The sequence below is a fragment of the Astatotilapia calliptera genome, chromosome 19 (assembly GCF_964374335.1).
Source record: "Astatotilapia calliptera chromosome 19, fAstCal68.1, whole genome shotgun sequence".
NCBI classification, from domain to species: Eukaryota; Metazoa; Chordata; class Actinopteri; order Cichliformes; family Cichlidae; genus Astatotilapia; species Astatotilapia calliptera.
In genome coordinates this window covers 8,352,806-8,481,036 of record NC_137440.1, presented here as the reverse complement: position 1 = coordinate 8,481,036, position 128,231 = coordinate 8,352,806, and the positions used below count along the sequence as shown (strand labels likewise).

The window sequence follows — 128,231 nt, the reverse complement described above, 5'->3', positions numbered from 1 at the left end:
GACAACGACCCTAAACATAAAGCCAGGGCAACAATGGAATGGTTTAAAACAAAACATATCCATGTGTTAGACTGGCCCAGTCAAAGTCCAGATCTAAATCCAATCGAGAATCTGTGGAAAGATCTGAAAACTGCTGTTCACAAACGCTGTCCATCTAATCTGACTGAGCTGGAGCTGTTTTGCAAAGAAGAATGGGCAAAGATTTCAGTCTGTAGATGTGCAAAGCTGGTAGAGACATACACTAAAAGACTGGCAGCTGTAACTGCAGCAAAAGGTGGTTCTACAAAGTATTGACTAAGGGGGCTGAATAATTACGCACACCCCACTTTGCAGTTATTTATTTGTAAAAAAAAAGTTTGGGATCATGTATGATTTTCGTTCCACTTCTCACGTGTGCACCACTTTGTGTTGGTCTTTCACGTGGAATTCCAATAACATTGATTCATGTTTGTGGCTGTAATGTGACAAAATGTGGAAAAGCTCAAGGGGGCCGAATACTTTTGCAAGCCACTGTACATATCAGAAATGGTCTCAGTGGAAGGGTGGCCTTCAAAAAGCCATTTTAAGGTAAGAAAACAGGGAGAGGCAAAGTTATTACAAATTACACAAGAACTGGACTGAAATTCAGTGGCAACAGATTTATGGAATGAATCAATATTGGATTTTTTAAAATTCAAATCATTGTCAGTGTGTATGCAGGAGGTTGGAGAGTGGTACAACAGTCAGCGTTGTACCATGTAAAACATGCTGGCGACTCTGTTATAGTTTGGGGCGGTATTTTAGTCAGTGGTGTTGGGGATCTTGCCAAAATTAATGGCATTTAATTACCACTGGATTTGGATCCACATACAATACTATCTTGAAAACATCCAACTGGCAACAATTTAATAAAAGCATACGATACAATAAAAACACAAGAGCATGAACCTCAGCATTACTGAAGCAGTGTGGGATCCTCTTGATAGAGAACAGAACAAAAGCAGCCAAAATCCAATGAAGAGCTTTGAATGCCCTTTAAGAAGCCCGGAGAAACATTTCTAAACACTCAAGCTCGTTAGAATTGCACAAACTCTGCTTTTGTCCTATTTTTCTAGAGGCTAAAGCTAAAGCGGAGAGAAAGCTTTCACTTGTTTTGCTACATGCAGGGCAATGAACTGCTGAAAGAGCTGCAGTTGCAATAATCCATTTTCTTGAGTGAGTTTGAAGTCCATTGTTGCACCTATACCTGCACTTTTATAGTTATATCTCAGCTAAATAAACTGTAGTTCTCACACTATTTTCACACCAAACTTAAGTTTGTCAAAGGATAATAAGAAAGTGAAAGCAGCAAACAGGTTTGTTAGAGTCATAAAAAATAAAACAGTTTTAGCACAGAAGAAGCAAAATCAAAGCAAGTCAAACTTAAATCTTGGCATATGCTTATTTTAAACCAGAAGGTGGAGCTAGTTGCTCACTCTCAGAGGCTTACTGCTTATTTAAGGTCCCGAGGGATGTGTTTAAAGATAAGGTCGCCCTTAGCGTGACAGTATCGTGTCATGAACATGTTTCTCTGTGTTAAAAACATTAAAAGTGATACAAATTACCGGAGGAATTTGAACATTTGTAACATTAACTAGTTTATAAGACACTTACTGCACTACAACAAAGGTTTTATAGTATAAATGTTTTAAAACTGCAGTAAGTGAAAGTACATTCCACAGATGATGCTTCATTGTAACTGCGCTCGCAGCTTTGAGTTGATATCTCTCAAAGTACGTGAGGAAAAAAAACGTTTCGTTGTCTTGGCACATTCATTTCCTGCAAATATATATTAACTTTTTTTCAGTTTTCCTTATTAAACTGCAACTACAGGAACTCCAGCTTTCTAATTTCACACATTACGATTAGTTTTCTCTCCACAGGGGGAATCATTACTCTGCCAGTGAAACACTATTCTATTGTCTTCCACTACTCTCAGGGGAACTTTGTCAAGTCTGGAGTCACAAATGTAATTTCTCTCAGCATGGGGTCGGAGGTCACACATTTATTTTAAAACCTGGAATAACAGTTTTTTGTTGTTGTTTTTGTATCCACTCGGGGGCAGTCGAAATAAACTGTGAACACGAGACAAGAAAAAGACTGAAAATATCTGCTTGTTACAATCAGAAGAATGAGAAATGTGTGTATAAAGAACCTTGAAGCTGCAATGACACATTTCACATTATCATTAGAAAATGGATTTCCTTCTGTTGTTTCTTCCTCCTCATTTACACTATATATAACCCAGGGTTATGGGTGGAAATATTCAATAAGTCAAATCCAAGTCAAATGTACAGATCATTCATTCCAAGCAGAAAATATAAAATTACAGTTTTGGAAAGTCCAGCTGAGAAAGCAATTATTATTTTTCTTTTGCAGAAACATTTGCAGATGTTCGTGGGATCACTGTCCTGTTGCATGGCCTCACATTTGACTCCAGAAGATGAGATTCTTACTTTGTACTAATCACTGTATGATTTGTGTAGCATCAGTGGGTGGAGCCAGCCTGTGATGTCTTTCAGTACATTCCTTTTAGATGTTTCTGCAAATGTGGTGGCGCTCTTTGTCTGTTCATCGCTATTTAAAGTGTTCGTTTTGAACTACTGGACTGTGAATGAAAAAACAGGTCACAGCCAGGCAATCCCAGGAGAGACAAAGAGAGGCTGAAACACAGTTGTGTTCAATCAGCTGGAGCATGAAGAAATCCAGATGTGTTGTATGAAATTGAGACAGGTTATTATTATAATTAGACAATACTCTTCCTCACTTTGGGCCTAGAGAGCATGGTTTAGCATGAAAAATATCTATGAAAGCAAATTGGATGTTTCATTCCTTTGTAATCCTTTTAATCCTCTGTTAATGACTCACAAATAATCTAAAGTAGTGAAAATCACCTCCTTAAAAGCCTAACTGTTTGGTAACATGTAGGATTATAATTGTGAAAAATCTGGTATTTACTGTAAGAAATTTACTGTTTTATTGGACAAACCCTCCGTAGCAGGAGGAGGACACAGAAAGGCAAATAAAGCCACAGTATGAGCCCAAGGCAACATCACCAGCCCATCACAGTTGAATAGGGGGGCAGCATGTACATCTAAATAAAAGAGAAGGACTGTACTCTTGTCACAGCCCCTTGGCTGTTAAAAAAAAACAAACACAAAGTACAGCATCTTGCATGACAGGCATGTTGAAAAGAATGGCTATGTCAGACTTCAGTCATTGAGACTGAAAAATGAAGCTAAAGCGAATGAAGCTGCAAATGACAACTTACTGCTCCAGCATGTCAACAATGAAGGTTCAAAATGTGTCATCAGAGACCAGAGGGTGAAATCACAGTGGCTCTGTCCATTTTACATGAAATATATGATTCCATGTAAAAAAAAATTTAAAAAAATGGGGGCAATATACCCCCCCACAAAAAAGCCCAAGAAGACAAAAATTCAAGTCATAACGTTAAAGGTTTCACAGAATTAACCTTTAAGGACCATTCCTGACTTCCTAAGCCTTGGAGATGATGAACCTGGGGTGAACCCTTGTGGCTCTGTGGAGCCATAATTAGACAACTGCAGGATTAGCCCCACATGGAAAAGAGCCAAGAAATCTGTGAACCAGGTTAATGACTACGGTTTCTTTTTTGTTCAAATACAGCTGCATCCTTCAGAGGGGACAAGGAAACAGGAAGGAGGCAGACGTGGCTTTTTGCTGAGAACTCCAACCTGATTATCCACTAAGTGGTTAGAGATTATGAATGCCTTAACCGTATGTGCTTCTGATCTGCATCCTGAAAAGCTCAGACATGCACTTACATCACCAGGGTCATAAGTTGGATCTCTGCTATAAAAGAGAGACATAAAGGCAAATTGTTACATAAACAAAAATGGTTATGCAGTTAGTTGGGGCAGAAAATGCCCCGGTGAAAAACTGATCCCCCTTAATAAAGCCACATGGACATTAAATCCTAGCCAAATCAACAATAGGAAAAAAAAGGAGCATAATGCGATCAGCAGATTTGTAAGCATTAGATAAATGTAATGTTGTAAAGGCCAAACTGTGGCCCTGCATGAAATGATTGGCTATGAGTCAGCGGACTAAAATCGTCATTACCTGGATCGTTAGGCTGAGTTCTGCTGACTGTAGGGAGCGCTGCAATCACAACTGAAATGTTTAATCAAACAAGCATGAAGGAATATAAAAGTAAATGTAAAAACTGTCAAATAAACTCTAATTTTCATGTTCTTCTTTTTTGTCCCTTTACAAACTGTTTTCTAAATTACTCCTGTTGGCCCAAATAATGAGCCATAAATCGTAGCTGTAATGAAAAAAATTGTTGTTGTTTTTTCATTTCTTAGGGTCTGGGGAGCATTACAGTGAACTTTACCACCCTGCTGCTTGTTTACTAAAATATAAATGTCCTGGGCAGTGTTTTTATTCTAGGATTAAATGAAAATCTGCTATTACCCTCAGAGATGTTGGAACTGCCTGCCAGATGTGATGCAACACTAGCCTCGTTTTAAAAGAGTTCTGTAAAGCCACTGATAAGGCTGATAAGGCTCTCTCTCCTTCTCTTTTTCAGATCGATAGATAGATCAAGGGTGTCAAACCTAAGGCCCGGGGGCCGGAACTGGTTCGGCAAATACTCCAATCCAGCCCAACTGGTTCAAAATATGATAAGGGGACTTTGGACTTTCAACTGTATTTTCATAGGTTTTGCAGCTTTTCCTACTAAAAAAGACCTGTCCAATCATATTCATATGAATTTAGTAATAAATAATTGGTTAAATGATAAAAAAAAACATAGGTCAAAAAAAAAAAAAAAGGAAAAAGAAAAGAAGGAAAGCAAGCAAGAAACTTTCTGTGAATTAGAAAAGAAGTTTCTGGCCAGTAAGAAATCACATGTTTTTCTGTAATCATACACATTTATTACTTACAATTTCAATTCTTTATCATGTAGGAAAACTGTAATGAACAGTGCATCCTGTAACTATTCACAGCATTGTACTTGTTCCATATTTTGTCATGTCACAGCCTTTTTGTATTAAATTCATTTTTCACCTAAACATTCTATACACAGTACCCCATAATAACAAAGTGCAAAATGTTTACTTGAAATTCTCAAAAATGTATTAAAATTAAACTGACTAGAGTGATTGGACATGATTTGCAAAAGCACTCACATGTCTATATAAGGCACCATAGTTGACAGTGCGTGTTAGAGCACAAACCCAGCCATGAGGTCCAAGGAATGCTCTTTAAACCTCAGAGACAGGAATGCACTGAGAAACAGATCTGGGGGAAAACTTCTGCTGCACTGAGGATCCCAATAACGACCTCGTTGGCCTCCATGATCTGCAAATGGAAGACATTTACAACCACCTGGACTCTTACGTGGCAGCCTGGGCAACCTGAGGAATCAGGGTAGAATCAGGCTTCAATCAATCCACCAATCGGGCTTGTTTGGTATAGTGGCCAGTCCTCAATAAAAGGCATACGACAGCCAGCCACATGTTTGACAAAGGAACCCGCTTTGAATTTCTGCTAATAATGCCCTTTGTATGGATTGATAACATCTGAAGCGGGTGGGCAAAGGACACCTGAAAGCCTCTGAGACTACGGGAAACAAAATTCTCTGGGGTGATGAAACAAAGATTTACGTTTTTTTGCTTGAATGCCAAGTGTCACATCTGGAGTAAACCAGCCAGTGCTCATAACCTGGCATCACTACAGTGAAGCATGGTGAGGGCAGCATTATACTGGGGGGAAAAGTAATGCAGCAATGTACAGAGACATCCTATATGATAACGTGCTCCAGGACTTCAACGGGACAACAACCCCAAGCACACAGTCAAGATAACAAAAGAGTGGTTTGGGGAGCACTCTGTGAGCGCCCTGCCAGAGCCCAGACTTACATCTCATTTGTAACACTCAAGCATGAACAACATTTACTCTATGAAAAGGTCCCATATTTTACAATAATGATTACTTTGAGTGCATTAGATTAAGTAGTTTACATAGGTTTAAGCAGTAGTTAATTAGTAAAATCTTATAAAACATACACCCTTTAATTAACACAGGAGAAAAAAGAATTTACATAAAATGAGGGAATAATGCTGCACATATCTCTATCAAAACTGACTGACTGACAAAAAAGGTCTGTTATTTGGTTTAGTATCCTAGGATGTTGAAAACCCCTAAAAATAAAGTGAATATAAAACCAAATGACCCAGGGGCAGACATTAGGAGACATGGTCTACTGCCAATGAATAAATTATGTGCAAGAGCACAAGCATACTGAAGAGCTTTAGAGGCTCATTTTTTTTCCTCTTCAACCTGTAACCTTTCTTTTCACTCAGGCAGACTAAAATGTCAAATTTGCCGGGGCGTTGGAGCCACAGGCGGCCTCTGCTTTACTGGTAAACACACAGATGACTAAAAGCAGGTTTCTTTTCACAACCACTCAAAGGTTAGACTGTTGACGCAACTGATGTGGGTTAATGGTGGTGCTGGTGACCACCTGACTATCCACATCCATCTCTACTAAGCTGTAATAATCTGTCAAGAAATTATAATTATTATTTAAATATAAAAAGCATATATATACATCCTTGCATTTGAGTTTTGAAACTGTTTTTATTGTGCCACATTTTTATTTATTTGTTCTTTATCTTTTGCATTTCTCTATTTAGTCTTATTTAGTTTTGGCACAAGGGTTTAAATTTTTGTGTTGGACAGCTGCAAGCCCAGACTGTCTTCTTTCCCTTCAGATGCTCATATGGCTCAGCATCAGTGGCAGATGGTAGGATGGTAGCAAAATGGGGAGAGAGAGGGAGCTCTGGCATCAGGCAGTACCAACTCTTGGTCTAAGAGCTTGAACTGATACAGCTCAGGTCCATGATACTCCTCCGCTACCATAATTACTGCTTCAGGGGATACTACAGGAGAAGAGCAGAGACCTCAAAAGATGTGACAGAAGTTCCGTCTGATTATTTCTCTGGCCTGACGATTGCTGAGTAATTTGTGCCTCTACATTTAGATCTCTTCTCATACCCCCTAATAGTCACCATTTCATTGAATAACCAGAAACTACTTTGTAGCCAAAAGGATTTACACCCTAATGAACTTGACCGACCCTCCGTTTTTAATCCATAGGGTTTAATGTGATGTTGGTCAAACATTTGCAGCTATAAAGGCTTCAGCTCTTTTGGAAAGGCTTTCCACAAGGCTAAGGAGCGTTTATGTTTGACCGTTCTTCCAGAAATGCATTTGTGAGGACAGAGACTGATATTGGATGAGAAGACGTGATTCACAGTCTCCACTATAATCCATTCTAAATGTGTTCTACAGCTCTCTCCACAACAGCACAGATACAGGTCGGTTCTTTGAAGCAGGTGTTTATTGCTCGAGTCTTTCTCTGATACTTCTGTACTACAAAACACATTAGGAACATCACACAGTTCTCAGCATGTATGCACATGAAATAAAGCACAAGACAATTGTACCCAAAAAATAGCAAAATGCTTCATTCCCGCTTGATTTGCAAAGAGGCCATTAAACTTTGTCTGACTGAAAATGTAAACCTTTAATACAACATAGCAGAGCTGACCTGCAGTCCATGAGGGAGTGTCACGGTCTGCGGAGACCGAGTGAAGGTGTGTGTGGACCCAGGCGTGGACACAGGCAAGGAGACGGAAATAACTTTAAACAAGGGCGAGCCTTTTATTATGGCTGAATAACAGAAAAGAAAGCAAGGCAGTAAGGACAGGGGCGAAACTTAAACTGGAACCTAAACTGGGGAAACTAAAAACTGTGACGACTATGAACAAGACTGTGCTAGAACATGAAAGAACTATGAAACACATACAAGAACAAGCAACATGAGCATTACATGAAGGGTGGAACACAGACGACGCAACACTGACAAAGAGAAACACGGGACTTAAATACACTGAGGGATAACGGGGGGAATGAGACAGAAGGAGAGCACACCTGAGAGTAATCTGACAAGACCAAGAGGAAGCAAAACTTACAATTTTTTACTACTGATAGGACACAGACTTTCAAAGTAAAACAGGAAACAGAACAGAGGCAGACTTGACTAGGGGATACAGCTGACAGGGGAGACAGCGACCATGGAACAGAAACAGAAACCAAAAGACTAGAAAAGATAAACTGTGACAAAATCAAATTCAATAATGATACAAAACTCAAAACACTGCCAGTTCATTCTTGTGAGAAATATTAACCTACTTCTTAAAATTCCTTAATGGTGACAGAACTGTAACACATGAGTTTACAGTATATTCGTACAGCTTTTTGGGATGAGAGAAGAAAATGTCATTCCTGCATCGCTGTTCGCTGCATCGTTGTTTACAGATGCTTTGCCTAAGACTTTCTGCATGATCCTGAGATGATAGTATTAGGTAAGCACATGGTTTGCTGTTTTTTAAGACATAATGTAGTATTTGATGATGAGTCTAAATCTGACGTCGGTCATATGGTCTAGATGTCATGGTGCCTGGGTCATTAACCCAGTGCATTGAGTTTGTATGGGTTTATGATGTATTTCTGACATTTTAACCTGGTATTATTTCCCTGTGCGCCTTAGTTTAGTTATCCATGTCTCTAGCTCTTAGTTCTTTGTCTGATTTAGTTAGTTCCCTTTCATGTCCAGTCTGTCCCTGTCTCATCTGTGTCTATGTGTGTATGTTGTAGTGTTCGTGTTTGTCGCTTCTGTTTTGTTAGTCTCAGTCTCGTCTGCATTAAGCTCAATTTTGCTTCGTCTTTCTTGTCAAGCCTAATTTGTTCCTTCTGTGTTCCCCAGCTGTTTCCACTCTTATCACCCTACAGTGTATATATGTCTCAGTCTCCTATTGTCCATTGTCGTGATCTCCCTCTGTGTCTCCTGTTGGTTTGGAAGTTTCTGCTTTATTTTCTTGGTTAGTGTTTCCAACAATCTTCTCAGTACAGTCTTTGTATTTCAGTTCTTTGTGTTTTAAGGTTAGTCTTGTCTCAGAGTCCTGCACCTTGGGTCCTCACTCTGCTTGCCTCACACAACTTACTATGACACTAGAATTAATTTCCATCAAGAACAATTAAGCTATCTATAAATAAATCAGTGGCCTGTAACACTTAGCCCCATTTTGAGATGTGGTTTCACCCTTTGGTTTACTTCACCATTTAAAAGCTGATTAGTCATAATGCATCTTCAATGAAGAAAGTAAGAAAAGTGTTGTCGTGACCACTGGTGGTTGACCAGGTTTTGTAAAGAAAATAAAAAGATCCATTAGCTGTTTGCCCACCTGCTCCTAAACAAGACAAACCTGTGGTTAGTCATCTATGCCAAACAGTTCCAGAGGAAACCATTTAGGACGAGTAAAATGGAAATTTTTGGTTAATGCACTTTAGAAGAAGTGGCAAATGCTAAGAAATAGCTGCTCTAACCAACTTATTTTTTTATAGAGGGGCTTTTTATCTTCAGTTTATACTCAAAAGATAAGAGAGGAAGCTCAATACAAGTGTCTTCTTCAGGAGGTGTCCTTTATGTTCCCAGCTGGAGGGCTGGAACCATGCCTTTTCTGTACTGGAGGATTTAATCTGTATCTTCACCTTACTCAAGGCTTTCATTTACGAAATACCAAAGCCTGGTATCCAAGGTTGGCAGACCTGTACAGCCATTTCCAAGACTTCCATTTTTATTTTTTTTAAATGCACAAAATATGATGGCATGTTATTGTGTCTGCAGCGTTTCTCTGATTGAACTCATTTAGAAGCAGCTGTTGGATAAAAATGGGACACTTTCAGAGAAAAATGTCTAACATTCTGCTTATGCTGTGAGTCTGCAGCAGGAAGCGGCAGATGAGTGGGAAACAAGAGGAGGAAGGCTTTGCCCTTTAAAGAAATAAACAGGACAAACAGAACTTAATGATAGATCTATGGTCGCCATGGTGTCGTGGCGCTCATAGCAGGTAGTTAATTGGTGGCTGTTCTGTGTTGGCTGGGAGCTCGTGTCTTGGCTGTGGAAGCAGAGTTGGACAAAGCTCAGAAGGACACTGCACAGCTGGAAGACAGGAATATCCATCTGCTTTCTGATCTCAGGCAGAAAGTGAAAATCAGCTTGTGGACTCTTTAATGAATTTATCTCATTAAAATGTGTTCAGACAACAAATTAAAAATACAATCATATCATTATACAAGGCTGTACACATATTTTTTCTCCAAACAATAAGGATAGAGGAGAAATGCAAACAAAGTATATTCTAGCCCGGAACAAACCATCAAAGGTATGTAAAGAATTTGCTTCAAACTGATTCCTAAACCCACCTAAACTGAGAATGAGTGGGTTTTACTTCAAAGGTAAAACTTCCCAGTTAACCTTGATGTTACATCAGGTATATAGAAGCTACTTCCAGATCCTCCTTTACTCACAAAGGGTTGCCATTGCTGGTAGCGCTGCATATTTGATTTAGCAGGTTATCTTGACCTTCCTGATACAAGCACACAGGGATTTATATCTCCTCCTGATCTCTATCCAGGGACCTTTTGCATGTGTAAACCACTACAATATGGAGCCAAATGTTCAAGTCAATTGACTATGGAGCCACTGCAGTAGTGACAGAAACCAAAGCCTGCGAAGAATCGCTATGAGACACGCTCAAAAGAAGCGAAGGATTCATCTAAGAGAAAAAAAGATGCAAGGTAATGTGTGTTTTAATCCAATGACTCTTATAAAACTGTAGATTTGTGTTAGCTATTAGCCATTTACAGTTAGCTTGTTGCTTTGCTGGTGGTTCGTCATGTTATTGTGTTTTATGAGGCATTTTTTGAGCTTTTGCAGTTTTTTTATTTTTCTGTTCTATTGTTATTAAACTTCCACTGTGTTTTGTGTGCTGTTGAAGCATTTGTCTATTTGCTAGCATTTCCAAAGTTGCAGTGCACTTGATGTCTCAGGGTCACCTGTTACAAATGGAGACTTTTCACCCAGGAAGCCATTCCCTGGGCATAACAGCAAAGGGAAATCTACACCTTGTTGTGTGTCTTTCCAAAGTGGAAATGCTCCATCAGAAACAAAGATGTTAAGCTAGGTTCCTTGGTAGTTAGAAGAAGCTCATGGTATGGAAGATGAGCAAGCAATTGTACTGAGGTTGACTGAAAGGCTAAAAGCTGAATTGCTATTCTGGATTTGACCATCATTACCAGGAGAACTAAAGTGAAAAAGTCCTTGTTAATGTAGAATCACTGTGGAAACCAGAGTATAGGAGCTTTGAGAACAATATGTGTACTATCCATGGACTATCCTACAGTCGCCTTGAGAGGTCAAAACACCAGTCATTAGGAAATTTGTATTGTGTACTTTCTACATCCTTTGTGTTTTATTCAACTTCTCTTGTGTTTTGTGTGCTTTTGCACTGTTTTTTTCTTTTTTATTTGCTGGTGTTTTCTTAGGTGGCAGAGCATTTGAGCTCTCAGATAATGAAAAAAAAGTAAAGCAAAAAGCATAAATACAATAAAATGACAGTTTTTTAAATAATTAAATATGACAAATTTTCTTTGAGACACATAACATTGTTGAACATTTCATCATCTTGTTACCAAGAGGATTTTTACGGATGTGTCTGTTTGTGACAGGCACCCTAATCACACTTGACACAACAATTATGAAACTGACACTTGCCAGAGACAGATGGACAGGTGCTCTGCAGCTGAGACTGTAGTTGCTGTCTAACCGTGAAATTCTGCCACAGATCTTAGCCAACAGGTCATCAGAGCGGGGCCTCAAGTAACGCTCTCTCATGACAGTCATGTCGACACAGTTGCTGCAGAAACATCGTGTGCCTCTGGATGATACTATAAAGCCACACACAGCAGTGCTTCCAGCATAACTGGAACTTTCACAACAGGTGCCAGGCAGCAACTCTGTAAACAAATTTCTGGACATGATCCTGTACAAAAGGAAAATTAGACTTCAGTCATTTAGATGCATTTTGCCAAGATGCTGCTAAACAGTGTGCACATTCAAAACACATCACATCAGGTCTAGTTTGGTATTTTTGGAATTAATGTACATTTCAAATGTCACTAAAGCTACATTACCTTAAGAATATTTAGCAAAGTAGCAAGCAACACTTTATTATTACTTTATTATTATGTCAATTAATCCTTCTTTTATAAAACTCATTCAGTCTCTTATATACAAATTCTTATTTTTTACTTTTTGTAATTTGTCAGAAGTTTCAATAAATACTACACTTTAAAACAAATGTATTTCAATTATTTCATAGTTCAGGCTTTAAAGCAGGGGTGGGCAACTCCAGGCCTCGAGAGCCGGTGTCCCTGCAGGTTTTAGATGTGTCCTTGAACCAACACAGCTGATTTAAATGGCTAAATTAGCTCCTCAACATGTCCTGAAGTTCACCAGAGGCCTGGTAAAGAACTAATCATGTGATTCAGGTGTGTTGACCCAAGGTGAGCTCTAAAACCTGCAGGACACCGGCCCTCGAGACCTGGAATTGCCCACCCCTGCTTTAAAGGGATATTCCAACTTGTTATACTAAGAAAATAGTCTGTTTTGTGTTAGACTGCTCCCTCTTACTATTGCTTCTCTGTGCAGTGTTCACCTGCTGCATCACTGAGTGTGCTTGGTCCTCTGTATCAGCCCATCATAGCAGCTGTGCCATCAGTTGCAAGCCAATAGCACAAAAACAATAACATTTTTTTCCTGAGATGTCCTGCATAACCATGCTTTCTCACAGCATCACAACTCTGAAGCATGATGCTAAAAAAACATTTAGTGGAGCGAATAATTTTCCCCCCACTGGGGATATAAAAATAATTCAGCAGAGGCAAAGATATCTAGATCAGAGGGCAGGAAAAAGGTTTGATGTTGGTTTGTTTAGTCTCATCTTGAGTGGGCACTCCACTCAGGTTATCCTGTTCTAGGTGTTCAAACAAACAGCAACTGATGGTGTCTGCAGTTAAGACCTAGCAGAGCATCTCAAGATACTGTGTTACTTTGTCCAGTTATTTTTTAACATCTGAAAATGGGGCACTATGTATCAATTCCAAATGCAATACTGTGGTTAAACCCCTTAAATAAAAGCACAAAGTCTGCCCTTCAATCCCATCTTGAATAATATAAAATCATTGAAGATGGGATTGAAGTGCAGAGGCAAAATGACAAATAATGCACCCAATTGTATTTTAAACTGGGTTGAAAATAATTGTTAATGACACTAATGACACTGTCTGTGTCATTGCTGTTTACTCCCAGATTGTTATGTTTGCTGTTCAAGCCTATAATTTTCAACCAAATAGAATTGGACATATGAATAGCGTATCAGGCACGGGTGCTGACATCCATGCTTTCCTGTGACAGATTGGCTAGTTCACTGAGCCACAGGGAAAAAATAAAACATGCACAATGGCCCCGGAGCTGCAGGTGAATTATTCATCCTATGCATGTGTCACACTTGTCAGTACTTTTACAATATTTTCAGGCCACTTATGCAAAAGGTTGCAAATTAGAACAAAAGAATTAAATAGGTCCATAGTGACCGATGTCAGGAATCGTATTTCAGAGGTTAAAAAAAATCTGATAATAATCAACCTACCAATATTTATTTAGTCACCTTTTAGATGTAAACACATAACCTGTAAATGACTTATTAAAGCAGGATTCAAGAAGTGTAATGACTATGTGTGGTAGTTTCTTTGTGATAACCAAGAATCAGAGCTGCAAAAATGGAGTAGAAATCAGTGTGAAAAAGTGTTTCTGATTTCCTGGGGTTTTTTTGTATGTTTGTCACACTAGAATGTTTCAAATGATCAAACAAATTTAAATAACACAAGTAAACATAAAATGCAGTTTCTACATGTAGATGTTTATTATCAAGGGGGAAAATACATGGCCCTGTGTGAAAAAGTGATTGTCCCTAAACCTAATAACATGTTGGTCCACACTTAGCTGCAACAACTGCAATCAAGCTTTTGTGATAACTGGCAATGAAGTTTTTTCAACTGTGTGGAGGAATTTTGTCACCCTCATCTTTGCAGAATTGTTGTAATTCATCCACATCGGAGAGTACTGCTGTATTGAGGTCATGCCACAGCATCTCAATCAGATTCAGGTCAGGAGCCTTTGACTAAGCCACTCCAAAGTCTTCATTTTGTTTTTCTTAAGCCATTCAGAGGTGGACTTGCTCGTATGTTTTGGATCATTGTCCTGCTGCAGAACCCAAGTGTGCTTTAGCTTGAGGCCGCGCAAATTCTCCTTCATGTTTTAGTAGATGCAGAATTCATGGTTCCATGTGCCACAGCAAGTCTATCAGGTCCTGAGGCAGTAAAACAAACAAAGAGTATCACACTACCACCATCATATTTTACTGTTAGTATGATGCTCCTTTCCTAAAATGCTGTGGTACTTTCAAACACACCTTACAAAAAGTTCAACTTTAACAGGCTCATCAAAACACAAAATGAGGGAACATATTTTGTAAGAATGGTGCTTCGTTCCCACTGTAGAGTTCCAGAGACTTGGAGTATCACTACCAAAGTACACTGAACCTGTTCTGGTATGTAGTGCCAGAAGACCTTACAGAGATGCTTCATGTTGGCTTTCCTTTCATTTAAAATGTGCTTGTTTGATTTTTTTCCCTTTTAGAATAAATGTAAAAAAAAAAAAAGGAGTTGGGTATAATTTTGACATATATTTATTTATGTGATCAGCCATTTTTAGCTACTTTACACTCAAACGGGGGATTATTGCATTTTTTCTTTATCACTTTGTTGATTCATAAAGATGAGAAAAGGGTCATTGAGTGTCCAGCTTATGCACTACTACTTTCTAAAAGTGAATGCTGCTTTCAGTGAAATATCATTATTCACTTGACCCAAATTATGCAGCTGGATTAGTTGTGAATTTAATATGGAGGAATGATCTATTTGTACAGAGCATGGCATGTCAAAACCTTTTGAATTAAATGGAGCGATTTGATGGTCGAATTGTATTTTATCAGTGATTAAGGTCGGGTGGGTGTTTCAGGGGGAAAAACGAAACAGAGCGATTCGTATTTGAGAAGGTTTTAATATCGATGATATGCATCACATGTACACAATCACAATTTGAATGTTCTGAGTATTTACACTGGCTTCATGTCTGTACAAATATCTGCTACATATTAAACATGTCCTAAGTGACAGCGTATCAAAACTGCGGGCAAATAAAATAAATATTCAGATCAAAAGAACAGAAATATGCGTAACACCGAAACATACTGTTTGAGTTTATTTTACATCTAGTCAAGCTTACGATAGCAAACAGGCCACTACAGACTTTCAGCCAGGGTCTGCGTTGTGGGTCAAAAAACTAGCAACCAGTCCAGAACAAGCAGAAATATTCTGCTAAAAGGAAAAAAAAGATACTTCTGATTACAACATTTTCTCTTCTCTCTCCCATGGAACCGGGTCCTGGTCCTCTTCCACGTGTGTGTTTCTGCGCCCTGTCCAAAAGTGCTCCACATCTGGGAACGTCTTCTCGTTCCCTGGCGAGATCGCGTTGGTGACGGCGTTTGCCCCGACCTCTGCTCCGTTCCCCTCCGTTTTTGGACATTTTTTTCGGGGCACGCGCTTCTTGCTTCTGCAGGTCCCGATGAACCAGATGCTGATCAGTCCCTGACGCACATCGTCGTACATGGTCATCAAGATGACCGGGGACAAAGAGCTGCATGCGTAAAGGAGGACTTGCGCGAACATCATTAAACCCACGGGAGGCCTGGAGTAGCCGAGTCTGATCCAGGTGAATGTCCCCCACTCCGGCAGCAGCATGAGCCCGAGGGCGCCGCTCAGACACAACAAAACCAGGATAACTTTGCTCTGGTGCTGCGGTCTCGGTGCGTGGTTCACCGCAGTGTGCAGCGTTTTAGTGTAGTAGGCCACTGTGTAGATGACTGGCACAACAAAGGTTGCAGTCGGATAAATTTTGTAGAACAAACTCATGAAGTCAGACGCGCACGCTGGCATTTCGGAGACGCAAATATTGTCGCGGCCATACGGCAGCATGGAGGCAAACAGCATCTGAGGGATGGGAAACATCATGGACACTATCCAAATGAACGCCAGGGCTCCGTGAATCCACGTCGGGTTGTGCAGACCCCCCGTGGCGTTGCTGGGAATCAAAGTGTGTTTGGCTCTGGTGGTGAATGCGAGGATTAAAGTTTTTGCAACCACACACGAGTGCTGGAACCAGTCTGTGGTGCTGCACACAAAACTCCCCAAGGTCCAGGTCTGCTTATAGTAGGTGATGGCGCGCACGGGCGCGCACAATAACAGGATCACCAAATCCGTAGAAGCTAAAGAAGCGAGAAGTGCTTTTACCTCAGAGCCCTTTCCGTTCCTGAAGTCACGGATGAAAATGAGCAAAACGAGCAAATTCCCAACCGCTCCGGACACGCAGACACCGATCAAGAGGACAGGCATGGCTGTCCGGGTGTTCTCGCCTTGAAGAAGTTGAACTCCTCCAATGAAATCAAAAAAGGAGACATTTGATGGTCTTTCAGTATTCATCTCTCCCACCGTGACTTGAAAGTTTGCCTTCGTTAAAGTAACAAAACGTATTCAGCAAACTGTCCCGCAGACGCAAATCCTGGAAGCAGAGCAGTCGGAGGAGCTGTCCGGGGCAACGCAGTGCTGAAGCGCTTCTGACGGGGTCGTGAGCGCATCAGCGAGTGGGTGAGCGGGCAGGCAGGTAGGCTATTTCAAATGCTTCCATTTGGTATCGTCAAGCACTCACGTCACTTTAACAGTGTCGCTCCAGGCTGCAGCCAACCCAAAATGTGAGCGCAGCGGGACATGGTTTACATCCACAACCTCACAAACGTAGTCATGCAAGAGTAATCGTGCCATAATAAGCCTGCGCTACCGTAAATCCACCAATATATGCCTCAAATTTTCGAATTTTGCCAAGTGATATAAATATAGTTCAGTTTTAGGGGAGGGAAACTTGGGTCAACGTGGGGACCAAATTCGCAATTTTAGGACTTTAAAATTATATATAGTGTCACATTTTAATGTTATAGTTTATTTAGTGTAAAGGTAAGATTACAATAATAATAAAAATAAGTAAAAGCAAGATTGTGTGACTTTTGACATCAAATCACATAGTGAAGGCAGGGCTAAGGCATCTGTGAACCGTTGCTCATAGTGACCAAAAATGCCAACTTTAAAATTGTAAATTCTTCTTCCACTAATGCATTTATAATGTATGGACCCTATCTATCTATCTATCTATCTATCTATCTATCTATCTATCTATCTATCTATCTATCTATCTATCTATCTATCTATCTATCTATCTATCTATCTATCTATCTATCTATCTATCTATCTATCTATCTATCTATCTATCTATCTATCTATCTATCTATCTATCTATCTATCTATCTATCTATCTATCTAAGAAGTATTTAAGAAAAACAGCATGAAATCAAAGAAAGAAAGTTTTTACATTCTGACATCCCATCACAACAGCTTGGAGGCAAACAGCATCTGAGAGATGGGAAACATCATGGACACTATCCAAATGAACGCCAGGGCTCTGTGAATCCACCAACCCATCTTGGTTCATGGTGATTCATGATGGTAGCAGAGTTCACTGTCTAACATAACAGCCCAAAAGCTCTTGTGCGGATCCAACTGAGTTTTGGCTCATATTGTTCTCATACCCATCAAATACCCACTTCACTGTCGTCCCTCACAGCATAATAAATCCACCTTTAGGTAAAAGATTTTGCCAACCTAAAAGATGGCTAGTTTTATTGTCATCACACTGTTCAAACTTTAAAATATCAATAATTGTCTAAATCTCTGCGGTGTAGCTGGCACATCATGGAAAGTCCATCTGCATTATTGTCACTTTAGATCTGTTTAGTTCACATAAACGCAGCGTTCTCCAATCAGCTGTTTCTACATGCAAAGTCCATAACATCAACTTTTAACACAGTAGAGTTTGAACATTTGTACATTTGCTTGGTGAATCATTTGAAAGTAAGAATCCAGTAAGAATCTCTTATTTAATTAGCTGTTCCTGAAACCAATCACATGTCACTCTTTCTAACTTAAATCCCTCCTTATAACTGAGCAGTTTTATTGATGTCCTTAGTTATGCTAAAAACTCCTATCAGTGACTGTGTGACATTTACTGTATTTAATGATCATCATGGCCCATACGCTTGCCTAACTCATTAGATAAGGTTAGTGTCAGGCCCACTTATAGTCTAGCCTGTGATATTTAAGCATCCCTAAAAGAAAGGGTAAACATCACACCTGATTTATTTTTTTGTAACCCATTCAAGTGTTAATAAATCATTCAAGAAGTATTAATAAGTTATTAAGTAGCAGTCTACTGTATATATAGATAAAAACACAACCGCCTTTAAAGCAAATAGAGTCAAATATATTATGTCCTGTTTAACCAGAGGCACCCATGTGGTGGTTCAATGATCCAACTATGAATAGAAGTGTAGCATTGAACTCATTATTCAGTGATGTTATCATTCTAATACGGTGAACTTCATGCACAAGTGCACTCGGCACACTGCGCCACAGAGTGAGGTCTGTTTACTTGACTTGAAGAGCATCCGGTTGGTGGAGAGAAGGGAGAGGGTGTTGGAGGTGTTGGAGGGGAGGAGCGGGGGGTGAATGTGTAGAGGTGAGGGTGCCCACTCAAATGCTGTCACCTCCTCTGAGAGGACCGGTTGCTAGGAGACCGGCACCACCATCACAGTATGGGGTTAGGAAGATGTAAGGCATCACGAAGTAGTGCGAGATGGATAGAGAGGCTTTAAAGCCACTCTGGAGCTTCAGATCTAATGAATGAATAGGTACAGCGGTGTAATTGCAGTGGGGGAAAAGGCTCCTGTGGTATTTAAAGGGATTATATAATAGCATGAGCAGGGGTGCAGCCCTCAAGGTGTGCAGTAATCAGGGATAATTGATATGTTATGGTGTGTGCAAGGCTGTGAATGCAAACAGATTTCAGCGCCCACTTGTTTCACCTCTGACAAACTGGAGCGGAACCACAGATAGTAGCACTGAGAAAAATAAATAGCAACAGTAACAATAAAATGGGAAAATAATACAGTTAGCACGCCAATGTTTGCAGTGGATATGACCTCAATTTTATTTCATATGCATGCTAAAATGAGCAACTTTGCACAAGTTTGTCAGAGGTTGACGGGAAAGTCAGCAGTTTTGAAGTTTCATTGTATTTGTTCATAAAGTGAGGAAGTACAGAATGTATTCAAAGGCAGAGAAAAAGTGGAATAAGTAGAAAGATAACAAAAGCAGACAAGAGTACTTTGCGGCTTGGTGCACGAGAGAGGTGGAAAAGGGAACGGTAAAGACATGAAGCTGGACACTAAGTTAAAAAGACTTGTGCTGATCGGCTGAAGAGAGATTGAGCTGGAGATGTGCAGCAGGTTACGGTGATTAAGAACAGAGCCTGTAATTTACTAACAAGTGAAGAGAGTGCAGGGAACATAGATGGAGTATTTTGAGGAGCTGATGAATGAAGAAAGTAAGAGGATGAATGGAGGACAGTTAGTGAATCATGAAGGTCAGGAGGATGTGAGAGCGTCTACAAAGAGTGGAAAGACAGCTGGTCAGGATGCCATAGGGAGATGTCCATGAGAGAGGGTAGTAGACTTTTTGACCAGATTGTTTAACAGGATACCTGAGGAATGGAGACGAAGTGTACTGTTACTGATTTTCAACAAAGCTGATGTGCAGAGTTGTAGTACAGAGTGATAAAGTTTGATGAGCCATGCAATGAAGATATGGCAGGATTGACGCTGGCTTCATGCTGAGAAAGTGCACTTGAGATGGGATGCTTGCTTTGAAAGAGTTGATGGAGGAGTAAGTAGAAAGAATATATGGAACGAGTTGCACTGTGTCTTTGTGTATCTATAAAAAATATATGATAGTGGTGCTGTACGAGGAAGTCAGGAGAGGCAGAGAAGCATGTGAGGTTGTTGCAGGAGGACAGTGGTTGACTCACATCAGGGTTGAACTTATGACCTTCTTTCTGTGAGGCAACAGTACTACCAACTGCACCACCGTACATAGCAAACAACTGCATTTACTTACATGGAAGTCAGCTCAAGTGTTATTATCAGCTGGATTATTGTCTGACTATCTCACTCCTGTCTGACTAGGCACTCACTTCTTTCATGGGTCTGCCATCAAAGGCACAAAGCCTATCCCACGGTACACTTTGAATACATCTGTTTACATGATAAAGAAGTGAATGCAGAAATACTAAGTAAAGAAGAAGAAAAGAAGTAAATCCATTTATAAATTATGAAATCATAATTCATCATCTTAATGAAACTAAAAATTAAATAGCAAAGTCTGAAGTATTAATCTGTGTCCTACTTTTATAATGACTTAATGCCCCTTTCTCTTATTATTTTTGATGCATTTAGTCCCATAGTCATTTATGTCGTTTATTTTGGCAGTGTTGGTCCTCCAAAATTAAAAAAGGTGATGAATGTAAACATTGTAGCCTCTGGACCTTGGGCTCTAATTATGATCACTTTGAGCCAATAGTATTACTCTGACTGACTATAGACTCAGACAATGGCAAAAATAAGTCATCATTGCTGTTGTTCGTTTAGAATATTAATTTCATTTTTTCTTTCTTTCTGTTTTTCTGCTGAGGTCATAAAATAGGATACAATTTTATCCTATTTTATGGACAGGGATCATCTCAGAGATGAAAGACTCTTTTTTCCCAGTTGTTTTATGCCTTCATGAATTACCATAATTGTAAACCTTTCTTTTATTTCTTTTTTTTGGGGGAAGGGTGGAAACCAGCTGAAGCTGAGATGCAAACAGAAAATTCCCAGTTTGCACCCACGACTCAGCCTAAATAGAATGTATTGTGTGAGGCTCAGATCTCTCAGCGTCCCCATGGATGAGCCGGAGACGGGCAGAATAAGAGTAAAAGGGAAGAGGAAAGAGAGGAGGGGGTGTACCTGAACAAAAACCCAGAGCCTAAATGAGCTCCAGTAATGTTCCCTTTGGAGATATTCCCGAGAAAAAACAAACGTGAAGTACTTTTTTGACCGCAGGGATAATCTTTTCTAAAAAGCAGACCTTTCAATGACAACTGTCGGTTCGCAGATCCCTTGATGCAGAAAAGCTTTTACAGTATAAAAGAGAGCAAGTGCAGGTTTTTGTTATTGGTGTCATTCAGAAAGATCAAGGGTCTCCCTGGCAACGTAATTGATGTTATTACTCAGAAGTGGAGAAGCGAGTCGCAATTTGTTGTTAATCTTGCAACTGTTTTACATGAAAACTGACTCCTTTCAAGTCCCCCTCTTCCACCCCCCTCGCCCCCCCCAGCCATCAAACGGAGCGGATGGCTGCTGGCATCAGGTTACTACTATATGGTGCCAAAATGGGGAGTTACCACGACAACCTGTAGATGGAAACCCCTTGACTTGCAAAGGTGAGAGTTGTCACGCTCTTTATCACTTTTAATTTGTCTGTATTAGCTGTATTAGCACAGGAAACAGCATCACCTTCATTACAGTTTTGTTCATTTGAAATCAGGTATAATTCCAAAGGGGGGTAAATGACTCCCTTTAGCAAAAGGGCAGCCTCCTGCCTGCAAAACAGCAAATAATTAATGTCAGGCTTTTTTATAGTGTGTGTGAGAGGGCGGGGGAGCGGATGGAGATGCAACCCACCCCCCGCACTCATAACCCCGCACTGCTTTGCTTTTCTTTTTCTTTTCTCTTTAATCACAAGCACATTTAAAAAAAGCCAAAACACTGCTACATAAATGCCTTGGAAACATGGCATTAACAGGTGCTGTGTACATTATGGGTTTGGTTGTTTGCATCAATTACCAACTTATGAAATATGTATCGTCTTCTTTTTTTAGTGCTTTTTAACCACCTGCTGTGGTTTCCTGCTGTCTGCTGCTACAACCGTTCGAGTGGCAGCTTATTAGAAAGCTCCACCGAACATAGGTGAACCAGTATATATATATATATATATATACATATATAAAAACACCCAGCACGCCCCTGCGGGCGGTTTATCCTTCAAGCTCGGGTCCTCTACCAGAGGCCTGGGAGCTTGAGGGTCCTCCGCAGTATCTTAGCTGTTCCCAGGACTGCGCTCTTCTGGACAGAGATCTCCAATGTTGTTCCCGGGATCTGCTGGAGCCACTCGCCTAATATATATATATATATATATATATATATATATATATATATATATATATATATATATATATATATATATATATATTTATTGTTTTCTAAATTTATGAATGAGTAGAGTGCAAACCTTTGTTTATTTGTGCCTATTTTCACCCCTCTTTTATGTTTATTTGTAATCATTTTGGGCTATAAGAGTTCCCATAATTGTCAAATTACTGTAAACGATGCCTTCTTAGTTCCAGTTACGTGAATCAGGAATTCTATGATAATGCACTTATCATAGAATTCCTTAGCTTCACCAGCCTCAGCATCCTTCAACAACCCATAATAGAAGCTCAAACACTTGTTGTGCCTCACGACAATCTACTGTTGTGATACTAATGGGTTTAATAGGCTTCTTAGTGATAAATAAGATACCAGGAGAAATACTGATGGGAGAATGCCACCATGTGGCAGAGGGAGGAAAACATTTTAAACATAGAATCAATGCCAGATATGTTGTTCAAGAAGTTATTTATTTTCAGTACATTGTAAGTTTTATTATTTGGTGTCTTGAAAGAATTGCAAAGATAAGGAATGTCTTCATGTGTAATTCTTCTTCTTCTTCTGTAACATTTTTAATAAAAGCAACACTTTAATTTAAATTGTTCACACGCTTTGTGCTTATTTAAAGATCTTGTTTCAGTCTCAAACTGCCAGTACCTGATATCAACGATAGATGGCAGCAGAGGATATTGTTTAAAAATCCACAGAAAAGCATTAAAGCCTCTCAGCCAATAGATGGAGGCTTCAGTGTGTAGGTTTTTTAAAGAGGGGCCGTGATTCAATTCCATCTGTTTCAATAGTCTCCAGGTGCTGCTTGTTGAATTAATTTAATGAATTCATCATGAGTAAGTGCACCGCCCCTAAAAATACAGAAGCTTTGGCAATTTGCTGGTCCGGGCCATTCAGGTGTGTATTACAGTTTTTCTCGATTGGTTTGGCTCATTTCTTGAAACCGAGATGACATTCTCAAAATAACATGGACAAATCTCCAAACCACCTTGCAATTGTTCACAATAGAATGTCATTTTTCATTGGTTTTATCAAATTGCAAATGCTTTAGTACATGTCTCAAGTGACTCTGTGCTTCTTTTCAAATGATTATGTACAAGTAGCTACAGTTAGCACAATGAGCCCACATTTAGCACATTTTCCAAATAAATAGATCTTGGCGATCTAAACTGATTAGTTGATTTTTCAGTGAAATGGTTACTCACTCCAAAACATATCAGCATGGTTTCATTGTGTAAGTCATCATATGCACAATTGTCTGTTCAACTGTCAAAATTAGTCAAACATATAATACCATGAAAGAATATCTTGGAACACTTGATAAAGTTATGACAGTACTTGACAATCAATCAGGTGAAATTAGAACTAACGAAGGAGCAGTTTCCCACATCTCAGATGACCAATCAAACAGGTTGTTTAGATACCTGACAGGTGTTGTCTATGATTATGACTGCTGCCAAAAGTATATAGACAGAGCTTGGCCCGGGGCCAGTTTCAATTGCAGTGTGAACATGGAAGCACCTCGCCAAGTACAACAGCAACTTCCTGCTCGAGGAAGAGGAGGAAGAAGAAGAGGAGGAGTGAGAATGCGTGGAGGAATAGGGGGAAGAGGCCGAGGAGCACGGAGGCACCATGATGTCCCAGATGAAATCCGGGCCACCCTTATTGACCACGTTATAAACCATCGCCTCACAATGGCAGAGGCAGGTCGCCGAGTGCAGCCTAATGTGCCTCGGTCTACAGTCTCCTCCATCATCCTAACCTTTCGCAGGGAAAACAGGTACAGAACTATGCTATTGAACTATTCAGTGTTGGTGTGTGTGTAGGCCTAGAGTACTGTAATATCTTCGTGTGCTGTTATATGATACTATAAAAATGACAAAGAAAAAAAAAATGGAGAAAATACTGTGAATAGTATTCCAGTCACTGTGCAGTGCATCACACTTTTAGTACCATACAACAGCAGTACAATTACATTGGTAACTCATTTCGTAACAAATTTACAGTGTTGACCTTTGACTTGTATGTCTAGGATTGGACGACAGCCTCAAGTGGGTGGCAGAAGAAAACTTCTAAATGAACAACAAGAACGAGAAATATGCAACGTGGTCATTGCAAATACTGCCATCACACTGAGACAGATTCGTAATGCAATCCTGCTAGACAATGTAATGTTCCAAAATATAAACTCTATCAGCATCTCCACAATAGACCGGGTATTGAAGAAACATCAGATGACCATGAAACAGATTTACAGGGTACCATTTGAGAGAAACTCTGACAGAGTGAAAGGGCTGCGGTACCAGTATGTGCATGTAAGTCAACTACTGGTTGTCTATCATTGTAACACTATTACAGTAAGACGTGGTTACCACTGTTTTTTTGTTTTGCGTTATCCTTTTTACCTTCAGAATCCAGCTTTGTGTGACTAGAGCATTTTGCCTAGAAATTGTCTTCAGTTTTCCACTCCCTGTTTTTACAGTACTTTAGATCCTCCCTGCAGTATCTGTCTCTACTTCACTGATTAGATTTATTTCTATTCTATTGTAGAGAATAATGGCATTAGAAGGCAATGAAACCCCTCACATCCTAGTGTTCGTTGATGAAGCTGGCTTCAACCTGGCCAAAGGTCGAAGGCGTGGCCGTAACATCATTGGCCACCGAGCCACTGTGGATGTCCCAGGCCAGCGAGGAGCAAATATAACAATGTGTGCCGCTATATCAGAAAGAGGTGTGGCCACACACATTCCCAGTTTAGGGCCCTACAATACACAAAAGCTCCTCAATTTTTTGGACCACCTTTATACTGATCTGATCCCAGAAAATGAGAGAGGTGAAGAAGGACCTCAGCTACCACATTATGTCATTGTGTGGGATAATGTGAACTTCCACCGCGGCCCACGCATCAGAACCTGGTTCACCCAGATGCTGATGGAGTTTCTTCCACCTTACTCTCCTTTTCTAAATCCAATTGAGGAGTTTTTTTCAGCTTGGAGGTGGAGGGTGTATGAGCATCAGGCTCAAGACCAGAGGGCCCTGCTGCATGCAATGGATGCTGCATGTGAGGACATCACAGGGGATCAATGTAGGGGATGGTTGAGACATTCACGCCGTTTCTTCCCTCGCTGCATCGCAAGAGAAAATATCCGTTGCGATGTGGATGAGAATTTATGGCCTGACAGAGAGCAGCGCGTCGATGGCCAGGGGGATGAGGATGGTGGCCAGGAAGGAGAGGGTGACAATGGCGACCACTGAAAATATTACTGTACTATAGTTCTGAAACTTTATTTACAGTATGGTAGGCTACAGTTTTTTTTGTTTTTTGTTTGTGTTTATGACTGTTCACATTTACAGAATCCTGTATATGTTTTCTTTTCACAGTATGTTCTCTAATGTTAACATTTCTTTGTACGAATAAAAATGTTTACAGTTTCCTTGAGTATGAGTGGTTTATTGGAGGCTGATTTTACTGTAAAATCTTTTAGTTTTATTCATAGTGGTATTCTGTTGCTAGACCTGTGCCTCAGTGACAAAACGTCTAAGCATTTTGACTTGCAGTGCTTAAACAATGCCAAAGGTATAATGCATTTTGGGGGCATTGACTATTTATATGAGAAGGATATTTAGTTTTGACACATGGATAAACTCTTTTGGGAGAGATATGAGCTTTTGCCGGGGATCCATGGTGTTGTGCTAAACCATCCAGGTTATTTTGACAAAAGCACTAAATGAATGCACATGTGCCAAGGCAATTGAGAAGGATCTGTGCTATTTTGACTGTACTGATCTTTTATATGGGAAAGGAATCTGCTTTTGAAGCATGGACGAAGAGTTTGGAGAAAGATGTTTGATTTTGCTAGTGAGCTATAATGTTGGGCAGAACTGTAAGACTGTTTGGCCAAATGACCTTATGGTTTTGAGAATGTCATCTTGGTTTCAAGAAATGAGCCAAACCAATCGAGTGAAACTGTAACACAATGAATAGGAGGAAAGAGATTACCAGTGAACTCAGAGAACCAATCAGTGCTCTGTTTTAATCTGGGAAGATTTCCATTTCAAAACAATCTGAAGTCCATCATTCTACAGTAAGAAAGATTATTCACGAGTGAAAACATTTAAGAGAGTTGTTTGAGGGTGACTGCAAATTCTGTTGGTCAAAGTTCAGCTCATGTAGTGCTTAAAGAATCTGCAATAATAATAATAATAATAATAATAATAGGAGTAGTAGTAGTAATAAAAGACTGGTTAACATGCAAAATGTTAAAGTTCATGTCAGTACAACAAGAAAAAGACTGCACAAGTAGTCAAAGTCAAAGTAAACTTTATTGTCATCTCTGCTACATAGAGTAAAGTACATAGAGAGACAAGACGACGAGGCTCCAGTTACATTCAGTGCAAAAGCAACAATAAATATAAGAAGAGTAACAAATAAATATACACTTTGAGACTAAGGTAAAAGGAATAAATGTACACTCAAGGTAAAAAGGATCAATAACAGCATGAGTGTTTTGGAAGAAACAGCTTAGGTTTGCAAAGTCCCACCTGAACAACAACAAAAAGACTTCTGGAACAATGAACAGATGAGACCTAAGTGGAGAAATTTGGCCATAATGACCAGTACCACATTTGATGAAAACCAAACGACACATCAACACAAACACTCAATAACAACTGTCAAGCACAGTGCTGAGTTGATTGTGAATTATTATTTTTAGGGTCAAATATGAGGCCATCTGGGTATGCAACAGGAAGATGACCCTAAGCACACCAGCAAATCTACAGCAGACGGTCTGAGAAACATACGCACATGAAGTGTTCACACTGTTTTGCTGGGCAAGATGTTCTCTGGTTTATTTGGACTCAAACCCTCAAACATAACTCTATTTTTAGAAATACTAAAACACCAAATATATATTAATCTGCACTGTAGAGTTTATTTGTAGACAGGCAAAAACAAGAGCACACTGCTGTCAGTGCATTGCATTTCCTCTTGGTGAGAAGAGCCACAAAGAAGACTTACAATTTTACTTACAGTAACACCAAAATACACCCAGGCAGACTTTTATGTACATAACTAGAGACAATCTTGCAGCTGGGATTGCTGTTAATGTGCTGATGTTCTGACCCGTGAAAACTCAGTAGTACTAGATTATTACCAGGTGGAGAAACTGTAGCTGGTACTGCTTTCACTTTGTCACTTACCGACACCTTGGAACTCATTGGTGTTACTATCTTGAGTATTCGTCTACTTGATTGGTTTACATTCAGATTACACTAAGCACATTTTCCTTAATAATTAATTATTTGAATTAAAAAAAAAACTTTTATATATTTCATTTACATATTAGCCAAAAATTGTTGCTTCATATTTATAGGGACCAAGAATCTTTTTTTTTAGCGCAGAAACACATACACACCTGCTTCCATTACATCTGTTTCATGTGTTGGCTGATTAATAATTGGTTTCAATGTGTAATTTCAGCATGTTTTATGAAACATTTTAAAAAGAACGAAGGCCTGCATGTCAGAAAGTCATTAATATTAACATGCAGACGAAAACACACACACAGTCAGTCTGTTTAAAGTTAAAGTTTTTAATGCACGCAATAAGAAACCAAATGTGTTTTGCTTTTGGATCTCTGCTCGCTTTATTTAATCTAGATGACTTGTATGTTCTCGCCTTTATGCACACAAGGCCCTGCTAATCGTGTTCTCCATCGGCCCCTGTGCATAATGAAAAGGGGCTTATCGTGATGCTGGCCTCGGGGTGACGTCGACTTTCTCCATTTCCGCCACGAATAAGGTGAATGCCACTTAAACCACGTGACTGGCGGAAATCTCCCAGGACCCATAGGTGCCATTGCGGGCTGGAATGGGAACAATAACTCAGAGAGAATAAAATGAAGAGTTCAATTGGGAAGCGATTAAAATGAATAGAAGCTCTGACTAGATAAGACACATACCATTTCCTCATCTATTTAACATTCATTGAATTGAATAATCCGGTCTTATTATCGTAAATAGTCTGCATATTTACCCTGAATATGCTAATTTATGTTTGCTGCAAGCGCTCAGCGACTTAATAATTTTTTCATCAATATATGCATATCTCTGTCTTTCTCCTATAGCTATTTCTAAAGAGGAGTGGAGAGAGAAAGAGAGGGAGAGAGTCAGAGAGACCTAGAGACACAGCTCTATAGTGCTTGTTGTTTCTGTAACTTTTTTTTTTTTGCTCTTTGCCCAGGGCCAACCCAGTTACATTTCAATCAAAAGATTCATTGTAAAGTCATTATCCCAAACTAGGCCCCAATAATTGGCTGTCATTTTGCATAGTGGTGGCACTCTGGCTTTAGGGCGAATGAGTGCAGTCTTATCTTTCACTTTTAAGGAAAAATAATAGACAATTTATCATTAATCTTTTCCCGGAAATAATAACAAGTTAAATGTCATTCCCTGTGTCATGCCTTACAAATAAAATTATGTTGCTCTGGGCCTGGGCTGATCACTGACTGACCTATCCCCTTCACTGTGAAGGCAGCATTGAAGTTCAGCATATGCACAGAAAACATCACCACAAATCCTCTGCAGGTAAATATATGCGCAATGTTGACAATAAACGGCATTTTTCTTGTTTTAGGCACCAAAGTGGGAACATGGCACTTACATATTAGCTGTTTTGAAGTTGCTTTCTTCTTAAAGGTACCATATTTAAATAAAACATCAATTTCTCTCACAGTCAGTTGTTGACTGAATGCTTTTTTTACCACCTCACTCATGACATGGGTGAAAACGTGTAAGTATCTACACTATATTTAAAAAAGACTACATATCAAGTGTTGCACTGCCAATTGGGAAATTTCTTTTGACTTTTGAAAACTGTCTGTGCATTCAGTCACCTCAAAGCGCTTTACATGGTAATGTAGACTCTACAATGATACATACAGAGAGAAACCCAACAATCATATGGCCTCCTATGAGCAAGCACTTTGGCGACAGTGGGAAGGAAAAACTCCCTTTTTAACAGGAAGAAACCTCCAGCAGAACCAGGCTCAGGGAGGGGCGGGGCCATCTGCTACACTGGGACTCTTTTACTACAAACATGTGGAACGTGCAGAATGTGGTTTAGCATTTAAAGCATTCATAAAAACTCACAGCATCTGTGTGGAAGCATATGTTGTTTCAAGGCCTGTATTCAACATCCAGCATCAATGGTGCCTTCACAGATGTGCGAGCTATCCCCGGCATGTGCGCTAATGAACCCACCCATGCATCATTAATGCTGGCCTTTCAGCCATGCATCAGTAATAAGCTGGCCTGTCCCTCCCGTCTTTAGCTTTAAAAATGCACATTTTGCTCAATCATACTGTTTTTGTTTTCCCATTGTGCCTCAGTCCATCTCAAATGAACTCAAGCCCAGAGAAGGAGGTGGCATGTTTTATATGTATATAACCAAAGTTCAAAGCAAAAAGGGTGGATTAACAGACACTGGTGGTTAAATATGTTTCTGTATCATCAGCAGTGATATAACATTTGAAAGATTTGTAATGACAGGACTCAGAGGATCATGTTATGCATTTGCCTTAATGGATCATGTAATGGAATGAGTTTTGAGATCAGATTACTTAATCATGATTTGTATTCACTGCTGTTTTGATTATTGTGCTTAGTAAAGGCTCAAAGCTGCAGGCCTCTGTGAGTGACCCTGTCCTCGGTCACCATCACCGGGGCCTCATCAGCAAACAATCTGAGATAAATGGCAGAGTGAAAGGTTGACATCAGCAGAGGACGTCACTCATTCCCATTCGTTTATCAGATTAGGCTGCTGTGGGAGGACGGGGGAGAATGACTCGTTTGGCATTCAGAGGCAACTGTGGCCCAAAGAAAGGCTGTTTGAACAGAGATCAATTATCAATCAGTCTACCGTCGAGGACCGGAGATTACCAGAGCTACACGAGCCATGTTGACAAATAACCTCGGAGATCTTGTCAATGAATGCAAACGGACAAACGTCTTTGGCTTTGACACTGGCCACTGCTGAAATTCAGATTAGAGTCCATCTCATCAGCAGATTGGAGCTCGTTATGTCTGCCCGATCCTCACGCATTATTTCGATTGTCGTGCAGCATTAACGCCGCGACTGGATCCTGCACAGGCAATCATGTCCTCGAAAGCTTACGGGTAACTTTCGCTTTGTCAGTAAATCACATTTTAAGTTAAAAACCATTAAGTGCATCCATATTTTTTCTAATTGTGTCATCATCGCACTAAAATAAGGAAAACAATCTCACTTAAAATGTGGCTTCTGCAGTAGTTGTACACTAAACTAGGCTAAAATAAACATGTTTTTGTGGTTCAGAGTGTGAGAGACTGGGAGTCAGATAACATAAATCAGATAATGCGAGTAATAACTAAACTCGTATATTAGTGTTTGTTTTGCACTTATGGAAATATAAATCATTTATTAGCTACAGATAGTGTGACGGAATTTGGTTTGTACAGATTTTTATTGTTTGTTTATTGAACGGTTCGGTGAACAGAGCCATCCCGCCTTAACATCAACCCAATTTTTTCCCCCAGTGCAATTAGTGCTCACCTAAGTATAATTCAGCAAGAGCCAGAAACAGAATCTACAGTTGTGCACACTGTGAACACAAAGTAAGGAGCAGCGGTTGCTACGGCATTGGTATCGTTACTGTCACTTTTACCTGGATACTCTTTATAATGATACACCAATGAGGCCTAACATTATGAGCACCTGACAAAACAGCCCTGACTCACTGAGGCATGGACTCCACTCGATCCCTCAAGGTTTGCTGTGGTATTTGGTGCCAAGATGTTATCAACAGATCCTTTGACTCCATGTTGAGCCTCCATGGTTCGTCCATCACGTCCCGCAGATGCTTGATTCAACTGAGATGTGGGGAATGTGGAGGTCAAGTCAACAGCTCAAAGTCGTTGTTGTGCTTCTCAAACCGTTCCTGAACCATTTTTGCTTTGTGGCAGGGAACGTTATCCTGGTGGAGGCCACAGACACCATAAAATGGTGTACATGGTCTGCAACAATGCTCATCTAGGTCGTACGTGTCAAAGTAACATCCACATGGATAGCAGGGCCCAAAGCATCACACTGCGTACCCCAACTAGCCATTGTACATCTTGGTGCCAGGTGTTCCACAGGTAAGTGACACACATGCACCCGGCCATACACATGATGTAAAAGAAAATGTGATTCAACAGATCAGGTCACCTTCTTTTATTGTTCCATGATCCAGGGAGTGGACAGCGGTTAGCATGGGAACCCTGAGTGATCTGTGGCTTTCCTGCCCCTTGAGCAGCAAACTGTGATGCATTGTATAATCTGACGTTTTTCTATTAACGTCAGATTATAACCATTAGAACCACCTAGAGCTGGGCGATATGAGATTTTTTCATATCACGATATGTTTTTTTCATTTCAGGCGATAACGATATATATCACGATATAAGCCAAATAACTATATTTGTAAGATTTAAATGTGCCGTTGCTCACAAGTAAAATGTGAAATAATCAGCAGCTTGTTTTTATTTAAATATTTATTTCCCATAATAAGTTCAACAGGGTAGATGTACTTAAGGAACATGAGACTTTTTCAGATAAATAAAGGCAAATATTACAAACTACACAAAAGGCAGCCGCTAAAGCGTTTAAGTTTCAAAATGGAACAAACGAAACAGACTAAATTGTCAATTCCACTTAGAAACAAAATATTAATTCTAAAAATAAATCTTAGTTTGTTTTACAGAAGAACAGACAAAACTGACTAACTTTTGTCAATATCAAATAAACTGAGAACTAAAAGGAAATTCTCAATCTCTCCTTGTTGTATAGCTTAGCTTTTCAAACAGTTTTAACAGTTACTTTAGTCTGACAAAAGCCGAATGACGAATTAGCGCTTCCAGTCAGAGACTGAGGCTACGTCCACACGTACATGGGTATTTTTGAAAACTGAGATTTTCCGTTTTCGTTTTAAAAAATAATCCCGTCCACACATAAAGGCAGAAATGAAGGAAAACGCTGCTATGAACATGCCAAAGCAGCAGGTGGCGCTAGATTCCTAACCGTGCAGAAATGTTGGCCAATCAGAAGTCTAGAAGCCTCGGTGGGAAAAAGTAAACAAAGCTGGGGCATAGAAGCAGAACCGAGTCGTATGTGTGGACGGACAGTAACCGTGTGTATATGTAAGCATTTAAACACTGCAGAGAGTAGAATTAACAGTATTGTAGAAATTCATTTCACCGAAACAATAACGTGGCGCAGTGTGACGCATGCACCAGTTTATTGTATTTCCAGACTTGCTTTCGGCACAATTTACAGTGCACGCTACTCTGTTTTTTGTCAGACTTGAAATAGCCGAAATACCTTCACACTACGGAACTTCTATGGCTCTTCCGTTCGACAATCTCTCCGGCGTTGGAACCATCATCTGTTTTCTCTTCGGTCACGCTCGGTTGATTTTTCTAGTCGGCACACTCATTTCCTCCATTACGCGCTGGCTCCATTACCCGCTGGCTGCTTCCCAAACAAACACACGTGCGGCTTGGCACTTGTGCTGTACGTAACAAGTCACGCGACGTGACGCTGCGGCTGTGATTGGTTCGGCTCTGCGCTACTTAATTTGGATTGGCTGACCTTTTTTTTTTTTTTTTTTTTAAGAGGACAAGAGCGGCGAAGTCTATCGCGATAGTTTAATTTCTCTATCGAGTAAAAGTTATATCGCGATACATATCGTTATCATTCTATGCCCAGCTCTAGAACCACCATTAACATTTTCACAATGCATGCTAGAGGAGCTTGCGTGTTAGGTTCAAATACATGAATTTCAACAACTGCAGGAAGTAAACATCAATAACAAAGAACATGCTTCACTTTTAGATTCATCAGATGCACGTCTGAAGCAGCCAATGTTTCATTTTCTCCTCTTTAACTATGAATGAGAACCTTCCTCAGCTTTATTGTGAAAAAATTCATCAGATTAGGTTAATTTGACCAAATGCTGCTGTTTGCTGATGCTAATGCTAATACCACGAATCAACTTCTCCGGCCCTTCTATGATGAAAGAGGGATTTGACATTGCTCCGAGTGCTGCTGTGCTTCACGGCTGCATCAATACCAGCAGTCAGTGTGTCTGTTTGGAGGGCAGGTTGAAGGTTACATGGGGCCCCAGAGAGCAAACAGGCCCCTGTAATCCTGACCTTCCTTGTCTCCCACAGCAGTCAGGAGTTGACCGTGACAGCTAAGAACCACGATGACTCCACGGGCACGTCTGGACGCCCTCAGAGACAAACTGCAGGACACAGGGAGGGCTCGCTCAAGCTCACAGACTTGTTGTGAATGAAACTGAATGTATACCAGTCGAATAGATTTTGACCAGTTTCTGTTACATATATGTTTTAAATGATCCTTATTTAACAGAATTACATGAAAATTTGACATCTAATTATATTAGTTAAAGTCAGTATTTTGGGCACAATTTGTTTTTAAGTGGTGCAAGTGGACCCAGTAAAGTCAAGATGTAGACTATTTTAAGGTCTGTACTGAGAAGTTGAGGAAACAGGAAAGAATAGGATTTATAACCTAAATATGAAGTTCCCTCCAACTTACAAACAATATTTAATTACATAAAATTACTCACTATACCTGCCCAGAAATAGGCACAGCTTCTGTGACAAATCTTCTTTACTCAGGATTCCATGAATGAAGGAGTCAGTGGAGTATGTTAGTGAAAGTACACCTCATGATTCAACAGCTCATAGAACCTTTCGCAGACATACATCATGTAATTATCTTTATCAGTCTCTCATATCACTGTGGAGGAATTTTGTCTATTCATCTTTAAAGCCTTGCTTCAGTTCATTCAGCTGGACATTTATTTATGCACAGCTCTCTTGAGGTCTTAAGGTTGGATTCTTTTCTTTGTGACCCATTCTGCTGAACTGTTGGACCTGTGCCTGGGTCCTGTGGCTAGAAAACAAGACCAAATCATTACCTCTCCACCACCATGCTTGACATTTAATATAAGGTTTGTGCTGTTATGCTGTGCTTGGTTTTTGGTCAAATGTGGCACTGTGCATTACAACAAAACATCTTCACTTTGGACCTGACCAAGAGGCGTTGTTCCAGAAGTCTTGTGGTTTCTTTAGATACAGTATTGCAAATCTAAGCTGTGCTGGCATGTTTTTTTTTAGAGTGGAGAGGCTTTTTCCTGACAATCCTTCGATACTACTTTCTAATTGCATTTCCCAAAATGTAACATTTAGCATACTAACTGAGGCTTGTAGAGTCTGAGATGTGACCATTGTGTTAAAAGACACCTGAATGCTGTAGACCAGCAAACTGCCAAAATCTCTCATGTAATAGAGCTGCTCACACGTGTTGATGATCAGTTAATCATGTGCATTTTGTTAAGAGCACCTGGCTGCTCCATACCCTCTTAACTCTTAAGATGCACTGCATCTGGACTCCAGTTTGTTGAGTAAGAATTGAAGCATCCTGGGCCAAGGCAGTATTACCTTAGCATGTTTTAGATGAAAAAAGAAACCAGTGCTTCCAGAAAAAAAACAATGGAAAACTTAAAAACATGCAAACTTCTGAACATCGACCCCTACGGACCTGTGGTAAGTGCCATATCTGGGTTTCAGTTCATGAAGTTCTGTCCTCTTGTGGCCAAAATAAAAAATAAAAATTATTTATAAATTTTAAATTATTTATAAATAAATAAATACACCATATTTTTTTCTTACCTGATTCAGGTTTGATACATTTTTCCTGAAAAATAAAGCAAGTAAAGCTAATTGCTTTGTGTAGCTGTTTTTAACCTGAGGAAAAACCACCAAGATAAAAACCATTTCTTCACATTTTATGGCTCCAAGATGAGAAAGCCAAAGATTTTTCTTTTAAACGTTCCTAAAGCAATCATTATTCCATAATCACAAAGAGTTCCCCGAAATCATCCTCTCTCTCCAAACATTTATCTCATACATACACACGTTCATGTTAAGTCCTCAGGAGGGTCACGCTGCTCTTCAGCCATCGTGACCTGCGGGGGGTCAACAAGAGCAGCTTTACAAATCGTGACTTCATAACAACACTGGGAGAAGGTCCTCATGGGAATTAACCCTACCCGGGCAACCCCAAACAGTAAATTACAGGGGGCTTACATGATTTCTGCATTCCCCGGGGACATCAAACAGTGAAACGGACTCCATTAAAATAACCCTGCTCACTCCACTTTAGATCTGCTCCTCTCTTTTGTTCCACTGTATTAGTTCAGTGTCTTAAAGACTGCAGGGAGGCTGCTCTGTGTCTGCTCCCTTTCTTTACACTCTCCTTACTTCTTCTCTTTAGAAAACTCTTGCAAAGATCTTGCCTGACTCGCTTGATAGGAAAGGTTAAAAACTGCATCACTCGCAAACAAGGCTTTGTTTAGTTGTTTATGTGATTCACAAGCAATTTTCCGACAAAATGACAGAACAAAAGGTCCAATAGCTGCATATCTGAGCCTCCTGTAGCTTTGTTTTCATTTTTGTAATGTCTAAACTTCATATTTCCACCACGCAAACCGCTTGTTTGGTAAATTAGAGAGAACTCCCCCGTGCAATATAGGCTTAAATTTCAAATGATTAAAAATGGTATAGCCTCTCAGTAATTGTTTTGCCTGTGAACAATCAAGAAAGACTAGCATGGAAATATCAACTCCAAATTGGAAACTCGGTGAAACAAAAACAAAACAAGAAGAAGAAAAAAACCAGGTCTGATTATGAGACTTCATAAAAATGGAAAAGAGAGAGGACCGGAAGATCAGTGACCGTGACAGTTGCAGTAGCAATCAGGAGGAACAGGACGGGTTATAATATTACTAATATGAGGCACAGTGATATACTTCTAAAATGACAGTGTGCTACTCGCACAGTGAACAGCAGATGGGTAAGTGCTTTAGATTTGGCAGAGGAACTGTCAGTAGTTCCTGTGACAGATCAGGCAGTGTGACGCATTGTATAACATCAACATCTATGGATGGCATCCAACAATGAAAAAGCCATTTGTACTCTCACCAAACTGTAAGATTAAACTAAAGAATATGACCAAGAAGACTAGTTGATCTCAGGATCAACTAGTCTTTGAGAGCCTTAGAGAGGCTATACCATTTTTAATCATTCGAAATTTAAGCCTATATTGCACGGGGGAGTTCTCTCTAGTTGATCTCAGGATCAACTAGTCTTTGGTTAGATGAGACCAGGATATCTGTTTGGCTCGAGTCCACATTAAAACACCTCTGAGATGTTTTAAAGAGAAAGAAAAAACTGTCTGCTCACTGATCTCTGCAGAGATTGGTACAACACAACACAAATCCTCCACAGGTTTGACTCTGTCTTTAAATTATAAAATCAAAAAATTAAGCTAGAGGAGTTGGTTGGTACATTTAGATGCTTCTGTATTTCCCAAGGAGTGCGTGAATGTGCATATTTGATTTGGCAGAGTTTTTACAGTGAATCCCTTCCCCGGTGCAACCCTTCGGTTTGTCCAGGCCTGGAAGCAGCACATGGAGCACACTAACCTGTGACTTCATGAGGCTGGGTTTGTCTCCTCCCAGTCTCCAGCAGGGGCCTTTTGCACATAAGGCAAATGTGTTAACCACCAAAGCAGAAAAAGTACTAAAAAATTGGGATCTCAGATTTATTGCATGGGCCCTGCGTTCATCGGGTCCCTCCATTTCAAAAATATTAATCTTAACTGCCTTTCGACTGTCATAATGATTTACTGTGTGATTTGCACTGTTTGTTTCTACTTTTTAAATCCTTTCACAATCACGTAATGTAGCAGCTCTAAAAACTTAAAATGAATTCAAACAGCATGACAATGAAAATGAGCTCTGAAATATAATATTAAAATATAAATGACCAAATAAAATCCAAACTACAAACTAGAATCATACTCTGCACTCTAATGTACACACAGGAGCCCCTGACACAATTACAACAGTGGTTATTGTGCAAGTCTACATATTGTATATAGTGTGTTATTAATATGAGAGGTTTTATTAGAATTTATGTTTTTTAATAGTAACAAGTACCTGTAATTGGATCTGTGCAGCGTCATTAAATAAAGCTCATTACTACATCTACAGATTTTCAGAACATGATGATGAAGTTTATTAAGTAAGATTAAACATGCAGCTCTACGTATATAAGTGGTTACCCACTGCTGACGTAAAAAGGGCGGCTTGCCCGTATTGACTTGGGAACAATAGCTTGTATGTCTGAGCATTTCTTTCTCAGCTCCTCATTGGAAGGAGCCCCCGCTGGGAGCAGATTAGCCCCTTCATGGGGGTTGTGATGCCCAGAGAGGAAGTATCAAAGGAGGACAAACACAAGGGCAAATCGTCCGACCGACACTTAATATTCACCACAGACAAGCAGAAAGCAGGAGAGGGATTCCTTCAAGCTGGAGGCTGAGATTTCCATGTCTGCTCGTCTTTGTTTCCCTCATTTTGAGCTCTGTTAACTGCGACTGAGATGATTACTGGTTGCCTATGGAGGCAGAAATGTATCAAGTAATAGTAAAAAAAGAGGAAAAATAACCTGTAAAATATGATTTATGTTATGTTACTGATCACACAATTTATGTCTGACTGTGTCTGTGCCTGCCTCTGAAGGAGATATATATATATATATATATATATATATATATATATATATATATATATATATATATATATATATATATATATATATATATATATATATGTATATATATATATATATAGATATATATAGATATAGATATATAGATATAGATATATAGATATAGCTTAGCCATAAAAATCATGAGACTTTAATAGCTAAGATATTATATATAGCCATTTCATTAATATAGAGTGAATATAAAACAAAGTTTTACAAAAATGATGTAACCAAATATATTTATTTTTTTAATTTCTAGTTTATTTTAATAGCTTTTAGGGAAAAATATCAGTAACACAGTACTTCTGTATGTATGTATTTCTTTATTTTGCGTGTTGTGGATGGATTTCATCACCAACAGATGGCGTCAAATCCAAACACATTTCGATAGAAGTGAAGTTTCTTCACGTTACATCTACACATTTGACCTTTTTGCGCTGATTTGAACATTGTCTGCATTGAACGCCTCACACGTTTTAAACATATAAACTCTTTTAATTTCATATATCTGTAGATTTATATGAAAAGTATATTTTTAGAAGTATGAAAAACATACATTTAAAAGGGCTGTATTAACATTTATTTCCCTTTGTCAGCACATCCACTTCTATGTGTATAAACACATATAGTATAAATAAGTCCGTGATATGAATAATATGAATATGTGTGTGTGGTTCCTCTGACCTCCTCCTCAGTGCTGGGTGATTGACAGCTGCTGAGGTCAGTCCTCGGTTCTTTCCCACATGGCCCTCAGCCGCAGTTTAGCAGATAATTAAAATATAAATCGGACAAAGACCACTAAGTCTCTGGGTAAGCGTTACAAAGGGAGAGCCCACATCCCCAGAGCTGGTAAACCAACACCTTATTGCTGAGCCCACAAAGAAAAACACGCCGCTCTCCGCCAGCTGTTCACCGCAAGTGGTGTGCTGTGTTCACGGTCCAATCGTCCACAGGCAGCCGGAACCACGCTGCGTTCAGTCCGATGGGAAATATTACACATACTTCCTAATTTACATGATTTAAGAAAAATAAATCGCTGACAGTGACAGGATTTCTTGTTTTCCGGTTTAATTTAGATTAGATTTTTCTAGTAAATATTGTTGTTTTTGTTTTTAATCTTAATCGTGATTGGTCCAAATCCTGTAATAACAGTACGTAAAATAACATTATATAAAAATGAAAAATAAAAATGTTTTTGCGTGTTATTTGAATGGAGAAAAGGTATTTAAACTGAAATTTAAACTAAAGTCAAATCAGTTCAGCTAAAGATTCACTGGCTATGAATACTATGAACACTATGAATGCCTATGTGTATGCATCTTTACATTGTGTGCATCTGAGACACTAACAGCCCACTGAAATATTTGATTTAGCAACTCAAAGAATTATAAAATCACATCTTTATGCATTTTTTGTGATTCTTAAAAGTTAAAAAAAAAAAGCAACTTAAAAACTTAATTTTAAACTGCGTGAAAATATACCACATCATTCAAAGTTTTTTTAATTTGAAAATTTTTATCCAAATGTAAGATTTCAATTATGCGTGTGAGAGCGAGCACATGTCTTTTCTAAAAGATAACACTGAAATATGGACATTTAAAATATGAAAATGATGTGTTTTGTTTTTAAAATGAAGCAATTTAAAGTGCTTATTGGTGTATAGTTTTTATCTGCCATAAGGAAAGATTTATATATTTGAACACATCTTGTATTATTACAGTTTTGCTTTACTATATTACTGTTTGTGTATAGCTATGAACTGCTGGCAATATATAAATGTTTTACACTAAGCCTTTCTAGTAGCCTAACAGTCTTTCTAAGGACAGTTAAGATCAAATTTGAGCCTTTCTGCAATAAAAAGATATTTAAATTTAAAAAAAACAAACAGCTAACAGTAAAGTGTGCATAACTCACATGTATGGAAGGTCATTAAAGCTGACCTACTGCTTGTCTAAGGTCCTTTAACAAATTTAATGCATAGCTTCTAACTTTAAAAGGTGGGCTTTCAAACATTGTGCTGTTTCAACTAAGACTTGATGATTTTATGAATTATCAACTAAATTATTGAAAATTAGCATTTATAGAAAAAAAAATGAAAGGACTGATAATATTAAGAGGATTAACACTAAGAGTAGAAATCTTGTATTTAAATGTAAAGTTAAAATGAATTCATTTTTATAAATCTTGCAGGTTTTCTGTTATTTAATGAACTCCTGACTGAGCATAATGCAACGTGATAAGCATTTACAGGCAGTCACAGCTGTTTTGGGCCTTGTGTATATGGGTCAGTTCTAGGGTCACGTATGAGGACAGGAGTGCGGCATTTCATTACGTTTATGAGGGTGAGAAAGTGAGCCCTGATTAGGTTTCTAATTACTCACTTAAACTCTAAGTAGGCCATTTGCACTCTGGTGCTTGAACTGGATCCATCTCAGAGCTCGTCTATCTGTTTCTCTTGGCTCCACAGAAAGTACGTGTGTGTGTGTGTGTGTGTGTGTGTGTGTGGCAGCTGCTCACACTTGTCTTCTAGAGTGTGTGTTTATATGTGTGCGCGCATTCAATCCCAGCGTTTTACACATGGATTAGTGGTGGTTATGTAACAGCTGTCGGTGTCAGGATCTGATATGAATCTGTGAGCCTGATCAGGGGATGATTGACAGCTCAGCTCCCAGAATAGATGAAGAATCTCTCTTTGATGAGGCCCTAAACTCAGAGTTGATCTCTTCACGGGGGCTTTTTAGAAAATCTCTGCCTCGTCTATGATTGGCAGGGATAACACCTTAATTAGCCAGATGACTTTGTCAAAACATTTTAGAGACTGTGAAATTCTGACTCTCATTTCAACATTTTATTTAAAAATAACAGATAATGATGATTTTTGTTGTTCCACAAGGTCTATCTTGTAGATTTTCTGCACTTTTGGATCATATCACAGTATTTTTACGAGCAGATGAAGTATGCACATCTATGCCATGTTTAATATTTAATCTTTATAACTTTCCTTCCATGTAACACGGCCACTGCAAACAGATGAAAGATTTTTTATCATTAACTAGTTGTTCAAGTCATATTTGCAGTGAAAGTGGGACACAGGAGTGCGCATTTGCAATGTGAAACATTGATTTTGTTTCAAATGTTAGCCATTTTATTTTTTATTTTGTTGTAAATCATCAAAAAATAATTATAATTAACATCCATGACATGCAGTGAGGGTCAAACATGGCAGTGGAGTCTCAATGATCAGCCTCGGTCAGCACGTGCAAGTAGGACTCTGATATCCTTCTTCATATATGTGTATTACTGATCAGAACCCTTTGACAACAATGTGTGGGAGTGTCACTATCATGAGATAGACTGGGAATATGTCAAGCTCCAATGTTGGCAGGATCTTAGCTGCTTGGTTTTCCGAAATAAACAATGCCCTGCCTTCTAATGTCCCTTGATTGTGCAGCCATATTGTAGGAAATATAACTTAAAAATGCCTGAACCATTTTAGTAACGCATGAATCTCTGCTTTGTGCATTTTTGTGCATGTCTGAATGATCACATGCATCCCTGGGTGGATGACTTGATGTCCAACTAGGCCCACGTTGCTATAAAACAGGAGCATTAAGTCAAATTTCTTTCCAAATGAAGCCCCATAGAGGGCGCCATAGGATCCTATCTAAAACTCATCCTCACTGTTACCAAAGGTAAAGAGTAGTGTTTAAATATTAGAAAAACTTTAATAGAAAATGAACACTTGCCACTTGAATGAACTTATGTAGCAAAATAGACTGAATAAAATCAAAAGTAAAGTGGCCACAATGCAAACTTATGTTTCCTGCGTGTCATATATTTGGACTATTATTTGTGATTGATAATTCATCATGCATCACATGTAACAAGTTATTTATAGTGGACATATTTGCATATCAAATTTGAATCTGTAACGCATCTACAGCTGTGAAGATACAGCGCAGAGCTGGAGAACACTACTTGAATAAATGTGGAGATGCATTCGCTGAAGTGGGAGTTGAGCAGATGAGGAAGATGGGAAGATAAGATGCTTGAGTTATTAGATTTGTCTTTTCAGTCACATTTCCAAATTGTTCATCAAAAGTTTCAGCCATGTGGGTGAAATTTCAGCGAGCCCTCAGAACTCATGCAAAGCGTGTCAGCCATTTCTGGTCATCCCCCGAGTTTTGATTTGCATGAATACAGGAAAAAGGATTTCACTCTTTTAATAGAGGTCATAGTAAGGTCGGCTGTTTTTGCATGTTAGGAATTTTTAACACCTTAAGTAAAGACCCATTTAAACTACAGCAACCCGAACAGGTTTTAACCCACAGCATTAAGGCTGGTTTTCAGATGATGCTGTTGATTCTGAGTCTGCCCTCATTGGTTGTCGGACACACTAACAGAAATCTGGACTTTTACCAATCAAACCTGCTTTGTTACTCTGCCAGCATCACATCTTTACACAGCCAACAGTCCATTTTGGCAATGCTGAAATAGTTCTGAGACTTCCTCCAGAAAACTGCAATTTGCAAATTGTACCTGTTTTGAAGGAAGGAAGGTTCAGGGCTGAAGCAATCAGCATCATGGGCTCATCCGGTTAGAATAAGAAAAAGCAGCCATCTAATTCAGAATTATTCTCAGGGTTCTCCTTTTATTCTCAAATAAATAAGGCAAAGAAGGAACGAAACAAAGACACACATGGACTGCCTCAGCTGAAAGAAAACAGGAAAACAGATTTAAGTTACTCATTCCCTTAAACAATACATAAAATAAAACCCAAATAGAACCTCAGCTGCCGCCCCGTGTGGAAGTGAAGAAAGAGTGAGCCAAAAGTGAATGCAGTCCTTATATAATCTGTGACATATAATGTGTGACAGGTGATTGCAATTGAGGACAAGCACCACACCCAATCAAAGGTGAGAGAACTAAACAAGGTGCATCTGGTGAAGTGAGTGGGTGTGCTGGGATGTGCCAAAGGGTGGGTCTCTACAACAGTACCATTTATCAGAACTGTGTTTGCTCCATGTGTCATTTCTGTGGAGCAAAACGGGCGAAACTCTGAAACTATCATCTTCTAGTTACCCTAAAACGAATTCATTCCCAAATCTCATTAAAACCGCGGCTGATGAAATTGTATAAAACATCGCTGACACATTTCTGGTATCTAAAATAATGGGAACACAGTGGACAAAGCTATTTTTTTATGGCAATGACAAAGTGTGAGAGTCAAATCATTGTTTATATTTATTCATCACTCTGTTACATTCTTACATTAAGGCTAAGTGTTGAGAAAGTTTTGACAATTAAAGATAAGGAAGGGGGTAAGAGATTTTTGGCCAGAGGAAAGTGTTATCATGAAGTGGCCACCCCACAGCCTTTTGAACTTCTCCTTCTACTTCAGATTTCATGGTTACAAAGCTTTAAGTGGCCTGTGATCCCCCCCCCCCCCACTGGTCACCACTTGACAGCCAGCCTGTTTACTCAGGCTTTTTACCTGAGTGGAAAATTTCAAGTGCTTCTGTCAAAATACCACCAACAAATCTCATCAGCAAAAGCAACATGTTACTGTGAGATGGCACATGCAGTAATATTTCATAACTGGGCAGCAGAAGACCAAAGGTTTGAACTAAAACCTGGATTCTGACTGGAAGACAAACTTCAAATTTGAGTTGAAAGTTTTTTCTTTTTGCTTTAAACACAAGATTGATACCATATCTAATCAAATATTAAGCTCATGTCCAGTCATTCTCTATTGGTTGCCCTCCAGTGACATCCAACCAAAATCTGTCAAGCACAATTTCAGTTTAGATTTTTTTTTTAAACTCAAACGAGCTCTAACAGGTCCCAGCAAAAAGATCATGACCACCAGACAGATCCTGACAAACTGTTTGCAGTCATTCTGCGATCATCATAGTCTACATTTACTTTTTCAAGTGGCACTAAAAAATAGGCTGTAACACCTAAAGTTTTGTCTTCTTGCTGCCTGATCTGACTGAATTGGTGCTGAGGTACTTCAGTCTTAAGCTTACCTTGTAAAACACAATCTATCTTAACCCTGCAACAGCAATCAGGGTATAACAATCAGACACATGCAGCACTACTGTGAGCAGTAAATTTGCAAAAAGATGCTGGCTGTAGAAAAAAATGATGCAATTCAATTCAATTAAAATCAATTGATTATATATTCATATGTTTATGTACTTAATGTTGCATCATCCGTCATGTGCTAATCCCTACATTAGGTGAAATAGATTTTTTTGTAGGATGTGTCATACCTCCATATTTGAGCTTACTCATCATAATAGTGTCTCTAGGTCACAACTCCTGCACATTCATTCATATGACACCAGCCAGTTTTACATACTGTAGGAATGATCTCATACTGATCTATATGAGCTCTGAACCAGTGTCAATCTCAAAGGTGGCGAGGGTGAAATTGAGAGAGCTTCTTCTTCTATACAGTCCTGGACTTGTTTGTGGGATTACATAAAACTAAGAACCCAGATGCACTTTACATGAACAGATGACGGTTATGGAAGAAAAACTTTAAATTTACTTTGAGGATGAGCTTTTAGTGTGAAAATTGGAAGCTGGGGGCGATGTTAGGAAAAGACCACTTCTGACTGAGTTTGTGTTTATCGCAGAAAGAAAAAAAAATTGCAAATGATCGGTAACTGGCACACGAGTCCTGCACAGCAAATTCCACTCCTGTAATTGTGGCACACGCAGAAGAAAGAAAGACAGTAAGAGATGTGATGCTCCTCCCACTGTCTTGCAGGTTGTTCTGGCCTGTGCTTTCTAACACTTGCCTGGGAGGGTCATGAATTGGCTCACCTGGGCATTCCAAGCTATATGAGCTGGCCAAGATGTGCAATGTTGTGTTCTCAATTTCGTTCGACTTGGCATCAATCAACCTTGGCGTTTGTGTTTTGCTGGTTTATTTTTAGATAAATTATATTGGATTGACACTTACTTTGAGCCAGTCTGAGACGCTGGCTAGGAAGCAGAGGAGGCAGAAATAGTATAAAATGTTTAAGATAATTACTCTTAATTAAAATAAATGAACCTTTTGACTTCATCAGTAAAAAGATGTGATTGGCAGTAGATATTTCTAGACTTTCTTACATGCAAGTTATGGGCACTTCAGCACTACAGCATTAATGGGCATCAGCCACTCTCAGTCTCACATGTGACCCTGGGTCACATGGCGTTTTTCTCCACTGCAGGTCAAGTCAGTTCAGATGGACTGAAGCAGGCGAGTCAACAGGGAACAAGTCTTCTTCACAGTGACAGCTGCTAAGAGACAAACGGGGGTCTGACTGGTGAAGAGAAAAGTGTGGAGGACGGGTAAGAGGACCACAAGTCTGCACAGGACAAAAGAAAACAGAACGAACTGGCATAAATGTGAAGCCGTAAACAGCAAACAGCCTGACAAATGACATGAGCAACCACAATCGGTTAAAACATGCCGTAAACATGAGGCAAGCTCTGACTGGGAACTCAGTAAGGGACGGTGCATCTCCTGTTACAGAGAGAAAGAATATACTGACATTTATGCCAAACTGTGTCATTAGAAAAAACAGCCTTCAAGAAGTGATAATCTGCGGTTGAGTTCTGGAAACATTAAATACGGTGAAACCATCATGTGACACAGGATGTGCCAATAATATCCGTGTAGTCACCTACATGCCAGTTATTGTTGACTTAATGTCATGACCTTTGGCACTTTCGATGGGGGAAATCCTGCCTGCAGGACTGATTAAAACAACGTGGCTTTTATATTTTTTATCATTACAGATACCCAAAGGTCTTCTGTACAAGTACACAATGCTAATAGAAACACAATGTTATACTCTGTTTGTGAAAAACTAACCAAAGGTCTTCAGAAAACACTTGAACTCATAAGCTTGCCAGCTGATGTGTGAAGCTAAGTGTTAGCATACTGCTAACACAGTGGATGATCGGGAAGGCATGTAATTCTGCAGTTATTCGATCCAAATTCAGACAAAGTATTTGTAAATCATCATAAATGACTGACAATCTGCCCATTGTATGGATCAGTGATGGAAAACCAACCAGCGTGGATAAAGATACAGTCTAGAAGTGAATTACACTGAGATAAAAGTGATGGAAAAGTGGTCAAACAACAGTCAGCAAACTGATCTGTAAACCCTGAATGAAATTATTGGTCTCTACATCAATAAATTTTAACACTAAATGGGAGGCTTAAGTATCCACGACACAATCTGCTGAAAGATCTGATATTTAGGACTAATCCACTTCATTGTGTTCTATTGATAATAGAGCGACGCGATTGGTTGTAGGTCTCCTTAAAACTCAAAATACATGAACAACTGAAAGATGCTTTTTTGTATTAACAAATTATTGGTAAAGTAAACCTCAAAGTGATTGAGTGGTCATTAAAATGTGTTCAGAATTTTAAAATGAATGAAAATTCAGCTCATAAATGATAAATCATGACACACTGCTCTCCACTGCATATCATAATTGGAATCAGTAATTTACTTGGTATCAGAGCAAAGCCAAGATTTCACACAACACTAAAATTAAAATGCTAAAATTAAAGTGAAACTAACAAAAAACTAAAAAGAATTAAAAACAAAAAAGTTAAATTGAGCTCAAAATAATAATAACAAAAAAATAGGAAACTCTAATAACTCTGGTGTGCTGTGGTGGAGTTATGTTGGCACACGCTGTCACGGAAACTTCGTCTGGCTTTGTAGTTGTGCAGCTTGTAACTCAGACAAACAGGTTAAGGGCGGAGTGTTGTTGATGTGATGCTTGAATAATAGCTTTCACCCAGGGGATACATCGGGCCCTGCGTTACAGCCCAGGCACGTGTGTGTGTGATTTCTCCGTGCATGCAGCCATGTGTCGAGTCGGCGCTGAACTTCCTCGTCCTGCATTAGAAGAAGGAGGATAGAGAGGCGTGACGTCGCTGGCCGCAGACAGGCCCGTGCGGCAGGGGGAGAGAGGCAGGGACGGACGCTGCTGCTGCCGCAGAGCAGACTGAAGAATCGCAGGAGCAGCCGGGCACGAAACAACCGGCAACCACGGCAACTTTGTAGAGACGCCAGACGGCCATAATGCGGCACCGCCCGCCGACGACCCCGGAGCTGATGTGACTGTGCACAACCAGAACCGGGAGGAAGCGGCGGACACCACCACCTCCCTTCGCTCTCTCTCTCTCGGTGTGTGCGCAGCCGGTCGGTTTGTCGTTCTGTCTGTCTGGAGGGAGGAGGTGGGGGGACGGACATGTCCTCGCTAAACGTACCGGAGGACCAGAAATGGGTACCGACACACGTCCAGGTGACGGTTCTGAGAGGCAGGGGCTTACGGGGCAAGGGCAAGCACGGCACCAGCGATGTGTACACCATCATCCAGCTCGGGAAGGAGAAGTACTCGACCGGCGTGGCGGAGAAGACGACCGAGCCGGAGTGGAAGGAGGAGTGCTCGTTCGAGCTGCAGCCCGGTGTGCTGGAGAGCGGCGGGCAGAGCGGATACCCGGCTGGGAGCTGCGAGCTAATCCTGACGGTGATGCACAGGGCGCTCATTGGGCTGGACGTGTTCCTCGGACAGGCTGTGATCCCTCTGGATAAAGTCTTTCTCGAAAGTAGATGCGTGAAAAACGAGTAAGTCCAACTGTCTCCGCTTGTAATAGTTGTGTGTGTGTTTTTAGTACGAGAACCTGCTACAGTGTGGCAAAAAAGCTGCGTGGATATGCTTTCACGTGTTGTTGTTTTATCTAATTTCCCATATCCCTTGAACCCGTCAAGGGTGTTTTTCTTGTCCAGTCCGCTTTTTGTCCCGTTTAACTCGCCACACAGTTTGTTGTTAGATACAAACACAGCTGTCAAATCTCTGGTGCTGCATCAGGGCCCTGCAGACACACCCTCCCTCCTCCCACAGACAGACCAAACTAACTCTTAGCAACCATCAGCGCACTCCCCACTGAGGCTCAAGGCTCCCCTACAACTTCTGCAAACCTCACATCCTCCACAATGTTTACATCATCAGCTGCTTGCGGTCGGTTCTTTAGAAAAGAAAAAACCCCACCAACAACAACAACTGTTGTTTCCCCATAGCTGAGGCATAGAGTAGAGCTGGATTAATGCTTGTCCCAAATCCAGGGATTAACCAACAGTTACATGATCCCAATAAAGCTTCAAGGTATTTTTAGCAATAACATGCTGTTTCACACAAGCCCCGCCCACTACAGCAGGAAGTTTGGTGATAAATCTTTGGAGGAATCTTTCCGTTTCTTTTTCATGGTAACAGAAATCTTCTTTTTTTTTTGTGCATCTCTCTAATGGTGCAAACAGGAGCTTTTCTTTTCTTTTTTTGTTGATAACACCTTTCAACACCTTCAGAGAATATCGAAATGTGTGACATTTGTAGGTTGAGTAATAATGGCACATAAGCAGTTAGCTGTTAGATAAAAAGGTGGGTTTTGCACTGATGGTTCAAAGGCACTTTTAGCAAAAGATCTGACATTTACAGGAAGGTTTTGGATACCTAAAGGTTTTCCTACTGCTTGCGTGTTCGTACCACTGCTCCAAAACTTGACGAGCTTCCCTTCTACTTTTCATCCACCAAACCAGGGTCAATAAAAAAGTAAGTCCAGTTGTTATATCTGACAGTAGCAATAAGTGCTACTCAGAGCTGGTACATGATCTTGCCCCATCATGCTGACACCACACTAAAAGATGTTATGTTTTGTCGTGTTGGCTAACAAAATGCCACATGAAGCAGTTTTTTTTAAAAATCTTTTAAGTGACTGCCACCTGACCTAAGTGTGCTTTCAGTCAAACAGAGCCATGAATTTGAGACGAAAGGGGAGCAAGTCTCCTCCAGTCGGCCCTGTTGGAGCTGGTCAATTGAAGGTTAGAGCCAGCCTGTGATGATGATGATGTGTCAGCAGTTTGGTGCTGTGGTACATTCAGTGTCTTCACGTGGGATTCAGTGAATGTTCACTGGTTATTAGCAACACCAGCAGCTTTCAAAGCTTCCAGCTTCAATTCTCGTCTTTGCTACTGAAGAGAAAATATATGCTAGAAGGTTTGCAAAAGACCCCCCAAAACAAACATTTGAACACAACGATTTACAATAGTTGACTTTGATACATAAAAAAGCTTATAATTAGACATTTCTTCTTATTCTTCCAACACCAAAACACTATACCCAGCCAATGCGTGTATAATTTAAAGACAAGAAAGGCTACCTGTGGGCTGAAGGTATTCAGCATCTGCTCGCTCCCTGTTCTCTGAGTTTTGCTACACAATCAGATCCTGTATGTTCTGACTACTCTTGCATTAAATCATGGGAAATGTTCAAACAGGAACTTAGAACAAATAGAAAAGTTTGCTCATTTTAAAAAGATACTTCCAACTACTAGCTACTACTATAAGCCTCTGGTCGTATTAGGCCTTGTGAGGTTATTACAACAAACCCCCCTGAGTGTATTGGCTTTTCATTTTGTAGGATAATGGCTATTCTCATTCTGAGAAAAGTAGTATTTGTTTGCTGCATGTTAATGTGTTTTCTGCAGAACCTGTTGTATTTCTCAAGTGCACCAGTTTTTAAAGTTTGATTCAAACAAAAACTCTCATAAGAGCTTTGTCTAACAAATATGGAAGCTAGCGAAGTACAGATAAGCTAATAAGAGATTGTGCAAAAGTCTTGAACTGCCTGTTATGTTTTATGAAATAGGTGCATTTTGAAATGTGCAAACATGCATGGAAATACAGTATATAAATCAAAAGCACAGTTTGTACAATTCTAAAAAGCTTGATAGTCAATATTTGGTATGACTTACTTACTTTAATTCTTCAACATAGTCTGAGTTCACTTAGGCAGCTTTCTTTAGGAAGTTCACCAGGCTTCTGGAAGGTCTTCCAAAGCTCTTCTTTAGATTTTAGCTGCCTTTTGTTTCATTCTGTCAAGATGATCCCACACTGGAGGCCAATCCATGACTGACAGTGTCCATTGTGTGTTTTTCTATCAAGGTATGCTTTTACTGTGTTGTCCATATGCTTGGAATCAATTCCATGCTTAAAAATGAAGCAGTAGCCAATCAGCTGCATTCAAAACCGATATTGCATGGTGCATTAAAATCTGACATTACTTTGCGTGTTCATATTTACATCAGTTTTTACAAGTTCTCCGACACCACTGACTGAGATGCAGCTTCAAACCATGACTAAGCCTCCACCGTGTTTTACAGATTGCTGTAGATGCTCACTGATGTGTCTCTCTCCTAACTCCCTTATACATATTAATGTACTAATATTAAGATTCGTCACTCTCTAGGACCTCTTGCCACTGCTTTTAAGCTCAGTTCTTGTGTACACTGGAATTCCTCTAACAGTAGATGGACCAACTGAAGAATATTGTTTTCAAATACTGTTCAAGATGGTTTTTCTTTTGTTTTTTAGGCTTACTACTTTTTCTTTTCGCCTCCACTTGTCTAGTTTCTGTTTCAAATTGCACACCATGCTGAGATATACAAAGTTTTCGGCTAATAGCTCGTTGGGAATCACCTTGTTGGTACAAAAATACTATTTTTCTTCAAGTCAAACTGTGTTATTGTTGACATGTTTTTCGTTTTCTTTTCTTTTTTTTTAGATGTACAGTGCTGTACACGCTAGTGATCATAACTAATGAACAACTTCAGTAGATTGTGTTTTGATAGAACCCTGTTAAATGTAGTAGCTACTTTTGGCAGCTCCCTCTTCACAAGGGGTCACCACAGCGGGACGCTCCGCATGCTTGATTTGGCAGAGCTTATGCCGAATGCCCTTCCGAATGCAACCCTAAAGTTCAAAACCAAATTGAACTGAACTGTTTGTCGAAACCAGAAAATAAAGTGTTACAGTGATAATGGGACAAAACAGCTCAGTTTATTAATATTCAGTTTGAGTTGACAGTTGATGCTTGACACTTAACGTACCCCTCTCCATCATTACTGTGATCTTCTGCTTTGGAGAACATTTTGTCATCAGGTTGATCATTTTATGTAACTTTCCATTCATTGTATACATGGTTTGAATACATATACGATCATTAAGGTGACAATATTTAAATATTTTTAAGGAAAATGAACATGAGAAAGACGAGAAGTCTAGTTTGACATACACAATGCAAAATTGGTTTCCTCAAGTGTGCTGTTTGTGTTAGTTGAGTTTTTTTTGGATGGTGATCAAATCTAGAGGGAAACATAAATGATGGCAGTAAAATCTGATAATAAAAACATGATGAAAGTACGACTGATAGACGGCTTACATAAGGTTAGAAAGAGAACCGGTAGCTTTTCAACTCACTCAACAACCATAAAACGAGATTAAAAGTGACCTTTCCTTTTAGACTGCCATGCAATTTAATGGGAAAACACAGAATAATGCAGTGACAACAGCCTTGTAATTATTTTAGCAGAGGTTAAGAAGCAAGGTGTGCATCTGTAACTTTACAGATTTTAATAGTTAGCCCTTTGGAAGAGTTTGAAGCATCACACTGTATATTTCTACCCCCCCAGCCACCCTATTTTCTGACTTTTATTGTCTGCAGGATTCATCATTTTCCATACAGTGTACTTCTGAATCAGCATGTTCCAGTCAGTGAGTGGAAATGAGGAATGAGCTTTAAATTTGGACGCATTTATATTGGACTGCATGAGTTAACTCTGCTCATTTGACTTGCCTTGTGATTCTGTTAAAAATGAATCGATAAACAACTTGTAATTCAACATTAACACAGGACTTCGCTTTGAGCTGAGCCTTTTGACTTAGATGGAGTCTTACTTGCCTTTTTAAAACCCAAGAATGCGAGAGGAAAAGTGTTGGTAATGAATTTAACCAAGTGTTTATCTTTAACATGAGTTGCAACCTCCGATACGTTTAACTGAGTAGCACAATTGTTACTTCAAGGAATATGTCATTAAACAATTTAGCTACATTATTGTGTCTGTAGGTCAGAAAGGTTGCGTTACTTGCTAGCTTCTGTTTCTCCAGGACTGGCTAGCTTAATGCTTTAATAAAAGTGTTATACCATATTTTTGTATGAAACCAATGAGGATGCTGCCAGTTTGTCTTGTATGTATGTGTCATCAAGTGCATGTATTGGTTTAATTTCTTTAAACAAGTCAGCTAAAACAAAAAGTCCCATAGTGACAATGTTTTCAACCTTATCATGTAGCTAATGTTAGCTTAAGCTAGTTATCTATTGCTAGCTTAACAAATTAAGAAAAGCTATCAAAATCAAGTGTTTACTGGTAGTAGAGTTTCAATATTAATTGCTCAAATATTCAAAAAGGTATCAAATTTGTTGAAGGGTACAAAATGACTAAGTTGGTGCTAAAACGGTGTTTAGTACCTTGACTTGTTCCTAATTCATGACAAAATCAATGGTAATGAATTTTTTAAAATACATCAAATATATCTAGTAACTGGTTTAAATGAGATTTTCACCTTTTATTTTAGTTTGAATATGCATGGCACTGAAAATATTGGAGTTTTGACTCATTGTAAGACTGCAAAATGATAAATCATGAATCTATTGTGAAAGTTGCCTACAGTGAAAACTGAGGCAATTTCAATCAATAAGCACTCTAGGTTCGGTAACTTTTTGTAGTAACAGAGAAGCTTTACACAAGTATGTAAGAGTATTAAAAACACAGTTTATATTCATAGTTAGCAATGAAAGAAGTAAAAGAAAACATATCAAATATGTTCCTCCTTCAGTAATTCTTTTCAAGAAACAAAGATAGAAGTGGATCTTCCTTGTATGTATGTATGTATGTATATATATATGTATATATTGTACTATTCTTAGTTAGCGTATTGTCTGTCTTGTCTTAATGTTGGTTTAAAATGGAGCACTGTAACAAAAAATAATTTCCCCCAGGGATCAATAAAGTATTCTGATTCTGATTCTGATTCAAAAGAGTGACCACAGCATATTTGCATTTTGCATTACTGGTGTAGAGCAGATTACTGGAAAGGTGGGCGTTCGGTGAATTCCCCTACTGGGTCTGTCAGGAAGAAGCTACAAAGGCCCTGCCAGTGCAGCATGCATACCAGGGAACCCATGTTGTTAACAGAAAATTCATTTTGCCAGGCTTTTGCTGATTATCAGATTTGCCATATTCAGGTTTCCTTTATAATCAAGTTTCTTCCCAAGAGTATAAATGTCAGCTCTTTTATTCAGTTATTTATTTATTTATTGTTTGCTGCCTGCCAGTGATTCTTTACTGGTTCAGTGCTTCTTGTTGTGCTAAGATTATATATTTAGATTTGGTGCTTTACAACTTCTTCTTTGTATCGGCTCTCTGTCACAGTTCCCTGCCCTGTTGTGTATGTGTAGGAAGAAAATCTGTGATGTTGTTTCAGGCCTGAGAGCTGAACATCTATTTGCTGAGTGAGGCAGGAAGATGGTGTATTTATTTCTGTGTGTGAGAGAGAGAGATGTAGATCCAGAAAAATCCTCTGCTAAGAGCCAACAGACTTTTAGTAGCTACAAGCTGAAGAAAATCTAGTCTAATGGACATTAAAAGTTATATAACAGTGTGACCTGTTAAGTCACCCTAGATAATATAAATGTAGCATGGCTTTCTGGGAAAATTTTCCATGGAGATTTTTCAGACAATAATCTGTATAGATTATACAGATAGCCGAGTATGCAGGAGTCCACTGGTCGTTCGAGGGATATGTTCCTGAGTGATGGAGAGGCAGTGTGTGTCTACATCACAAAAATCTCATCAGACCATCTGGTTGTATTCAACAAAGCCAGAAAGTAAAGGAGAGGAGGCGCACATAGAGGATGACTGCTGTTTTGTTTGCTAATATTTTGTAGCAGGCCACAATTGCTAGATGAGTTTGACTTGCTTCCAGATCTAGGTCAGCTAACATTGCTGCCTTTTCGTGTATTTCTAGCTAGTCAAATAGCTAGCATGCTAATGTAAAGTTATTTTAAAGTGATGCCAGGTTAGCTCCTCTCTAGTATTAGCATTGTGCCATAGTGTGGCATATTGTATAATATCATCAGTATAGTGGTTACTAACAGTGGCAGTGAGGGGTACCTTTGGAGTTTGTATTTATAGCTAATGCTTGCTTTTTGTCAAGATTGAAGTGTAATCACTACTTTAAAATTAAAAATGCAAACATTCTTGCTTTTCCTTGATGACCAAATTACATTTGGAATCATGAGAAATCTCTTAAGTTTATTAGACTCTACGTAAGTCGATGAACAATCCCCTGATTTTAATTTTTTTTATGATGAAGGTAATGAGTAGTGATGTGATTAAACTAAGGTAATTTAAGGGGTTAGATAATGTGAGTTAATCTGTAGTGAATACCTCTTTGTTACTTGCAGAGCATCACTGGTGAGTTAAGTAGTCATTCAGGAGGGAAATACAGTTTATTGAAAGATGATAGGGAAAAGTTATACATGCCCGATTGCTTAAGTTTCCCATTGAGTCCCCCGTCCTGAAAGTCTTAGCTCTGTTGCCTAATTTTCTTCTCATTTGCTTCTTTCTTACTCGGTACTTAGATATTTAATGGTAGTTGTTGTACATAAACCTTGGAAAGCTGGCAGACTCGAGCGTCACATTTCGGCTACTTTTCAGACTGAAACACTGGAACGCAGTGGTGGCAAGAATGTGGCAAACTTTGCGTTGCAAAAAATGTTCTTGGATGTCTTCTGGTGGCCTTGCATATTAGTGCCTGATTCTTGTAGATATAGCTTAAAACCTGATTACAATGTATTATTTGGCATAGCCTGCGTTAGTATTCTGTAATCTGCATTTATTTTTATTTTGCATTTTCTTTTATTGTGGATTCTTTTTTTCTGTCTGTTATTGCAGTCTATCTAGTTTTTATACAACGAGCATTCATGTCCAGGTTTATTTATCACTCATTTATCCCTAATATGTATCTGCGACTATGTGGTTTTAAAGAATTGGGAGGGAAGTTGGTCGGTAGGTTTTTCGCTCATAGCATCCAGATGTGGAATGTGGTTTGGGTCTCACAGCCTGTCTGCTTCTTCTGCTGAGGAAGCAGGAATCCAGGGCATATTACCAGTATTACCCACAGTATTCCTGAAGGGCTTGTTGGCCTAATTAATTCAGAAAGGTGTAATGGGAAGTGTTCAGTGTTGGTAACTCAAATGAACAACACTGCTTGCATCCTTTTTTATGCACTTGGATATGATATGGAGGTGATGGTCTGCTATCATTGTTGAAGACCACTGACTGCTGTATTTTTTTCACTATATCCTTTGTTTTGGCTGTAATTGTTCATTATTTTATGAATTTTCTGCTGAATCATTTCATCATTTTGGATAAAAAGTTGACCCTTTTCTTACCTCCCCCCCCCCCCCCCCCCAACAGAAAATCCCTGCCAGCACTAGAGCCGAACATTGATGACGATTCCTAACAGAGTATTGTTAAAAAGAAAACCTTGTGTTTTTTGGGGTTTTTTTTTGGATTACGCTGTAATATAGCAGTTTGTAGTGTGTTGGAAATTTTGGTAAAGGTTTTTGTTTCAAAAATACTCTCATCTACTGAAGTCCTTGTGCGTTAGCATGAGCACAGCCCTCTAGAGCTGCTAGAAAAGCTGTTAGCTTCATTTCTAAATGTGACAGACTGTTCGAGAAGTGACAAAGTTTCTTCACTTGCTTGTGTTTTCTAAAGTTGTAGTGCAAGATGCACTCTGCACTCGTGTCCCTGGAGTGTACTCCCTGAAACTGAAACCCGTCTGATGCTTCTGCTAGATAAACGCAAAAAAAAGAGAAGAAGAGAGCGATACGACCTTAAATGCCAACATATTTGTTAAATCATGTGCTGCTAAGTTCCACAGCTCACACGCCCTTGGCAATGGTTTCATTTCACTCTTGTGTCTGGCCCCGATACCACAGAGGCTCACAGAGGCCGACTACACACTGGATGAAACGAGTTGATAGCCTACTTGTGTTGTAATTTCAGCTCTCGTCTGCTCCGAAGGGTGGTTTCTAGGGATTGACATATAGCCTGTAAGTTGAAGTCTGCAATAAGACAGCAGCTTCAGAGTGGGAACATCTTCCTGTCTGCTCTGTGGTAGATCAGGGAGATTGAGGAGATGGTGGTGTGTTGCTGGGATGGGGTGGAGTGTTGTGATTTCCTGTTTTCCCAAGATGGGGAAGCAGATGTGTAGTTATGCTCTGCAGCTCTGGAATGGCATTTTTCCCTCTCTTATGACAATTAAAAGCCTGTTTAGACTTCCACAAGTTCCCAAAAACAAGAAGAACATTTTCCATCTTTATTGTGTTTTCACTTAGTGCTTATAACGAAAACCGTGTTTGCACGATGGCCTTAGTGAACTATACAGTTTCTGTGTGGGATGATGCTTTTGGGAAACTGGCTCCTCTTCGGTAGCAGGCTGTGCTCTGCCTGAGTATGTGGGCTACAAAATGTAGGTTGCTGCTTTTGTCTCTCTTGCAGTTTCTGTATTTGGGCCTCTTGTGTGTTTTACTTGTTGTTCACATTTATTATTGTCAAGCTTAGTCATGCATCAGGCAAGAACAGGTGCACGTACAACGGAACTGTACGTGGCCTTTTAAGTATTTTGCAACTTCTTTATTTTTATATGACCAGTTAGAAATGTTATTTTGAGAAGACAAAGGCACAAAATGTTACCGTGTGCAGGTTTAGCGAAAGATGTACATATTTTTAATGAATTACAATCCCTGTAATGTTAGTGATGGTGGCTGTAGTACTAAGTATCCCTGAGGAAACCTTGCATAGCTTCCCTGGCCCTGTGTTTGGAATGTGAACCCCACCTCGGCTGACGTGCCAGGAGGAGGACCGATACTATTGTTGACACGTCGATGTGAAATTCGAAACCACACCTAACAGGCGTTTGAGACATATTATTAGTGACAGGAGAATGAGCCCACACAAAAAAATCTGTTTTGGCTCCAAACATTAAAAAGAAAATAGACAAGTTCAGAGCTGAGGAATTGACTTTGTTGACATGTTGCTCAATAATCCCTTAAAAGGATTTGTCTTAATGAAACGCGCCAATATAAATACCTTATCTGGATTAGACTAAATCAGCCTCAAACTCATCATTCAGCAAACGTAGAAACATAAGACCCAGGCTTATAGGCTGTATGTATTTGCTTCATTGGAGTGCTGCTCCCGCCTACGCCTTTTTCATGTGTGTGAATGATATCTGGTTCGTTAATGAAAACAACGTGCTCAAGTGGCAGATTTCCATTGTTGCCTCATTTCTGTGAGGTATAGTTCTCTTGTTCTTGGGCCGTAAAAAGCATTCCTCTCTCCTTATACGCCGAGCTCCACCTGCTCATTAGTCGCGCCTCTTGGAGTTTGACTTTTAGAGTTGCTTTACTAATTGTTTTCAGTGACATTCTTCTTGGGTGTTACCATGTTTTCAGGGCTGAACTTGAGGTCAGAGGCAGGACGATGATGATTACATAACAGGCTGTGCAGTGAATTATATGACTTGTGTTATTTCTTCTCTGCAGCCTACTATTACGCCAGTGTTGTTGCCAGAAACGACTTTCCTGTCTCTGTTCCTCTGTAATCAAACAGAAGATTGGTTGAAGAGTAGGGATGGGTATTGATAAGATTTTCACGATTCCGATTCCATTTTCGATTCTGTTTAACAATTAGATTCTTTATCGATTCTCTTATCGATTCTTTTTAAAAAAGGAGAACACTAAGGTCGAATAGCTTAGAACTGTTTTATATCTTCTCTTTGAACAAGATAGAAATTTAGGAGTAACATGGCCTTACAAACCCAACAGTGAGATCTTAAGAGATCCACAGCCTACGGCTCTTCAATGGGGTGTCACAGGATCCCCAGGAAAAGAAATTGTAAATGTAAAATAATAAAATAAATATTCTTCTGTAGCAATAACAAAAGTATAACAGAAATTCTTCTGTAGCAATTACACAAGAATATCCAGTAATGTCCCTGCCTACAATTAAACACATTCACTTACTGAAAATCGGGGCATCTGCTGTGGCAAATGGGCGCAAGCCTTTTACCACAAACTGAGTCACTGCTCGGTGAGATTCGTCTATCCTGGCCTGAAAGGAGACGCTACCGGTAGACTGCAGCGAGAACTGCCAGCATCTGAGCCAGACTCTGTCTGTCTCTCTCATCATGGTCACCTAAATGCACAGCAATGGCAGGTTTTGTAATAAGGCAGATCGCGCTAACATAATATGCACTGTTAGTTGATTATTTACCTGCCGCATTAACGGGAGAGAACGTGCAAATGTTACCGCTGCTGCTGGGTTGAGATTCACGAGTCCGGAGCGGAATTAAAATCACGACATTCATTTAAGGTCATCGTGTGTTTTGTGAGCAAATGCTTTTGGATATTCGTAGTGTTTCCTCCCTTAAATGAAATATCTACTTTGCAAGTATTGCAAGTTGCCCTGTTGTCATCCGTTCTCGTAAAGTATAACCAAACTTTTGAGCGTTTGAGCCGCTTATGCGCCGTGTTTCCTGCCAGGTAAATGATGCTCTGCAACGTGGTGACGTCATTCGGGGCGACTGGAATCGATAAGGGAATCGTTTGCAAAAATGGCAAACAACTCCAAGGAATTGAAACAGTGGGAACCGGTTCTCAACAAGAACCGGTTTTTGATACCCATCCCTATTGAAGAGAAGAGAGTTTGGTATTCTGATTAGATTTAGATGATTTCATGTTGGGTTCATGAGTCTGTCAGTCCTACTCCATAGTCTTTTTTTTCTCCATTATATTGTGTCTTCAATATAATGTTACATTTTGACCAGGTGCTGTAGTCAAAATGTAGGCATTTAAAACACTTATTTATGCTTTAATTACTAGCTCTAAATCTTAAATATCTTTTTTTAATGTCAGTTTTTCAACATTTTGGTCTAAAACTAAATCCTCTCCAGTCTTGCTTCTTGGACTGATGGAGCTTGGTAAGCTGGCAAATGCTAATTTGGCTCATAAGTATGTGTTTATCTCATAGGTTAAGCATTTTTTGCCTATTGGCGTTAAGCGAAGATAACAACCCTGACTGTTGAATGTGTTATTAATGTCTTGTAGTGCTGTGCACGTTGTTCTCTAAATAGAAACAAGCCCCCCACAAAGTTTTCATTCTTGGCCTCTGCAGCTTTTTTATTAGCAGCATACATGTGCAGCATATATTTACACTCTTGGGTCATCTAAGATTTCAGCAGCAACTAATCTAAACCAATCTGCAATCAGAATCAGAATACTTCATTAATCCCTAGGAAAATGACAACAAGGTGATTCAAAGTGCTTTACAGAGACATTAAAGAACAAAAACAAATAAAAAGCATGATTTAAAATTGATTAAAAAAAAACAGTAGATAAAATCAGTAGTTAAAATGTATGTTTTGAAATTTAAGCTTAACAGTGTGGATTTGGTGTTTTGTTCAAATGCAGGTAGAAGAGTCTTCAACCTGGATTTAAATAAACTGAGTGCTTCAGCTGATCTGAGGCTTTCTGGGAGTTTGTTCCAGATATAAGGAGCATAAAAGCTGAATGCAGCTTCTCCGTGTCTGGTTCTGACTCTGGGAACTGATAAAAAACCGGATCCAGATGACCTGAGGGATCTGGAAGGTTCATACTGGGTCAGGAGGTCACTGACGAGAATAATCCATGCTATTTTAACATTATAGCTTATACTTTAGAATGTAATTCAATTGATACTTAAACTGTACATTTATATCTACAGGGAGTGCAGAATTATTAGGCAAGTTGTATTTTTGAGGAATAATTTTATTATTGAACAACAACCATGTTCTCAATGAACCCAAAAAACTCATTAATATCAAAGCTGAATGTTTTTGGAAGTAGTTTTTAGTTTGTTTTTAGTTTTAGCTATTTTAGGGGGATATCTGTGTGTGCAGGTGACTATTACTGTGCATAATTATTAGGCAACTTAACAAAAAACAAATATATACCCATTTCAATTATTTATTTTTACCAGTGAAACCAATATAACATCTCCACATTCACAAATATACATTTCTGACATTCAAAAACAAAACAAAAACAAATCAGCGACCAATATAGCCACCTTTCTTTGCAAGGACACTCAAAAGCCTGCCATCCATGGATTCTGTCAGTGTTTTGATCTGTTCACCATCAACATTGCGTGCAGCAGCAACCACAGCCTCCCAGACACTGTTCAGAGAGGTGTACTGTTTTCCCTCCTTGTAAATCTCACATTTGATGATGGACCACAGGTTCTCAATGGGGTTCAGATCAGGTGAACAAGGTGGCCATGTCATTAGTTTTTCTTCTTTTATACCCTTTCTTGCAGCCACGCTGTGGAGTACTTGGACGCGTGTGATGGAGCATTGTCCTGCATGAAAATCATGTTTTTCTTGAAGGATGCAGACTTCTTCCTGTACCACTGCTTGAAGAAGGTGTCTTCCAGAAACTGGCAGTAGGACTGGGAGTTGAGCTTGACTCCATCCTCAACCCGGAAAGGCCCCACAAGCTCATCTTTGATGATACCAGCCCAAACCAGTACTCCACCTCCACCTTGCTGGCGTCTGAGTCGGACTGGAGCTCTCTGCCCTTTACCAATCCAGCCACGGGCCCATCCATCTGGCCCATCAAGACTCACTCTCATTTCATCAGTCCATAAAACCTTAGAAAAACCAGTCTTGAGATATTTCTTGGCCCAGTCTTGACGTTTCAGCTTGTGTGTCTTGTTCAGTGGTGGTCGTCTTTCAGCCTTTCTTACCTTGGCCATGTCTCTGAGTATTGCACACCTTGTGCTTTTGGGCACTCCAGTGATGTTGCAGCTCTGAAATATGGCCAAACTGGTGGCAAGTGGCATCTTGGCAGCTGCACGCTTGACTTTTCTCAGTTCATGGGCAGTTATTTTGCGCCTTGGTTTTTCCACACGCTTCTTGCGACCCTGTTGACTATTTTGAATGAAACGCTCGATTGTTCGATGATCACGCTTCAGAAGCTTTGCAATTTTGAGACTGCTGCATCCCCCTGCAAGATATCTCACTATTTTTGACTTTTCTGAGCCTGTCAAGTCCTTCTTTTGACCCATTTTGCCAAAGGAAAGGAAGTTGTCTAATAATTATGCACACCTGATATAGGGTGTTGATGTCATTAGACCACACCCCTTCTCATTACAGAGTTGCACATCACCTAATATGCTTAATTGGTAGTAGGCTTTCGAGCCTATACAGCTTGGAGTAAGACAACATGCATGAAGAGGATGATGTGGACAAAATACTCATTTGCCTAATAATTCTGCACTCCCTGTACATGATGTTAGCATGACAACATGCTAAACCTGTGCCACAATGTTGCAACAATGCAGCAACACCCGTGTTAATTTTCAACTTCAGTGTTTCTGCAGAGTCACAGTGGAGGTTTAGAGAAAAAAGGAAGGGATCCCGTGGGGGAGAAATAAAAAGCTTTCTGGTTTCTAAGAAGGCGAATGTGTGAGGTTCCTTTCTCATACACGAGTGGGGTAGTCCCCGTTTTCTTTCATGTTGGAGCTTTCATGTTTTGCCTTTGATTCTTAAACCTCTGTTCTTGTAACTTTCCTCAGTTGCACGTTTGAGTTTCCAGTGCACGACATTTAGATTTTCTTGTTTACTCAACAGAACATTTGTAGTTGATCATGAAGCAATTTCGACAACCTTATTAACATCCTGTTTTGTCATTTGTGCAATAAGAAGTTTCACAACCACTTAATGCAATCAGAAAATTACATGTAAGCACACTTGATTTAGTTAATGACCGTTATTTAACGTCTCAGATAAACTGTATTGAAGAATTCATTGCAGGAAATATTTCGTTTAAAAAGGCTCAAATTTATATACTATATCACAACACCAGCTTAAGTTGTCTGAATATTTCAAAAGATATAAAAATAGTTGTTTACTTGACAAAGAAAGTATTTTTGTCTCTCCAAATGTACCTTGAATATAGTGTGGATACCCTGCTTTATATCTATGGATGTCTGTACTCTTTCTCAGAACAATGGTGAATGTTCACTTTGGTTACGTATTTGCCCCTCAGCTTCGTAATGCACATATGAATAAAGAGACGATGCGGTGGAGGTGTGAGGTTTATAATAATGTGGCCACCCAGTAGCACAGGAAGTGAAAAATCTATAAGCAGATACCCGTTTGAGGCCTGTTTGTTTGTCTTCCTGACAGAGCTGACAACTTCCCGTTGGCAGCATATTTATGCTAACTGGGGGATTTTTCTCACTCATTTAATTTTTTTTAAACCAGTCACTACAGATCAGATGAGACTTTCCTATGAGTCACAGTGCAGTGAACTTGGTGGCACCGTTCCACACACTTTTAAGGCCTTCATATTCATGTGGGGTGCTGAGTGTTACATCAGAAGTGAGCATTGTTTTACTTCATTGTTCTTGCTCACCGGCCCTGACAACAAAAACAAGGGGCCTCCCGCAGGGTATTGTGGTATGTCAGGACGCACAGCTGTTTGGTATTAGTAGGTCGCAGACACTCGCACACCCTGTTACCCTGTGCGAGGACAGATTAGCCCCATTCATGATCACAATACAGTCATTCACACTGCTTCATGGCTGCACGCAGCGGCGAACTAATTGTTAATGTGATTCGTCACAAAAGCACTTTGAGTTGTTGTTACTATAGTAAGAAGAGTAATCAACACCAGAACATTTCAGCTCTGTGTTTGGATTTTTATTGACAGCGGAAAAAGATGCACCTGTGCATTTTTCAATATGATGCATAATATATTTTCTCAGGAGGTTGTTCTGGATTTGGTCAGCTGTCAGATCCGTGACGAGCACCTGGAACCACAGGTGCACAAAATAGTTCCTCGCACTCTGCAGCTCTTTTCCGGGCACGCACAGAAGCCCGGTTTAAGTATCAAATAACATGAAGCTATAAAAAATAAGCCTTTGCTGATAGTCAGAACACACATACTTTAAGATGATATGAACTAGTGAAAAGCAGCACATTTGAATATGCTATAATACAGCTTCTTTTCACTTCTTTTCACACGCCTTTTCACTGGAGAGTGATAGTGTTTGTGTGTTAATCATGCAAATGGATTCTTTTCTGTTGCAGGTGGTACAGGCTCAACTCGAAGACTGGGAAGAAGGAGAAGGAACGGGGAGACATTCAAGTCACCATCCAGTTCACCCGCGACAACCTGACAGCTAGCATGTACGACCTTGTCATCAAAGATAAAAGCGCCTCCACCTTCGGCAAGCTGAAGGAGCGCATGAAAGGCAAGAGGAGATCCAGCGACGAGGACTCCTCTTCGGCCGTCCTGCCGAGTGGGTATGGCTCTTTGTACCGCATGCGCCAAAGACTTCCTAGCGACGGAGGCGGAGAGGAGGATTATGAGGACGACGAAGGGGGCGAGGTCCGGAGGAGCAAGATGAGAACTTTCTTTTTGAGGGGAAAGTTGCGAAAATCGTCCGACACTCGGTCCAGCACGTCCCTGGGCTCGGAGAGCAGCGAGTCATCGTCACGGGGTGGGAGCCTCAGTCCCACGGCCGGTATCAGCGTGGTGGTGTCCGATCTCTCTAACTCGCCCAGTAACAGCAGCAACCTGACAGCAGATAACAGCCCAGGTGAGCTTGTTGTCACTTTAGTATCAAAGTGAAATATTCTTCTTGTATGATAATGTCTAGAACATGGATTTGTTAGCTGTTGTGTTTCAACCAAAGGAACAGAAATATTTGTTAGCAAGAGTTTTCGAGGTTATTCTGTAAATGTCACAGACTTTAAGTTAAAGTTATACATGTGGAAGTTCTATTTCTTGATAGTTGTGCTCCCTGAAATCTCATCTACACTGAGAGCAGGGTTTAAAAAGCTGCACTACGAAGCACAGTTTGTAGAAAAGATTCTGCAATCGTGGGTAAATTTTCATTGACACCTTTGTCTGCCAGAAACACTGATCAGCTCTGTTTTGAAAGACATTGTCAGGAAAATGTCAAGAAGGCTTTACCAGCTGAAGTTTAATCGAGTAAAGTCATATGTTTTCCTCTGTTCTCAATTTTCTTCCATTCCCTCCTCCTCGCCACGATTTGCAGAGCACACAGCAAACACGTCGCCCAAGTCTTCGTCTCTCAAATGCGAGTTTGGTGATGAGGCCGGTGAGATCACCATTGCAGTGCCTCAGCCCACTGTTTGCATCAACGGAAGCCATTCTTACAACGTGCAGCCCCAGGCCCCAGGCTCAGGAAAACCTGCAGGTTCTTTAGGCCTGGGACTGTTGCAGAAGTCTATGCCTCTCTCCGTGTCTCTACAGAACCTCAGTCAGCAGGCCTCCATAGATCTCCCTAAAGGTGGTGTGGGAGATGGGCGCCGCTGGTCCTTTGACAAGCCCGGCGAGGAGGAAAAAGCAGCCATAGCTGCGGCTCTGGAGAAAAGCGGCCCGATGCTGGGTGAAAACGAGGAGCGCCTGGGACAGGCTGCTCCGACAGAAGCCACGTCATGGTCCTTTGCTTCCACAGTGGAGGCGGGGGACCTCCAGGGGAAAAAGCAGAGGAGGAACTTTTTCTCTCATGCGGGGAAGGGACAGAGTCAGCCCAAGGATGAGTGCGAGCGGGCCCATGCTGCAAATGACGAGAAACAAAGGGGATGGTTTGGATCAAAGGACTCGCAGAGCAAACCCAGGTGAGATACACACTGATCACAGAGAAGACGTCCGACCAGTTTAAACCTTTGGTGCAAATATTATTTGAATGAAGGTCAAAAGCAACCAAAAACAAAGTGCCTGCTGAGAGTTTGTACCTGCACATTTAGACTTCCAGTATCATTACTCACAGAGTGAGGTGCGTAATTGCATGTGACCCGTATACGTTTTATCTTACTTTAGCAATCATAAGGGCATCAAAGAATGTTTTTGATGTGTAAGATGATATTTTGGCAGCAGAGCAGAATGCAAATGCGTGTTCGAGTAACAGAAAGTGTTATAGCGGTGTTACCCTAGTATTACTAGATAAAATCTTTAAATGTGCATTTTATTTCAAGATCAATGATCTTGAAATGAATTTCTAAATGAATCTCTGCACAAAATTTTCTCTAGCCTCTCTAGTGCAGGTTGCCAGATACAGCCAGTGAGTACAGGCCACTGCCACCAGACATGGCAACCAAGCTACGACAGAGGCTAGCAGTGACAGGTTTTGACAAACAGTTTTGAGTAGCAGTGAAACAGACTTCCTTCCTGGCTCTAAATTAGCACTCAATTTCCTGTGGAGCACCTCATTTGGCGTGACATTGCACGATATCTGTTGTCTACCACTATTTGCTTAAACCGATGACGCTCACAGTGCAGCAAAAGCGTAACTTAAACCCATTCTCAGGAGGGTTAAATGACGGCGTAGATGTTTACTTCCTGTGCACCAGCATCACAGCTAGAAATTGCTTCCAGCTTTGCACATATCCCTCCTGGTTTCAGTCTCTGGTTACAGCAGGTATCTGCAGTGCAGATGGAGGAGGAGAGCTGCTCTTGTGAAATTAGCTCTGTCAACTTTCAACCTTGTGCACGCTGTAATATGCTTCAGTAATAATGTTCATTTCATTGGAAAGATGATGATGTGAGCTGGGAAAAAGAAATCATTCTTCTATTACAGGTTGTGTGTGTGTGTTTATGGGCAGGGAGAAAGTGGGGGAAGAAAACCTCGTCTTATTTTATATCCACTTCTAACACAAGTGGGGCAAAAAAGTATTTAGTCAGCCACCGATTGTGCAAGTTCCCCCACTTAAAATGATGACAGAGGTCAGTAATTTGCACCAGAGGTACACTTCAACTGTGAGAGACAGAATGTGAAAAAAAAAAAATCCATGAATCCACATGGTAGGATTTGTAAAGAATTTATTCGTAAATCAGGGTGGAAAATAAGTATTTGGTCAATAACAAAAATACAACTCAATACTTTGTAACATAACCTTTGTTGGCAATAACAGAGGTCAAACGTTTACTATAGGTCTTTACCAGGTTTGCACACACAGTAGCTGGTATTTTGGCCCATTCCTCCATGCAGATCTTCTCGAGAGCAGTGATGTTTTGGGGCTGTCGCCGAGCAACACGGACTTTCAACTCCCGCCACAGATTTTCTATGGGGTTGAGGTCTGGAGACTGGCTAGGCCACTCCAGGACTTTCAAATGCTTCTTACGGATCCACTCCTTTGTTGCCCGGGCGGTGTGTTTTGGATCATTGTCATGTTGGAAGACCCAGCCTCGTTTCATCTTCAAAGTTCTCACTGATGGAAGGAGGTTTTGGCTCAAAATCTCACGATACATGGCCCCATTCATTCTGTCCTTAACACGGATCAGTCGTCCTGTCCCCTTGGCAGAAAAACAGCCCCATAGCATGATGTTTCCACCCCCATGCTTCACAGTAGGTATGGTGTTCTTGGGATGCAACTCAGTATTCTTCTTCCTCCAAACACGACGAGTTGAGTTTATACCAAAAAGTTCTACTTTGGTTTCATCTGACCACATGACATTCTCCCAATCCTCTGCTGTATCATCCATGTGCTCTCTGGCAAACTTCAGACGGGCCTGGACATGCACTGGCTTCAGCAGCGGAACACGTCTGGCACTGCGGGATTTGATTCCCTGCCGTTGTAGTGTGTTACTGATGGTGACCTTTGTTACTTTGGTCCCAGCTCTCTGCAGGTCATTCACCAGGTCCCCCCGTGTGGTTCTGGGATCTTTGCTCACCGTTCTCATGATCATTTTGACCCCACGGGATGAGATCTTGCGTGGAGCCCCAGATCGAGGGAGATTATCAGTGGTCTTGTATGTCTTCCATTTTCTGATGATTGCTCCCACAGTTGATTTTTTCACACCAAGCTGCTTGCCTATTGTAGATTCACTCTTCCCAGTCTGGTGCAGGTCTACAATACTTTTCCTGGTGTCCTTCGAAAGCTCTTTGGTCTTGGCCATGGCGGAGTTTGGAGTCTGACTGTTTGAGGCTGTGGACAGGTGTCTTTTATACAGATGATGAGTTCAAACAGGTGCCATTCATACAGGTAACGAGTGGGGGACAGAAAAGCTTCTTACAGAAGACGTTACAGGTCTGTGAGAGCCAGAGATTTTCCTTGTTTGAGGTGACCAAATACTTATTTTCCACCCTAATTTACGAATAAATTCTTTACAAATCCTACCATGTGGATTCATGGATTTTTTTTTTTCTTCACATTCTGTCTCTCACAGTTGAAGTGTACCTCTGGTGCAAATTACTGACCTCTGTCATCATTTTAAGTGGGGGAACTTGCACAATCGGTGGCTGACTAAATACTTTTTTGCCCCACTGTATTTAAGTGGGTAATTTATTTTGGGGGTGTCACAGGCCTTACTGCACTTTCTGCACTGCTGTCGGTGGTAAATAGTAGTAAATACATTATTAATCTTTCATTCAGGTCTCCCAAAACTCATGATTTAAATTTTTTAAATCAATTTACTTAACCAAGGTGGGGGGGAAAAAAATAAGTCGATGTCGTAATATTTTCATACACAGAGTGTAAACAAAATATTGGCCAGATAAGCACCTGCTCGTAGAAGTAAGGGGTCAGCTATTCTGGACCATAGTACACACAGGGCCTTTCTGCTGCCTCTGTAACTATACATTTTCTCAGCCTACGCACCCACATGCTTTTAGATACTGGAGTTGAGAAAGGTGCCAAGTTGGTGCAGTTAGCGCTAAGCAATGACTACGCCTAGCTGCGTCAACGTTTCTCGCAAATTATTACATGAAGGGCCAATGAAAACAGAGAAGAGACGGCCATTAATGTTTTAGATGCAAAGTGTTTTGGATGGAAGACGTGAAGACACGTGCATGCATATGACTGATGTCAACAATTAAAAAGTAATATCTGTTTTTTAATTCAGCTTTTTCAATTAAAGTCTTCAATGAAGTGTACCTGGAACTGAAGGTCTTACTTACCGTATTTTTCGGACCATAAGGCACACCGGATTATAAGGCGCATTAAACGCCTTATAATGTTTGCTATGTAACTTTGCACTGTCCACTGCTGTAACAAAACAAATTTCCCACGTGTGGGACTAATAAAGGTTATCTTATCTTACATTAATGACTAACCTCGTATTGTGGATAGATTATCTCAGTCGTTCTCCTGACTGAAGTTTGGTCCGTTTACACCATCTTTCCATGCGATTGCATTTGTCAAAAACACACTAACTTTTATCGAGTGGAAAAAGGTTAGCATTCATCCTCCAGTGTTTATGTTATGCTAAAATAGCTGTGTCGCTAGCGATCACGTAGCACAGCATTATATACCAGCTAGCCCAACTTCAGTAACCCTACAAACGTCACTGCTGTTTAGTTTTCTATCTTTATTTATGTTGCAAGTGATAGCAGAGCAGAGTGATAGTTTACATTTTTTTCCAGAAATCTCTCAGTCAGAAAATGGTATATCATGTTTAGGTAAGCAAAAGGAGTGAGCTAACTTCCTGCTAACATTCTGCTAACTTCTAACCCTGTTAAATTTAATAAATCCTGTTTTCATGGATGCCAGGATGTTAAACTTAATTGTTACACCTGGTAAAGCAGCAACGCTGATCATTTTATTAAAGATGAAAGAATTTAGGCAGTTTTTAACTCTCGGTGTGCCTCAGTGTTTGTTTGACTATAGAACCTGAAGTAAACGGATCTTTGGACCCAGATTACTCCGCGAGGCTCCCTGACTATGGTAGCCATAATGCTCCGACAATCCATCAAGCGGTGCGGCTTGGTAGCTTACCATACATAAGGCGCACCGGATTATAAGGCACACTGCCGATTTTTAAGAAAATTAAAGGATTTTAAGTGCACCTTATAGTGCGGAAAATACGGTAACAAACATGCTTTTTTAAAGGTTTTTATAGATTTTTATAGTAGATGATTACAGCAGTTGGACATTCCCAATATGATTCTCTCAATTTCTTAATGCTATCATGCACTGTTAGAGGTTGTGATTACCAACCTCTTTGCAACTCTACTTCTAGAATACTATTTTTAAAGTGAGTCATGGTTTTTTGTTTTTTTTTTCATGTTTTTTTTTTTTGGCATTATGTTTGCTTTGCTGCAGCTTTTTGATGTGTGTTGCTGGCTTCAAATTGTGTGTGCAAACTCTTCCACTTCAGTTTATACACTAATTAGTAGTGGTTTTAAAGAATAAAGGGGACTGCAGCTTCGACTGATTTGATTCATGTGAGCACTCTGTACAAGTATGTTCTTTAAATCGTGATTTGAGACAGAAAAGCCCTCTTCAGCGTGCGGTTATTCTGTGTGAATGATCCAAACTAATCAAGAGGACTGTGTGCCTTCCTTTCACAGCCTGGTGGTCTCACCTAAATTAGAACCCAGCACTGATCCCCACTTACCACCTCTTCCACCTAGTCACCACCCTCTGGGTCCCCTTGTAGAGCATACCTCCATGGTTCCAAACCTGCACCATACTAACCCTTTCTGCCACTCACCGACCTCACCACCCCCTATATCACAATCCAACCCTTTCTTTTCTCTAATCCAGCACAACCCTTTCTATGAAGACATGATAACCACTCAGCAACTTAAACCTACACCGCCTCCTCTGCCCTATCTTTCCAGTTCCCGGCCCCCTATAGCTCAACTCTTTCCACAGCCGAGTAACTCTAACTCTGTCCTCACCCACGGCAACTCAGCTGCCGAGGAATCCATCACTGATGCTGATGCAAGCAGCACAGAGGTCACGAAAGCTGGGATGAGAGGACTTCCTCTAACTCTCGTGGAAGGAAAGAAACCGTTACTCAAGAAGTCATCCAACCCTTTTATGTCTGTTAGCAGTGTGGAACCGGATTCAGAGTGGGACGAATCCTTTGAAGCATTTGCAGCTGGCAGGCTGCAGTCTCCTGAGGATCTCTCCACAGGCTGCAAAACGCAGCAAAAACCACCCAGCGACCATCTGCTGGAACACTGCAATAATAAAGCCAATCGAAACACAAATGTGACTGATGCACTGCATTATCATCAGCTAGCCAGCCAAGTGACCAACACTAACATGCATTACCATAACACTTTCCCACAATTCCTTGAAACAATCCCAGAACACAGAAGTTTTGAGCACAATGATGTAACTTTAAATACTTCCACTAACTCTCTGAAACTGAACACTTGCTCTGAAACTAATCAGGACACCAGCGATACCAGTGAAATACCCGACACGAACATGAGTCGAGCTCCTTGCCGCACCCCGTCTGTACAACTCAGCAGCAGCTCTCCAGATCCTAGTTCTTCAGGTCTCGGCAGTTCAGCAGAAGAGGATTTTCTGTCATGTGTTTCCTCTTATTCTGATAAAGTCTCTGCATCCTCATTTGAAGACACTGAAAGCAACATCTTTGGGTCAACGGATGTAAAAAATAAAAGGGGCTCAGAATCTGAAGATGACACTACTTACAGGTCAAATGATCTATCTTTAGTTGATGTTGTTCAGCAAACTGTTATTGAGCCTAAGGATAGCGGAAAGGTAGACTTGAGTGGTTCAGCAGGGTCTTTGGCACCACAGCCCACAGTACTTGGGCATCCACATCCATCAATCACAGAGGAGATAGGAACTGATGGTGCAGATGCTGAAACACGTAACAATTCTAATATTGTATACCCTGACTTGTTGCCTGAACTCTCTAAACCACAATTAAAGTCCATCATCTTTTCACAGTCGGACAATGTAGGGCAAGAAAGAAACATAAATGATTTAAAGGTCTCTATAGAGGATTTTTCTAAAGATTTAAATGATGGCTCTAAAGACAATAATATAAAAGTGAGGAATCCTGCAACTCCAGATCAAGAAAGATCCTCCACACTACCATCATTACACATCACAACCTCCTCCCCTGATGTCAAGCAGGCTTCATTGGTTGAACCCTTTGAGAGGGCTCATTTAGCAGGCCAGGATGTTAGCCCCAATTCTCATGTGCCATTTAGCAGCCTTGGTGATTTACTCAACATCAGTCAGATTGCAAACAGTCCTAGCCAAGACTTTGATGACACTCAGTTGCACAGACGGATATCTGATCAGAGCTCCAGCAGCTTTCTCCAAAGTCTGAATGTCAGTATTGACTCACAGGATTACCAAACCTGCGTGTCTCACTCTTCCTCCAAAAGTTCCAGCGTCTCTGAGCCAAATGAGACAATGCAGCTGAAGGATGTTAAAACAACTGCAGATGCTGCGTTGGGCTTAATGGATTCTACAAATGCATCCAAGTTATCTAATGGGGAAATCGGGGAAACTGACAAATCTGAAGCATCTCCCCAAGCTGCTCAGGACAAGACGACGACTCTTGAGCCAACCTTCCCAATAGGAGACTTGCAATCATTCCCTGCAGCACAGCCGGACTCTTTTATGAGCTGTAATCTGAAGAGTGCTGGTGAGGTCTCGGATGCTACGTCCTCGATATGCGCTCCTACACAGAATGTTACACTACACCGCTCCCAGTCTGAGGGCACACTGGCAACTCCCTTCGACGAGCTCCTCCTACCCTCTTTTGGTAGTGATCCTGGCGGGGTACAGGGTTCCACCTCGTCTCAGCCAGGCCCCGACCTTCCCTCTCTGATTTCCTTTGCTCCTTCTCTTGCTCCTGAAAGTATTTGCTCCCCTGTAGCGCTTCCTGCCTTCTCTCCCTTTGCCAACGCTTCAGCGAGGTTACCGCCCAGCTCAACGCAAGCCACAGCACCAATGCCACTGCAACAGGAGGCAGAGCAGCAGCAGCAGCAGGCAGCCAGTCAGCAGAACAGGTGAGGTTGCACATGCTCAGTGCTTGGTGACGAGGTGAAGAGGAAGGACTACTTGCAGAAATTTCTATCCTGTCATCTCTTTGGTCTCCTTCTGGCGCTCTGCTTCCGCCTGCTTTTCTTCTGCGCCAACTGCACATCCTGTCTCATCCCTGTGGTGTGATCTTCCCTTTTTGCTTCACTTTGTTAAAACACACACACAACAACATTGGTGTTAACAAAACTCTTCTGTAGGTGTCTTTCATGTGTCCTGGCTGTGGTAACGGGAGGGGAAAAAAAGCCTCAGGCCAATTAGCAGTTATTATTTTGCCCCATTTCCTACCACACACCTCCAACTCCCTTTCGAATACACACACTCACACGCACAACGCACACAAACACTCACATACCTCCCCTTTCCCCACAGGGCCAGCTAGAGTTCTCACACAGCCATCCTCATTTGCCAAAATCTCAAGCAAAAAACAGGCTTTTTTTTGCAAGACACAAAAGGTGTTGTTTTGTCACTGGTAGCATTTCCTTTCCACCTCCGGGTAATAACATATTTAATACAATTCTACATGATTGATTGCACCAGTGCATGCAATTAAGTCTCTCGGTTTTTAAGGTCTTTTCAATTTTCACCATTACTTCTTTTAATAAGACATCTTACACCTGTCTAACCTCCTCTGGTCTTAATCACTTAAAGCAAGGAGTCCTTAAGCACCTGATGTCACCCTGGAGGTCCACAGGCCAATCTGTTGCGTTTAAATAACAGCTTAACCTGCAATACCTGGAATAAAGAAAGATTTGTTGCTGATTGAGAGCATGAAAGTTCAGCAAGTCGACTCAGATTTCCTATGAATGCAGGTCAACTGTAGAGTTTCAGAAGATCCTTTAAGCTGACTCAAATAGAGGGCTAGTTTTTGGCTGTTTGTTGCCCTGCATGCAAATCAGTGTAACAAAGCAGCAAGACGGTTTTCTTGTCTCTGTTCGTTACAGTAGTAAAATGCACTATTGTCAGCCTATAGCTCCTCACAGCCACCATGTGGCTGATGTGAGTCCTTTTTTTTAAGCTACGGACTGATTGGGTTTCTTGCATTAGTTTATTAAGAAGATGTTTGGGGCTGAAGTGCTAGAATCCAGTATTACACTTATATTGTAGAATCCTGGGTTATTATTAATGTAGCTGCGATCATCATTTCACATGCAGAAATAGTCCTGATGTATATTGTTGAAGCATAGTTGGCTTTTTTTTTAAGTTAAATATATCCAAGAGTTGTGGAACTCCAGTATGGCAACCGGGTTTTTCACCTAACCTCAACTGAAAAAAAACTTCATATAAAATATAAGAGTCAGAGTGCGGTGTTGTATCAAGTGTGGTGGTGTGACTGTGTGTATGTCTTGTCACATCCAGCCCCCACCCAGTGAAGCCCCTGCCCACTGCCATGCAGGCTGAGGAGAAGCGGTCAGTGCTGGCCACAGGCCTGGAGAAGCTAAAGTCCACCATCCACCACGGAAGGAGCAGCCAGCTGACGGAGCAGGAGGGCGAAAGGAAGAAGGTACAGTGTTTGAAAAAAATCGAAAAAAATTGAAATAAACTACTAACATAAAATAAAATGGCTTACGTTATAAGAATTGTACTTTGTAGTAACAGAAGATTTTATAAGAGTTCTGAGCTCTCCCAGCGAGACAAACGCATTCAGCTTTAGCGTCCTCTGAAAGTTATTCCATGAACACAGTGCAAAATAAGAGAACCAGGTCCTACTACCTTAAAAACACATAACAGCAAAAAACTCAGTGCCCTATTGAGGAGATATTTAAAGTAGTGAAGATCATAGTAGCTTTTTGTAATGTTAAGTAAATAAAGAGATAAAAAGGGGGGTGCTTATCCAGTACGGATTTGTTAATATAGTTATACCAGTGACGTTGTCTAGACCACAAAATACATGGGAATGTGTACTGGACAATGAATTTGATATGAAATACAAATAACTGTGATACACGAAGTCTAGAACAAATAATAGAATCATAATGAAAACCTTTAAAAACATATTATGTCCGAGTGTTTTCCTGAGTGCTAAATTTAAAAAAGGCCCTATTCTGATAATAGAAAAACCAGTGTGTACACAATATGATGTTAAAGAAAAGTCTATCATCCAGCAAGACACATGTGTATTTGTAGGATTACCCTTTTTACACTAAGTCTTCTCCTAGCGTATGAATACCGAGATTATTTGAGATCTGGGATATTTCATTAGTCTGTCCATCTGTGTGTTTTTTTTGTTTTTTTTTCCACTAATCCAGTTTAAGGTTGGGAGACGGGGGTAGGGGTGGAGTGTCTATGAAAAGGGCTAACAGACAGAAAAAAGGCTTTCATGCTCCCATTCACATTTACAGGCAGCTTAGAATAACCAGGATGTCTTTGGAGTGTGGGAGGAAGCCCTAGCACTCAGAGAAAAACCTCAAGGAGAACCTGAACACGGAAGCGCCCCAACCAATAAGTGGATTCAAACGCAGGACCTTCTTGCTGTGAGGCAGTATAGTCCTAGCCACTGTCGAGATCTGGGAGTGAACAGCATAGGTTTTGTTTCCTTAGTATTAAGAAGCAACTTCAAACCAGGCAATGATGGCTGCAGCAGTTCAAAAGCAGTCTGGATCTCCTAAATGGCCTGACTTAGAGAAGAGCTAACTGAGTAGGGTATTATATCATCTGTATAAAGGTGCAGTTCAGGAACAGGCATGTCCTTCGCAATATTCTTTATAAAAATAGGGGGGGAAAAAGCAGGGCCTGTAGTTGAACCTTGAGAAACTTGTTTTGAAATCTCCAGGAAGCTTTACTTCCTTTCTACAAGGTAGCTATGTAACGCCTGAATCTCATTCTGTAATGAGTGCAATGAAAAGACACAAGGCTGTACCTGTTAAATTAATATTTCTTTCTTGTCCTTTTTTTTTCCTTTTTGTCTTAAGTCACTGACAGAAGGAGCGGGGTCATACTACCACCTGACCCACAGCGAACTGGTCAACCTGCTGGTGCAACGCGAGGCGGAGCTGGAGAGGCAGAAGGCGGAGTATGAACGTCAGAAACTTTTGCTGGCCAAGCGGGAGACGGAGCTGAAGAAACTGAAGCCGCAGGTCAAAGATTTGGAGGACTACATTGACACACTGCTGGTGCGCATCATGGAGCAGAAGCCCACCCTCCTGCAAGTGCGCTCCAAATTCAAGTGACGAATTCAGGCGGGGGGTAGAGGGTTTGCAGTTCACGTTGCATCTGTTCACTCTAACCTCCACAACAGCTCTTTAGTCTTTTCACTGCTATGCTGTCTTTTTTGATACAAATATTTAGGCACTGAGAGATGTCGAGGCGACGTTTTCCAGCTGGCATGCTTTACTGTACTGAAACCCGTCCTCGGTGAAGGGTTTGGTCTGAGTGGTTTTATGAATGTAGCGCGTCCTCAGGTTGTTTTCAGGTTCACAAAGCCAGATGGTGGGTTTAAAAAACCCAAATGCTTCAATTTTGGGATCTTGATTGTAAAACAATTAATTTTCCTTCTCACCTCACCTGTCACTTCTATCACCTTATCACAAAAGAGAGAAAATTGTAGGGTTTCAGTCCACATGACGTTTATCCGACTATATCCTCACTCGAGATGAAACGACACCAACACTTCCTCGTGAGTGTTGCAGCTTTGTAGCTTGAGCAGAGCAACCTGAAGAGACATACTGGTGGTTTTGCATATTTAGTCCATCAGTTGTTGGCCTTTTTTCAGCATGCAGTCAAGTAGTAGATTGATTCCCCTCTTTCAAGGCAGACATTGTTTCAGCTATTTTTGGCATGAAAATCAAAGCCTCTCAAGACACGATCGATCAGGGTGAGCATTTTGTTGTCTTGTTACATGTCATAGTAGCTCAGAAAATGTCGCCATTTTATGGAGTGCAATGAGATGTTGCTAGCTCAATTGCCAGTTCAAAAGCCAAAAATGACTAAAAATCCTGACATTTGAAGGAAAACCACATTGAGTATTTGCAGCAGTATCTCCTGTTGTGTGTTGAGCAGTTCACTGGGCAATCCCCTAACCTAGTTTCTCCTGCATTGTCTGGAGTTCATGTGTAAAACTTGTGAAAGTTTATGTTGGATTTGGCTTTTTTGGGCCCTGTGTATAGACTCAGAATGAAGCGCCAACAGCAGCCGCTGCAGTACGCAATGGAAACACCGCTAACAAATAACAAAGGCACCATAACATTTCCTCCAACAGAGGGAAAGTTTCAAGTCTCTGCAAGTTGAGACCTGATTGAAATGATCTCAAAAGTCTGGCTATCTGGAAGGAAGGAAGAAATCTTCAAATAGAAATCATGCAAAGTGAACTAAAAAGGCAAATTCATGATAAAAATGTGCAAAACCACTGATATGTTTCTTTTGGTATGGCTTTCTGCAACGTTTGAGTCGTGCCACTATTTCCAGAGTGTGTGTCTGTGCGTGTTTGGTTTTGGATTAAGACTCTACTAATGTTCCCTGATAAGTACCGAGTGCTCTGACTCGTGTTTGAAACTACAAACCAAATGAGCAGATTTCAGCCTTTGTCACGTGGACATTACTGGGAACTGATTGTAGCCTTTGAATGTTCAAAAGTGTTCTTAGCCAGCAAGTGAATGGTGTTTTCTTCTTTTTCTTTCACCCATTTATTTGCTTGTTCCGTCCTCTTTTTTTTTTTTTTCCTCTTTTCTTCTTTCTGTTCTTTGGGCATGTTATGCTCAGCCACATAAGCTAACTGATTCTAGCATGGGTCACGGTGTTATCAGGTGAAGACAGTATCACTCAGTATCCAGTCAGTATCAGGATCAGCCATCCCAGCTATTTGATCTCATGCTTCTGCCTTCCCACGTGTGCGTTCTCGACACCACGTTAAGAAGAAGATGCCTGCGACATGCTGGTACTTGACTTCCCTCCCTCAGTGTCTTGGGTGTCACATATGCTTCTGCTCAAGCACACATATCGCTACAGCTTTCAGGTGTTACAAAGGGATATATACCGCGTTCTACAGCATATATGCCGTATTGAAATGCCAAATGCTGCCTTATTTTTGTTTTTTGGTGTTCATTGAGAATCGAGCACTTCGTTTGAACTTGTCGGGGCCCGAGGCAGGTTTTGAGAAAGAAAAGCCATCTGTTCACTGATATTTTTCTGTTCTCTCAGTTTTTTCTAATGCTTTGTTTTGATATTGTTTAGGTCACTGCTGCACAAAAGTACAATGTATGCATAACAATAGAAAATGAGTAGAAACAGTGATTTCCTGTGAAATGCCAAAAATAAAGTGTGTACATATTTATTTAAAAAGAAGCCTTGAAACTTAATCTATGGAGCAGAGTGATACACCATAAAGTATTCTGATAGGATGCCACTTTTAACAGCATTTGTGGATGTTCTTGCACTACTTAACTGTCAGAATAAAACTGTACCTGTCTGTCTGGTATCGGTATAGTTAGATCTTCTTTACACCGTACTGCACTTTCTAATCGCTCCGTGATTTAAGCACTCGGCCTACTTTTAACGTCACGACAGATAACTAGCCAGTGAGCTCAAAGCATACACGAGCATACACAAGCATCCGGACCTATCCCGTCGTCTCAGTCCTGCTGTGCGATTGCGAAATCGAGTTGCATAGATGACTGTAGAGACTGCACATTACGTGTGACTCGGCACATCCTCTTTCACGTCTTCCATTTTACAGAGGTTTTGTTTTGTTTTTTGGTTTTTTTTGCATTTCAGTTTAAACTGATTGTATTTTTCTCCTCAACTGTGTAGCTGGTGGAATGTGCTTGAGGTAGTATGTAAGATTGGAAAGTTTACAATCCGTGATGCAATTCTGTTTCACAAATTTTGTATATTTAATAAAGAATATTTTGTGTTTCTTGCTCACCGTATGTTTTCTGGTAATTATTTCTTTCCATATTTCCACTGATTGTTTAAAAAAACTCAGAATCTTTCACTCTGGGTTTTTTCTTACAATTTTGCATCCAATTCCAAGCTGCTAAAACAGCAGAGTTCTAGATGTTCCTGACATTCAGGTAGTTCTTTAACTAGTTTGACTCTTTTAGATTGAGCATATTCTTCAAAGTAGTAACTGAATAAAATGTGATATATTAAAACAAGTGATCTTGCTATGTCATGTTGAACGCTGTCTTTTGGGAACCTTTCACCGACAGTGACTGGGCTCATATTATACACGATTTCACCCATTTGTCATGCCTTTATTAGTTCCACCTTCTTAAAACACTGAAAAGATGGAGCTGAAATCTTATTGGAGATTTCACAATACCTCTCGTAGCCTTTACACCAGAACACTGAAGTCATTAGTGTTCTTCACTATTAACAATAACATTTTTTTATATCCTTTTTGAATCTTTTCCTGCAGTTTTATTATCCTTTGTACATGCTCTCACACACCTCCAGGACTGATATTCTTCTGAATACTGCATAGTCACCAGCAATTTTAAGCATGCATAATTTCTAAAAACCACGTGTGTCATGACATCATATACTTTGAACTCAAATTTACAAACCAAACCCAACTCCTGCTGGGTTACCCTGTTGCACATTTGTATAATGCAAGCTGCTACTGTTTGCTCCTCAGAACCACCACTAGGGGGTATGTTATCCTCTATAAGCTCAAGCAACCTCGCACTCACCAAGAGCATTTCTCTTTTTAACCGTTGTACTCCAAACCCAGTGCAGGTCTTTCGACATTAACCTCCCGTTTTAAAAGAGGCGAAAACAATGCAAGCTCTTCTGGGAAATGTAGTTATCCTGTAAATGGGTTAAAGCCACGTCCTGTCAGAGCGAAGCAGACCGGAAAAACTACATTTCCAACAGTGCAACTTGGCCAGCTGACTGTTTGACGGCAGTCCCACAGCTGTAAAAGTTAGTTGGAGGGTGAGAAAGAAATAAACATTTAATAATCTCAGAGAAGAAGAGGGCTGGCGGTGATTTGAAGCGGCATGTCTGAATATCCGCCCTTCCAGTATGGCAAGTCTCGTTTCGACCAGGTACTTGCAGTTTTTATCTGATCATAAACAGATACACTTGTAACAAAATATATTTTTTGGACATAATTTGCGTGGCAAACAGACCACACCCACTCACCGTGTCAGCGTGTTTATGCGTGTGTGTGGTTAGATGCGCTGTCCCGCAGGCGGATTCTTAAACCCATATCAGGACCATTATACCATATCATATCTTATTGCGCTTTTGAAATGAAAGTCATACCATAACTTTAGGTGAAGCCTTGTGACTTTTAAAGCTGTATCCGAAAGGCTTTAGGTGAAGTTGGGCATTGAACGCATCACAAGAGCAAAGGTAAACTTGTAAAAATCTGTAATATGCAGCTGGTCCATAAATGTTTGGACAGCGACGCAGCTTTTTGTAGTTTAGCCTCTGCACACCACCTCTTGACTTAAAATCAAGATGTGATTAAGGTCAAGGCTTCCAGCTTCTATTCAAGGGGTTTAAAAATAACTGTTCAGTGGTTGGTGTCAATCGTTGTACAGGTGAAACCAAGATGTATTTGTACTACAGTGTGCAGGGAGGGAAAGTATGGAGAAGGAGATAAACATGCCTCATTATCTGTCAATCAGGGTGGAGGCAATGTTATGGCACGGTCATGTATGCTTGCCAGAGGAACCGGGTCACTAGTGTTTACTGATGACATGACTGCTGATAAAAGTAGCAGGATGAAATGTGAAGTATACAGGGATATACTCTGTGCTCCGATTCGGCACAAATGCTGCAAAACTGATCAGAAAGCGATTTACAGTGCAGAAAATCATCGAAAGCAGCGAGTCAGAGACACTGAATATTTTTCAATGATTCTAGACTTCAGAAAGTCACTGACTGCAAAGGATTTTCATCCAAGTATTAAAAACAGTCATTTTATTTCAAATTATGTTGATCCAACAAGCTTTTAGCTCCTGAAAAATATCTGTAATTGTTAAATAGTTCCTTGATTGCTTGATTTTAAATCCACTGTGGAGGCACACAGAGCTAAAACTGCAAAATACTGTGTTGTTGTTCAAATGCTTTTTGACCCTCACTGTATGTGCTAACAGAAAATATGCAGGTCAGCTGTTATCATACAGGTATCCCATGAGATATGCTTTTATTCCATCTTATGTTAGCCTTTTATATTTCAACCCTAGTGCCCTCAAAAGCGAATACACACAAGCCTGCACCTTCGAGGCTCTTTCAGAGAAATGTTTATTACTTTATCAGTTTGAACTGTACGACCTTCTTTTGGTGTCTGACTTCTTATATGCCTCATTTAGATAAATGAGACAAATGTCATAAACGGCTCTCTATATGGGGTATAGCGGTTCAGCACCACAAGCCACATGTAACAAAAACCATCGCCCAGGTGAATCAGTTAAGTTTTAACAGAAAATGAAGATTTATTGTGTAATACACTTTTTAGTCTGCTATAAATATACATTTACATCAATTTATGGTATTTTTGTACACAAATATATTGAGTCAGTAAAAATGAAAAAGAAGAACATAAGACATAAGATGTATACACTCACCAACCTCTTTATTAGGTACACCTGTCCAACTGCTGGTCAACACAAATATGTGATTAGCCCACATGCATTTTGCCATGTAGGCATGTTCTCTGCTCATAAACTAATTTTCTGAATGAGGACGAACGGTGATTTGAGTGCCAGGTGAGCTGGTCTGAGTATTTTAGAAAGTACTGGTTTGCTGGGAATTTTCTGTAGGGTTTACGACAATGTCCTGAAAAAGACCAAAGCTTAATCTCTTGTTCCAGAGGATGGTTATTTGTTTTGGTAGCTCTAATTTCTGTGCTTTCATAGTTTTTTAACCATCACTGAGGTGATTTGCATTTAACTCCAACTCTATTGGTCTAAGTTGGGGAGGTCTCCATCTGTATAACGGTATGGCATGAACTGTGGAAAAATTGAATTTCCAGCATTCCCTATTTTGATCCTGTGAAATTATTACATGGAGATATTTTTTTGAATTTTCTTTTATTAAAACTGTTAAGTTTACTCCATTGAAAGTGGAATTTCAGACGAAGCTGAAATGTGGAAACCAACTCAAAAGGCTGCGTCTTCATAAATCAGGATCTGATACAACATAATGATAAGATTAAGCCCCTGTTACCCTTCCAGTAAAGCTGAGACAAGTCTGTTCCACTCGAGTATCGACTCAAACTGGTCAAACTGGAGTGGCACTGGTGGGTAATTGAATGTACCAGATTTAACAACTTTTCCCCTGTGCCATGTTTGTACAAACCATCCATATGTTCAGGAAGTCACGAGGCACAGCAGTGAGTCAGATACCAGATTTTCATCCAAATTAGCAGTTAGTGTAATTAAACTCCAGTTAGGGAGGGATAGGAGGCTTTCGAGGCTGCGTGGCACGTTGCTGATTCCCCTAAATTATTCCTTATGCTCGGTTATGAATAAATTCTCGAAAGGTATTTCTGGCACAGTCGTTATTAGAATTAATTGCAAAACGGTGTGAGTAGTTTTGGGTGTGCAAAAGATGCAGATAGGAAACAGTTTGTCTCTGGCATTAATGAGGAGGCTCCACCTGGCGTGTTTAAACAGCTGGCGAGCGGTAATATTGCTGTTTACTGGGCGACAGCTGGAATCTCCATGGCTCTCGATTCATAATCATGATTTGGCTGCATATAATTGATCAACAATTTATATGCAGACTGGGTGGAAAGTTGGACTTTCTGAACTTATACATTCCAGATCAGGATTTTTCCACTGATTATATATTTAAAGTTGCATCTGCAGTTTAATGTTTGGTCTTTAAATAAAAAAAACAATATTGCTAACAATTGCTTTGTATATGAATGAATGAATGTGCATTTCGTTTGTCTCTCAGAACACGTTTTTTGGCCGGTTCAGGCACTTCTTGGACGTGATTGACCCCAGCACGCTCTTTGTGACAGAGGTAAACAAACCTTTGGATTTGTTACATGGATCACATGCGTGGGTTGCTTATTTACCAAGTTAGCCACAGTATCACAATATCTGCATACAAATGACATTAAACTCCATCAGATGATCTGTGATGGTGATCTTTAGAGAAGTCAGGTTTTATATAACCGCAGTGGTTTCCTAGCTGGGCTAAAACGGCAGCACAATAATCTTGTGGGATTCAACATTAGCCAAAATTTACTGAAGGAGGTGTTGAATTAAAGGAAGAAAACCTCAAAGGTATAATTAAAATGAAGGATTCTCAGCTACTGCCAGCAAATGTGCCACCTTTAGGTTACAGGATATTCTCTGTAAATGTTAGGCTGCTCTGCTCATTGCAACATTTCCACAGTTCTTGGTTGTGTTGTGGTAATTTTGCTCATGGAGCCATCACAGCTCTAGTGCTCTGGGTAATGAAGCTGTTAGTGGGTTCTTTGGTGACACTAATAGCTGCAGTACCTCCCGGGATGTGATGAGGTGTGGACATATGGGGCTGCTGGGAGGGGTGGAAAGTGCATATGCTTAGACACTCACCCACACCCAAACTGATACACATGACACCTTGCTGGGCCAGGCATCGCCTCAACTTGCCCCTAATTCAGACAGTGGAACAGGGACAGCCCTGATTTGCCTTCGGTCGCACGCACACATGACCTCCTGTGCATACAGTAAAAAAAAAAGAAAAAAGTGCACGGCTAACACTGACACGCACAATTACAGAAACGTGAACACACATACACACACAGATGGCGAGCTCATTAGAACAAATTGGTCCTCATGACCTTGTATTTTCCTCCATATTAGACAATGATCACACCACAGTAAGCTCCTCATTACCTTTTAGGGAACTCATTTGTCACATGAAAATCATCACGGAGGTTTTAGTAAAACATAATTATCACACATTGAGGCCTATAGCAGGAGGGCAAATACACATCTAAGCTGACATAGAGGCGAGAGTGGCCAGACTTGGTTTCACATTTTATTGACTCTCATGTTCCGTCACATCAGAAACGGCTGCGGGAGTGCGTCGAGCTGCTTGACCATTTCAAGCAAGGAACTCTGCCTCTGGGAGTGACGAATGCTCAGGTAAATATGCGTCAGCTTGAGTTGAAAACTCACATCAACATCAGTTTGTGAGAATTCAGCATCTGAAACGCTGCAAACCTTTCTGAAAAGCCTCTTCTATGCAGTCTGACATGTGTCTCCTGCCCTTGAGTGGATTATCTGTGCACTGCAGGCACTAACCGGCCTTTGAGTGCTAAATCAAAAATAGCTGCTTTAATGTTTGTGCCAGGGAAATATTTATGGTATGAACGAAGTTTATATTGTTGCAACATTTTAATAATTAGTTTTTATTTACACCGTTGAAGCAACTTATTCGTTATTAGTTGTACAGTAATTTCTCTGTGAAGCAGACTCTGTGAATATACTTAACCTTCTATTTTATCTAAGGAGGTATTTACAGTCAATATTTTTAATTGTTTAAACGTTCAGATGAAATATTTAAATTTGAAATATCTGTTCTTTTCAAGTCTACTGCTTTTGCAATAGCTGATGTACTACAAACAATTTTAATTGTAAAAATAAACCAAATTTAGTCTTTTTAATTAATTTAATTTCAACAATATTATTAACCGTACAGTCCTGTTAATAATTGCAAAATATAATAATTGAAATTTCATCATTTTTTAATGTAATTTTTTATTTAATTTTCTTTTACATATTAAATTTGTAAACTATATTGTAGACAGACAAACTATCCCCCTTAAACACAGAAGCATTGAAAGACTTTCTACTTTTTCTTATTTATTTTACTTTACAGCTTTGGCAAGCCCAGAAAATAAAGCAGGTAAGATTTCTCTGTTTTTGCTTACTTTGTCTATTAAGAGAAGCAGATGAAATACGATCCATCTCTATATAATGTCATTATTGGGTCCAATCTAAGTGAAACACTCCAAAAAAAAGTAACGTCATTCGAAGCGGGTAAGGTTTGACTGGTGTTACGTGCTTATACCGCAAATATACCAAAGAGTGTACAAAAACAACATTAAAAAAGGCTTCCATGTTGAAGTAACTACATTAAAATTAGACACTGAAGCAGGCAAGCGGTTTTACCTCCAGTGTTAATTAGCTGGAAGTGCCAGCTCTGCAAGACGGCTGACAGTCGTTGAACTACAGGTGCAGCCGGTTAAAGTGGGAGAAAATTATTTAAAGTTTTAATATCTATTTACAAACTGCCAACGTCCAACACTGCCAGAGATTTATATGTTTGATATTTATGCCTCACCTAAATAAAACTTAATTAATGTAATGAATTGATGAATTATTTAATGAATGTATTTTTAAGTGCAATCTCAGCACTGTGAAATTAGTTTTGTACTTTGTTTGGCATTTCTTTAATTTAGATGCTGTTTAAATCTTATGACTTCCCACGTCCACCTTATTCATTTATAAAATGTGCATTTTCATTGGAAAATTAAAAATTAAAAGCTGTTACATCTCAGTTTTTGCTCATATTGAACTCGACACTAAAATGTGTATTTAAGGATCTAATCAAACACTCTAAATACAGATGAACCATAAGTATCCTCTCATCTTTAGAACTAATTTTCTAAACCACGGATGGGATGCAGTGGACTTTACGTTTTTAAAGTATGTATCTTGTCGACATAAACTTGTCTTTGGGTCAGGTTTAATGTGTGTATAAAGGGTTGTTCAGACAAATCTTAAGTAAGTAACTCTTCTTTTATCATTATGGTTGCTATTGCTTCCATTTCATGTGTAGGATATGCAGTTCAGTCTACATAAACAATTTCACACTCTGCAGGAATGAAACCAAATCCGGCTCAAACTGGGCTCCATATGAACACTGAAGGCTGGCTTACGTCCAGGTTTGTTTTTGTATGAGAACATGAAACAGTTGGTGCTCTTGCAGGGTTTCAGGGTTGTCAACTGCCAAAACTCCCCAAAACCGACCTATCCTTCAGCATGGTGCTTGCCTTATTTATGTGCTTCTAAGGTTTATACTCTTTCTGAGTGTTAAAGACCTAGAACTCTTTGTGTAGTTTGTTAGATCATTATAGTTTAAACTAGTCTCCAGATTTTTCTTACTGCATCCCAAGTTCATTCAAGACTAAGAGGAAAATCTATATTCAGCCATGATAGTGGTATATCTATCACATGTACGTATGTGGTCTTTCACAAGTCGAAGCTTGGCTCCATGAGCCTGAGGAAGCAGTGTAATCGCTTTCGTTCTTTTCCAATCTGCAGATTTGATCAGTGTTAAGGCAGTGGGGGAAAGACACATCATCTGTCTTATCTACTTTGTAACAGTGGGAATAGCAAACTGACGGGATAATGTCTGGTGTAATTGCTTGAATATTTGTGTAGAATTGACAAAAAACACCCCACAATCCTTCTAAAATCATTTAAAAGTAAATGGGCTTTCTAAAGTTAGCCTCCTATTTGTCTAGAAATACCTCCCATAATTCCTTTTGGCTGCTTCTGTCTCTTTATGTCATCCAAGATTCACTCAGTGACACTGGAATCGTGGCTATATGGTGGCCTTACCTAATGTTGCCGGTCCTTCCTGTGGTTCTTTATCACTTTGACCGTCTGGTTAAGTTGTTGTAATGTTGTAGAACGAATCTGAAACTGATCAAATGCTTTCTTGTGTGGTAGATGAGAAGGTAAACCTTGAAAATGCCTCGTACCTTAGTCTAGCTGAAAAGACTGCTGTTAAAATTTGCTCCCTGTTTCGGGGGAGTTAATTAAGCCATTCGATGTGGTTGCAACCAGTTCGTACATTCAGCTGACAGTGTGTGCAGGCAGTCTGCAGGATAAATTTCATTCACTAGACATCCCTTAACTGTCCATGAAAACTGCCTGGTTCAACTTTACTTTGTGTTTTAATATAAATTAGAAGATGATAGCATGCTAACATGCTAAAAACGATAGCTCTCGCTACCCAAACCATAACAGAAATTAGATTTGTTGTAAATATTGCGTTAAGTGTTAGGGTTGGGTTTCTACGGCACCCCACAATTGGTAATGACACTGGTGTTTCGTACTTTTATGCATCAGCATATTGTTATTCCAAGTATTTTACATTAGCATTAGCATCTTTAGCTTCTTAAAGGGAGCTTTTTCTGTGGTGAATACTTTTGGCTTGCTTTAAAGCGTTATACTGTATCCGACAACTCAGTCACTATTTTTCTTTTACTTGTGAAGATAACAACTTTTGTTGAATTTTGTTAAATTACTGCAAACATGTCAAACTGTTATATTTGTCAAAGGAGTAAGGTTATTTTTCAAAAGCTCCCCAAGTGCAATGCATTGTTCCTGAAATATGATTAAATGAGTGATGTAAATAAATAAGTCGATTAGCAATAACTGGTTAATCTATTGATTTGAAACCATTTTCTCAGTGGTTTTTATATATTCAAGTTAATATTAAATACCCTGAGCAGTAACTTTCTTTTAGTTATTTTCACAGCAGTGCTCTCTTTATAAGTCATATGAACTGACTTAACCCAAATCATTCGGTGCTCATTACTGTCTGATTGTTATCATTATGCACTTATTACAGGCCATCATCCACCCCGACACAGGGGAGAAGATCCTCATGCCTTTTCGGATGTCAGGTAGCGTATCTAAGAGTGGAAACTTTGGAGTGGAGGGGAATCTCGGGGCTTTTAAGTGGTCCAATACGGAGGCGTCTTCACCTTAGAGACTGTCATGGCTCAACAGGGCTCTTCAGGTTGTCTCAGGCCTGGAAAAGGTCACGCTCAGCTGGGCGCTGATTAAAACCTCTCTGCTGTGCTGACAGAGATCTACTTGGGGTTTGTGAAGAAGCAAATGCTAGCACTTTGGTTCAGTTTGAAAGCACCCTTTTTGTAGGATGACCGTAGTGGAAGTGAGAACAAAGAAAAGAAGGAAAGGACAGAAGCAATTAACATGTAATTACCAACATACCACATGAATGTCAGACCAATAGGAACTGGCCTCGTGATCCAAAGTTAGAAAGAAGAGAACAGTGTTTTTTGAAGGGCTTGGACATTTCTGCACAAAAGAATAGATTTATAGTAAATCTGAGAAAAAGGGTAGAGGCGAAATTGTAAGAGTGGTAATACTGATCATCTTTTACCAGGTTTTATCCCGTTTGGCACACCAGTGGTAAGAGTGGTTTTCATAAACTCTGTTTTTCCAAAGCACACACTCATACAATACCAATGCTACAAATAATGATAATTTATTGATTTTCCTTTATGAAATCTTTCTTTCTTTCTTTCTTTCTTTCTTTCTTTGTTTGCAGGTTGTTGGCCTCCTTCTCCCTAATCAAACACTTGCATCTACCGTCTTCTGGCAGGTATTTCTTCGAAATTCATCGCTGGCGTAGTTTGGTTTTCTAAATTACTTCACTTTGTAAACATGGCACATATGCTGTAGGTAGTGCCTCAAGAAAAACAACGAATGAGCAAGTGTTGACTATGATGTGATTTTGTTTTGATAAAACTAAGAATGATCAGTTGTAAAGCTGCGGGATTAATGGAAAATGCTTTAAAAAAGCAGAAACAATAATGAATAGAATAAATTAAGAATTAATTATAAGAAATCCGGGTGGTGTGAGACAGAGGCTGCCACTGTTTAAATAACGGAGTCTCTTCTGTCACTGATTCTGCTCGTATGCTTGATAGAGCCAGTGGCTGAGCCTGTAGGTTAAGATGCTTCTTTTAGCTGATTTTAAATGCACAGGAGAATCACCTTAAATGAAACTTATTATTATCGCAGTTTATTACATCTTACTATACTTTTCACTTTCCTCTCCTTTGTACGGCAGTGGTTGAACCAAAGTCACAATGCCTGTGTTAACTACAGCAACCGCAATGCCTCCAAGGTACTGTACCTGCATGGCATCCCAGCTGGCCCATTACTACACACATTACAAATGCCTTTTTCTGTTGCTCAGCTAAAGTGCTTTTATAATGTTGTCTCCTCTTGTTTTCTGCCACTTTAGCCAGCTCCAGCTTCCAAGTTCCTGCTGGGATACCTTGGGGCGGTTACCAGTGCAGTGTCCATTGCTGTAAGTCCCAGCAAATCTTGTGTTGACTGATAAAGGAAAAACCAAAAAAGTAAAGCCTTCAACCTTGGCATGAGTGTTGATGTTGCATAGTTTTTCTACCAAAACAGTGCAACTTCCCTGCTGGCAACAAATGTTTGGAACACCACAAACCCAACAACCAGCTGATCCAAGTAATGTAAATGAGAAATCCATGATTTGTTGTGGACTAAAGACTCATTAACAACTATTTGCGGGATCTGTGTATGTGCTGTGTCTGAAAAAAATCTCTGATTATATCGGCCATTATAAAGGACTTTGAAAATCACCAAATAGTAGTATTAGTCTCATTCGACATCTAAGGATCCATCAGGTTAACTGATAATTCACTGAAACTAGGAACAATGTATAGAAGCAGGTCTTTGTAATCCCTTCATTACCCACAGATGGGGAAAAAAATGTTCAATAAGCCTTCTTTTTTTTTGCAGATTATTTATTAATTTGTCTGTTACATACACTAAACGAAGGGTTCCTGTAACCACCTTGATAACAGAAGAAAATATTGGTAATCTGGGCTTCTGTGCAGTTTCAGCATGTGGTTTTTCACCGCATTACTTCTTCAGTTAAACACCAAATATCCAAAATGGCAAAATTTCAAATAAGGTGGATATCAACATAACTATAAAAAAAGCAGACTTCATAATATCCCAATCACTTAAACGTCTCTTCTTACCTCTATGTCACCACAGAATAAAATGTCATAGGGGCGTAATACCCGTTCACACACCTGCCTGACACAACCCTTAGTGTGGACAAGGAGCTCCAACCAAGCCAATTACTGGTCCTGCTGGGTGTTCATCCGGCTGATGCCCTCAGGCTTGACAATGGCAGCAAGCACAGAAAGAAATTGCGGGGTGTCTGGAGTTTGGTACGACATCCCTGGAGGGGGGCAGGCACGCTCCAATTAAACGTCCGCTCTGGTGACGACCCCCCGCAGGGCTAGAGGGAGCTGGAGGATGAAGTGGCGTGGTGGTGTGTTATTTGAGCGAATATAGCCTTTTGAATGCACCAATCTGAAATGTTAAAACACTGCAAAGTTACGTTCATCAAATGTTTAAACACATTGCCCATAATTTTAGTCCACTTTCTCCCAGTGATCCTTTTTCTGATGCTTGTATGTTTAAGCCTGGTGGTGGCTGTTCTCGTGCTCTGCTCATCCCCTTTGAAAGAAAGAGCTCTGAATTCCAAATTTTCTGTGCTGGCTTTTCACACACACAGTGTCTGATCATATCATCTGTGTCTGGTTTATCTTCAGGTTGGGTTAAACGTTTTAATCCAGAGAGCGAGCCGCTTCAGCCCAACCACCAGGCTTTTGGTGCAGAGGTTCATCCCCTTCCCAGCAGTGGGTAAGTTAAATAAAAATGTAAAAAGTCAGGTGAGCTTCTCGTGGGACAGAGAAGGGTTAAGCCCTGGATGGACATTTAAAGTAAATGTCATAGCTTAGATATTTTTTAGTAATAGTAATAAAACAATTGGGGGTTTTATAGAAACAAATGAAACGCCTTTGGCTAACAGCTCTGCAATAATTGCTATTAAAAGGTATATTTAAAAAAACGCACACACAAGCTGATTGTTTTCTTTTCCTTGCTCTTGATATATTATACCTTTTTATTTAAGCTGTTTTCTGATCACAATAATTCCCTGTATGAAAGCTAAATAGAGCGATTTTTGACTCACGCCGCTCCCCTCCGCCCGCTCTCCTCTCTGCAGGCTTACCGTCGCGTTGACAGCCGGCTTTGTGTGTGCAGCCACAAAGCTGATTTTCATGCCACTCTCCCGCAAACACAATCACACCCAGGGGTATAGACCCGTGTCCCAGAATGCCCCGGGCTGCTGGCTCATAATTAAATTGTTTGCTTGCCCCCCCCTTTCCTTACCATGGCGGTTCTTCTAATTAAATCAACAGGTTTCTACAGCGCAGCCTTTGCCTGGTAATTGGCTGCTTGTTAGAACTCTGCTGCCGCAAACAAATTGGATAATTACCCTTAAAGTGGCGTCTATGTCAAGGCCTCATTTACCTGATTTCTGTTTGTTCATTGTTGTTCCTGTTGTTGTTTTGCTAGGCCAATATAAGAGGTAATTAAAATGGCTAATTGAAGCGAACGAAAGCAAAGGGCCGTTTGAATTTTCGCCCATTTGATTTTGTTTGCTTACTTAAGGCTAGATTTATTTGTAATAACCTAATCAAGCGGCGGCCTGTCATTCAATTAGATTATGAAGACCTTAACTGGAGGGAAAGCCACGCTGGCAGAAATTTAGGGGGTTAATTATTTGTTGTCTTATTTGTCATTATTTGTGATATTTAGAAAGTAATTATGTACAAAAAATTCTTGGATGTATTTCTGTGAGTGTACCACCAGTTATGAGATGATGATTAAAATGTACACAAATGTAATTATTTTAAATAATTACAAATGACAGGCAGATATTTCAACATTAAGCTGTGCAGATTTTGCATTTTATCAATTTAATTTAGTAATTACTTTGATGCTTTTATTTATGTGTTTAAGAGTTTCTATTTAACTGTAGTGTTTGTTCCTGTTTGTTCCTCGCCACAACCCTGTCTGTCCCTTTTTATTATTAACTGGTCTGGGTAAAAAAATCCCTTATAGGTAAAAAGAGTTATTTGCTCAGTCAATTGAATTCCCCTCACAAAGCGACCTGGCAGCCCTGCGGCCTTTAGTAGAGATAACTCTGAACGCTGTTGTCTTAAATTAAAAAGGCTCGGGGCAGCACCACTAAACTCTCTAAAATGAGTTTGTCTTATTCCTATTAGAGTCAAGAAGAAAGGTTAATCTATATTAACATACATTTGTGTTCATTTTAGTTTTCGTGAATAATCAGAGGGAAGCAACGCCGCTGTTTGTCAACCTGCCAGCCTCTCTGTGATCTGACTGTTGTGTGTGTCAGAGTCTCGCAGAGGCACGGCTTCAGTTTTCTAAACGCTGACACGATGACATGGCAATAATGTTCTTCATTTGAGGAGTGAGAAGAGTAAACAGGAGTTCAGTGTCTTCCACAGGGACACTCAGCGGTGGTAATTGGCAGTTTGGAGTTTTCATAACAATGTCAGTTCAGCCTGTTAGCTTCTTTTACAAGAGATGATTTTCCTTACAGGAGGGAACAAGGGCAAAAGCGATTTCTTAAGCTGTGGTGTTTTCTGACCTAATTGCATATCCTGATGTGTTAAAATGGACTGTAGATCAATGATAGGCTGCTCATCTAACATTATTGTGTAACCAAAAATGTGCAAATAACATGCAGTTGTAGATATTTAATGTAAATATGCAAACAGAAATTATTTATCTGTATTATAGGTCTAGTGCCAATCCTTGAGTTAATGTAGTTAATAGGTTATTTCATTTGAAAGAATAGTCTTGTGCAAGTCTTGAGCCATGCTTCATTTCTTTATATCTTTTAAAATGAATTATCTTGAGTAATAGGTGATTACCAGAGAGTCAACAGCTTGGCCTATTGCAGCGTGGCGTGCAGTGTGACTTCAAAAAATTTGAGGAAACTGTGACAGGCCTAAAAAATGTCTACAGCTGATTAACAGTATCTGAAAATTATATCCTTAAGAAATAGGAAAAAATCCAGCAAAGGGTTCACACGGGACCTGAGTGATACAGCCAACGCGTCAGCTGATCCATGTGTCAGTGAAAGAAGGGTGGCTGTCATTGTTCTTATGGAAAGTAAACAAGGAGAACAGGCTGAAGTATGACAAACTGAACAAGAACTGGACTGAAAGTTGGTGGCAACAGGCTTTATGGAGTGATGAAAGCAATTTTTAAGTCTGATTCAAGTCATTGTCAGTGTGGACGGAGGAGATTGAGAGAAAAGTACAACAGTGAGTGTCTGTAGCCATCTGTGAAGCACGGCGGAGGCTCTGCCAAGCTTTGGGGCTACAGTCAGTGGGGAGAGTGCCTAAGAGAGTTCAGCCTGTGTTGGAGAATAAATGAGGTCACACCAAATACTGACTTTTAAATGTCATTAGAATTGTACAAACTCTGTTTTTGCCTAATATACTGTATTTCTGTGTATATTTGCACATGTTTGCATGTACACACTGCAGTTATTTCCTATTTTTCTAGCAAAAAGGAAACAAATAAGTGATGACTTGAGCCTTATATGATATAATTTTAAAGAAACATTATGTACGGGTATTACAAGTTTCTTTTTTTAATCAATCTGTGTGTTAAAGTATTATTATTTCTTGTTGGCAGCTGAGTGTCCTTGCAGTTTTACTGCCTTGCTGCCAGTTCTATAGTTAGTTTTATGCTGATTCTTACATTACAACATTTTGGACAAATGATGATTTTTCACTTCATGATAAAAAGTTAAAGGCTCATCAAAGTTATTGTAGCGCATCAGGGTCTGTAGTAAATTTAATGTCAGTCCAGATTTTTAAATATATTTCACAAGAAAACAAAAGGTCACGCTCGTAGAAATCCAAGAGGAAAAGTCAGCGCCACAGGTTAGTCACTCTGAATTTCATCAAAGTGGTGGACCCAGCCATGTGACCCATTGACTGATATTACCATCCTTAGAGCCAAGATGCTTCATTATTTTTGAGCAAATATTTAATAATCACAGGACACTGATGTGGAGTTTACATCTTGAAAAAGAATATGTGCAACTTCTGAATCCATCCATGCAGTTCAGAACAAACAAAGTTTAGTCCTTCATCCTTATAGGACTTATAAAAGGAAATCAAACCTCCCTTTTCCAGTGGGCGTCTTCATAGAAAACCTGTTTATCAGTTAGTAGACTGATTACTTTTAAGGCTGTCAAAACGGTGCTTTTAAAAAAAAAACCTTTTCTATCTCTGTCCATAACATCACGATTTCCTCATTCCAAATATGACTGTATGTTACATTCCTAGTGGCAGTGGCACGTTTCCCTTTGATCTTAAAAAACTTTCTTCTGTCTTCACAGCGAGTGCAAATGTCTGCAACGTGGTGCTCATGAGACACTCTGAGCTGTCAGAGGGCATCAGCGTGCTCGACAACAACGGCAACGTGGTGGGAACATCAAGAGTAGCTGCCAGGCATGTATGTCCTCAGCTCTGAAAATTAAATGGATCATGTTATTGGTATTGCTGTTTAGCAACATATGCACTACAATGCTTTTAAATAGCAAACAATTTAAAGTTTAAGTGTTTTGCTTTCACACATCAGTATTCGTGCATTTAAACACTTAAATGATTGCATTGTTTCCCAGATTCAAAGCAAATTTATTTGTATTTTTTAATATTCCTGGTTTATGTTTTTTTATGCAGGCTCTCTTGGAGACGGCCCTGACCAGAGTAGTCATGCCCATGCCAATCCTGGTGCTTCCTCCTCTGATCATGTCTGCACTGGAAAAGTAAGAAACACTTCTCAACTTAGTTTAGCCATTGTGTGTTTCCACCTGTTCAGCTGCTGTTTAACACAAGACACCCTGCAGAAGTTCAAATCCAGCATCAGAATTGTTAAGAGAAGTGATTCTTGATGATGCAGAGGCCACTCCGAGTATTTCAGAAACAGCTGATCTGCTGCCATTTCAGTGCCAAACAATTCCTGCTACAGCTTTCGGATGGTAGGATCCCACCTGCCTTATATAAATGTTTCAGGCTGGTGGTGGTGTAATGGTATTTGGGGTGTTTTCTTGGCAGACTTGTTTAAAAGCCACAGCCTACACAGCAGTATTGCTGATGACCTTCCCATTCCCAGGATCCAGGAGGATAACCCAAAGCTCAAATCATCTCAGACTGGCTTCTTGAATATGAATGGGATATTTGCATTTCGGACATGCAGCTGCCTAATCTGCAGCACCTGTGTGATGCTGTCATGTCAATATGTCTGGAATGTTTCCAGCGTCTTGTTGAATCTCTGCCATGAAGAATTAAGACCATTCTGAAGGCAAAACGGGAACCAACCCGATACTAGCACCGATTGGTGCACCTAATAAAGCTATCCTGTGAATGTATCGGACGACTGAAGGCAGAAAGATGTTGATGCCGTTTAGATGTTTGGATTTTCTGATTCCTTATCGTCTGTCTTAAAGTGTGCTGTTGAGATCCATCGCTTTTATATCCACAAAAACAGGATAACAGTAGAAGAACCACACTGTTCCTGATCAAATAAAGAATTCCCTGCAATGTCTTTCAAATGAAAATATAATCTTGACTTTCAATGGAGACTGATCTCTTCCTTTCACTGGAAAGTTGACTCCTCTGGCTTTTTATGCTATTAATTGTAGATTGTGTCTGTTGGAACTGCTGATGTTGACCTCTGTTGTCTGTACGAGTAGTGAGGTTGTGCTCTGCACTTTAAATGCATTCCTTAATATGATTTCATTTTGATATGAATAGTTTTTTTAGGAAAAGAAGACCAAACAGCCAGTGTTTGCAGCAGGAAAATAACTAATTTAATTAAGTCTTAATGGAGAGAATCACTGTCTTTATCAAACTCCATAAACTATTTTTTAAAGAGGCTGATTATGCTGTTATGGCGGTAATGAAGGAGGTGAAAGTTTCATGAGTTAGAATAATTCAAGGATCCAGCTGTCTTCTAATTAAATTACCACAAATTAATTATAAAGCCGTCCAATTTTTGTTCAAGAAAAGAATATTTGCGATTCTCTCGTTATCTACTCGGCTGTTGTTTAATACTGATTCGATACTGCACATCAGCTCTACTGGTTCAGCGTTGTGTGCGATGACGGTAACGGTGCTTTAATGGCAAAGGGTGTTTATGCAGATGCCCGTTGATCGATGGCGCGACTGTGCCTGTGGTGCAGCGAGGAATGCAGCGGTCTCTGCAGATCCTTGACAGCACTTGTCTAGACCTCTCAGAGTGGGCGGGCTCAGTCGGTGGGGCCGACTGCCCAGGTGTGTTTGGGATTCCTGGCAGCTGAATGACTGAACCGTGAGCGAGAGAGAAAGCAGCGGTGGGGTGAGCGTAGATCTCCGAGGGTTGGCTGCAGCGCTGCTCAGCCGTTCTCCACATCAGCTCGCCTTCACTGGCTCTCAATGGAGCGAGAACAAGGGGATGGAGACACGTCCCCGGGCGGCCCCTCAGTGATGGATTACACTGCTGAGAACAGATACACGGGGAGTGACTGCAGGTTCTGGCCTTCATGTGCTTCAGTAGCTGTGAGGGGGTGCAGTGAATTCTGGACTTTCATCTGTTTATTTATTTAAGTCCCAGACTACATTAATCTGCAATGGGAATTTCCATTTGCTGTAAGATACCCAGGTTACCTGATTCAGAGTCAGGTTTACTGCTTCAGCATTTAAATTCTAAGTCAGGTGTTATTTATAACAATTTAATAATATAAATGATAGTATATTTCCTGCAGTAGCAGTAGCGAGACTGTTTAGATAAACACAATGGTCAAAACTGGCCATATTAAGGCTCTTTCATATTGAAATATGACACCAAAGATATATTGCTAAAAATAGACATTCTCACCATTATTTTTTCCTTTTTTTGTAACATTTGTGAAAAGTCTGTATTACACAACCCCTCTTGACACATGTTTGCACGCTTCTTTCTGCTCTAACTGGCCAACATGTCAAAATAAATCAAATGATGGCTCGGCAGAAGCGAACGAGTGAATAAAAATGAACCGTTTCGCTGTCAGGAATTCATTTTTAATAAATGGGAACACATTTGGGCACATTTTGGGCAAACTCTAGGACACTTGTATAATAAAAATAAACAATATAAATATGATATCCTAGATTTAGTAATTTAGAAATTGTTTCTGTTAGTCCACATTAAAGGGGAAAAACAGTTGTAGTTGATTATGTGTTAATTTCTGATGCTTTTATTTGCTGTTTCATTTCACAGTAATGCACTTAGTTATAAGTAGAACGACTAACAATATTAAATTTGATTATGATGCTGCTTTTTATTTTTTTCCTCCATCATCATCTAGTGCTGTGTTTCGCCACAGGTCAGCAGGGGATAGTCTAACAGCCAGTTTGATCATGGTAACAGGGAGACACAGGTCCATGTAAACAGTTCAACCTGGGTAAGACCTTGACCAAAATATGGCCACTAGCCAGGTTGTAGTCAGATCCCGTGAATGCAGTATTACATTAAATGATATCACTGATTTTGGTTGGTTTCAGGTTTTTCACCTGACCAAAAAGGGGTTTTAAATTTTGCACATGAGCCCGAATCCAAGTTCCTGTCACGTCTCACATACCTTGCAACTTTTCTCCCGTTGACTTTTTTTGTTCAAAATGCAGTTTTCCACGTGTGTGTGTGTGTGTGTGTGTGTGTGTGTGTGTGTGTGTGTGTGTGTGTGTATGCGCGTGCGTGTGTGTGCACGGAGCCTAATTAAACCATGGCAGCCATATGTGTTAATGAGCTCTCTCATTAGGCAGTAGCTCTCCTCGTTAGGGGGAGAGGCGTCGCTAGCGGTGGAGAGACAGAGCGGCTCTTTCTCAAGCTCCTGCTGAGCTTCGCTGTCCCGCTCAATGTAGAGGGGGATTATCCTAGTGGAGGGTTAGCGAGGAGAGAGAGGAGAAACATATTTCATTCGTTTGATTTATTAAATGCCCTTAAAAAAATTAACATGCATTTGTTTTCTTTAGCTCATGGGAATACACTTTTGAAACCTTTTGCAAAATGTTAGCAAAGGATCATGCGGTTCAGTTTTAACTGCATAAATGGTGATTAAAGGCTTGTTTAAGCTAAACATGTGTAACGACGGAGTGGACAGCTGATAGTGTGTGTGTGAAATCAAAATGTTTTGATCTGCTCACCTGCTGATCCACGTGAGTTTTATCAGGTCCTGACAAATGACTTTCTTGCCGGGGTTTATTTAGCTTAACTGCACTGAATTAACTTCGGTGATGAATGGTGTGGAAAAGTAGCCTGCCTAGTGCTGCATAGGTCTTGTGCTGACTGGCACCTGAACAGAGTTGGAGACTCCGTCAATGTCTTGGGTGTTTGTCATGTTCCTTTCTTAAGCACATTTTGCTGGGACCCTGGCCAGAACCTAAAGTTTTCAACAGAAGATTATAAATATAATAAGATGATCCAGCTTTTATTCACCTTTATTTTAAAATGTGTAGCTGGTTGGTCCCTAAACACTCATAGCATATGTGTGTTTGTTGACTATATATGCAGCCCAGGCTATGTTGCACTGTGTTGTGTGTGAGAACCTGTTGCTTTTGCCCATGGTCTGGGTGTATGGCTGACAACTGACTTGTTTCTTCTTCTCTGTTTCCCGTCAGGCTCCCTCTCCTGCAGAGACAAAAGAGGCTCGTCCTGCCTGTCCACAGTCTCGTGTGTCTCGCTGCCTTCAGCCTGGCTCTGCCGCTTGCCATCAGTTTGTTTCCACAGATGTCGCAGGTACTTCATGCCCAATTCTTTTTCTCTTAAGGAGCATGCAGTTGGAGACATAATTATTTGATCCCCTGCTAAATTTGTAAGTTTGAAGTGAAGTGAACAGGCTAATCTTTATGGTCGTTTTATTTTAATTGAGAGAGACGAACTATCAACCAGAGTCACTTGCTTGTTGCCTTGGGGGTATGTTTTGAGGTCTGATGGAAGATCCATCCATGACCCAATTTAATTTTAGTGTTCTGGCCGAGAGAAGGAGGTTCTCAGGCAAGATATCACGGTACTGAGGAAGCCGTCTTCTAAACTACGCAGAAAAATAGCCCCAAAGCATAAGATAAGATGAGATAGAACTTTATTAATCCCTCGGGTGGGTTCCTCTGGGAAATTCGATCGATAATTCGATAATGTTTCCACCTTGACTGTGGGGATGATGTTCTTTGGGTCATACTCTGCATTTCTCTTCCTCCAAAGATTTTTGGAACTGTGTTATCAATGGTGTTCTTGGTGACCGTGGTCCCAACTGCCTTCAGATCATTAACAACCTCCTCCGGTGTAGTTTTGTGCTGATCCACCACCGTTCTCATCATCATCCTCATCCTATGAGCCAAGATCTTGCATGGAGCTCCAAACCGAGACTCACTGATGGTCATTTTATATTTCTTCCTTTGATTTTCTCTCTCTGCATTAAAATGAAAATACCATAAAAAAGACAGTTCATTTATTTTGAAGTGAGCATACTTACAAGTTCATCAGGAGATCAAATAATCATTTCCCCCGCTGTAATTTTTCAACATTGAATAAAACAGAACAGACTTAAGCAGGGCTTTATATTGGGTCTTCTAAAATTGCAGATATGCTGGATGTGTGTTCGAGCATATGTGTCTAAATTATGAATGTTTGAGTCTCTGCGGTGGCACAGTTTTTGTTCTCCTGCCTAATGCTCGGTTGCTCATGCTCAGTCCTGAGATTTTGTTCATTGCAAACACAGAGCTGCAAATGTAAAGCCTCAGGTTGAATGATGATGTCGGTGACCAGCGTCTCCTGACCTCTCCAGTATTTCCCATTGAGCTGTGCAGCAGCGCTGTCCTAATGAGGCGCCGCCCTCTGAGACTCAACCTGCTCTGTTATGATCTGCCCAGAGCCACCATTGCCTTTATTCACCGCCACTGATGCCATCCAGACTAGCGGGCTGAGATCTAACTTTAGCCTTATTGCCTCAGTATGTATCATTCTACTCATTAAACGGCAATGGCACAATTATGTTTTTCCACTCCATCTCCCTCTCTCTTTGTCTCCTCTCTGCCAAATGACTTGCTGACACAAGCCAACCAGCTCTGGCTTTAAAATGTTTAGGATTTAATTACCACTTGAAATAGCTCAGACAGCCATATGGCAAAAAACTTCAGACATATGTGCCGCCAACAGTCCTGTGAAAAGCTGCCTCCAGTTCCACAGAGGGGCCTGTGTTTTTTTTCTTCTCACAAGTCCTTTTTGCACTTTCACAAGGATAGCAGATGAAAAAAAAAAGGGAAAAAAAAAAAGATCTCCCCAAAAAGCAACATGAATGCCCCACTCTCTTGGACCCCCCGCCTACTCAATTTGTCCCACTTCCCCATTTCACACCTACCAAGATGTCTGATTAGGATTCTGCCTCCAACTCCAACAGCCATCTGTCTCTGGTTCAAATATTAGGTGATGCAAACCTCAAATTAGACTTTAATCTGGCAAATTGGCTCTTTTTGCACATTAGCAGTAAATACAGAACATTTAAAGCCTTTGAGAATTACAGTCAGTTTCCAGTCTCTATGCAGCGGTTCGTGTCGGTGATATACGGTTGCATATACAGCACGCACATACTGCATCGAAGCTGTTATATCTGACGATTTGTGCGAAATATTTCCATTTGCACTACTGACCTTTTCTGTCCTGCTTTGGTTTCCCACAGATCAGTGTAGATCAGCTGGAGCCAGAGATCGCCATGGCAACCGACTGTAAGATTGTGACATACAATAAAGGACTTTGAGTGATCGCTACCAAAACTGAAATGTGAAGAAAGGACGCGCAGCCCGTCGTGGCTCGAGCCGCCCCGACGCTGCCAGGGAATTAATTGTGTCAAATTTGGCTGCTGCTGCAGTGGCTTTAGCACACGTTTGGACAACAACAGCTGATACGAAGAATCAGCAGCAACAGTGATAAGAAAATATGTATCACAACACGAGGAGACAAAGCCAAACAAGTGCATTTTGAGGGTAACAGCCCAGTTAGGTTGATTAATTAGGTTAACAAAACCCATAAGCTTGCTTGGTTCCTTGAGGCTTTTTCCACAACGAGCAGACCGCTAACCATAGATCAAAGATGGGCAAATTAAAATGTCTGGACAAATAAATGTGTAAACTGTGAATGAAATGAAGATACAAATGCTTCCCGCCTTTTTTTTTTGTTTTTGACCCTTCAATATGAGTCAGTACCTTCCTGTGACCCAAGGCGATGTATGTCTATAACCTGGAAGTATTTCAATCAACGTGGAAATAAGAAAGCAGCCAAGATCAATCTTTTTGAATCTGAATGATTATTTTTGCTCTCTTGGGGTGCTGTGACTCACGTTCGCAACTACTGATTTATGTATTTTTAAAGTAGCTTTGCTGTGAATTGCGTTTCTCTGGTGTCTGCACAACAAATATATACACAGCCTGATTGTGTTTGTTTAAGTTTCCTTGGATCTCAATGAGCCAAGTGTTCCCTGTGACCACTATCAGCTTTAAATTCCTCCAGTGAAAGAGTGACTCAGTTTCTAACCACAATGGCAAATAATAAAAAAGTTGCAGTTTTGGTTCAGAGTGAAAACCAGAACATTATAATTAAGCAAATATTGCAAAAGCATAAATAAATACACAATTGTGACATTTTATTTCCAAATTGTTTCTTTTATTAGTCTTATAACCAGAGACTTCTCTCTCGCTCTCTCTGTGTACATATTCATGCTCGATTTATCTAAACATTCTCAAAGTATTAAGATGGTTTGCTGTGATGTGTGTGATTAGTATGTTTGCCCGGTTGCTGAGGGAACACAGCACAGTAGGCTGCACTCCAGCGTAATTCAACAAGAAGCCACATGCAGGATCAGTGGAGGTTGCTGGGTGTGAGTTATGGCACACAACCAGGGTGAGATGAATAAATGGAAACAAAACCCCATTCATAACGACGCACATCTCTCACCAAGTTATTGTCATCAGATTTAGTTCTGGCCTGTTAACTGTAATGTCATCTGATGTTACAAAGCACCATGTTGTAGCTTTTGAGCTAGTAATTTAAATTGTAACCCACAGTGGATTTATCAGCATCTGTCTGATTAATCCAGAGGGGGGTGTGGTTGGGGATCAATTGTGTGTCTCTTGTAGGTGAGTATATGAAACCTTTGAGGAAGATTATAAACTGGTAATCAAAAGGTATTGTTTTTTTGTTTTTTTTAACAGAACTTGAACGATATTGATATTTGTTGGCTGATATTTGCATATCATAAAGCTGTGGAAAACATGTTGCAGAAAATGTCATTAATTTTTATTATTATTTTTTTTTTAAGAAGGCCACAATTCATTAAAATCATGCGATTTGAGAAATTGTGCCATAATTTGTCCAGCAGAGTGGCTCCACCGCCATAGCTTATCCAACAGCTGAGACGTTTATAATGCAGGATCAAGGCGTCCCATCACCGGAAGCTGCTTACTAGCTTTGTAATATCTCACTGAAATTCAGTAAATTAATTTTTTTAATTTAACATTAAAATAAAAACAATAAAATAGCCATAAAATAACAAAAATAAAAATTGCTTAACGTGGTTACGGTGATATATTGCATTTATTTATTTCTAATTACATCTATGTTGAATATTATTTTTCAGCCAGCAAATGTTTTTCAGCGTCATCTCTAAAGGTGCTGTGGGTTGTGCCCTATAATTTCAGTTTTTCAGCTATACTTTGAGCTCCGTGTAAATGCTACCAGGGCATAGTTAGCAGCATTCTTTCAGTAATTAGACGTGTAATTCTGTGTGTGCGTTGCACTGCATGATTTATCACTCAACGAGGAATTTTAAAGCCAGTGTAATTTGTACGTTTTACTGAGAAAACAGAAAGCTGCAATCATCCCCCAGAAAGCAAGTAATGAGAAAATCCTGATTAAACCCACAGTGATTCGGTCGAGTTTTCTAACACCTTTGCAGCAACAACAGCAGCAGCAGCTCCTAAACCTACACGTCTGGAGAGACACTTGTTATTCACGCTGTTTTCCTGCTCTCATCCTAAACTCTCCCCTCTGCTGACTAAGGCGACACGAGACCGGGCGTTTAGGGAGATGAGCTTGATTTTTGCCTTTAATTGTTTTCCTAACAGACGACTTAGAGGTGCAGCTCGCGTTAATTGCGCTGACCTTATAGCTAATCAAGATGTGATTAGGCTTAAGCAACCCGCTCACCGTCAAGACAGCTTTTAGTGTCAGTGAGCTACTGTACTGTTTAAAAATAAGCCCATTTGATTGTGTTTGTTTAGATGATTGGAAACCGTCAATGTCTCTTACAATGTATTTGCACCTGCAGTGAGTATAGGATATCCTGGAACTCAAAACAAAACATATGGCCCCTTTACACCTCCAGATGTCTGATGTATTGTGCACCGCTGTTAAAAAAAAACAAGAAAAAAGTGAGCACTACTGCAGTGCATTTTACTCGTACGTCTCCGTGCCTCTTAGCTTACAAAACAAGTCATCAGGGTCAGCCGTCAGGGCTCATCTCTAAAGCCTCGGGGTCATTAGGCAGAGGCTCCTTCCGTTTCCTTTGACAGGTGATTACTGTGGCAGTTGGTGAAAAGGCTTCTGCACAATGCCAACTACTTTCCCTCCTTTTTTTCCAGGAGTTTCAGCCTCTGGATGGGAATGATTTCTGTGCTATTTCTGCTGGAATTCAGAGGAAATACAGACTGATGGCTAACACACCTGACACCTGTGCAGCTGTCCGGCAACATTCCTGACACATCAATCTCAAAGAGAAACCACCTTAACGGGATGTTGGATTGCACCACCCACCTAAGCTTGCTGCAGCTTACAGCAAAAAGAACAGTAAAATTCTTCATTTGTGCTCCAGTATTGCCGGGTTGTCATTCCCATCACTTGCATGCATCTTGAGTTTGAAAGTAAGACGTAATAAATCAAATCTGCAACTGCAATGGCTGTAATGAAATGTAATCTTGCAGTATCTGAAGTTTAAAAAGAAAACACTTGAGTTACACACACACACACACACAAAAATGGCGTATCCCATCAGAGAAATAATTTTTACTTTTATTTCTAAAACATCTTTCTGTAATTACACGTTCCGCTCGCACAACTGTGTTCTGGTCATATTACGTTTTTGTACTACACACAGTGCTGGATGAAATCTGCACACATTCACGATCACAAATGTGCCATGGCAGAAGAAGCACGAAGCTGTGAACTTGTACTATGCAGCTCAAGTTAACCCGAACACCAGAGGTCTCTGCAGCTTCTCATCTGTCCCAGAGTCATGCACAGCTGGCCAAGAGTCACATTACTGTGAAGAATCTTCATTAGGAAGTGTAACAAAGAGCCAAGACGGCTTTGAAGGCGTGAAAGTGGGAATAAAATCATGCAGGGTCTTTGAATCTTCTTTAGATGCGTGCTCCTTTACGTAATTTTTTTTGTTTGTTTGTTTGTTTCTCCCCAGTTTTTGTTCTTCCGGTCTGGCACCGAGTGCGTCCTCCGACTCACCGGGTGGATTCGTAGTGTGGATCACCTCCTTCTTGTAAGTGAGGAGAAATTTAAATTAACTTGGTACACAGGTGGTGGAGTAGGGCGAGCGATGAAGTGTTAATGACCTAAGCAAGTGGTAACACCCCCCCCCCCCAACAAAACAAACAAAAAACACGTAACCTTCACTGGTCTATGTACAATTTAAAAAAACAAAACAACAAAAACACCATGGTAGAGGGTGTCATGTCTCTTCATGTTTGGCTGTCACACAACCAAAATGATCAAACGATGTCAGAATCTCTTCTCATCCAGAGACAATCAGAGGAGATTTCATTAAATAAGATGCCCCCCACCCCTCCCAGTGTCACAGAGTATAGCACCTTGATGAAGAGATGAGCAGTGATCACATATTAAGTCCTCGAGTCTTCCTCTAATGTGTCTAATTATACTTAATAATATTACATAATAAATAGTATTGGTCCTCTGATGCGTCACAAGCAGACGCAGGGGTAGGGCAGCATTGTCAGAGGCTGGACCGCAGATTTAGTCCTCTGAGGTCACGTCAATGTCCTCGGAGCTGGTCTGCTTAGTGGCGATGCGCCATCTGTTGATGTGGTGGTTCCCCTTCTTCTTCTGCTGGCTGTCTGGTCCCTCCTCCTCCAGCTTCTGTCGCTTGTACTTGGTCCTCCTGTTCTGGAACCACACCTTCACCTGGATAGAGAAAAGCACTCAGTGTGTGACCCGAGAAAAAGGAAAAGACTTAACGAACATCTGTTTAGATGCACATTTTGAGTTTCCCAACGCACAAGCAGCTAATAAGATAAATGATGGCCATGTTGTGGTTTTGTTGATCTAATAAAGGCACAATAATTACTCCTTAAGAAGCTCCTTTCTCTCTTTCTTTATGGTACTACAAAGTATGTGCTTTGGCAAACTGTGTTTCTGACTTGTATTGTTGAAATGCAGTAAGGGAAATAAAATAAAGCAACGCAGTTTATTCTGTTTAGCAAGCGAGAGGGAAAACAGAAATGCACATAAAGACTTAATGACTAAGGATGGCATAAAATGCGTGAAATATCAAGCTTAAAAGCTTCCAGACAGTTGCTGCTGTGACCTTGTAATATGAACCTGTCTGACTAACCCGTATGTAGTCAGAGTACTACACACTCACACTTACATTACTTTTCTTTAATCTTTACTTTGCTCGGCTTTGGGGTAATTTTTTTTTCAGAGCAAACGCTTAAAGATCCTTGGTACAGTGCAGTAATTTGTGAATGACCTGTTTAGCTAAAGGGGTGGAGGGTGAGCTGCATTATATACGTTATAGTATATTACAGTATTTCGTGCTTATTTCATGACCACAGTGACTTGATTAATCGTATCCAAATTTTCTAACTTTAAGATAAACTGATGACATGGGCCTTGCTATCACCCATGTAGATGCTATCGTTTAATCTTGCTGATCCAATAAAGTGAGTTTATTAGTATTCGTTTGACAGTCTTTAAAATTTGCATAATTCAATTGCTGCTTAATTGCAAGCCGCCTTATTGACTGACACAAACCAGAAACTTGCAAGCAGAATATATTCACACTGCTGACTGAGGAAATATCTTTTAATCTTACCTATTAGGCAGCCTAATTGACACCCACAGAGTGTGGACTCATTAAACTTAAGCATCAATAATATTTACCACAGCTTACGGTAGAGCATACATGAGTGAAATCTTTTTGAGAGACTCTTTGCAAAATGTGGGTCAGGTAAATGTTAAAAAAATGCAAGTGCACAGGCCTACAGATATGTCATGTAAGATAAATTCAGTTAATTATTGTTAATTTAAATTTCTAACGTATCAATTATTGAAATTAGAATAACAAGAAGAAAATATTTGTATATTTATCATCTCTGTCTCTGAAACATAGTGATCAAGTCAGGAACTTTTTTTCATTTTGGACTTTAATTTTCTGTTTTTCATTATGTTAACAGATTCACAAGAACTGTTTTTTCTTTCTGCCACTTAAATATATATTTAAAAAGTTTGAAAATACTTATATCAAAGTGCTTGATGCATCCGTATCAAGAGTGCTGTAATGCTCCATTTGAAGGATCATTCAAACTATCAGTAGGCTTCAGCTTGTCCAGAATGCAGCAGAGTCCTTATAAATACGCAGAAATTTGAACATATTAAAGTCTCCCAGCTCAGCACAGAATCATCGTTAAAATCCTATTAATTCAGAAAGCTCCAAATGGTTTGGCCCCGCAATAAATCTCTGACTTGCTCCCTGTCGATTAAACCTCTCAGGTCATCAGGTGCAGATCTTTTAACTGTTCCCAGAATTAGATCAAAGTGTGCTGAGAATGCTCTCAGCTACCCGGGTCCTGTTCTTAGGAACAAGCTGCCCTGAGGTCAGTCAGAGCTCTGTCCACAATCAAAGACAAACTTCAGACTTTATCATTCTCGCAGCTCTGCACTTAATAACAGTGTGTGTTACCTTGTACGTGTGTGTTGTGTTTTATATCTTTGTAAAGATTGTTTTGTTATTTTTACTGCCTGAAGGCACAGTAGACCTACATGGGTTTTATGTTTTTATCTTTCATGTTAAACACATTGAGTTTACACATAAAATGTGCTATACAAATAAAATTGCCATAAACTATTACAATTGAATCTAGTTTTCTGCAATACAGTGCATTCATTCAAATAAATGTATTCTAACAACTAAACAGACGAGTAAAAGCCTATAATATAACATATAAAGAATTGTTGGCTACGTAAGAAAATAAATATAAATTATTTTTATAAATTATTTTTTTTTATTATTCTTTTGTTGCTGTCCGTTTTAATGTCGTTGCTTGGGCTTTAAAATATTGGGGCTATTTTAGCTGTAGCTATGTGTGGATAACGTTATAGAAGTATCCAGAACTAGCCAGATGCTAGTAATAGTTTATTAGCAGTAATAGTATTGACGACAAAAGTAAGCGACGTTAGCAATTAATTTAAACAAGCAAGCGTTAGCTTAACCTACCTGCGTTTCAGATAAACTCAGGCTGTTGGCCAGTTGTTTCCTCTCGGCTCCGACCACATAGTGGTTCTTCTCGAAGGCTCTTTCCAGCCGGAGGAGCTGGGAGGGAGAGAAGGCCGTCCGGATGCGTTTGGGTTTTCTCGCGAAAGGGCCGTGGAGGAGCAGGCTGTCCTGGGACACGTCGTTACCTGACAGCGAAGTCAACGAAACGGTAACGTCAGTCATGGAAAAAGTTCATTCTTATTTTATTTTCCCGAGAAAAAAACAAAACAAGTTATAATGGTTCACTTATTACTGTTTTTGTTAATAAAATAGAATTGACATTTGGAAAAAAAAGAAGCGTATTAATACAAAAGTACGATAACAAAATGCTGTTTTGCACAATCGTGCTATTTATTAGGCCCGTTTGAACGTGGCATTGTAAACTGTCCAACCTGATAAAAAAAACACAATAAATTCATTTTCTGGTAAACTCATTAAAGACAGTTTTGCCCTATAACGCAGTTTTAGGCTGAATGACTTTACGCACATTTTAAAAATAAATAAATCGTGACAAAAATCAGGATCAGACATTTATAGTTAAATAAGAAAGTACATGGCTACACATTCGGAATAGAGTCATAAAATAGCACATCATAACACATCGTAATATATAAAAAATATTTATGTGACTACAGCTAAATATATTAAATGCGTCTTTAAAAGTTATTGTCTTTAGTCTGATCTATTTTGCATTTTTTAGGGTATAAATATTTTTCAGAATTTTTTTTATGGTCAATATTTCTCAGAGTTATTTTTTGGTGCAAACTGTTTTATTTAAAATAAATGTTTGGGTTTTTGTTTGTTGGGGTTTTTTTACATTTACAAATTCTGTTAAATTCCCCATATTACCCAATTACATCCAATAAGGCTAATGTATGTATTAATTAGCCTATGGTATAATTATGATACAGATATTTGATTTATTTAGTTGTTTTTGTTTTGTTTTTAAATTAAGGGGCCCTTTATGCGTTTGCAACATTGCTTTTTCCCCCCAAAATGACATTTTCTGTCCAGACAATTACGTAATTAAAAATGATTGAATGAATAAAAAGATGTAGATTATCTTTCATGTCTTACTAATAACAGGTCTTAGTGCTGTATAGTTATTGGAGGGTAGGTGTGGCTGAGGTTTGTCACCACTAGCTGTGTTCAAAGCCTCTCTGCATCAGATTTTTATTCCGCATCCCTCCCCTCACGATGAAATTATTATGGTAGATTTGATCTATTTTGCCTCTGTGGACTGGCTTTTGTGCAAGATTTTTTAATTAAATGAAAAAAACTGTAGCCTCACCTAAGGCGAATTTTATTTTATGTGGGGAAAAAACACAACACGGCTGCTTATCTTTTCCTCCTGTGGTTTTCCGAGAGTAGCTGCAGGGCAAACGAGAGTGGGAAACATGAGAGGAGCCCAACAAGCCTGCTGCAAGCTGTCAGTGGTCTTGTGGATTGTGATATCTGCGGCTACAGTTTATTGTTCGACTAAAAATGCTTTTGAAATCTACAGTCATATTGTTGAAAAAAATCCCACACAAAGATATTTGGTTTACTATGGAAACCACGTGTTATGCACACACTTATTTTATTAGTTTAATCACCTCCACCTACTTTATTCACCATTTTACGCACAGAATAACGCATTGTTTAATTCTAGACTAAGAATTCTGGCCTTTATAGCCCAACAGTGGACCTCAAAATACGCACACATCTGCAAATCTTTAAGCGAAGTAATAATTAAAAAAACTTTTATTAGTATTATTATTATATTATTATTATGTTTTGCATTCGCATTTTTCGCGTACCTTGAAATCTGTGTCCAAAAAATCTGTTACGTAACACCCAGGGGTAAAAGTTGAGCGGGTCTCGGTGTTGCGTCCCAAAGAAGTGCGGATGCTGTAGGTGGGATCCTCCGAGCTGGTGAGGAGCCACGGTGAGTGAGGGGTGGTTCATCGTCTCCGGGAACACCAGGTCCGGGCTCTGGTAGAGGGACCTGGCCGGTGGTGGAGCCTGGTAACTGTTCATTAAGGCATCTGTCGTCGGGTTGGAGTAACTTAAAGCCGTCGGGCGGATGGGATCCTCTGCTGTTAGAGGGTTCTCTTTAGCGACCAGAGACTCTATCGTGAAGCAGCGCTTGCCTGCAGACGAAAACATCATCTCTCGGTAGAAAGGGAAACCAAAAAGAACGCGATCAGCCTTTATTATTTTCCTTCCTCTTGCTGTAAAGGGAAAAAAAAGAAGCCCACTCTCAGAGAAGCATCATGGCCAAAGATGGTGGGGGTGTTAGGGGAGGGTGGGTGAAGGGTTTGTCTACACGAGCTCTAAGATGCTGCTAGAAAACTCAACAGTGCTGCAAATTGTCCTGATTCACCGAGCCCGTGCGCGCTCGGAGGGTTTCTGCGCGCAAATGCGCACCAAGAAAAGCGCCCGAAACCTTCCATGTGGCTTGACGTTGCGCGGAAAGAGGGAGCTGATTGGACCAGAGCACCTGCCAATAGGTCTCCTCAAGTACCTGCTTTGTAGATCACACAAGACCGGGCAGCTTAGTTACAGGGGCACGCTGAGAAAAACTAGCATGCTCCAATTAATGGGTCATTGCATGTCGCGTTCAGCTTTAATGTCAAGTTTTTCTACAGGAGGGGGGAAAAAACTAGTCCGCCTGCGGGAGTGAGAAGGTCCCACTCGTCCCACAGCAGATTCATCCAGTTCAGGAATTCTCATAGTGTCAGTATTTGACTGACGCTCGTTAAGAAGTTTTGTTTTGTTGGTTTTTTTTTAAAGCTGACTCACCGAGACACTTTGGATCTTTCACCTTTAACTTAACGTTTAGGCTCTCTTTCAACTCTCATTACAAACACACGCACACACAAGAGCAAAATTAGATTTATATTATGAGATTTATGTGCCTCTCAGAATAAGACAATACAAAGTTTTATCTTCAAATACCGCTTATTTTTCTTTTATTGAGGTTATTATTATTAATTATTATTACTACAGTCGAAACTCCACGTCTGTCTTTCATGTTTTTATGTGATCTTCATAATATATATTTAAAACAAACAAACCCGACAACAACAACATGAATCAGTGAAGAATGCTGATTCTGGTGAGTCAGACTCCCTGCAGCAGAGCATCCTTTCTCTCTACAAAGTGAGGTGTCCCGCTGATTGTTTTGTTTTGTTTTTTAAATCAAATTTTCCGTGGATTTAAAATGTTTCTCAATCGGTGCAATAATAAGTGCACGTTCGACTTAACAGCTCCGGTTAAAAAAAGGAGAAAAGGCGAGAAATAATATTTGTTACAGGTGTTATTTTTAATTTTAGTTTAGAGGTTTTTTTCTGTTTAAAATTTAAATTCGTCAAGCAAACGTTTTTATATTTGGTCGAATCAGATCGAAGCATCTTTCAGGTCACAACGTGTATTTGTATTTTTTAATGGTGTGCTCGCGTTTTTATGTTAAAAATTAAGCTCATTTATCATTATTATTATTATTATTATTATTATTATTACTTTTTATTGTAAGCACATAACGGCGTCATTAATTCGCCTCGTGTTTTTTTTTATATATATTTTTAAGAAAACGTCTGTGAGTTTGTCCTCTGTGAGGACAGTTTAGCAGGAGAAAGTCTGTTTGTCATTACTAGAGCTGCTCCCTCGGCGCTCAGCTTCCATTGCGCGCTAACCAAGTTAATAATTATCCTCTTAATATGCTCCTTCGCGTTGGGGTTGCATTAGAAAATCATTACCGATGGAAATTATGAGGTAAAACAAGCTGTTGATTAGGCTTTTAGAGCTAAAGGCTCCTAAAGACAGCAATCGGTTCTGGGAATGGGTCATTGTTCGAAAAGCTTAATATGGGGCTGTTCCTTGAACACTTCCATTTCTTTTAGTTATAGTAATTACACGGTGAGGATTGTGGCGACGCATAAATGCTATTCAGTTATTTTAACATTCATTCTTGGTGGATCATAAATTCCTAATACAGTTTGCCAGGAAATCATCCACATCTGTGGCATAACTATAAGTGTCTATTGAAAGGTCTGCCGCGAAATAGCTGTAAAATTAAACCCTGGAGTTTTTTTTAACTCTTTAAATTTAACCTTCACAAGTATTTTAGTCGTATAGGTCAGCGGTAAGTTCCACAAGCCTATAGTGGTAGAGAATGGAGAGATAAGAGGAACAAGGAAACAGCGCCGATGAATACACCGCCTTTACAGGGAAACGTTTCAGGAATCAGTCACGCAGCTCAGTTCTCTATCTAAACAGTCCAAACGGAGCATCAGAAGCAGGAACTTGAAGGATGGCTGAGTGGGTTAAAAATGCCGCCTTGAGTTTAATGATGAAACCCTGTGGGCCTCTACGCGCTGACCCTGATCGCGGCTGGTTAATAGATGATCAAATCGCTCTGCTGTAACAAAAAACAAAGGAAAGCGCTCTAACCTTGTTCCGTACCTGTTGCTGATTTCACCCCCGAGGCCCCCTTATTACTCAGTCTGACCAAAGTGATCTTCAAGAATAGTGCACTGACTGTTTTAATGGATTTGTTTCCTTAAAGCTTTTATAGTGACATTTCAATGTAGCAGCTGCAACAATCTGAAACCTTTTCGAGATCTTAATTCTCATTTAGTGCATTAAGAATCAAATAAAACGAGATAAATGACAACTCTTTAAAGCACCCAACACACGTATGAATATGTCCAGTGTGACCGGAGGAAAAAAAAATCGTTGCACATTTTGTGTATTAAGAAAACCCAGAAGAGAGATCGGAGATGTTCCAAGATGCAGGTAGCCTGCAGGAGCTAGAAATAACCGGATGGAAGAGTGGGGGGGAAAAAACGCTTACGGTAAACCCTAAACAGCCTGCTTTTATCCATAACTTAAAATAAATTTTTATCTTATAATTTTAAATGTTAATCAACTGATATGAAGTTGACAACAACAGCAACAACAAAAGCAACAACAACAACAAAATTAATAATAATAATAATAATAATAATAATACTACATTTTAAACTGTTCAGTTCCTCACAGTCAAAAAAGGAAACAACTGTGAGGAGTGACGGCAGTTTAGATTAGTGCTGTCCTCTAGTGGCGGAAGATTGAAACGCTCTTACAGCTCCCTGAAAAACACCGACTTCTATGTCAATGCTGCCATCTAGCGGTTGAGGTGAGGAACCGTAAGGTTGTAAGGATTTTGAGTTTATCCGCGGAGATCAAAGGGAAGTTGTGACCTCAGCGGTTCCAGGTTGGCGAGGGGCTTCACGAGGGCTTGTAAGTTGGAAAACAAGAAGTTTAAGTTTTAACTGATGCATATTATTTTTTAAATGAAACTTAATGAAATTACTTGTGAATTAAAAGGAAATAACTAAATAAATATTGGGATATTCAGCTTTTGGGGCTGTGTGACAAAGATCAGCGCCGTGTGTTGTCTGCTCGTTCTCCCCTAACGCTGATCAAAGCCATGAGATCAAATCAGTCCGCAGACCGCCTCGGTCCCTTCCTCCGTTCATTAATAAACTAATTAGCCATTTTGTTTCGCATTAGCGTTGTGTGTTCAGCTAATCTCTTCCACTTAAATACTTGGGAAATTTCACCCCATTATAACGAGATGAGAAAAGTAGCACGTCTCTGCGTTTGTGGCACCTGCATAAGAAGTGCGGTCGTTCGGCCACCTGTACGGGCCCCGCTCTTCCACCGGCTCCCCTCCTCAGCATAAACAAACATCCCACTTTGAACAAGGCCTGGGGAAAAAATAATGGGATGGGAAATGCATTAGTGTTAAGATTATATGTTTGAAATCTCAGTTTGGGACGTCAGATACAATACAATTAAAATATGACACTTAATTGATGAAAGGTTTTGCTGTCGAACGTAAAAGTTGCACAGTCGGTATCCGGCGGTCTTTCTGTTTTAGCCTGCAGCTTGTTTAATGGCGTCCTCCGTCTCTGTATACAACGTTAACAGGAACTGCTGTTTCCTGGCAAAGAAAAGAAGCAGTTTGTTCTCCGAGCATGAGCCCCTCTTGTCCGTGCCCGTGTCAGAAGTCAATGTGCATCTCAAATGCGAGCCTTTCACGTCGAGACAAAGCCCTGCCTCTACTTCAAACGCTTGTAATGAAAGCTAATGACTATTAGATGGAGTAGAGTGGCCCTTACCTCTGCAAATAAAATGCAAAGAGGGATTCCCCCCCTTTACGATCGCCTGCTCTAAAACGCATGTTGGTTAAAGCGTGAGTGCGCTCTCCATTGAGGCTGCAGCTCGTTGAATTCCATGAGAACTTTCACACCTCCTCAAAGCTGCATTACAATCTGAAGGCGAAGAAGAACTCATGGGAGTCATGTGACGAACTGTATTTAAATTTTTTGGTGGGGAGAAACTCAGTAGCCAATTAATTAGGTACACCAGACAATATAAAACAGCTAGTATAAAACAGGCCTCACTGGTGCAAATAAGGATCATCATTGCCACTAATAATCCTCAAAAAAAGTCAGTTCAATATACTACTACTACTAATAATACTAATAATAATTATTATAATAATTATAATAATGCTTTGGCCTTTGATCTGTTCTTGAGGCCAAGAAAGCGACTTCGAGACATCAGCTTCAACATCAAGAAACTCAGATCAGACCCAAATTGACTAATTCATTCTTCAAATTAGGATTTAGTTGCAATTAATTATTCACTGAAACCCTAATATTGATTCTCCCAACATTTTGAGCTTTGAGCAAAGTTAATAGCTTGAAATGTGCACGCTCTAAACACTAAACCCAGCAAAGAGTGGTCTTTTCTCTTGAGCGAGTTATCAAAACAGTTGCTGATGAGTTGTTTCAGATTAACACAGCCCAACAAAGGCACATTGAAGAGACCCGTGTGGATAGACCAAAATTGCCCACTGTGTTTGTGTCGCCAAGACAAATTGTGTAATGTGCTGAAATGCAAAGCTCACGAGAGCAGATGAGAGCGACCGGTCAAGAGACAAGTGAAGATGTTACAGTTTCCTTTCAGAAAAGCCTTCAATTCGGACCCTGCAGAGAGTCTTAAGAAGCACAGTCAGCGCTGGCAAGCATCCAGCCGTTAAGGTGCCCTGTGCTAATTGAGACGATGAGCCCGGTGACCCCCACCGCCCCTCCCCTGGACTCTCTCAGTTTTCCCAGGCCTCTAGCTGCTTCTTTCTGTTCCTCAATGGGATTACGTGGAGCTGTGGACAGAGAAGAGGAGAAGGGGGCTCTGATTCCCGGCTGATCACATCAGAAACGGCTCTCTGTGGTTTTACACAAATTCTGCTCCTTCAGCGGTGCTTAAGCCATAATCAGGCCAAACGGGGGCACCAAGAGAGAGCAGGCAGGGGGTGGCGGACAAGAGACAGTGAAAGAGATCAGCTCTGTTAGCGTTTATTAAACTCTTCTCTTTGATACGGTGACCAGCTGTCTTCTCCTTGTCTCCTTGCACTCTGATATTTAAATTGACAGTTAAATTGATCGGCAGAAAAAGAAATATCTGACTTGATTTTGTTGAACTTTTTGTAGTGAATTAGTCAGCTTGAGTGGCCTGTTGGTCAGAAACATATAGTATATTGCATGGGAAAGGAAACCTTTATTCTAAAATACATTTTGCACGCAGAAACAAGTGTATCTGCATCGGGAGTTGTTCTGTTGATTGAATATGATTGTGTGACTTGTGTGTGCTTTTTTCTTCCAAATGTCATGTTTGTGTAATTGTTCTTTGCCTCGGGTAAAATAACGTGAGCATAGAAACTAAATTGTAAATTTAAATCATCACTTTCAGCAACCAAATTTGTTACCATAGAAGCAAAGAAGCCTAACCCTTCATATAATTAGTTACATCAGGGGTATCAAACATAAGGCCTGGGGGCCCAACTTGGCCCAGCGAAGACTCCACGCTTGTGAAGGAGTGCATAGCTTTAGCTAGGAACTTTTTTTTAGCTGTATTTTTATAGGTTTTCCAGCTTTTCCCGTTGGTAAAGACAACCTTCCCACTGGTATTCACACTATAGCAAAGTAATTCAATAAAAGATAAACAATTAAATGACAGAAACATTCCAGGTCACATAAAAAAGGGGAAAAAAGAAAAGAAAACCTCCCCGGACATTTTTCAGAGAAATAATAAAAACATTATATTTTAGAATTACAGGACCGTCTGGGCAATGAACTACCAAGACTTTTTCTTTCATTTTACTCATTTACCTTGTAATTTCACTTGGCCAACCCATTGAAGATCAAAGTAGCTGTATGTGACCTAGAACTAAAATCTATTTGACATCCCTGACTTGTACCTTCTGTTGTCCCTGTGACGATGCATTTGTTAACATGAAATGTGTCATCATATGTTTTTAAGATTATAGAGGTAGACGCTGTGTGTTCCCATCAGCCTTCTTTGTTTAATGTGACCGAGTTTCAGTTGACCACCCCAATTACCTGCTCTGATGGACACATATCCTTTCTACGTGCCGTCTTCTCTTCTGTTTTATCCCTCGTGTCTGCCAGGCAGACAGCATGAGTCCCTTTCGTTTCAATAGAGCAGAGACAGGACACCTGCTGGGGGTGGGTGGGCATGTGGAAGCCCAGTCCACTGAGAAACGGTGAGAACGGTCGTATTGACCATTTAAACAGATTAAACAGTGAGACCCAGCTCTCTTGCTCCGAGACACAGTGACCCCTACCACCCTGGGTTACAGATATCCCAGCTAATCCCTGAGCTGGTTATTTATTTGCTTAGCTTAAACCAGAGGGGAACCTAGACTTTACATTGGATCGAACCTGGAAGGAAATATCTCCCATCATCCTCAGACTTGGCAGAGTGAGATGAGAGGGAAATGAGCAAAGTCCAGAAAGACACAAGAATGACCTGCTTAGGACACATTAAAGATGAACATTGCTCCATGTAGCAAAGATGAAAGTTCATTTATTTGTTAAATAAAACTCTGAAATATCTAAATGATGCCTCTGAAAACAGGATTTCAAGTCTTTCTCTAAAACACCAAGTGAACCAGATTTGAAGTTAATGTGCCATGTATTTTTTTAACCCCTCAAACATGAATTCATTTGCTTCTTCATAACTGTGTGATCACATTTCACTGACGATGAATAATGAACCCCAGCAAACATCCAGCAAATTCACTCAAACTATTAAAAATTCAGATTTGAAGAACATGATGTAACATGTCTCTGCTTCCCAAACAAACTTTAAGCTGCTGAGTTTGCTGCTGTTGCCTTAAACTTCTAAAAATCTCTCTAATTGGATATAAAGGAATGAACAGGACAGGTTTTGCATTCATTTCATAAAATATATTTTCTTAATATTTCAGATATACAAAAACAAACTCATCAAAAGGGCAATAAATGTAGACAATTAAATAAAAAACTATAAATCTATTAAATATTTTTAGTTGGAGACTATTAGCCTCTTTTCTCAGATATATATATGTACATATATATATATAAAAAAGTCCTCTTTTTTATTGTAGTCAAAGGTCCGGTGGTTGGTTCAGCAGTGCTCATTGGAGTCGTCAGATACGTCAATATCCACATCCGAATCGGAGAACTCTTCATCCTCATCGCCCTCATCTCCGTTCCCTTGAGATCCGGGGCTTTTCGGTGGAGCAGCCAGGCCCAGTTTGGCCAGTTTGGCCTGCTGCTGTTCCAGACTCTGTTTGCGCCACTTGATGCGTCTGTTCTGAAACCAGACTTTGACCTATGGGGTAAAAAAAAAGAAAGAAGACACTTAGAAATCGTACTTTTACCTTAAGACGACTAAGTTGTTGAGATGTCTGAAAGAATACCTAAACTATGTGTTTTCCGGTAAGATTTTATTACCTGAGCTTCGGTGAGCTGCAGAGAAGACGCTAGGAGGAATCTCTCCGATCCGACCATGTACTGCTGCCGGGCGAACTCTTTCTCCAGGCGGGATAGCTGCTCGCTGGTGAAGCTGGTGCGCATCCTCTTTGACTTCCCACCTTTCGTTTTGAGCGAATGTAGCCCCACGTTGATTTTGGGCATTGCAGCTGCAGAACAGATGAAACATATAATCACACACACTGCCGCGTAAAGGTCTCCGTTTCTACAGACAAACTACTTTTCGGATGTTTTTGTTTGTTTGTTTGTTTTTACCTTGAGCGTAAAGTGCGCCTCGACACGATGGCTGGTAGGTGAAAGGTGAGTAACAGTAGACGGAATATCCAGGTTGCGTGTGGATCGCTGAGTGTAACACGTTGGGTGAGGAGTAGACCCACGGAGCTGGTCCTATCGGTAAGCCTACGTGTCCGGTAAAAGGCAGAGATGGTGCTGCTGGCTCGTATTTTACTCCGCACTTAGCAGGACTCGTGCGGCCGCTGGTTGTGTCCTCGGGTTTGGCGAGCAAAGCCTCAATAGTAAAAGATTTCCCACTGGGTGGTTTCGACTCACACTGCCCTCCCTGGTAGTGCAGGTGCAGCGACGCAGGTGCGCAATTACGCACGGAGTATCCATAAGCTCCGATCGGTACCTGCATGCTGACGGTTGTTTAAAATTAGTTTATGAAGGTCTCTGCTGAAAAAAAAGTTGCTTCTCCAAGTCCAGCAGGAAGGTGAATGCTGCTCCTCTGCGGAGTGTCTCAATTTATAGTCCAGAGGCGCACGGAGGTGTCAACAGCCCCCCGCCAGCCCTTTGTCTTTCTAAGTAGCAGATGAGAGGCGAACATCCCGACAAGGTATCCAATTAATTGCTGGAGTAATACAAGCTGGGATTGTCAAACATCCTAACCCTTTGAATGAGCAGCCTTTTGAAGAGGGCTGGGGGGCTGGGACTCAAGAGATTTGCTAGAGTACAAATTCTTGCATGGATCTTAAGTCCAAATGTAATCATTACCGCTGGGAAAGCCTTGATGTTACCAAATCATCTTATTTTTGTGTCCTTTAAGTTCAGGCTGGTCGACAGATGCTTTAAGCACTTGATAATTGGAAACCTTCTTTAAGCTACAGAGAAAGGGAATGTTGTGTTGCTTTCTGTTTTTGTATCCTGTATTCTGAATTCCACGCTAAGATACGTGTTTGCAGTTGTAAATCAAGCACTGCATCTGTGTGTTAACAGTTTGTGATGCGTTTCCTGTATAAAACGAATGCACTCTATTCCCAAAGTGTTTATTTTAGCAGCAACGGTGTGGTTCTTGAAACTGAATAACAGCCCTGCGTAATTGAGGCGTCAAATTCAGCGGGTGAGCGCAGCGCTGCAGGTTTTACCAAACTGCAACTCCGCTAATCTCAATTACTCCGTTAATCCACATGCTGATCTGTCCCGTCCTTTAGCTCCTCAGAGAAGGCAAGGCTTTGGTTGATTCCTCAAACAATCTAAAGTTGCTCTGAATCTGAGGTCGGGTTGGTTTATGGTCTAAAAATACTAAATGTGGAGTATTATCATATTAGTATTATTGAGAGTGTGGGGAGTGAGTTGGAGGGTGGGGTGGGCTGCTTTTAACTATGTAAAGCACTTTGTGCTACATTTTCTCTGTATGAAAAGTGCTTTATAAATAAAGATTGATTGATTGATTGATTGATTGATTGATCACTGCACAGCTATTTTGCATACATTTATTTTATTTTATTTTATTTAAAAAAAAACTTGTTAGGTTTTTTCTTTCTTTTTTGTTTAAGGGGGTGATTTTACACTAACTCTAGGACAAAAAAACTTCCTCTCTTTCAACCCGGATTATTGCCAGCTCTGCAAACTTTCCAGGCTCATTTCCATCATTTGGACGTGGCAGAGAGCGCCTCCCGAGCCTTAAGTAACTGTTAAAACACATTTAAACACCGAAGCGAAACGCTCATTCCCTTTGACCTCCGTTCGATCTGTTTATTCTCTTTGGCTGACACTAGAATGTCTAATGAAGAGGGCAAACACAGACTTTCTCGAGTCGGCCTGAACAATAAAGGATCCTTCTTCTGATGCCTATACGACCGGACCACCCACCCCATGACCGGTGTTTACTGGCGTGTACTGCGGAAAACCTCTGCCCCGACGAGTCCTTTAATTCACATTTAGTCTTGAAAAGGAAAAGCTTTAAGTTGGTGCGCAAATGTAAGCCATTTCAGAGTTAAAACAGCGTTGGAAATTATTTGTCGACTAAGGCCTTATTTTCTGACGCAGAGAAAAGGACTATTGTAGTGTCAAAAAATTATCAAAAGAAGGGGAAAATACATAAATTATTAACTTCACATTCTTCCTGTGAGGCCAAGACAATTAATAAGCAAATACAAAAATAGTCTAGGTCTATATAAGAGACATTTAGATCCAAAAGTTATGTTATAATATGTTAATTTGTATATTTCAAGGATTCTTTTCTGTTAAGATGGACAAAAGTGGAATATAGAACATAAATACATTCTTTGATGGATTCACATTGAGCTGTGGGGACTGGTGATGGACATTTCCTGCATTTTCTGGACAATTTAGGCTAAAAAAGAGAATTGAATAATTTCCATTTTAAGTCTGAACTGTTTAATATATTTCTTTTTCATTTTCAGCCAAATCCTCCAATATTTCAGCTGTAAATATTTAATCTAATAACATTACTTCATCTTCAACAACACTCTTTTTCTTTATATTGAGAGTTAACCTGAAATAAAAACCCTCTCTGGGTCAAGGTAGTCACAGAGCATGCTTGTGTATTGGAGCCAGACAGGGAATACACGCGCCTTTGTCCAGGGGAGTTCCCTTTTCATAGTCATGGCTCAAGAGAAGAAAGACAACTAAGGGCTGCTCTCTAATAGCTCCGTGGGCCACCCTTCCCAAATGAGGCTCTCAGCAGAAGCTTGAAACTCATCAGCATCACTTAGTCATTCAGCATCTGGCTGCATGTAGTGATGGCTCATGTTTCTCTCGCCTCTTGGTATTTGTTTTACTTCTGTGAGTGATGCAAAACTCTACCAAGATAAAGGGGTCATACAGTAAAATCAACCCTCCACACACACTTGGTGAACAACCAAAACTCCATCTAATTAACATGATGCATAAATGGCCTGTATTTGTATAGCGCTTTACACATCCAGTCATCCACCCATTCACACACACATTCACACACAATCTTAAAATTTCATAGAAAGTGAAACATTTTCATACATCAGAGTTTTAAAGGCAGTTTGTGGAATATGAGAGATCCATTAGCTGCTCTGACAGATGCCATTAATGTTATGTTAATACAACCAACAAGCATGCAAGCCTTCGCTTCTACAGGGAGAAAAAAATCACAGTAGTCTGTCAATGATGGGTGGCATTTAGATTCTCATTTTATTTGCGATTCAGTCAGTTGTGAAAGTTTACCCAAGGAGCAGTCACAAACATAGACAATAAAGGTGCTGTTTTTAATCAAAAAATAAAAAACACAAGAGCTGTCAGCAGAAATGAACCTCACATTCTCACATTTGGTATACAATCAAGTTGTGTAATAAATACTTGTATGAAAGATAATTCACCTACAGTTTAAGTAGCATGAAATAAAATAAAACAATCAATTAAAAGTTCCAACAAAACACGGCAACTGGAGATGTAAGCCTACTCTTGCCTACATGCTTCTGATTTCCTGTTTTACTTTCAGTTACAAGTTACTGCGAGGTTTTCAGGATCAAAGCCGTCATTTTAAAACAATGGATGTCAGAAATATTACTCCAGCTCATGGGCACATGACAGAGGAGTGAGAGCTATACAACTCTGTTTAGCTCTGTGCACATGCAGCTGAATGAGACAAAAGCAAAGAGAAACACTATCATCATCATCATCATCATTACCACTGCACTGAAAGGGATCTTTTTCTCACCTGCTCGACATATTTAACATACACTGTAATCTCAGTCTTTCCTGTCTCCACACATTCCCCACTAATGACTTTATGAAGCTACTTACTAAACGATCAAGAACGACTTGTTTCTATCACTTTGCCACTGGGAGTCATTAGGTATTACAGGGGCCTGCTGGGCTCTGGCCCTCAACTTGACTATGAATGAGAGTCCAGTGAATGGGCAGGTATGCCGTCTGACTCCAATACACATTCAGGGACTGCTGTGGGCTGTGACTGTAGTTGGTCAATGAAGAACCTCACACGCCCTAAAGATGAAACCATAACATGAGACTGTTTTTCAAAATTGTTACTTTCTAAGTGTTTTTTTTTTAAATTTCTTAAAAAAGCGAGTTGACCTGCTAGAAGTGGACAGCTTTAAAATCAGCTTCAGTGCTTGAACCCCCTGGGTTACTGTTTAAGGAAGTGTGAAGAGGCAGGACACAGAAATATTGAGATATATTAACAAAAAACAACAAAACACCAGTGCATATCATTCTCTGTCTCTGTATGGTGACTTCTAATAAATACTGTCGATAGCTTAATAATTGTTCTATATTTCTTTAGAAATAAGTCAGATCTTGTCACAACATGTCTCAAGACTTTCATGATAAGTCTGAGGGGGGGGGGGGGGGGGGGGGTGTCACAGGCTATTAAATTGCAAATGAGTCTTTGAATGTAAAAGACTTTATACCCGTGTCATCAACCATTAGTTTCAGATAAAAATCTTTCAATCACATATAAATAACATTTATGATTAGCCCTGGGGAAACTTTCTTATATATATTTGGTTCTTTTGGCGTTTTACTAGCCCAAATCATTAACTTGAATATATTTACCTGTAATCATACAGCAGGTCATTTAAAAGCAGTTATAAACTGGCTGTCTAGAATGTATGTGAACATACATGTGTTTAATTTTGCTCTATAACAGCGGTCCCCAACCCTCGGACCGGTACCGGTCCGTGAGTCGTTTGGTACCAGGCCGCGAGAGTTGAGGCTCAGGTGTGAAATGTATGGTTTTCAGGGTTTTTATCGGTTTTCAGCGTTATTTTGTTATCATTTTTATCGTTAACTCGTTTTTCCTGGGTCTTTTCACGTGTGTTATGAATAAATTTTCTTTTTTTCGGGACAGGTACTAGTTTTATTTTATTGTATTTATCCGGTCCATGAAAATATTGTCGGGCATAAACCGGTCCGTGGCGCAAAAAAGGTTGGAGACCGCTGCTCTATAAGACCTGATCTCATTAAAAGAGCTGGAGAGAAATAAAAATCGGTATAAAAGCGATGTTTTGTATTCCTCTAATGAACAAAGTAATTACAGTATTGGAAATAGCTTCTTTTGCATGTGACTATGTATATTCTGTGTGTTTTCCATTTATATGTGTGGCGGCAGAAACAGCCTCACTGCAGCTCTGTCCTTCAGTGTCGACACCGGAGCTGTGAACTGACTGCATGAGCTGCTTTCTGCCACCATTCACTTAAATAATCGTCTATACTGTCAACTTAATGAAGGATTAACTTTCTTGCTGAGGAGTTTCTGTTCACTGGCTTTACAGGCACCGCAGCATCAGTGTATTCAAGCTGTCAGACACAGACAAGCCACTACTGGGCCAAAGAAAGAGTCTGTTAATCGCTGATTTCAGCAGAGCAAAATCCAAAATAAAGAGCCAATTCCCTCGGTAACTTTTAAAAAATAAGGATTTCAATAAGTCATTTGATAGAGAAAAGTGGTGATGGTGAGACACAATAAAAACAGCATTTCAATATTTAGATAGGATAGCCTTTTCAGCCATGCTAGCAGCTTAGCTATCATATCTGTCAGCTACAGAAATATATATATATTATATAGTTCTGTCCTCAGTCAACAAACCCCCAGTGTCTTTCCTTTAGGACCGCTATAAGGTGGACATTTGTGGTTTTAGTGGATCGTTTTTTAAAAGATGCTGCTTGCCATTAAATTGATGTCCCGTTCTATGGATTTCTGATAAGTTTCATGATCTAACAGCTAATCATCTGACCCCAGATTACATTTAACAAAACTTAATTTTGTTCCTAATTTACTTTATGACCACATAATGACCTACAGAAATGAAAGTCCCATTAGCAAAACTTGTGTTTAGAACACAATTCAGTGTAAATTCAGCAAGCTAACAAGCTAAACCTAGCAAACATAATAGCAAGGTGTAGCCCAACATTGCGCTTCAACCATGTATTCCAGCTGTGCACATTTTCCCTTACTTACAGGAATTCATGCTGCTGCTGCTGCTGCAGCTGCTGCTGACCTTATAAAGTATTTATTGTTGCATACAATGTAAAAAAAAATTGCACCATGAACTGAGACACTTGCTGTACGTGAAGCCTGTGCAGATAATTGTGGGTGCAAATCTGCCTGGTCTATTAGAACTGATTTCCATCATGCATGGTTCTGGCACACTAATGTGGTCAAATATATGTGCAGCCATTGTAAGCAACAAGCTTTGGTAGTGCTTCATATTACCGGTTACTTTCAGTACCTAAAAATGCTTACCAGTAGGCACAGACAAGAGGTAACAGCTAGTGCTTTAATAGGAAAAACAAATTATACTATAAGTATATTTCATGTATAAACAATGTGATTGCATTTTTTGGGGGAAATGGGCTGTAAAGTCCTCCAGATACTGTGTTTTTCAAGTGGCGCTAGTTTCCAAAAAAGATTTCAGAAGTAATAAATAAATAAAAAGAAAAGTACAAAAAAAATTGAATTAATTTCAGAGGCTTTGATTATCTCAATTTATTTAAAATTAAGGGTTGGATTAGTTAGTTCAAGACAGTTTGTTCTTTTGCTTTTTAATATTATAATTTATTATTTGTTTAACATTCAGTTTATTCTGTTCAAAAGTCGACGTTAATTAAAACATTGGTCAATTAAAAATGTTGCAGTCTAATTTACTCATCACTTACTTTAATGCTGACAATTGTTACCCAATTATTCTCCCGTGCCTACATTTATCCCCTGAAAACATGCACATGTGTGCATTTTTTCTAATTATTACTCATGGTATAACATTGTCCAGACATGCTCTGTAAGGACACGAGGAGGAAACGGTCACCAAAGGAGCTGTGTGAGGCTAAAAGCAGTGGATCCCTCACCAGCTGGGCTACAAAGAGCACAGGTCACAATAACACATGTACCAGTTGTTGCATTGCAGAGGTATTCAAGTATAAAAACAATAATAAACACAATATTTTGGTTCTATAACATTTTTCTATCATTACTTTATCATGGATTAGGTGCAAGAGTTGTTAAGTGTGGATAACTGAATAACAGTTTAATGCAATAGCAAACTGTGCCTTGTTCTCAGATGGACAGCAAGTGGAGAGTGATGGATGAGATGAGGAGATGGAAGGAGGAAGAGCGTTTTTTTAAATCTCTTGCCTGATGGTTCCAAGTACTGTCACCAATCTTTGCATTTTATTATTATCTCATAACACTTGTTTAATCAGCTACCATCTCTCCTATGAACCTTTTACAGTCTACAGTCTCAGATCAGCACAGCCCTGCCCACCAGCACTATCAGCAGCAGGAGCAGCAGCAACCCCTCCACAGCAACCTTGTACCCATCAGGTAAAACATAGGCTACGTTTGCTTTGCATTGTCCCCACCTGATGACAGTGATATAATATGATGTGAGTCCATATTAGATTCTTGATGAATGTGTGTTGTTGTTAGTCAGCCTGGTTCTGTGTGGCCCTTTTTAACTTTGAGCACCTTCAAACATCTCTGCATGGCTCTGACCACTGCAGTGGATTTTAAATGAAAAAAAAAAAAAAAATCAAGATGTGATTGAAACAGAGGAGGAGCCAGACATTTGAAACACCCGGGGCTTAGCCCTAAAGGGTAGTATGCATGTGGGATTTTTTTTTTTTTTTGGGGGGGGGGGGGGGGGGTGTAGAAATGACTGAAAGATTAATAGGCTCTGTTTTGAGTTTTGTTCAAAAAAGAATGACTTCATATAGGGAAATATATAGAACATATATATATATATCACACATGCAGGACACCTTAAACTAGTTTTTTAATTGAGCAGCAAGACAGAACGAAGTCGGGGCTGCATCAAGACACGAGGACTAAACCCCAATTCAACCAAACCCAGAACTGATCCAGAATTAAAACAGGACTACAAGAGTTCAAAAGCAGGATTACTGAGGACTTAACCAAGACATAACCACAATCAGAACTAGATGATAGCAGCACTAAAAATCATCATAGACCTGCACTACACTTATTTATTTAATTCTACCAAAGTACAATATTTAGATTGAGAAAAGTTTATATAATTATTTAGCCTTGTTGTGCAAACAAGCCTGCAGAACTTAATAAATATAGAATTTGAAAAATAACAAACCTAAAAAGAAACACTAGGTACGAGATACATGAGGACCTATGATACAGTGATACTTTTAGTAAGCAACCATTTGACTAACATGTGTGTCTCACCTGCTCTTGTTCATCTCTGTTCTGTCCTCATTCTCCATCCCTCTCTGCTCCTCTCTCTCCCTCTTTGTGCTGACAATCATCAAATATACAGTTGAAACCAGATATTTACACACTCTTCAGATAAAAACACTTTTTTAATTGTAACATCAAATCAGACTAAATGTTTATTTTTTTTAGATTGATAAATATAAAAACATATTTGTTAACTTTAAGAGTAAAGAGAGAAACTGTCTGTGTTTTTTAATTGCAAATGGCACCAAATTGTATTCAAACTGAGCCACACTTATGGAGCTCCACAGTTCTGTTCCTGGTGTTTTGGTTGACATCTCTTGATTTTCCCATGTCAAAGAAACAGGCTCTGTGTTTTGCCTTATATGCATCCACAGCTGTGCCACCAATTTACTCACATGGACTCTACTAACCTATCAGAAGCTTCTTCAGCTCAGAATGGAATCGTCTGGAGTTTTCTTATTAATTAACAATAAACTGAGTGTACATGTACTCCTAAATTTAATGAAAGTGATAAAAAATAGACAGCTCTGTCTCTCTTTATTCTGACATTTAACTAATTCAAAATATATTTCAATATTTATCTAAAACAAAAGTTTACTCTAAATTGATGTTGTACAGTAAAAATGTTTTATGTTTTCTCCCTAAAGTGTATGTAAATATCTGGTTACAAATGTGAATATCCTGCTGTGTACTGAAATCCCTCTTGTTTTGCATAGAAATATACTGAACAACATACAAAGCATAATATATAAAATAACATTTACCTGAGTTTTTTCTTTGAAAGAACCCTCTAATGTCCATTCTTATATTTCAGTACATAACTGAAACCGAATTAGTCGGGGAGGGTAAGAACTGAAAATATGAAATAAACACACGTAAGCTAAGACTCTCTAAAAAATAGCATTTGTTCGGCTTTTCATTTTGCCATTTGTTGATTCACTTGAAGAGCAAGTAACGTAATATTGGTCAAGTGATCAGTTTGATATCAATCTTTCGTGATGCACCGTCATATTTACATTATTTGTACGGTACGAATGATTTGCTTTGGTACCTGCTCAAACTTAAGCTCTCCTTAGTATGGCTGGCTCTGTTTCTCCAACAGCGCACTCACGGGCAGCAGCTCCCCCCGCCCCCTCGCTCAGTCGCTTAGTGCCTGAGCTTGGATCATACCAATATCAGGGGGGGATTCACGCACAGTCGTAAATTCCCACAGTGTGCACTATGTGCTTCGAATATTGTGTGTACTTTTTGTTTTATACAGTTGTCAGCCAGGCATCTAACTATGAAAAAATTACACTCCAAAATACCCCGGGCTTCTGACAAAACAACCCGGGCTTAAGCCCCGTAAGCCACCCCCACGCTCCGCCCCTGGATTGAAATACCAGCTTTCAGCTTTAATTCAAGGGTTTTTCCAAAAAAAAATACTTTTTCTAGAAGTTGTACCCATTTGTGCACATAGTCTCCATTTTCAGAGACCTGATTAGATCTTGTGAAGTTCTTTTTCTTTAGGATGGAAATGATTCTGTCATCATGCACTTTAGTTGTTTTTCACGATCTTTCAAGCCTTTGGTGTTTCTGAGATGGTCATTCATTCTTTTAAGAATTTACCAGATTGCTGATTTGTCCACTCCTAACGTTTTTTCTGTATGTGATGGCTTTAAATTGCCTATTTGTGCCCTGTAGTAAAAATTACAACCAAAAGCTGCAAAATGCAAAATCAACACCTTGAATTTTGATATTATGTTTGCATCATTTGCCATGTAATAACAAGGGAACAGGTCTCACACAGCCATGAAACTGTTTGTCAACTTTCAAATTCATCTCAAGCCTCTGAAAATGGGGGACTGACTGTAATTCCCGATGCCAGCATTACCTCTGACAAGGAGATTATGTTTTCATTAGCATTTGCGTGCAGGTGTGTCATCATTCTGTTTGTAAACATGATCGTTCAATTTTTTAATGACATTTGATTAAACTTCATGTGGGTGCAAAGTGGGGTCCTGTTCACAATCCATTAAAATTTGGCTTACAAGTGTACTGCGTATTGTCAACACATAGAAATTACTGGATGAAGATTTAAAATGTTTTGTCATGTTTGACCTCAAAATGTTAAACTTCCACAAAAACAAAAACTTCCTTAAAAATCTGCTGCCTTTGTTTGTATTGGCAAAATTTAGAAAAATGGTATATGGTGATTTTAAATATCATATATAATATTATATGCTTAAAACTAAATCCGTCCCAGAGAGTGAACTGCCTTTATGGCCTCTGAGAGCTTCATGTTTTAACTGTGATACAAAAATTTTGCTGTGTCTGTCTTTAAAGTGTAATAAGATTAACGGTGCGTTCCCATCTAGCAACCAGCTAATTTAATGGCCAAGTCAGTCACCTGATCTCAACCCAGTAGAGCATGCATTTCTTTTATTAATAAGTGAAGGCAGAGATCTGAAACACACTGATTGGTGAAAGGCCTTATAGGTGGCATCATCATAACCTTTTTGAGAAAAGTTTGGTCAGACATAGATACCACATTTAATAACAAACTTTTCTTGTCTCTCTAGTCAAATTAGCGTCCCCATTAGTCTTTTGATAAATGCATAAATTGTAGACTTTTGAGATCTTCACTGAGTCATAAGGCTTCTTTTTAAAACCAGTCTTTCCAGTGTTTAAAAGGGTGGGCTCTTCCCAGGTGCTTTGAGGGACCCCCTCTATCTTTAACGGAGGTGAGAATTGGCGGGTTGGACTTTAACACTTGACCTCTGTTTACACTTCCTGTGGGTGTCAGAGCTTGTCTATAAAGCACTTCTTGCAGGGTTTTGCAGCATTGAAAGAAGACAGAGAGAGGCCAAGCACCCTGGCGCTGTGAGCTCAATGCACTGCTGCTCCTGGGCTGTGATTATAGGGACAAGCCATTTCCTCTCTTCACATTCTCTGTTTGCTTATGGTACTGCCACACTTCCTCCACCCCCCCTACACTCAGGCCTTTTATAGGAAATGATGACAAGCCTGCATATTCAAACCCGACTGTTCAGGTCACTGTCTGGCTGACAATAAAGATCTAATGAATGGTAGAAATCAGAAAACTCCTGTCTTCCTCCACTGACCCCCAACCAGTAATAGGGTCTTTAGGGTCTTTACCTTACAATATAAACCACCTTCAGGCAACCTTGTTGTGATTTGATGCTATAGAAATTAAATTGAATAGATTTTTGTTTTGTAGTCTGTTTGACATTGAACTATGAATCATTCAAGGATTAAGACACCTAACTTAAGGCATAAACCAATGTTGTGTAGACACATAACTGAGCAAAGAACCCATTTAAAATTGCATCTTCAGGCATCTTTAGTCATTTTCAGCCTGTCACAAAAACAAGCTATTTGTTCCCAATTGTTTAGGTGAAACCATGAAAAATGCCAAAGATAAAACAGTTTGATCTCAGCATGCTGTGCAGTGGAAACTGGAGGAAATTGTAACAGTGGAAGACAAAAGAAGAAGTGGCAGGCCTAAAAAACAATCATTAAAAATATCTAAAAGTCACACTCTTAAGAAAGGAAAAATCCAGCAAAGACCTGACACAGGACCTGAGTTAAACCATCTACTATTCACTGGAGCCTTGTCAGAAATGCTGTCAGTAGAAAAGTGGCTCTCAAGAAGCCATTATTAAGGGAAACGGAGAAAAAAGACTGGTGTGGGAAGATACACAAGAAATGACAGCAGGTGACAACAGGTCTCACGTAGTGAAGAATCTAAATTTGTATGAAATTGTCTGAAAAAGAATCACATAAGCTGATTGAATATGTGACCGGCATTAGCAAATTAGATTACTGTCACCAGGCATAGAGGAAATTAGGAATGAAG

At 40.0% G+C, this 128,231-nt stretch overlaps 5 protein-coding genes across 15 annotated transcripts; 2 read left to right on the top strand and 3 right to left on the bottom strand.

The window, feature by feature from the left end:
• Positions 1-15,074: 15,074 nt before the first annotated feature.
• On the bottom strand, positions 15,075-16,867 carry LOC113012305 (G-protein coupled receptor 151). The gene has a single exon (XM_026152408.2). The coding sequence runs from the start codon at positions 16,570-16,572 to the stop codon at positions 15,439-15,441; it is 1,134 nt and encodes a 377-aa protein (XP_026008193.1). The 5' UTR covers positions 16,573-16,867; the 3' UTR covers positions 15,075-15,438.
• Positions 16,868-46,522: 29,655 nt separating this feature from the next.
• Positions 46,523-77,692, top strand: rab11fip5a (RAB11 family interacting protein 5a (class I)). 5 transcript variants are annotated; one of them, XM_026152043.2, is made up of 6 exons: positions 46,523-47,665; positions 63,137-63,648; positions 64,111-64,696; positions 69,856-71,802; positions 73,193-73,337; positions 74,746-77,692. In XM_026152043.2, exons 1-6 carry the CDS (start codon positions 47,289-47,291, stop codon positions 75,001-75,003), a joined length of 3,825 nt encoding a protein of 1,274 aa, XP_026007828.2. In that variant the 5' UTR covers positions 46,523-47,288; the 3' UTR covers positions 75,004-77,692. The 5 variants fall into 5 exon arrangements, with proteins under 5 accessions (XP_026007828.2, XP_026007827.2, XP_026007825.2 ...); XM_026152042.2 differs by having other exon boundaries at positions 69,853-71,802; XM_026152040.2 differs by having other exon boundaries at positions 69,640-71,802.
• Positions 77,693-78,641: 949 nt separating this feature from the next.
• sfxn5a (sideroflexin 5a) lies at positions 78,642-100,150 on the top strand. 2 transcript variants are annotated; one of them, XM_080294066.1, is made up of 14 exons: positions 78,642-78,819; positions 81,686-81,754; positions 82,792-82,869; positions 83,606-83,632; positions 86,372-86,426; positions 86,933-86,958; positions 87,098-87,151; positions 87,623-87,679; positions 87,800-87,865; positions 89,157-89,247; positions 92,837-92,952; positions 93,180-93,265; positions 97,134-97,251; positions 97,714-99,281. In XM_080294066.1, the coding sequence occupies exons 1-14, from the start codon at positions 78,772-78,774 to the stop codon at positions 97,807-97,809; spliced, it is 987 nt and encodes a 328-aa protein (XP_080150192.1). In that variant the 5' UTR covers positions 78,642-78,771; the 3' UTR covers positions 97,810-99,281. The 2 variants fall into 2 exon arrangements, with proteins under 2 accessions (XP_080150192.1, XP_026008159.1); XM_026152374.2 differs by having other exon boundaries at positions 78,650-78,819; positions 99,188-100,150.
• Positions 100,151-102,549: 2,399 nt separating this feature from the next.
• On the bottom strand, positions 102,550-112,388 carry emx1 (empty spiracles homeobox 1). 6 transcript variants are annotated; one of them, XM_026152914.2, is made up of 6 exons: positions 112,213-112,388; positions 111,904-112,034; positions 111,701-111,798; positions 107,863-108,214; positions 106,025-106,209; positions 102,550-103,710 (listed from the first exon to the last, which is right to left on the bottom strand). In XM_026152914.2, the coding sequence occupies exons 3-6, from the start codon at positions 111,779-111,781 to the stop codon at positions 103,543-103,545; spliced, it is 786 nt and encodes a 261-aa protein (XP_026008699.1). In that variant the 5' UTR covers positions 111,782-111,798; positions 111,904-112,034; positions 112,213-112,388; the 3' UTR covers positions 102,550-103,542. The 6 variants fall into 6 exon arrangements, with proteins under 6 accessions (XP_026008699.1, XP_080150193.1, XP_026008700.1 ...); XM_080294067.1 differs by lacking the exon at positions 111,904-112,034 and having other exon boundaries at positions 107,863-108,276; XM_026152915.2 differs by lacking the exon at positions 111,904-112,034.
• Positions 112,389-115,343: 2,955 nt separating this feature from the next.
• On the bottom strand, positions 115,344-116,658 carry noto (notochord homeobox). Its single transcript, XM_026152787.2, has 3 exons — positions 116,188-116,658; positions 115,894-116,081; positions 115,344-115,771 (listed from the first exon to the last, which is right to left on the bottom strand). The coding sequence occupies exons 1-3, from the start codon at positions 116,564-116,566 to the stop codon at positions 115,565-115,567; spliced, it is 774 nt and encodes a 257-aa protein (XP_026008572.1). The 5' UTR covers positions 116,567-116,658; the 3' UTR covers positions 115,344-115,564.
• Positions 116,659-128,231: the final 11,573 nt, after the last annotated feature.

What these genes read in the sequence shown, in the direction of transcription:
- LOC113012305 (XM_026152408.2), bottom strand. Translation starts at nt 16,572, where the DNA reads ATGAATACTGAAAGACCATCAAATGTCTCCTTTTTTGATTTCATTGGA.
- noto (XM_026152787.2), bottom strand. Translation starts at nt 116,566, where the DNA reads ATGCAGGTACCGATCGGAGCTTATGGATACTCCGTGCGTAATTGCGCA. An exon ending in AGGCGCACTTTACGCTCAAG is followed by an intron (nt 116,082 to 116,187) that starts GTAAAAACAAAC and finishes TCTGTTCTGCAG; the next exon opens with CTGCAATGCCCAAAATCAAC. An exon ending in TGCAGCTCACCGAAGCTCAG is followed by an intron (nt 115,772 to 115,893) that starts GTAATAAAATCT and finishes TTTACCCCATAG; the next exon opens with GTCAAAGTCTGGTTTCAGAA.
- emx1 (XM_026152914.2), bottom strand. Translation starts at nt 111,781, where the DNA reads ATGTTTGTTTATGCTGAGGAGGGGAGCCGGTGGAAGAGCGGGGCCCGT. An exon ending in CGACCGCACTTCTTATGCAG is followed by an intron (nt 108,215 to 111,700) that starts GTGCCACAAACG and finishes TTCTACCGAGAG; the next exon opens with ATGATGTTTTCGTCTGCAGG. An exon ending in TTTTGGACACAGATTTCAAG is followed by an intron (nt 106,210 to 107,862) that starts GTACGCGAAAAA and finishes CTTCGCTGTCAG; the next exon opens with GTAACGACGTGTCCCAGGAC.
- sfxn5a (XM_080294066.1), top strand. Translation starts at nt 78,772, where the DNA reads ATGTCTGAATATCCGCCCTTCCAGTATGGCAAGTCTCGTTTCGACCAG. An exon ending in CATCTACCGTCTTCTGGCAG is followed by an intron (nt 87,152 to 87,622) that starts GTATTTCTTCGA and finishes TTTGTACGGCAG; the next exon opens with TGGTTGAACCAAAGTCACAA. An exon ending in CATCCCCTTCCCAGCAGTGG is followed by an intron (nt 89,248 to 92,836) that starts GTAAGTTAAATA and finishes CTGTCTTCACAG; the next exon opens with CGAGTGCAAATGTCTGCAAC.
- rab11fip5a (XM_026152039.2), top strand. Translation starts at nt 47,289, where the DNA reads ATGTCCTCGCTAAACGTACCGGAGGACCAGAAATGGGTACCGACACAC. An exon ending in GACTCGCAGAGCAAACCCAG is followed by an intron (nt 64,697 to 69,366) that starts GTGAGATACACA and finishes TTCCTTTCACAG; the next exon opens with CCTGGTGGTCTCACCTAAAT. An exon ending in GCAGCCAGTCAGCAGAACAG is followed by an intron (nt 71,803 to 73,192) that starts GTGAGGTTGCAC and finishes TGTCACATCCAG; the next exon opens with CCCCCACCCAGTGAAGCCCC.